The sequence below is a fragment of the Pholis gunnellus genome, assembly GCF_910591455.1.
Source record: "Pholis gunnellus genome assembly, chromosome: 20".
Lineage (NCBI taxonomy): Eukaryota > Metazoa > Chordata > Actinopteri > Perciformes > Pholidae > Pholis > Pholis gunnellus.
Genome location: NC_136547.1, coordinates 486,583 through 613,342, shown reverse-complemented (window position 1 = coordinate 613,342; position 126,760 = coordinate 486,583). Strand labels below are relative to the sequence as shown.

Sequence of the window (126,760 nt, the reverse complement as noted above, 5' to 3'; positions counted from 1 at the left end):
AAAGCAGTCGCCTAATCTCCCAGAAATTCAAATGTATTCTGCTTTAAAACGCAAATGTCATATTTTTCGGGATATGATGATGCACTGGCTGCAAATGAATCGGCTGCCAGATGGATTCAACGGCACGAGAGATATAGACGCTGGACATCTTTTCCATTCAAATTTGGCCTCACCACCCATGGTGTGGGAGGTTGAAAAAATTGACATTATCCTTGAGGAAATCAAGGATTTAATGATCAAGATCGTTGAGGAATTGACAGGCGTTGAGCGTGATCTGGCAAAAAAGGAAATCTCTGAGCTTTTGCAAAAATCTTTCTTTGGCTGATTCTTAAAGACCAGAAGAGATATAAGAAGATTTATCCAAGAGGAATGAAATTCGAAGATCGCGAATTTGTTGAAATGTTGTCATACATAGATCAAAACATAGGTGATTATTGCCCAAAGATTTTCCAATGTCTAATCACAGAGGAAGTTGAGGATTACCTCTCCAGTCAATTAACAAATGGGATGATGCCCGAGACATTGCCTCCCTTGTCGAATATCACCTGACACGACCCAAAAAGCGCAGCAACATCTGCAAGTTCTTCTCGTCTGTGGGCAAAGGCATCTCCAACATCTTCATATGTGGATCGGAGGTTCAAGAAACAATCTCCATGGATAGACCAGAAACATCACAGACAGAGGAGATGCTGATGGACAGATGTGCTGACAGCCCTCTCAGCGGAAGAAATGAGAACCAGGTGAAGTCCAGTCCGGACGACACACAGAGCTTTTCAGAGGTTCAGGAAGACTTGATCCATAAAGAGGTTACAGCCTCATGTGTCAACTCTGTCCTCTCCTTTATCGCTCCAAGTGAAGAGCCTGTAAATAATCCGAGCATCACTCCCCCTCACAGAAGTCCAACTCGGGAAACAATCTCCATGGATAGACCAGAAACATCGCGGACAGATGAGATGCTGATGAACAGATGTGCTGACAGCCCTCTCAGGGGAAGAAATGAGAACCAGGTGAAGTCCAGTCTGGACGACACACAGCTTTTCAGAGGTTGAGGAAGACTTGATCCATAAAGAGGTTTCAGCTGTCAACTCTGCCCTCTCCTTTATCGCTGTGATAGACAACATCTATAACTTCTACTGTGATAGTAGATGATATCTGATAACTTCTACTGTGATAGTAGATGATATCTGATAACTTCTACTGTGATAGTAGATGATATCTGATAACTTCTACTGTGATAGTAGATGATATCTGATAACTTCTACTGTGATAGTAGACAACATACATGATATAACTTCTACTGTGATAGTAGACAACATATATAACTTCTACTGTGTTGAAGAACTTTAAGAGGATTTGAAAATATTCTCCATAGAAACCTTTTAAAAAAGAAATGTGTAAAAAGCTTAATAATTCAAAAAGTTTAAATATTTGAAATATGAAAAGTCATAGCACCCCTCTGCTGAAAGAGCTGAACATTTTGATATTCGAAAAATGTGGAAGGAGAAGAGTTGCAAAAAACGTACAGAAGAAATAGTGGAATAAAGAAAACAGGATAACCATAGTTGGAATGCTTCAACAATAAAGAAAACAGGATACCAATAGCTGTCCTGTTGTAAGCAGTGCAGTTTCCACCCCACACAGTGATGCAGTTTGTCAGGATGTTCTCGATGGTGCCTCGGTAAAAAGTGCACATGATGGTTGGGGGGTTCTTGCTTTCTTCAGTTTGCGGAGGAAGTAGAGGCGCCTCTGGGCTTTCTTTGCCAGTGAAGTTGTGTTGGCTGTCCACGAGAGGTCCTCACTGATGTCCACCCCCAGGAATCTGGTGCTGCTACTGTGATAGTAGAAGTTATCAGATGTTGTAATAATCTAATAACTTCTACCGTGACGGTAGGCAACATCTAATAATTGATTCAATAATAAATAAATAAACACATAAATAAATAATAATTGTGCTTATTGTTGGAATGCTGTCAAGCATTCCAACAACATTCCACTTTTATGATTTTTTCAGTCCTTTTCTGCCTTTATAATGGGTGTCTATTGCGCAGCTTAGAGTGCGTGATGTCACCGCTAGAGTGAAGAGCAGCTTCAGATTCTTGTGAAAAAAATATTTGTCTTTTGCCTCTGCCTCCACAATTTTCACTCTTCATATATATTTTAATGATCTTGAAGTAGCTAATCGTGTCGTTGTCGTACACAAGTGACTGTGGAATCCCACAGATTTACACATTTGCAGAAAATCACTTAATTGAGAGGAAAAACCAACGTTCTGCTCCATAGAGCTCAATGTTAAATCTGACCACTCATTTCTCAAAGAAAGCAGACAGTACCAGTTTTGTATATTGCGCTGGAGCTCACATTTTTAATACCACCAACATAAAAAACACATCATCGTGTTCGGCAGAGTCTTATCTTTCTTACGGTATCCATATTTTATTGATTAGTCTCATGGTTTTGGTATAAAGGGCATATGTTCGACAGGTAGTTTTGTTGAAAATCGCTGTTCACTCTAATCTCTCACACAGGTGCTGCAATCACCAACCAGTGCACCCAAGCACACAGGTGTTTCTATGAGCTCGTTAGTGATGTTTATAAACATACAGAGGCACTGAGACACACACGCACACATGACTTGGAGATATGCGTGATGCTGCTCAGCCAATCAAATATGGGTATTCTGACAAGTTTCCTGATTCCAGTGAGATGTACACACACCATGACACAAGTGGGCGAGACGAGGAAGGACCTGGCAGAGCAGGACAATAGTTACTTTAGCTGTAAATGTTAAAACATAGGACAATCTCCAAATGAGAAAGATTGCCAGAGAGATCAGAGTGTCTGTCTGTCTCTCTCTGTCTGGTTATCTCTGTCTGTCACTCTCTCCCTCCGTCTGTCTGTGTCTCACTCTCTCTCTGTCTGTCTCTCTACGCACATGACATGGAGGGATTGTTAGACCTCCTGTCTGCCTGTCTGTCTCTCTCTCCCACTCACTCAGTCCATCTAACTGTCTGTCTGGCTGTCTGTCTCTCTCTCACACTCACTCAGTCATCTGTCTGTCTGCCTGTCTGTTTCTCTCTCACACTCACTCAGTCCATCTAACTGTCTGTCTGCCTGTCTGTTCTCCATGAACAGGCTGCTGGCACACAGGTGTTCGTGATTAAGGTAATCAGCAATGTTGATAAACACACAGACTCACATACACTTCTCTCTCTCTATCTCTCTCTGTCTCTCATTCAGTCATTCAGGTCTTGGATACTTTTAGAGGACCCCCCACACACACATTTATTCTAATGCTACTAATTCTTCTACGACTGATAATACTTCTACTACAACTACAACTTCTACTACTACTACAACAAATATCGCTACTGCTGACATTTTTTAAGCCACAGAAACCATTCAAATATTAAAATGTTCAGCTCTTTCAGGAGAGGAGTGATATGACTTTTCATATTTGTAAGCTTTAAACTTTGAATTATTCAGCTTTTTGCAATCTTTTTTTAATTGGATATCTGGAGAAAATCTTCAAATCCTCTTAAACGTCTTCAACTTTCAAAGCCTTCTTCTTTCTCATACTTTCAGCTACAGACACCATAGTTAAACATTTCAACTAGAAGGGTTTTCAGCAGTGCAGTTTAAATGCTTTCAGGCTACAACATTTTTCAGACAGGTAGTCTCCCATTTCTGTATTTTCAGCAATTTGTAATCTTTAAACTTTTTGAATTATTAAGATTTTTGCAATTTCTTTTTTGAATTGGATATCTATTTTCAGCAATGTTTTTGCAATTCATTTCAGCTTTCAGCATTCCAACGCATTTTCAGCAGGAAATGCATTTTCTAGTCTCACTTGTCATTTGCCATAAGAGCAGTAAATCCAAGGGCGTAGGTTTGGCCTCAGCATTGGTAGGGACACTGTCAGGCCCCCCCCCCCCCCCGGCCGTATAAAAAAAACTGAGTTGATATTATGTTGAACAGGCACACTTTATTAAAATATATTAACATTTGTGAAACTTGGAACTGATTTAAACATAATAACAGTAATAAAACCAGTATACAAAACAGTATTCTGCACCAAATAAATAATAATAATAATAATAAATAATTAAACAAATGAATAGAAAACGTTCTGCTAAAATGCCAATATTCAGTAACAGTATATTCTATATCCAAAATATATATAAAAAACTTTTCCCAGTTGTGCAGCCAAAAAAGACATATGCAAACCTACGCCCTTGACCGTTCTACACCTGCTCGGTTTATTGTAACTACTTCCCTACATGAAGTAAAAAGGGGGGGGGGGGCAGGATAAGTGTTATTTACCCTTCAATTTTGAACTGATACCAGTACCCAACGGTCCCTTTTCTATGTATTTTGCGAGTAAAATCTGAATCCACAATGTAACCTGTATACCTATACTAATAATTAACCATATAGGTTAATGTAGTACTACAATGGTTTCCTCGGAAGTAGAAGTACAAAGTAAGTAGTACAGACGAGTTGCATATTTTTAAGTGCTTTTGTGGCCTTTCGTATGTTACTTTGGGGACAATGATTTAGAATAGTAACATTATTCAATACGTTTCATATCTAAACATCATAATAACTCTGTAAAGCTGTTTGGGGACGTTTTATTTGGGGCCACAGGCCTTCTTGCCTAATTCCTGCCGTGTGTGTGTGTGTGTGTGTGTGTGTGTGTGTGTGTGTGTGTGTGTGTGTGTGTGTGTGTGTGTGTGTGTGTGTGTGAAGGGCCCCAGGCAAATGCTGTCTAACTATACTTTTCCCCCCTTCTGTAACTGAGAGTGTTTGTGTTGGCAGTGGTAGAAACTGTACTTAAAACTTTTTTTCCTGAATTTAAACTATTAACTATGCTATTAATAGTAAAACTATTTATACTGTACGGTAAAAGTCCAGCATTCAAATGTTTACTTCAAATGAAGAGTGAAAGAGAGGCATTATCAGGACAATGTATTTAAATGTACTTAGTCTGTTCAAGGTGGAGCTTTCAATTCAAATATGATGCTGTATAGTGTAATAAATAATAATGCATCATATTTTAAGATGATATGTGGCTCATATGGGATTCATCAATTAAAGTCTGGATCTGGAACTCGAGCTTATCACGTTTATTGTGTTGCAACTAAGTCTTGCATCAAAATGTGTAATAGTTATGTTGGTCCCCAGCGCAAAACCTATTTTCCCAATCATGCCTGTTAAACATGGATGTGGCTCTAAAATTATGAGATACCAGTTACTTGGCCTGTTCTTTTCTTTTGGCATGCGTCCACATCATGTGACTGCAAACAATTTTTTTGTGAAAACAAAACAGCAGACATTCATTAGTTAGGGCCCATGTATATTAAATTATATATTTTTACAGGGGCAAATCGGCTCAATAGCGCCCCCTACAAATTTTCGACGAAGCAGCCCTCGCAGTACGTTTCACATAGACTTACACAATTTGGTGGGCACATGTATCACATGTGGACTTAAAAGAAAGTCTCTTGGGGCCATGCTCTAAACCCAACCGGAAGTCAGACATTTTTAATTTCTTATGAATTTCTAGTGTCGTTTTTGTCATTTCCAGGAGCTGCACTTTAACGAACTCCTCCTAGGGAACTAATCGAATCAACTTCAAAATTGGTCAGTACAATCTAAAGACCTTTGTGATGAAAAGTTACGCAAAGCTTGTTGTTTCGTCAAAAGCTGTTGCCGTGGCGACGCATTCTTCGCCATGAAAAATGAAGGTGTTTTTGAGGGTCTAAAAATGATCAAAACATAACAAAACTTGTCAAACACATTTAAAATCCTGAATGTAGTTATCTGATGTGACTTTAATGTTTCAGAGTGGCAAGTTGCTGCTGGTCGACGCAGGAAATATCATCTAACTCGTGCACGCAGTGTTTGATGGTCACAGTAATGCACGGCCGCGTCAACCAGAGTCCTGCCGGTACCCTCGACGTGCGTGAACGTGCGAGGGCCCGACCAATGCTGCTCGCAGCTTTAATTCTTCTTCTTATTATTATTCTTGTCAGCATCATCTGTAGACAGAGCCAGTGTCTTAGAAGGGATGACTGGAAGCATTGGTGGAACATTGGTGGCTGTACCTGGAACTTTGACGCTGTCGATCTCAAGGGCATAGGTTTGCATATGGTCCATAGGGACTAGTCACGACCAAAGTTTGGGAAAGAATTGTCCCCACCAATATTTTGTTAATTTGAATTGCCTGTTAGAAAAAAATATTTTGCACAATATATTTGCAAACTCATTCGTATTATTATTAGTGCTGGGCATGTCAACGCGTTATTATCGCGTCAACGCATTAATTAATTAACACCGCCAATTATTTATAGCGCGTTTCTTTTTATTTTGAAAGTCTGTTGCTCGCTGGCAGCGGTGGAGGAATGGAGACTACTGGACATCGCTGCGGTAAAGTCAGCAGACACTCAGATCTCCGTGCTCAACTCAGCAGACACTTACATGTTAGTGACCTATATGCTGAAATTCACGGTAAACGCATTCAAACGGCACAGATCGGGAGCGAGCGAAGGACTTTGAAAGTTAGCGGAAAGATTAACGTGAGACAACATCCGGTTTCTTCAGACTAACATCCGGTTTTCAGAATAAGATGCCAACAAAGTATGAATTATATTCACATTAAGTATAAAACATGCTACCTGCATCTCGTGAGTTAAAGGGAAAATACACCTAAATTGTGCGTAAAGTGTCTTTATTCTTTGATCGCTGGGTAACCATCATCACCTCGGAGTTACAGAATTATATTGATCAACAGTAGAGCTGCATTCACATGCTCTGACATTGAAACATTTTATTCCTGTTGCACAGCAGTGGAACACGTTTCACATACAGTCAGCACACTGAGCACAGACAGTGCAAGAAATATAACTGCTAGTGTAAAGGGAATACTGCTGTTAAAAAGCACCTTATTTGTTTAAAGTGTGCAGAATACTGTTTTGAATACTGGTTTTATTACTGTTATTATGTTTAAATCAGTTCCAAGTTTCACAAATGTTAATATATTTTAATAAAGTGTGCCTGTTCAACATAATATCAACTCAGTTTTTTTTATACGGCCGGGGGGGGGGGGGGGCTGGCAGTGTCCCTACCAATGCTGAGGCCAAACCTACGCCCTTGAGAACGGTGTAACTGTGGTCTCCTCACATTACCCCCTCCCTTCCTCCTTTCCTCCCCTCAGACATTGTTTCCCACACAGACTCCACCCAATCTACTCAACTGAATAGCAGCATTATGTTACTCGTGGTCTCTGTTTTCACCAGCTGTATTCATGATCAGAGCGATAAGTGATCATTTCATTGCAATGGAACATGTAGTGCTGCTGCTGGTGTGTTTTACCCCTCTGGTTCAGGGCTACAGCTCCGGTATAGTTATGGACAGCTGTGAAGACATGCGACCCCACCACTCTGGGCTGAGCCCACAGACAGTATCAGTGCCCTTCACCGTCACAACAGACCACATCAGCTACAGACTTGGAGAGGAGGTGAAAGGTAAGCATCAAGCTTATCTAAACCCAGCCACCTAAGCTAGTTACAATGGGCCCAATTGCACACTATTATGACAGGTCATAAAGGATGCTAGGTATTAGTTTTGACACACACACACACACACACACACGCCATGGTATTGTCTTGTCACATGATCAAGTAGAGATATCAACATACTGTACATGTTACAGCAATTATCATTGCATTTATATATTTGACAAAAATACCAAAGAAAATAAGAAATTATTCATCTACTTGAATAGTTTGAATAGAATAATTATACAATTAACAAAATTTAAAAAATGTATTTCATTATGTGTAGATTATCATATAGAACTAGGAGTTTGAATATGTGTGTGCGAATCTGTGTATGGGTGAATCAGTGTGTATGTATTATTCATAATAAGCAGTGAAAATAAATTGTGTGTAATTCTCTCTATTCTTATCATGAGTCCACCTTAATCATGTTCTACAACAATGATATCTATGGTGTACTAATAATACTGTCATATCATTATGAGTGCTTTCAACCATCATGTAGTTCAACCAGCCATCAAGAGGACACGGGAGCAAGTAAACACTAAGCACACGAACATTATTCAGAATGGTGATCAATACAACATGTGCCATGGTGATGTAATGAACACATCCATCAGTTTCTTAATCGCCAAATAAACGTTATGAACAGCACGGCATGCAGCGGCTTTCCCGATGTTCTCCGCATCACCGACACTGTACAAACATGAACCATCGCAACACAGTGCGAGGCTGTGATACAGTCCGTGAGACAGTAGATGGCGTGTGGTGTTCAGTGTACGGCTCGAGAAAGTCTTTAAATAAATGATTCCTTGTCGGTAGAATCGATAGCGCTCGTACAGGAAGTCATCATGATGTGATAACGGATCTTGGCGATCTTGAAGAACTCTCTCCCTATAAAACGCTAATCTGACTAATATCGCTTCCTTATCGATGGATCTCTGAGGAAGGGAGCTGACACTTTTTTCTGGGGGAGTGGCAGCTTATCCAGCGGATCTAGCTCAAGCCTGTTCTGGAGCAGGTTCAAGTTTATGGATGTATTGCTATGGTGATTTTTCCAAATTTGCTTCGAGGAACCGAAAAGCCTCACTTAGCTCAGTTACCTCAGTTAGCCACGTACGAGGAATAGGGCCCAGGGCTCTGAGAACTTGTGATGGACATTTATACTGCATGTTTTCAGATGTAATGTATACATTAATTATATGACAGACAGTTAAAATATTGAGAAGCAGCCGTAATCTGAAAGGTGTCTAGTGTACTGAAAATAAATTAGCATGTGATTTGTTATATGTTATGCTCAGTGTGCAGTGTCCGTAATATCTGAATTCATTGTCAGTTGGGCTTTTCTGGCTTCAAACACTGAGCTGTTGTTTTTGTTTTGTTTTCGCAGTTCAGATCCAGGCTCCAGCCTCCACACCATTCATTGGTTTCCTGTTACAGGCTAGGGAGGTAGGAGGTCGGTCTCCTGTGGGCTCCTTCGCTCCGACAGCAGGGGCCACTCAGCTCCTCACCTGCAGCCAGAGACCTGTGAGTTCCCTCCCATTCAAGTTGTGCTTTTCTCTGGTGATCCAGGGAGTTATTTTGAGAAAACATTATACTATAACATATCATACTACACTTGTGCTATTCCACGTGAACTGAAATACTGAGATATTCCAATTGTCATTGTTTCTAAATCTTCCATTCACATGATATCAGTATGCACTTACAAAGCTAACGTAGCGAAAGCAGCACGTTAGTGGCAGCGTAGCAGAAGTGTCCCTCTGCCTGCACACAATGCTTTCAGTACAGAGTCATTTGGCTGTGTTAACAACTCAATACACAATAAATCTAGGTCTATGTTTAAAACAGAAGAAAATAGATACATCTGTAAAAATGTTAACAATAAAGTAATAAGCCTTCAGATAGCACATATGATGACCACCTTTTCTCTTGTTCTCTGTCTCCGTGTGTGTGTGTGTGTATGTGTGTGTGTGTGTGTGTGTGTGTGTGTGTGTGTGTGTGTGTGTGTGTGTGTGTGTGTGTGCACGCATGCATGCATCCAGAACTCCGCTGTGTCCCACAGATCAGATTCTGTTAAGACCTCCATTCAGGTGACATGGAGATCAGAAGCATCAGGAGACATTACATCTATTCAGTTCCAGTAGGAGTGAATTCAACTATTTTGTTCTATTCCATTCCTTTCTTTATTGATATTCTCAAGTGGGTCTCCAAACTTAGTTTTTACTTTGTGGAATCCCTAAATGTTTCAACCTTGATTCATTGGTGTCTCTGCAGTGCATCCTTGGTGCAGAATTACAGGACATTCTGGGTTGATGTTACAAGTCCTGCCATTAACTTCACTAATGACAATAGTGGTGGATCTACACGTCTCCCCACAACACCAACAACCACAATATATCAACCTGCACCACCTGCTGTAAGTAAATGATGATTAGGAACAAGGTGAAACTAGCCGTCGAACTACCAAACTAGAAACTAAGCTGATAGCCACACAGGCCCAATACGGTACCCATTACAATCTTCACAGGGCTGAAATCAATTCGATGAGCTATAGTTAAAGTTCAGAGGTTTAGATTGATTGACTTGCTCTAGAGATACATTTGGGTGCACTTTGGGTTTAGGCATAGGTGTCTTGGCTATCTATCAAACCCAGACCCTTCTGATGGGTCATATTCTGGGTTTGTAATGACTGTGTTACTTAATTATCCACCCCTTCACTCTGGGACCCTTCGTCCGACCCCCTAATCTCTCAGTGGCCTGACTGAAGGGTGCGGGACCACCCCTTCCCACAATAGCAGCCACGACGAGGAGTTGGAGGAACTTTGTGTTATTAAAAAAAAATGAAATAATGAACATTCAATTTAAATCCATCCTGCTGTACACCATTATCGGTATTAAAACATCTCCAAACATATGCTGAGCTTTTGCATATTTAGCAACTTTATTAGACCCTGGGGCTGATGAGGGTCTACTGTTCCCTGCAACATCCTGCAACTCATCCGGTGTTGCTGAACGCTGTGAGGACCTAATGCTATAATAGGGGGTATCTGGCATCTTTCCCAACTCTCACAATTTGTTCTTTTTATTTCAGATCTCTTAAGGTCTTTTAGCTATTCTGCATTCAACCTGAAAAAACAATGCATAGACAGCTATCCTTGATTGTTCAAAAATATGTTCTACTCTTTAGCAAAGGTATTCGTAATTCCCTAATGTCACTGACTCCTTTTCTCTTCCAGGGCTGGGTGTTACATTTTGATCCCTTTAGCATCTGTATGAGACGCATCATTTAATTCCAATGTACACATCTGTGTCGTTATTCAAAGCAACGCTCTTAGTATTAAGAGCAAGACGCTTTATAAGGGCGGGCGGGAGGAGTGATGGATGGGAAAAAACAAACACCGGATGTTTACTCAGCGGATAAGCATTCCTGTACCGTGTGAAACCAAAAGTTTAGTTATTTAGAAAATATTATGTTGATTGACGTTAGGTCACTTGACGTTTCGCCACTCAGTCACATGCAGTTACATTGGTAGCTCATGTTATGTTGCACGCACACTCATTTCAAGCCAAACCATGATGTTAACATTTCACGTTAACCTGTTACAACGTAAACCGCAACCATCCTTGAACCTTAAGCGTCAACATACTTCCTAAAAGCTTGCCCCCTGGTTATATGAGCATGTTTTTGTCTTTTTCCTGCAGGGAAGTATCACCAGTGCAGATTGCGGTGTCACCAAGCTGTGTTTCAGTCAGCCTTCAAACTGTAACCCTACAGCCAATGCTGAATGTTTCTTCATGTCAGCCATGATGTTGTCTCCAACTGCTGCAGCCATCCGCTATGAGATGACAGGTCCATCTGATGGATATGTCTCTTTTGGATTCTCAGATGATCAGATCATGGTAATGTGAAGACAAAATCCATTCAATGAAAGTTTCCTATTTTGTAACAATTCTAACAATAAGGCTTTTGAGGTGCATTGTTCACATACTTGCCTTCATACTTTCTATGTAATTGGAGGATTAAAACGTATATCAATCTTAGATCAGATCAGATCATCCCTTTATAATCTCAGACTGCACAATTGTACATTACAACTCTCAAGCAGATTACTTTAGAGTTATAAACACTCAGCAATGTTCATTCCTTACCACACATTCTGATATACAGCCCCCACAGTTCAGGTGCTTAATTCCATCTTGTGGATACGAAGTGCCACATTCTAAAGACACACACAAGCAACACTCTAAAGGAACGCATGATACATGGGGGCTAGACATCATGCATATGCAAATGCATTCAGACCAGAAAGCGGACAATACTTTAGAGTTAAAAAGCTGATTACTTTATAAATCTAAAGTAATCTGCTTGAGAGTTGTAATGTATAATTGTGCAGTCTGAGATCATAAAGGCAAATATGGTCTTTAGAGAATATCCAGCTGTATCGTTATCCCAACCAAACACTGCCGACACTGATTTTTTTCAGAACATCTCAACAGTTTTGCATTGATTGCTTGAAAGTTACTTGTGCCTGAAAAAAAATTCACTTCTGATGAAAGCCTTCGGTTTTATTCTTAACTCTGTGTTTCTGCAGGGAAACGATGACATTTATATTTGTGGCATAGGCAGTGACGGCATAGTGCGGTTACAGCATGCCTTTTCAACAGGACAAACGTCTCCACAAGCTATTCCTCTGGTAGTGAAGTTCATCTGACACCACTGATTTATATCTGAGCAAGGTGTAAAGCCAGAATTCTGCTTGTCACATTGTGAAACTGCATGTTAATGTGTGGATTCAACTTGATTTTAAAATGATATCTAACCACCAGGGTAACGTTTCTGATGTGAAAGCGTCAGCGCTTGATGGGGTTATCAGCTGTTCCTTCACCTCCATAAACATTGTTTCTACTCAGAGGACCACTGGCTTCAACAAAACCTACTATCTCCTGTTTGCCCATGGACCCAACAGCAAAGGTAATTTAGGCGTAATTACTTGAACGAGGGCCTCCAAACTGGTCATGCCACATGGAGAAAAAGATATATAATGAGTGAGTCCACGAGTCTTTTAATTTCAGAGATGTATTTTTATCTTAATGAGCATGTTTTACAGTTTGTGATGTACCAATAAATCGGTTGTGAGATGATTTTTCCACTATTAAAAGAACAGTTATTAACATTTAAGGAATTAATAGGCAGCAATGGAATATAATATACATAACTATGTTGTTATGCATATTATTCCAAAACCAATAATTTGTTAGTCCGTCTCTCAATACTTTCTGACTTCCACAGAATCTGTCTGTGAATCCCAGTCCCAAGCCCATTGGTTCCTACCGAAGATGTCAATCCTTAAAAACAGCTCACAAAAGCAGGAAGTTACTGGTAGTTTTAGTCCCAGGACTACTCTTCAAGGAACCAAAAGGTTCCTTCAGCCCGTTGTTGTCTGAGTTTCCACAGCAGTCTAAAGACTAGGAAACTGAGGGGGCTGCTGGCGGTCACAGAGATAAACACTCTCTGCAGGCTGCAATCCAGTGTGCTCACTTATTAAATCTAAAAAAAACATGTTTAAGTTTTGTTTTACTTTGTGATGACATTTACTGCTGATGGACGTTGGATGTAGTAAATGAAGTGAAGAGAATCTGTTGCATGTTTGGTTATTAATTTGTGCTTTAGAACGTTATCGTCCGACCAGGGAAGGTCAAATATTTTCGAAAAACTTAATTTGGACCCTGGCCAGTAGAAACGTAATGTGTTACTAAAATGGTGTCTTGTCAACTTTTACAGAGGAGCAATATAAAGCATGCTGACTGCAAACATTACAAACTGGCATAGGATGTGTACACAGGACAGGAGGGCTCTACAGCGGGTGATTAAAACCGCCCAGAACATCATTGGTACCATCAACTGAGTATCAGTGGTGTTGGTGAGAAGAGGAGCCTGAGAAGAGCTATAGGAATATTGAAAGACAAAACCGACCCATCCACAACCTGTTCATCCTGCTGCTGTCTTGAAAGAGATACAGACAGCACCAGATTTCAAAACAGCTTATTTCCGCTGGCTGTGAGACTCCTTAATTCATCCTCTAACCATCCATCCATCCATCCATTTTCCTCCGCTTATCCGGGGTCGGGTCGCGGTGGCAGCAGGCCAAGCAGGCTGACCCAGACTTCCCTCTCGCCTGCAACATTTTCCAGCTCATACCGGGGGATCCCGAGGCGTTCCCAGGCCAGCTGGGAGATATAATCCCTCCAGCGTGTTCTGGGTCTTCCCCGGGGTCTCCTCCCAGTTGGACGTGCCCGGAAAACCTCCAGTGGGAGGCGTCCAGGAGGCATCCTAATCAGATGCCCGAACCACCTCAGCTGACTCCTTTCGATGCGAAGGAGTAGCGGCTCGACTCCAAGTTCCCTTCTGATGTCCGAGCTCCTTACCCTATCTCTAAGGCTGAGCCCGGCCACCCTACGGAGGAAACTCATTTCGTCCGCTTGTACCCGCAACCTTGTCCTTTCGGTCACGACCCAGAGTTCGTGACCATAGGTGAGGGTAGGAACGTAGACCGACCAGTAAATTAAGAGCTTTGCCTTCCGGCTCAGCTCTCTCTTCACCAAGACGGTCCGGTGCAGCGCCTGCTTTACTGCTGCAGCCGCACCGATCCGCCTGTCGATCTCCCGCTCCATCTTACCCTCACTCGTGAACAAGACCCCGAGATACTTAAACTCCTTCACTTGAGGTAGGCACTCCGTCCCCACCTGGAGGGAGTAATCCACCGGTTTCCGGCAGAGCACCATGGCCTCGGATTTGGAGGTGCTAACTCTCATCCCCGCCGCTTCACACTCGGCTGCAAACCGCCCCAATGAATGCTGGAGGTCACGATCCGAGGAGGCCAACAGGACCACATCGTCTGCAAATAGCAGAGAGGTGATCCCGAGACCCCCGAACCTGACGTTCTCCACCCCCCGGCTGCGCCTAGAAATCCTGTCCATGAAAGTCACGAACAGGACCGGTGACAAAGGGCAGCCCTGGCGGAGGCCAACACCCACTGGGAACGTGTCTGACTTATTGCCGAGAATGCGGACACAGCTCCTACTGCAGTCGTACAGAGACCGGATCGCCCGTTGTAACGGGTCCGGCACCCCATACTCCCGCAGCACCCCCCACAAGAACCCCCGAGGGACCCGGTCGAAAGCCTTCTCCAAGTCCACAAAACACATGTAGACTGGTTGGGCAAACTCCCAGAATCCCTCCAGTAGTCTTGCGAGGGTGAAGAGCTGGTCCACTGTTCCACGGCCGGGACGGAATCCGCACTGCTCCTCTTGAATCCGAGGTTCGACAAACGGTCGGAGCCTCCTTTCCAGCACCCTGGCATAAGCTTTCCCCGGGAGGCTGAGTAGTGTGATACCCCGATAATTCGAGCACACTCTCCGGTCCCCCTTTTTGAAAATGGGAACCACCACCCCGGTCTGCCAGTCCATGGGCACTGATCCCGACCCCCATGCGACACTGAAGAGGCGTGTCAGCCAAGACAGCCCAACAGTGTCCAGCGCCTTCAGCATCTCAGGGCGGATCTCATCCACCCCCGGCGCCTTGCCACCAAGGAGCTTTTTGACTACCTTAGCGACCTCTGCCAGGGATATGGGTGAGCCCCCCAGGTCTTCAGGCGCTGCCTCCTCTGCAGAGGACATGTTGGTCGGGTTTAGGAGTTCCTCAAAGTGTTCTTTCCACCGCCCGACGATGTCCCCCGTCCGGGTCAACAGTTCCCCCCCCTGCTGAGAACAGCCTGGGGTAGGCCCTGCTTTCCCTTCCTGAGCCGTCGGATGGTTTGCCAGAACCTCCTTGAGGCCAACCGAAAGTCCTTCTCCATGGCCTCCCCGAACTCCTCCCATGCCCGAGTTTTAGCACCCGCGACCACCGCAGCTGCAGTCCTTCTGGCCTGCCGGTACCTCTCAGCTGCTTCAGGAGACCCCTGGGCCAAACAGGCCCTGAAGGCCTCCTTCTTCAGCTTGACGGCTTCCCTCACCTCCGGTGTCCACCACCAGGTTCTCGGGTTGCCGCCACGACAGGCACCGATGACCTTCTGGCCACAGCTCCTAGCGGCCGCGTCCACAATAGAGGCTTTGAACATGGTCCATTCGGATTCCATGTTCCCAACCTCCCTCGGGATGTGTGAGAAGTTCTTCCGGAGGTGGGAGTTAAAGACCTCCCGGACAGGGTCCTCCGCCAGACGTTCCCAGTTCACCCTCACTATACGTTTGGGCTTGCCGGGTCTTTCCAACCGATTCCCCTGCCATCTGATCCAACTCACCACCAGATGGTGATCAGTTGACAGCTCTGCTCCTCTCTTCACCCGAGTGTCCAAGACATACGGCCGCAGATCAGATGATACGATTACAAAGTCGATCATTGATCTCCGGCCTAAGGTGTTCTGGTACCAGGTACACTTATGAGCCACCTTATGTTCGAACATGGTGTTCGTTATGGCCAAACCGTGGCTAGCACAGAAGTCCAATAACGAGACACCACTCGGGTTCAGATCGGGCAAGCCGTTCCTCCCAATCACCCCCCGCCAGGTTTCTCCGTCATTGCCCACGTGAGCGTTGAAGTCCCCCAGGCGAACTATGGAGTCATCCTCTAACCTCCATATATAATTATATATAATTATAATATAATGATATATTATTTTTTTTGTATTTTTCCTATGTAGCAAAATGGGACTACAATCCGAATTGCATTGTGCAACCCTGTTGTACAATGACAAATATAAAAACCTTGTAACTGTGTAGGAACATTTCTTGCAGATGAAAAGGGGCTACATGTATAGTTTCATACAGTTTCAACAGGAAGAAATGCTGCATTTGATGGGGACTATTTTCTGCTGTATATTTAAACATATTTGGTGCTTTAGTGAGTATTTGTGGCAGCAGGACGGTGTATTGGGATTGAGTCAAAATAAACTACAGTGTCTGAGTTCATGGTTATGAAGGAACATGTCACCCAGTGTTCTTAAAAGTTTTGAACAACAATGGAGATCTATGGCATAAAGAAAAAAGCAGTGGCGGGCCGTCAGGGCCTGCATAGCCTTCTCTGCTGGCCTAAACAGAATCACAAAGTTATAGCTATTTTATAATTTAATAATTTTTCTTAAATACACTACATGTATCATAATTTATAAAAATATTTTTCCCATTATCTTATTTTCTCATTGCACAGCTACTGTGTTCCTCAGTTGCTCTGCTTCCAGTGTAGCTTGTTTTAAGTAGAGCTTTTATCCAATCAGATTTCACTTCTGTGTCTGTAGGTAGAAGAGAGGCCCCAGGCCTGCAGACTCACCAGTGCCTCCATGTGCAGGTTAAGTGAATGGCGACGATATTGTTGATTGGCATAGTGTTCAACCAATCAGATCTTTAGTTTGAGATTCTTAGACGCTCCAGAGCGGCCTGCAGGCCTACAACTACGTCAGCATTAGCAGCAGGCTGCAGTGAGATTCTGTGCTGTGATTGGTCAGTGGGCGAGCACGTGACTGTCGTGAAACAAAATTTACAGCAGAGGCTTAGTTGGAGTAGTAAGAGTTCATATTGAAAGATATGAATGAAATTATGATATTTTTTGAATTTTGCTTGGTGTAGATTTAAAAAAATTTTTTTACCTAGCTTTGTTTATTAACACTCAATGGCTGAAGGAGGAGAAACAGATTTGTGAGTTGGGATTTAACCGTTTAATCTTTGTCAACAAAGAAAAGCGGATGAGATCAGCATTTGGTAAGTCAACTGGTTCGTTTTTTTACATCTAATATCTGAATGGCCCTTGAGTGTGTAGCAGAATGCTGTTGCTGCTGTTGTTTTCCCGTTAAGCTAGTTAGCCTAGCCTCCCGGAACACTTGCGGAGTCCCATCTGTTTTTTGTTGTGGTTCTTTTTGTTCCGGTTCAGAGGTCACACAGACCGCTGTCTCCTAGTGAGCGCAGGAAACATATTTCCTACAATTTAAGCTTCTGTATTTTCCAAATGCATTAGTATTATTCAAACGTATTGTTTGGTTTGTAAGCCTCGTACCAAACGGTTTAATACAAATACGTAACGTTATATAGTTACAGCCCAAGAAACGAATAATAACCGGAGCTGTGGTGCCATCATGTGGTTATAAGGTGGTATTTCAGCAGTGAAGGCCCAGGTATAAAATGCACGGCCCGCCACTGGAAAAAAGATATATCAGGCTTCCTTAAAAAGATGAGCACTAGTAGTCTCGTATTTTAACTAAAGTTATATTGTTCAACAAATAACTGGAAGCAGAATATTCAGCTATGTCTGTTTCATGCATATCTCTTACAGGACAAATCCAGTTCCATACAGGTACCTTCATCAGCTCTGACGAAGTAGACATCTCCAGACCTCGGATTGTCAGAAAAGCAGGTTGGCCTCATATCATCAAAGCACATGGTGAGATTATCAGCCATATGTCAACAGTAGTACTAAGTACAACCATAAACTGCTGTTTTTTAATGGCAGCCAGATGATTTACAGATAATAATTACAAATACTTTCCCAGAAAAAAGGCATGAGGCCTGTTTTAACAAATATACATCACAGCAAATTGATATGCTTATAGGAAGGAAAAATACAAGCAAGCAAAGACAAATAAACTAAAAACATCCAGGTTCCATATCAATGTTCATTACAATAACCAGCAGGAGAGCCATCTCTTTTTTTACAAGAGGGGCTTTTTTTAACTCTCCTTCTCCTTTACACTGCATTGGATCACAAATGGAAATCAAATGCAAAATGTTATAATAAAGGTTTTTTTTAAATTACGCTATTACTTGTTATATGTTACTTGTTTTACCTGCCCTATTGTGTGCAAAGAAGATAAAAAAGACATAACAACACGGCTAACTCCTGGCTTAGGGCTAGGGTTTTTGTCGAATCAGTGATGATGGTCATTTTGACCCGGCTGAAGGCTGGGGGCCTGTTTTGGAATTGAAGCTTGTGCACCTGGGTTAGGCCGGGGGGCCAGGACATCAGCGCAAACGCCTGCAATTAAGCATTACTGAGGCTGGTGGAGAAGTCGTCAAAAGCAGCCTGCTGCAGAGTAGAGAGGGCAAGCATTTGGTGAGAGAGGGAGTTGCCGATACGGCCTGTGTGTGTCGCTGTATCATAAGTAGGGATGGGTATCGTTTGGGTTTTTTCCGATTTTTTATTGCCAAGTCAAATTTAACAATATATTTAACTGTTTAAAGTATACTATACATATTAGTGCTGGGCAACGATTACAATTTTTAATCGCATGGAATTTTTGCGATTAATCTCATTGTTATGGCAAAGTTCAATAATTAATTCAAAGGTAGTGTATTGTGCACTTTTATTTTAAAAGTACTGCTATATGAACAAAAGTGCAATAACATTTGGTTTGCAAACACTTTAAACAAATAAGGTTCTTTTTAACAGCAGTATTCCCTTTACACAGTAGCAGTTATATCTCTTCACTATCTGTGCTCAGTGTGTGACTTCATGTGAAACGTTCCACTGCTGTGCAACAGGAATACAATGTTTCAGCACGTTTCATCTAAATGTGTGTCGTCTTCATGACAGAGCATGTGAATGCAGCTCTACTGTTCATCAATATAATGCTGTAACTCAGAGGTGATGATGGTTACCCAGCGATCAAAGAATAAAGACACACTTACGCACAATGTAGGTGTATTTTCCCTTTAACTCACGAGATGCAGGTAGCATGTTTTATACTTAATGTGAATTTAATTCATACTTTGTTGGCATCTTATTCTGAAAATCGGATGTTCCTCTGAAGAAACCGGATGTTGTCTCACGTTAAATCTTTCCGCTAAGTTTCAAAGTCCTTCGCTCGCTCCCGATCTGTGCCGTTTGAATGCGTTTACCGTGAATTTCAGTGTATAGGTCACTAACATCTAAGTGTCTGCTGAGTTGACCACGGAGACCTGAGTGTCTGCTAACTTTACCACAGCGATGTCCAGTAGTCTCCATTCCTCCACCGCTGCCAGTGAGCAACGGACTTTCAAAATAAAAACAGCCACACTTTTGACCGTTTACCTTTCGGCATTTTCTCTGTTAAAAGGTTGATGGCTAGCTAGCTGCTGTAGCTATACAAACGGTAGCTATTGTTACCTGCTGCCAGGACGGAGTCATCAGAGTAGTGTTAAAAAAAAGTATTTCAATCGGCTCAGGCACCGAAAAGAAGCACCGAAATCTGCATTGCGTTTCGGTCCGGTAGGTATCGGTCGTATAGGTACCGGTTCCATACTGGCACCGGGTTTCGGTACCCAACCCTAATCATAAGCCCTGGAAAGCAGGTCATCTGTGGCCCAACATTGAGGGCACCTGGCATCCAGCCTCAGAGTCTCTTCAGAGGAAACTATGAGGGAAGGAATAGTGGGCTCAATGGCTGGCATACGGTCAAGGACAAATCATCCTGCATGGCCGCCAGGGTTTGGGAGAGACGGAAGAGAGCCATAGTGTCCCTCCAGCATGCATGAAATTCCCTCAGCTATTCATCAGGAGGAACAGTAAAGGTAGCAGGGGCTGAAACACGCCTGAAGAAGGCACTAGCATGCAAATGTTCTGCCAGTGCCTTACAAATGACAGACCCAATGTAGCTGAAGAACATGAGCCAGGCCCAGAAGCATGGGAGGACCCCTCTTCGCCATACTCAGTAAAGAGATTGGCTGAAGCTGCCACTGGGATAATGTTCTCCTCAGGAACCAGCCCTTCCATGGGTGGATATTATGCATCAGCCTTCCCCGTACCAGCACCGAGATGGAGGGTCAGGATAATCGACTTCATCTGGGCTAGTTCAGAGGTTAGCAGATCTCTAGACACTCTAGAAGACAGCTTGTCTGACTTAACCCGATGTTTGAAATGGGTAGGTTGGGCTGGATTCAATTGCTCTGACAATGGGAGGTTCCACCAGCCTAGCAGCCCATGCATGGGTCCTCCGATAGGCTCTCCCTAGATGCTCTAGGCCAGGGGTGTCAAACATCCGGCCCGCGGGCCGGATCCGGCCCGCCACATCATTTTATGTGGCCTGCGAATCCACCAGCAAAAAAAATTAAAATTAAAATCGCGCACGGCGGAGCTCCTCCCCGATCCACGCGCAAACACCTCGACCAGCGTATGTGGCAGCACCCATACACGACGAGGCGAAGGAGCAGCAGCATTTTTGGCTTAAATTGATAGTAAGATAGAGGGGGGCTATGGTTTGAATTATCAATGTATACAGCGTGTTGATTACAAAAATGGGCATAATCTTGGCCTGCCCGACAGAAGTCCCTCCCCTCCATATGTCAATAATTCCTGCCTAACAGTATATATTTTCTTATTTGTTGTCTTAATTTGTCTGGTAGTTGATCTTCATGAGTCTCGTTCATAATTTAGTTTCAAATCTAAATTGCCACTACATTCTAAAATTCCTTCAGCCTCCAAGGCCATAATGTTGAATATTTGCCTATGGAAGTCCCATTCACTAGTCGTGGTGCATATACATTTAACAACGTAATCAAAGTGCCTTCCAACTTTCCTTTAACCAGCATATACCTCCCTTCCGCCCTTTTTTCCAGTATATGCTCATAAGTGAGATCATTATTTATTAGGATTGCTACCCATCATTTATTGCCAGATTTATTTATATATATTTGAAGAGGCATGTCTTCCTAGTTTTGTGAGTTCCGTTTTGTTTAAATGGCTTTCCTGCAGGAAATCAATATCCATTTTTTTTTTATTATGTTAGTATCTTACCTCATTTTACTGAATTGTTCACCCCATTTACATGATAGGACGTCATTTGTATCACTGCATACTCTGCATGTATCCCCTTTCAGCCCTGCTTTCAGTTATATGCCTTGATACCTTTGACCATTCCTCCACTTTAACCAAAATAACTTTGATGAACAAAGAGAGGTTAAAAAACAAGGGATATTTCAATTTGAATTCTTAAAGCTGCCAAACACCAGGTCTCAACTATGGCCTATAACACTGTTGTGTTTGTGGTGTTAACTTTTATTAGATTCTTTTGTATAACTCCTCTTCAGTTTACTTTTGATTTAATGAATTTAAGATGCAGTGGGACAGACAGTCTCTAGAGGGTTTTGGGTAGGTAACTGCTCTAATGGAAGTGCAGAGAAGCGTGGAAGACTCCAACTTTGCTTCTTGGTCTCCACTCTGGGTTGTCATAGGTAAGATCCACTAATAAACTGGGTCAGATTTCGAGATATGAGATCTGCTATAACCAAAGTAGGATGAATGCCGTCACTCCTAATCAGACCAGGTCTTCCCCAGAAAGTCTGCCAATTATATACGAAGCCTACATTGTTAATATGTCCATGGGTAACACAACACTCTTTCTTGGTATTTATTTTTAAATACATATGCATTTTTGATTCCTGTCTCTGCTATAAACTTTTGTAGTCACCTCACAGAGAGAAGTTTTGTATTGGAACAAGTAACACAAATGGATGTTGAGTCATAAAACAGTTTGGTGTTTTGCAGCATTACAACTTGAAGTTGTGTTTCAGGGGCACTGGCGCTGATAGCCTGGATGACCTTCGGATCACTTGGAATGATGGTAGCCAGATATCTGAAAGGGGCGACCCAAAGACAGAAGCTGTGCGGCAAAGATGTCTGGTTTCTGGTGAGATTCAGATACAATGTCTATGTGCCATAAAATAACTTTGTCATGTATCCCACATTTCATCAAGTTGTTTTATTCATTCTCAGAGAGAGACAAGAACAAAACATTTGGAAAACCAGCTACAAAATTATATCAATTATAAAATTCAAGACAACATCATATGAAGATAGACGGCCCGACTATGTGAACAAAGCAAGAATAGGCTTGAATTAGACACACAGAGGGAAAGCAACATTCTCTGCTCAGGTAGACATTACTCCACTATATCTTTACACAGCAAATTGTTATTTGATGCTATATTAATGTTCAGAATGTTAAATACAGCTTCTTTAAAGGATAAATCTGGTCACACAATATTTTATTTACTATATAAAATCAAAACTTCCTGTGTAAAATGTCAAAAACAATGCCAAATGTCCTTCATAATTTAACAAAACTGAGATCTCTTCATATTGATTACTGGGGATATTAGTTAGATAACCTTTTTAGATGGATAATAGATGTCCAAATGATCTCAGCAGGAACACTCAGCATGGCTGCACGCTACCAAAAAAATGTCATTATTAACAAAAAATACGTCACTTTTAAAGGAAATACACTTACTTGCCATCAAAACCAGATTCTCATGAGAGAATATCAGAGTATGTGTGGGTGTGTTTTGTTAATGTTAAATTGGTTCCTGTAGTAACAAGCTCTCTGAAGGCAGAGAGCTTGTTACAAATATTCCCTCTCTTAGGTGTAGTTGATTTTGCACATCTTCGGAGATCTTTATCTGTTCAGCTTGTGCTGTATAATGTTGCAATGTTGTTGTTCCTCCAGGTCCACGTTACAGTGATGAGTGTGACAATAGCAGCCACAATCATCGCCTTCATCCTCTCCTTCTCATACGTCAAAGCCTGGTCTGGGGTCAGTGTAATGCAGCACTGCTGGGACTCAATCACTTTGCAGCCTCCTGATGTATTGTTCTTGCTGTATATATATACAAACATGGGAACCTGGGACATAAATAGTGTACATTTCTACCCAGATCTGTTCCTATTAACCCCGGATCTGGACTTATTTTACACGGATCTGATTTAATCCTACTGTGATCTGGTCTGATTGTACCCATTATCAGCTCCTTTGCTTTGCAGACATTTTGATGGAGGTTGTTGTCCTGGCACCGTGATGTTGATTACCAATGGCGTTGTCGCCATCGGTGTCTGTGGTGTATAACTGCACTACAGAAACATTACAACTATCACCTCTCAAAGATCAAGTGGTATTAAAAGATGGGCTGGGGCTAGTCAGTTAGCATGCTAATATCTGAAGATATCTCTGCAACACAATACATAGACATCTTTGACATAATGTGAACACTGTAACCACTTCACGTTCTGGTGATAATATGAGTTACATTTTGAACGCTTCAAGCTGCATTTCTGGCCATATTTTACACATTGCTCTTTGAAATGCATTCACTTGCTGGGATTGTTTGATTACATTATCAAAGTTACAATTTGGGGATTATTCGGTTTTTGCTGTGCATGATATCATCTTGATTGTATTTGAGATTTCCTTATGAGTTTGATGCAATACAGTGTTACGCTTATTTTGTCCAAATATTCCTCAAATACTGATCGTAGATTACTTCAAAAGGCTTTTAGCGATTTAAAGTAATCGTTAACAGTTTTTAGTGTCATCGGATTATGTCAGTGACTCCATGTTGCTGTTTTCAGGGAGGCCATCCTGTGTTAGGCTGCCTGGTTATGATCCTTTCCTTCCTCCAGCCCATACTGGCTCTGATGCGCTGTGGACCACAACATCCACGGTAGGTACCTTGCTGCGTGTGTGTGTGTTTGAATCAACAAATCCTCAAATCTATATGTATAACGAAATAGGCCAACAGTTATCGGTGCTCTGCTTACGTGGTGTCCCTATCAGTAGGATGAAGACACATCATTAATTCAGAAACACAGTTAACAGTTATAAAAATATACATTGCCTTCTTAAACATATATGAAACAAATTAAAACATAGCTAACATTTAAAACAATGTATAACAAACCATTCTAATTTATTTAATCAATTTAAGGTGAGGTACATAAAGAAACAATAAAGTCAATAATCAAAACCAACATCACTTTTACAAAACACCAATCAGCACATTAGAGTTTGTAAAATGAGCAACTGCAGAAGAAAAAGAAACATCAGGTGGTCTCTAGGATAATTGTGGCTGATTGCAACTTCAAAACTTCAGAATAATCATTATCATCATTATCAGGCACCGTCTGCTTTGCCATTTGGCAAGTTTTGAGTTGTAAATGTAGCTGTCCCATGTTGTTTACATCAGCGTTCTGACTTTTCTGGTTGACTGAAAATCTCTCTGCTGGTGCTCCCTCTCTCAGCATTCAGTTCAAAACACATAGTTTCCAATAAATCTATGATCTTGATTTTGTACAAAAATGTCCCGTGTGACACATGGTAAAGAATCAGGGCTTTGTTTGAAACATTTGATGATTAAGCCCCTTAAACCCACGCCTTGCCTCGTCTATGCCTCAGTCTAGTTTGTTAAGTCAAAGATGCTGGCCATGGTTGAACAAAGATAACTTTCAGAAGCCAAATTTAACTGTTGTTGGAGACGGGGCACAAACTCCTGGGAGAAAACAGTCACACAAGCACAAGACTTTGTCAGGAAACCTTAACATAGTTTGTAACTCCAACAAACAAACAAAATCTAAACTCAAGGTCCACCTACAAGCTTTTTCTGGAGTTATTCAATCACATTTCACGTTTTTCATGAGCAGTTGTCATGATATTGGTCAGACTATATCACTCTGAACCTGAACTAACACTTATAAGATAAAATATCAGTGTTGAAGAACCTGCTCACAGAGTACAACATCTCATCAGTCATGAGGAGGATAGAAAAGGGGAGGTGCAACAGGTCCTGGGCCAGTTCGGGCCAACAGGTACATGGAGTGGATGATGAGACAACTTAACTTAAAAGCAGGACACTGCTAGGTCCACAAACAGATAGAAGCATTCCAGTGGGACTCCTTTATGAGGCTGAATTACTAGTATCGTGCTAGCCTCTTGAAGTCACAGGGAGCCAGCATTTGCCACAAACCTTTCAAAACCTCTGCTTGTACACACAGTAGATATTAGGCGGGTCATCTTCCAATCAGAAGATTAGTGGTTCGGTCTGAGGCTCCTCCAGTTAATGTCGCTATGTCCTTGGTCAAGTAGGTTCCTGAAGTGGTGTACGTGTAGTGTAAATGGTCAGATAGTTCTGATGGGCAGGTGACACCTTTGGTCACCCCTGCCATCAGTGTGAATGCTGTGAATGGGTGAATGACATGTATTGTTAAAGCGCATTGAGTGGTTGGAAGACTAGAAGGCCATTAACCATTTCCAAGTATATTCCCCCTGAGAGGAAGACTGGGGTGGTTTATGACATTACTAGGGAACACTACATGTTCCCTAGTAATTGCCAGTGGATGGCCAGAGAAAGAACAAGGAGGATCACATCTGACAAGAGAGACCATCTTTGAACAGAAGAACCACCTTTTTACAACTACCTATTAACATGTGACCATAGTTCCATATTTCACATGATGACACCTGACATTAGCTGATCATCTTCAATAATCACACAGGCGGGAAACACACAAGGAAGTGAAGATTCTGAAACAAGAGACAACAGATAACTGCCAAAATAAAACAGGAAATGAGACAACAAGCGAAATAATAAAACATAACTTATAGAGGGGACCAGGATGTGACACCGACGACGATCATTAGATGTGATTGAAAGCTCCTAACAAGCTAGTAAATGGACCCTGAGTGTGAACTGTTTTGTCAAACTTCTGCCGCCAAGGTCAACAATGACGGACCGTTTCTTTTCAGCAGCTGACCATTTCATATTTTTCCTCTTTTCTTTTACAGACGATTTCTGTTTAACTGGTCCCATGCTTTAATTGGAGTGTCTATAAAAGCTTTGGCTGGTAAGATTTTGTCTTACATTATGAACTGATAAATACCCTAAAAGTTGCCTACTTTAGTACACTCTTTGATACAAATTTAAAAAAAGGATATTCCATATACTAATACTACTGTCAACCCTTCTACAAGTTTTTAAAATTCTGTTTTCTTGTGACATCACACAGTTGCAGCCATATTAACAGGCCTGAAGTTGATTGACAGCAGTCTGGACCAATGGCTGATGAAAGTGATGGGTGGTTTGGTTGGCTGGGAAGCTGTGTTCTACATTCTGTTGGAAGTCCATTTAAAATGGAAGGTTAACAGTGCGGGTAAATATATAAAACCTAAATATATATAAATATATGGTATCTATCTCCTAGTAATGTTATTATTGTATCGTGACTCATATTGGGCAATTGGCAGTAGAGATTGAAATTGAACTGGGACTCCACCTCAAAGGCTCCCTGAGAGATTTTGGTTTCTGTTATTATCATAGAGCAGGTGCTATATAAATACTGTGAAAGTATCAAAATGCTCAATCCATGGAAAATTCACACCGCTTATTCAGAAACTACCTTTAAACCAGCATTCAGCATTTTCATACTATTTCAGTGACACAACTGTATGATATATCGACAATTTCACAGTTTTAAAAGTAAACATTCTTATTGTGTCCCAGTTTATTTCCGGTTGCAGCATATGTGAATGACATCATCTGACAGAAGGTAAAAATGGACCGAAGCTGTTACCTAGCAACTAGGGATGGGGGGAAACAATTGACACACCATAGTATCGCGATATTTTGCGTGGCTACATTGTATCATACACGAACGCCAAGTATCCATCTTTTATTATATAAACTGTTAACATTGCAATTAGGGATGTCAGGTTTAACCAGACTTGGCCCATCCTGACTCAGTCTTTGAGAAATAATGCTTTAGAGTCATGTGGAACATTAACATCAACTGTAACGTGTGAACAAAGCTACTGTTCATGTTTTCTTTTGTCACCCAAATACTGTATACTGGCATTGTGCACAGATATTATGGTATTCGCTTACCTACAACAAACACAGTGGCTAGGGATGGGTATTGTTCGGGTTTTATCGATACTACAACTCTTATTGGTTCCTTTTTATTACTAAATAATTACTTGAAAAAAAAACCATTATTTTAAAAATGAATAAATATAGATCAGGATTTTAATTTATTTATATAAAGTCTTTATTTTCTCTCTGGAAACAAATGTAAAATCCTGAGTGAAGTTTCTAAAGAATAAAGAACACAAACATCAGTAAGTATCAGTCATTCCTCCTGTCCTCTGCTGGTAGAGGAAGGAGGGCTGCTTGGTCTCAGCAGCAGACAAGTTTACGAGAACAAACTGAGCTAAACAGTTGTTCTACAGACGGACAGCTTTCGCTTTAGCTTGTTTTCAACAATCTGCTATCAGCCGAGCTAGTGTGATGTGCTTGTATAAACAGCGGTGGTGGATAAGAGACTGCGAATAGAGCCGATTTCAATTACGTTTCGGATTTTTTTACATGTTGATGCTTGTTGAACAGATATATTGATGAAGTATTGACTTTTTACTTGCAAAAGTTGTATTGCACTTACAGTAAGAGCGTAGTTCGTAGTAATGAATCACTCTCCACCGCGGCGTCTATGCTCGCTGACTCTGTGTGTGTGTGTGCTTGTGTATTTGTGTTTGTGTAGTTGGAGGAGCTCAGCCCCAACAGAGAGCAGAGGAGATGGGCGCTTCAGTGTGATAATAAATCAGACTATACCAAAATATTTTTAAAAGAACTGATAACGTCAGAGCTTATCAATATTCCGGTCTTTAATAATTAAGCACTGGGGCCCTTTTAATACCGGGTTTTGGTACTCACCCCTAATAGTGACTTTTGCTAATAACACAGCTAATAACTCGCTCCTAGCAATCCGGCCGTGGGACCCCCTGAATGTCTTGGTGATGAGCTGAAAGTTGAATTTGTCTTTTTTTTTCAAATTCAGATCGATAGGTAGATGAGGTTATTCTACATTCTACATGTACAATATGTGTATCGTCAATGGTGATGAAATCAGCTTCATTCATTTATTGATATTGAGGTAACGAGTAGCTCACCAGCTACAGCAGCACATGCAGATTCATTTGTTGCTCCACTTTCTGGTGTAACCAAGTCTTTGTTATTTGGGTCCAGCTGATGTTGTACACCTTAATTGATGGGTCTGTCTCAAATTTGAGTAAGATATTTCAATCAGGAGAGACTTGTTTTATAGTTTAACAATGATTTATTACACATGCAAATATGAAAAGTACAAAGTCTTTGGCGGTTGGACTCCATCCTGAAGTCCATCCTGAAGTACTATCACCGAGGGTAGGGATACTGCGGTCCAATAGGCCTAATCCCCCCTGGAGTCCAGACACTGGTGGTGGTGGTGAAGGGAGTTGCTCCAATCTGATGATGAATCAGGAGCATGAATGTGATGCTGACTGGAGGTGACTGGGGTGGAGGAGGGTCGCGTCTGCTTAGCTGAAATGACAACTGACAGCAGCAGAGAGGACACTTTTAAAGTTGACCGCACACATATGATTGGCTTAAGGAAACTGTGCCGCATCTGGTTGGATAGTTAAAAGTGCACGCCCCCAATCAGCTGATAGAGTAATTACAAGGAGAGGAGAGACAGAGATTATGAGTGAGTGTCTTCCTGACTGAACTTGCGCTTGAGCTCCATTAGTCCTTTTTGGACTACACATACAAAAATATTTACTGTAGAAAAGTTGTATAAGTATCTTGCAGCAGCTTTAATTAATCTATTTTCTCTGGATTTCAGATATTTTGGAATCAAAAATGGTAAGACAAAAAAGGGAAAAAAAATAATAAAGTAACAATTACATGCTGCTGATTTCTAATGTAAATTGCATTGTATTTCAGATAACAGTTGATGTCCTGCTGATGGCTCTGTTCTTCCTGGGACATTTTGCCTTTTTGGTGACACTGTTGGTCGGAATCGGGAAGTCTTAAGAAGAGCAACAACAGAGCAAAAGCAACCTGCTTAAGCATGAGCATTTTATTTTATTAATTTAATCAAGTGCTTGAAAATGTTGTAGAAATATAATAATAATATAATAATAATACGATTTACAATGTTTTGTGTTGTAAAGCCAGATTTATTTTAAAATGTTGATATCAATTGTGAATTTATATCTCATATGCATGTTACTATGCATTTATGTTTGTAATTATCTAAGTAGACATTAAGTTGTGAACACCAGCTGAATATCTATTATCAGAATCATAACTGTATACTGTGTAAAGGTACTGCTGTTAAAAAGAACCTGATTTGTTTTAAGTGTTTGAAAACCAAATGTTATTGCACTTTTGTTCATATAGCAGTACTTTTAAAATAAAAGTGCACAATACACTACTTTTGAATTCATTATTGAACTTTGCATGAAAGTGAAAATATGCTGATCACAGGAAGTTTCAATTAAACTATATTTTTTGACATAATCCACTTTAAATCTTTTCTAGGACAGAAGCTTCTTTTGGGAGCTTAAAACAGTAAAAAAGCAGCTTTTGGCTGCGGGAAAGTGTGAAAGCATCAGGTTTTCAAGAAATCAACAACAAACATGCAAGTCTGCTGTTCTGAGACACCTTCTTGAAGAAAATCATGTAAACTATGTTTTCTTTCAGAAAATCCACTTTTGGGCTATTCTCAGCCTGAAACGTATTTTGGAAGCCTAAAAGTTGAAAGCGCGGCTATAAATATAACGATCGCCGTGGCGATTTAGCCCTGTTTCAATCAGTAGGGAACCGCTACCTAAACACTGCAGGGAAGTTTGTAGCGTGTGTGCTGCTGTTGGTTTTCCTGCTAAGCTAGCTTAGCGTAGCGCGGGTCTCCCAGAACAAACTTGGCTCACCAGAGTGCAATGTTCTTCTTCCGTGGTGGGCGTGTCAGACAGCACGTTGTCTGTTAAGTCGGGTGGTTTGCCTTGTTGAGCGCATTATATTTCCCATCAGTTTGTAATGCCTACCAAACCGTGAGCCACAATGTTCTGTGTAAAATAGTACTGATGGTTAGCCCGAGAAAGTTAATGTTAATGTTAATGTTATTAAAATGGGATTTTGGGGCTTTCATTTTACAATGTTCGGCTCTCATTCTTTTTGAGTGTTCACTTAGAATCTAAAGTACTTCAAATAGTAGTATGTTATTCTTTCTTCTTCAGAAGACAAGTTTAAGATGCTACTAAAACGTTAATAGAGTGTAAATTTGCATTAGTCAAGGATTTGGGCTTGTATCGTCTTAATACACTGTGAAAAGAGTTTGTCAATACAGTAGAGAAGTGTTTTTCAACCTTTTCTGAGCCGTGGTACATTTTATACATTGAAAAGATCCCACGGCACATCAAGAACTTACAAGAAATTATATAATTACACATTGTAGCACAATACAGCATATATGCTGACAATTTAAATACAAGTCTCTCAATGTGTTGATCCTTCCTCGGTGTGAAACCTGGACATGTTTAGATGAACACAAAGCTGATATCCTGGCAGAAACTGAAGAAAGACTCTCACCAAGCTCTTCCTGCATCTTTCCTTTTCAAATATTTCTCCATCGCTGTTCATCTCCAACACATCATTTAATTCTACTGTTTTAAATGAACACGGTCTTTATTGCGCTACCTACTGCCCCCCACTGGCATGGAAGAGTATTTATTACTTGGCCAGCCACTATGTTGCAGCTCAGAGGCTCAATAATGGCAAATTATTTGCAGCAACTAAATAATGTTTTTTTGGACCGATTAAGTGAAATTGGACAATTCCCCACGGCACACCCGACGATCTCTCACGGCACAGTGGTTGAAAATCACTGCAGTAGAGCCTAATACTGTATCATTCCGATGATCAAATAATGTATCTCTCTAATAGAATTTTGGGTTATAAAAATGCTTGGCTGTCCAAAAAGAGTTGGTTAAGTCTGGCACGCCAGCAGGTCAGTGGTTAAATGTAAAAAAACTAAACTGAACATCTGAAATGACAAATGACAAATCATGTAAGTGTTATATCAATATAAATTTATTATTATTATCATGACATTAGTTTGGTTAAAAAATAAATGCGAGGCAGATTTAAAACATGATTAGGAAATGAGTCAGCAACTGTCTGCATGTGTGTGAGTCTTGAAGGGCATTCTTTCAGCTGCTCCATGTGAGTCTGAAACCTGAAGGTAGGCTGGCATACTGGGCTTGGAAAACAATGTAGACTTGATGGGAAGAGGCTGTGAATGGAGCAATGTTGGTTTCCTGCACAAACACAGAGAGCAGAAACAAATAATGCTTGTATATTCAAACGCAGACATATAGTCCTTACTGACTGTTTTTCTAAAACTACTGCTAAATTCTAGGGATGCTGTCCACAGAAAGATGCTAGAGGGGCTTTTATTTTGAAACAGGAACAGTAAGTGTTGCTAAAAATGATTATGCACGTTTTCATGTCTTTGACATGTTATACAAATAAACTCATTGAAACTGTACTAATGCTGCTGGTATGAAGTCTCTAGAACAGATCTGACGGTGAGACCCGGTTGTAAGGCCTGGTGGGGATTCACATATAGTCTTCTTCATGTTGGATGAATACCAATATTCCATGTTGAGCAGCAGAAACACCTTTTTTTTTGCATTTCTCCCCACACACGTCAAATCAGCGCTGAATCAGACAAAAGAACAGATTTTTGTCTAATTTCATTCTCTTCATCAGGCTACACAAAGCAGGACTAGTTCAACCACACTGTTTGAACATATACGTTAGGACAGACAGCAGGAGTTGTAGTAGTTTCATCAGCATGGTTTTCTGATGTACTGACTCCAGACCAGCTTTCACAACAGCAGCCTGCTGCACTGTTGATGCGACTGTAAATATTAGCTGCTGCTAGCACTCTTTTAACGTTAGGGGCCGTTCACATGCTGTGTGTAAAAACACCAGCTCTGATAACAACACACACAGAGGGAGACAAGTAGACATTACTGCTCTATCTCTTCTTTACATACTGTAGATGATAGTTGTTTGATGAGATAATGTTTTAATGTTCTGAATGGCATAAATCTTCCACTAAAACGCTATTTGTGTGGGACCAGTATTACCAGGGGACCTCACAGAATTTACCAATCACCCCTCCACGTCTTTTTTCACACAGGATAAATAAAGTCTTCATATTCCTTTAGTTATTTTACGGACATTATCCTCCGGATATGATGTCAAGGCTCTGGGACACATCTGCTTCCATTAAACATATTATACTATATCATATATATATATATATATATTTGATAGTATAATATCACATCATAAAAGCTTATTTATATTTATATATCATTCATAAAGACCTCTATGCCATGTAGTGAGATGGTCCTGAATTTGCACACAAGATGCTGTCAAAACTTTCATTTATAATCGTTGTTAACCCAATCTCCAGAATCCTCGACGAGTAACAAGGCAGACAAAAAGGCACGGAGAAAATGAAAACCTTGCAGAAGATTAAATTACCATATGACATCTTTAAAATATGGCAAAATATGTGGCAGCATTATGGACGTGGCAGATTCGTGCAGGATTAAGATCACAGACGACCTCTGTAATTATTACAGATTACTAGAGGTCACCAGGTAATACTAGTCCTGTGCATATAGGGCTTAGGTTTGCATTACAGGGGAAGAAGGGACTGCTTTCTTGGGTTACATACCACTCCGCAGTAAGGTCCAGCAGGCAGTGAGGAGGTGTCTGGGCCATCATACAACTTCAAGAAGTTGTTCTGGCAATCTCCAGTGTCATCAATGCTGATCTGGGCAAAGGTGATGGTCACCACACGACCTCTGGGTGCCATGATGCCCCATTCACAGTGGGTACTGTTCGGATAGGTGCCTGGGTAGTTGGGGCTTGAGAATGAGCCATGGTCTCCATACAGAGTACCACCGCAACCTAGTACACAATTATGTAAAACAAAAGATGCTTCAGCTTAAAGACAAACGGGATAAGCAAACAGAAAGTCAGGAACCATTTCTACTGATCCCAGGCCGCATCGTTACAAGCAATAATAACCATGAAAAACATGACAGTGACAGTGAAGTGAGATTGATCAATCAGCAGTCTAACTGATGAGACAATGCTGATGTTACCAAGGTGTTCTCATCTTGGACTTTAAGACTGCAGATTGTGCCGAGTAAAGAGAAAGCTTGTGTTTGTGTATCTAACGAAAAAGACACTATGGTATTGCACAATAAGAAATGTGGGATCCAGTATGTTTGGAGCGAGGCTCATACTAGGGACAGAAAGTCTGGACATTTTGGTTTTGGCTGCCTCAAATTTGACCATTCATAGAAAAGAAGAAAGAATATTGTTTTTGAAAGGTGCTATTCAATAAAGTTATTTGTATTATTATTATAGAGGTAAGTTATGAAGGGAGTTCCACAGAGGAGAAGTTCAACAGTTCTAACAAACATGGGATTTCTGTATTATTTCAATGTATGATAACGATGAAATCCTCATGTTTTGTGGTTTTGTAACACACCATGGTGAGACCTGACCCATCCACACAATTGATTTCACTCACCATCTAGAGTTTAAGATGTATCATTTCGTCTTGGTATTTATGGAGCAAGCAGCATTGGTTCTTCAAGTTCTGGGCAGAGGCCACTCGGGCTCTTTGAGTCTAATTGTGTGAGCTTTGAATAAAGTGCCATGGTGGCAATTCTATGGGCCTATGCTGCTGACTCCTGTAGCACCCTAAATACATTTGTTTTTTTCAGAGGGGGGAGAGGGTATCATCAGGATCTTGATGGTTCCTTCCCCCCCAGGAAGTGAACTGTTTGGTTTGTTTTTGTAAACATGCTTTCAATTGGTCTTTAAAGGGGGATCGTGCACTCTCTACCCTGATCCTGGTCCTGATGAAGTGAAGCTGGTTGTTACTGAGCCGGTCGGGTGCGTGTGCCTGAACCAGGCCGTCACCATTGTCTTTTTGTTGTATATCTCTGGTGAGTGTGTGTGCAGGTGGGTGGGAGGGCTTTAGAGTGTTGTATTCTGCCCTGTTGGTGTTTCTGTGGGTGTTTTTTGTATGTATTATAAATGCATGAATTAGTGACAGCAACTGTTTTAGTCTTTGGTTGGAATGGAAACCTTTAAGCTCTTGATGTTTCATGGTTTGACATGATTTAAAACAATTTCGCTCTGACCGTGAGGGGAAGATGTCCATGTGGCCTCAAAGCCATCACGGGCCATGGAGAAGTCACTCTTGAAGCGCAAGTAGAGCAGGTTGGATTGTGGGAAGACGGGGCTGGGCAATGTGTTGCCGCAGAACCGACCAATCAGTGGTGAGTCCGCTGTACTGCCATTACGGATCTGAGAGACAACAGAGTGCTGGGATTTACTGACATCCCCCAGACAGAAGGGTCAGACAGACTACTGCCAGCTCACATTTCATGTACATGGACATCCCTGTCCACGTATATTTGGCCTTGTGCTGGAGATAGAAACAGCTCATTTATAGACATTTTACTAATTCGATTTTTCAACACCCGTAAGTGACTCTCGTGACTTTCATACTTTGTTTTTGCACCATCAAAGCTCTCAAGTCTGCCGGTGTTCCTGTGGCTGCTGTGACCCTCCAACCACAGAAGAAGAAGGCTGGAAAGAGTAGGACCTGTTGCTGCCCCATATTCACATTTCACAACCAAAGGTGGACGTATAAACTAACTCTGAAGGATCCTCTCCATTATTCTGACATGCCAGATGGATTTGCTACACATAGCTATCTGAGAGCTGATTGGTCCGTGCTCTGGTTTACCGGTCACAAACACAATACTTGCCTGACAAGATAGATTTTTGTATCCAGATATTTTTATGCAGCCAAGGCAACCCTTCAATAATGTTGTCAAACAACTATTTCAAAAATTGTTGTCCCCATTAGTCACTAATTATGAGTCAAAAACATGGGAAAATGGGGTCCAGGTTGAGAACCACCAAAGTTACACTTAAAACAAGTTGATTATTGTATATGTGATTGTTCATACATCTGCCATAATGTAAGTTGATATGGCAAACATACTTATTTGATCTAAATATGTCTCCGTATGTTTGTAGTTGTTTTACCTCCAGGTAGTCAAATTCACACTGGCTGTGGGTCTCCACATCAAAATTGTTAAAGAAGAAGGAGATGTAGCTGTTCTGCGGGGCCCTTAGGATGACGGTGCAGTCCATGTTGTGGGGGTAGATGTCAGGCCAGCCTGGACTCTTCAGGTAGCCATATTCCTGTTCATAGGTTCGGCTACAGCCTGGGAATCACCACCAGCACATTTAGAGCAAGTTCCCTCAGTACCCATCATGCGCATCATCTCAAAACCTGTTGTGCACTTTTCATTAGGACTTTTTTTCGGATCTATTTAATATACATCCTCTTTTTTTAAACCAAACTTGCACATGTAAGTGAAATACACACATTTGAAGCCCTAAGTTCTTAAGTAACGAAGTAGAACTGCTTCTACTTGTTTACAACAGGTACGTACTGGCGATCTGATAGGTGAAACTCAGGCCATTTCCTGTCATGAAGGTGTCAGATTTGAAGTGCACAAGGATTGTTCTGCTGTAGCTGTAGAAGTCTGGTGGATGGCCATCTGATGCACAGAACTTATGTGACTGCCCATAGTCTCCCTGGAAACACAAGAGTCACCTCATTACAATATCATAACTGTGCAGGAGTTTTATTTTGATACATTTGATAATTCTCATCTCTCTACAGTGATTACAAGTAGTTTCAAACCTGTTCAAAGGAACTCTGGTCAGTTTAGTTTGGTTAGTTTGGTATAAAAGCTGTCAATCAGACTAAACAACTAAACTAGTCTCACCTGTATGGTTGTCTGAGTCTCACTTCCAAGCAGACTCGTATGGTACTATTTGTTGTAGTGTGAAATCTAAGCACCCACTTTTTAAGACACATACAAACATAACACTCACTATAGGCCAGTCTTTCATCTCCAGGTAGTTTGTGGAGCAGCTCTGGCTAGGCTGAAGGACGAAGGTCTGGACTGAAATCTGGATGGATTCCTGGGCTGGAGCATCCAGCACCCAGCGGCAGGAGGTGTAAGGAGGATAGGCATTGGGGAAGGAAGGCGAAACCAGGGTCTGTATGGTGGTGGTGGCATTTAGATTTCCGCCGCAGACCACTGAGGGAAGGCAGACACATCGAGAGGTTTGAAAAATGTGCTAAATTAAAAGTATAGCAGCAACATGTATGTTAAAAAACATCAGACATACTTACTGTGGGATTGTGTCTGAGCTGATATGTTGATAGGAAACGTTTAACAGTTATTAAATGTTCAAGTATAAAACTAAATGAAATGAGAGCGATGACACAAGGCAGCAGATGAAGGATCCTCTCACTCAGCTCTACAACAAACAGCATCACAGCAGCACAGAGGTCTGCTCACTGGCACAACAATCCACATTCACATGTTCAAAAGGGCCCTACATTAAGTTGCACCTGTGTAGAGGTTTAATTATTGAAGACAAATGGAATGATGCTGAACAGAGCAAACAGAACTTTCAAAGTAATGACCAGGCTGTTTCCCTCTCGGAGAAAACAGCGACGCAGGCCACCACGTTCACAACTTGTATTTCCAGCTATTCATTGCCATTCAGAGAGCTATGACCTGTTATTTCACTACCTCACAAAATGAATCTTTCAGCAGTTCAAGCAGGAAGACATTTTCAGCCTGATACTTACACTGAGGCTCCACTTTTCAATCTCATCCACTTATTTTACTGGGCTCTGTTCACAGGCTTTCACAGAGGAATATCTAAACCACCTTAATTCAATTTCAATTCAATTCATTTTGTATAGTCCAAAATCACAATTTACAAATTTGCCTGAGAGGGATTTACAATCTGTTCAACATATGACATCCTCTGTCCCAGGACCCTCACATCAGAACAGGAACAACTCCCCCAAAATAAGATCATTCTAATTCAACTGATCAGGTTTTATTCATTGATTCATATCAAACTCTTTAATGCTGTTCTGCAGCTGAGTAGCGCATATAATTCTTCAAATATGGAAGAATTAAACAGACTATATTAATTTGTGTTGAGTTGATAACCTTTGGCCCTGGTTATCAGCGACACCCCAGGATACTTAAACAAAATGCAAATTGGTTTAAAGGAGGAGAAAGCAAGAGCAAAGAGAGTAAAACTACCAATAACACCATGAAACTATCAACTTTTATGTAATGATGTATTACTAATAATTGAATCACTTTTAGCATTTTTATTGTAAGAGTAACCAACATGTAAACTAAGACTGGACTTTGAGGCAGCTGCAGATGGGTATTTGAACACAGTCATTTGGTTTTAAGTTTTTAACAGTTTATATAATATACATATTATATTTTCAGAAAAGAATAAGCCTTATTTCTGTAGCAAGTAGAATGCAGAGTAGCAAAGAGAGATTAGAAAGTATCTTACTTGGCACAGCACTGTAGGTAGCATTGAAGCCTCGTCTCTGTACTGAGCTATCAGTGACTAAGTGAATAGTCAGGAAGTTTCCACTCGATACAAAATAAGCAGGGAGGAAGTTTCCACAAAATGTCCCAACCAGAGGGAAGTTCACGTTGTCACCATCATACACCTGATAGAAATACACATAACGTTAAAAAAGAAAATAACATTTTGTCATCCTATTACGGACAGTTATTACAAGTAGGACAAAAAAGACTCTTTGATTATTACACGTATTAATGCAGATTTGCATCAATACGGAAGCAAATCCACAACTGCAGTTGATATCAAATGATCTTTAGTTATTTATCGTTAGGTCACACTAGCAACACAAAAACGACAGCATTATGCAGTATCTTCAGAAATGATGTTTTGATGAAAGAAAATCTATATCTGCATTCATATTTCAATGGCTGGGGTTCTTTACTTTGACGTAGTCGTAGCGACAAGTAGAGGAGCTCTCAAGGTCAAAGGAGTTGAAGGTCAGGTTGATAGCCCTGTTGACTGGCATCTCAATGGTCCACAGGCAGTCCATCCTGGGCTCATAGCGCCCATCCAGGTTTGGGTCTGGAGAACCAAACATGCCCATGGGCATGGACAGGTAGCCACCACATCCCTGTGCAGGACCTGCAGGCATGTCAGAAACAAACACTGAGCCCGTCCTTCAAACCAATAATGTGTTACACGATAGGCAACTGCAGACCAGCATCTTCAAGTAGAAAAAACATAATGTCTGGGAGGTTCAAAGAATTACTGTGCAAATCTACAATACAACAAATATGCAGACAGGGGCAGATGGTGAGCCCTTGGTCATTGAATATATGTATATATAACACACACAGGTCAGTGCTCTCTGACACACACAGGTCAGTGCTCTCTGACACACACAGGTCAGCGCTCTCTGACACACACAGGTCAGCGCTCTCTGACACACACAGGTCAGCGCTCTCTAACACACACAGGTCAGCGCTCTCTGACACACACAGGTCAGCGCTCTCTGACACACACAGGTCAGCGCTCTCTGACACACACAGGTCAGCGCTCTCTAACACACACAGGTCAGCGCTCTCTGACACACACAGGTCAGCGCTCTCTAACACACACAGGTCAGCGCTCTCTGACACACACAGGTCAGTGCTCTCTGACACACACAGGTCAGTGCTCTCTGACACACACAGGTCAGCGCTCTCTGACACACACAGGTCAGTGCTCTCTAACACACACAGGTCAGTGCTCTCTGACACACACAGGTCAGCGCTCTCTGACACACACAGGTCAGCGCTCTCTAACACACACAGGTCAGCGCTCTCTAACACACACAGGTCAGCGCTCTCTAACACACACAGGTCAGCGCTCTCTAACACACACAGGTCAGCGCTCTCTAACACACACAGGTCAGCGCTCTCTAACACACACAGGTCAGTGCTCTCTAACACACACAGGTCAGTGCTCTCTGACACACACAGGTCAGCGCTCTCTGACACACACAGGTCAGTGCTCTCTAACACACACAGGTCAGCGCTCTCTGACACACACAGGTCAGTGCTCTCTAACACACACAGGTCAGCGCTCTCTGACACACACAGGTCAGTGCTCTCTAACCCACACAGGTGAGTGGTTCCCCACCCATACAGGCCATACAGGGCTTGAACTGATCAGAGATCAGATGAATGTTACAGCAGCTTGGTGCACCTTCTGCATGAGTTGAAATAGCTGGAGTCATTCTTACCTGATGCTGTAATGAGTCAGGGAGAATCGGAAATGAAACTTTAGAGTCTCTTCAGCTACATTTACTAAACGGTACAGACCCTTTGAGTGGAAATTTCCACAGCCCCCTTATTGCAATCCATTTGCAATAACGTTAGGTTAGGGTTAGGCAACAAAGCTGCCATAAATAAATAACAACTGCTTTAGTGGACTTTCATATGTTATGTAAAAAGTGTAACAATGTTATGTAACAGGTATAAACTCAAAGTATAGAAACAGGTCCACATAAAAAAAAACAACTCAACATGCAACGCAGCTTAAAGAAACGTACAACATATATCAACGTTTTCTTCCTCGGGATGGGACTGCTTATTGACATAGTTACAGTTGGGCAGAGTAAACATTGTGAACATCTTGCAAGAATGCCTCCGAAGTTGGTTTGATTTCAATTAATCTTGAATGCTTTTTGGATGCTTTTACGCTTAACTTTTTTCAGATCACAAATTCAGTAACATTGACTCACCGAGTGTCTCACTGTAAACAGCCCTCCAGCCAATCCCATTCACTGAGGCATCTGTCCGAAATACCATGAACAGCTGGTTGGTGGAGGAGAGCAGATTAGGTGGGAGCACTGACCCACAGAATTTCCCCAATAAGGGTGCCAAGGTGTCCTGTCCATCATACACTGCCACAGAGTCATAGCGGCAGGAAGAAGATGCCTCCAGGTGGAACGTGTTAAACCTTTGGCGAGAGAAAGGGAGAGCATTAAGGGCTGAAATTACTTCAGAGCTTGTTGTCTAGAGTTTGTAAAGCTATTTTGCACTAACATCCTGATTCACAGTCACACAGCTACAGATTACTAGAAGGACCCAAGTACAGTCACCAGTTTGTACTGTGGCCACATGAACCTTGATACAGCCTCAGTCCACCGGGCTCCAACACTAAGGCTTTGGTTTTGTCAGAAAGGTTCCATTAAAACATGGAAACTTAAACAAAAAAAAATGTACATGATTTTCCTAGTTGCCTCAGCTATGTTTTCCTCAAGTGATAATAAGGTTGCATTCAATTAGATGTAGTAATGTTTTCATGACAAGGACTAATCCTAGAATATTATTATAATCTGTTAAATATAAGAGTAATCATTTCATACAGTGTTCCTTTAGTCCTCTCTCTTCCTTAATTTACAATGCTCATGGATTTATTAGTGCTAATATAGTATTTAATTTATGTATACTAGAGTGAAATGACCTGCCAATCATGTCTTTCAATTTTAGAAAAAAAGTCGGTAAGCATTTTTTTAAATATTACTTGAAAAACTTGAATCATGGCCTGTAAAATAAACATTTCATCACACTGAAAGGAATTACTGTGTGACAAAAATGTAGAAATCCCCCTTTCTCCCTAATTGACTTCAAATACATATTAATTTTCCCTCTTTAGTGTTGTCTTACTTGAGATCCACCACTCTGTCAGCTTGGACCACGATGTGGTAGGTACAGTTGATGTTGTGGTGGTAGTTGGTCATGGAGAGTGCTGGACTGCTCACTGTACCCATTGAGCTGTTGAAGAAACCACCACATGCTGTAGACACACACACACACACACACACACACACACACACACACACACACACCTAAATTGTGACTTGTGTTGGACATGGTTTTCCCCTGACCTTGACCTCACTATATGGCATGGCAGTGACCCTCCTGCGTGATGTACTGTAGTGGGATCAGACTTGGGGCAAGCTGCAGTGGTGACATTCCATGAATCAGTCCTTCAACTTGAACAATATACTTTTGAAAGATTCCTTTGTCCGTAGTCCTTACATTCTCACCTTGATTTTGTCAGATGGAGCAATCTGCTCATTACAGTGAAGCAATTATTTCTCCTCTTCATTACTTACGGATGGCTCTGTATTCTGCCATGAAGCCACTGTCAGTGATCACAGAGTCAGAGTAGAAGTGGAGTAACATGGGGCCAAAGCTGAAGAACGGCCCCAGGATGCTGCTACCACACAGAGTGGCAATAGCAGGGCTACTAGTAGCCAGGCTGTAGATCTTCAGCCCATCATACAGACAAGTGGAGTGTGCTGGATAACAGACATGACAGGCCACATAATCATACAATAGCTGGTTGGTTATCAAACATCACAGAGAACAAAATATTCATTTTCAAAGACATCTGCAGGGGATTCCTGTCTGCATGTTGCTAATGCTACACTTGCCTTCTACTTGGAAGACCTGGAAAGTGAGGACGACCACAGTCTGTTCTCCAGCGTCTATGTTGTAGGTGCAGTTGGAGTGGTTAGGGTAGTCGGCTGGATAATTCGGAGAAACCACACGACCACTGAGAGCTGTGAAGTTTGCTCCGCACCCTAATAAACAGAAGACATCAGACCTCATACCTCACTCTAACACTAAAGTTCACGACATCTAAGTTAAAACTTGTGTTTTATGAGAGCTGGGATTGAAAACTCTATTACTGTTCCGAAAATGCAAATAAATCACCCATGGAAAATCCAGATTTTACGAGTGAAACTGGATTTTCTAGACAAAAGGATTTTACTAGGTAACATGTCTTCTGCTCTCTCATGTGACAGAAACATAATTCACATTAAACACAGGTATTTAACATTCAAGGCTGCTGTGTTTTAGATTCAAACACTGTCACAATTAGTCAGTCAGTCAGTCAGTATGGCGTTATTAACACAGTGAAGCTGTCTTGGCTGCTTGGTTCTTACTGGTGCTGAAGGAGGCTGAGAAACCTCTGCCAGGGGCTTCAGTGCTCTGAAATCTGCTTGTGATGATGTTATATGGAGCAATGATGGGGCCCGGGGCCACCGAGCCACAGCCTGTTGACAGCAGAGCCTGAGTATTTTGGGTCTGACCTGACCACACCTGCAGGGAAATGCATTCTGATTCAGAAAGTGTTGTCAAATGGAACATTGTTTTAAATATACATACTGAACACATCTGAAAGATTTATTAAGTAACTTTGCACACTTTTGTAGGAATCTATATAGGTTTGGCAGAATGTCAACAAGGCGGGTCTTATCTAATATCAGCTTGTCAGAGGCAGATCATAGATTGTAAATAAGAAGTGAACGTAGTTGCAATGACGTCAACCATTGGTTTATGGACTACTGTTTTGAAACCTTAAGTTTGGCATTTTGGTGTTTGTCTTCTTGGTTTTTGGGCGTCACCATCTGTTTTTTGCAACAAGACGTGACAGCGGCTGGAGCTAAGTACAACTAAACGCTGAATAAGACTTTTTCAGAAGACCAAAATGTTACAATTATCTTTCATGGGAAATCACATGGAAAACTCCCTGATCAGACAATGTTGTGTTAGCGACCATTCAATCACAGTAAGCTCCGCCCTAAAGCATACCCTGCTTTATGGTCTGTTTGACTCTAAATGGACCATGATTTACTAAATGGACACCATACTGTATTGAAGAAGACTTGAAACTAGAGATTCATACCATAAAGTCATGTTTACAATGTTTTCTCAAAGACTTCTATACAATCAGACTCTTTTTTGTAACAAGAAGGGTCGCCGCCTGATGTCCATTAAAGAGAATGCAAGTTTAAGGCACTTCTGCATTTGCTTCACTTTTCAAATGCAGAAGTTGCTGCCTTGGGCAGATGCCAGAGGAGATGGGACGAGAGATCAAAAGAGGAAGAAAACAGAAAGTATTTGAGTTCAAGTAGTGGGAAAGGTGTAGTGGAAAACGTGTATCGAAATAAGTAATACAAATAAGTGCATGTTTAAAATAGTAATCTCTTTGAACTTTTTCAGTCTGCTTTCAGGGCCTCCCACTCAACTGAAACTGTGCCTTAACTAAAGTCGTAAATGAAGTTCTTCTTAATATGGATTCAGAATCAACCTTGAATAAGTGCGTACAAATATCAACCTGACCCAGACAAGAGGAAGAGGGCATGACATAATGAGAAGACCAGATGTGTTTTGTTTTTGGTTCAATCGACGGGATTTGATTGGTGGAATGTGACGTAAGGTGCTGGAACTAAAACTTAACTTAAAAGTCAAACGTAAGAACTCTGACATTTTGGATCCATTGTGAACTTAGAATATTCGACAACCTGTCAGAAACACTCTGCTGGATCCTGTCCAATAACTACAAAATCCCATTCCTCGTCCATCTCTTAGATGACTTCCTAATCATCTCCCCCCCTTCATCGCCACCCGCATCTGGTCTGGTTACCCTGGCATCAGTGTTTTCTGAACTCGGAGTCCCTCTTGCCGCCGAAAAAACAATGGGGTCATCCACATCCATTGAATTTCTCGGAATCACTCTCAACACCAAGTCGTTCGAGGCTTCACTACCAACCGAAAAACTCAACCGCATTAGCCTTCTAATCTCAAACTTCCTCCTTACCACACGCTCCAAACGCCAGCTTCTTTCCCTCTTGGGTCACCTTAACTTCGCCTTACGCATCGTCCCCCAAGGGAGATCATTCATTTTCCACCTCCTAGCAATGGCCGCATCCATCCCATCTCTCTTGGACTCCATCTCACTGAACCGTTCAAGCCGTTCCGAACTCCGTCTCTGGCTAAACCTTCTCTCCAATTGGAACAGAATTACTTTTTTCTACGACGACAAAGTAACACACGCACACGAATTACATTTGTACACGGACGCCGCTCCTTCTGTTTTTTTGGGGGTTTCTACAACGGAAGGTGGCTCGCAGCAAAATGGCCCCCCGAGCTCGTGAGAGATTGCCTAGCAACTTCCTCCGCACTCATTGAGATCTACCCCATCATAGCCATAGCCATTCTGTGGGGGCCACGAGTGGTCTCGCAAGTTCATCCTCATTCACTCCGACAACCTCCCAGTAGTTGACATAATCAACAAAGGACGCTCCAACGCGCCTTCCATAATGCCATTCATTCGGCGTCTAACCTGGCATTCATTCACGCACAATTACCTTCTCCGTGCCGCTCATATTCCCGGGCATTCTAACACTATCGCTGACTTCCTTTCTCATTTTTCATTTCAGAGGTTCAAAAGCTTGGCCCCTCATGCAGACACCCATCCGACACCTGTTCCTCCATATTCGGCTCTGACGTTCAACTTGTAAACCTCACCCTTCTACCGCTGATCACCAGCTCACGAAACTCCATACTCGATAGCCTATCAGCATCCACCCTATCGTCTTACTGGACAGCTTGGAAGAGCTTCCACAACTTCCGCAACCAATACAACGTAACCTTCCCGTCGTTCGATCTGGTCTCCTTGACATATTACGTCACCTTCGCGCATGCCATGATGGCTATCAAAACTCCTACTATCAAAGTTTACCTTAGTGGCATAAACTTCTTCTGCAAACTCTTAACTGGAAACCCATGCTCGACCTCAAATCATTCTCAATTAGCCTCGCTCCTCAAAGGTCTATCAAAGAAAGAGCCCACACAAAGTCCTCGTCGCCTCCCCCTCACCTTTGACCTACTGTCCGCGTGCATCATCACCATCCGTTCCAGATACAGCAATCCGCACATTGCCTTAACCTTGGAAGCCATGTTCTCCCTGGCCTTCTTTGGTTTCCTCAGATGCTCAGAGTTTACTGCTTCAAACCTCACTTTCGATCCACGCCGCCATGCTTGCATATCTGACTTATCCTATCTTTCGGAAGACACCATGACATTCTACTTAAAGCAAACGAAAACCAACCGATCAGGCTGACCTACGCCCGTCTTTTATTTCAAGATACAGTCACCGCTGAGTCCATTCGAGACCCTTTCCACATACCTGCAGTTTCGAAAATGCCAGAGCCTATCACCAACGGATCCACTCTTCATCTCAGAATCCGGCGAAGTAGCTACCAGATTCTGGTTCCACCAGCACTTCCGCCACATTCTCTCCTTGTCCGGCATTTCTCCCACCTTGTACTCCGGACACTCCTTTAGAATCGGAGCCGCTACCTCAGCCTCCCGTAATGGCATCCCCGAACCCTTCATCCAAATCATGGGCTGCGGTCCTCGCAAGCATACCACCGCTACATCCGATCAGATCTCAAAGATCTTCAAGCTGCTCAATCACATCTCAAATAATCGGGGTTTTTGGGGGTTCGTCGTGCCTGGGCGCCACGGCGGATCCTCCGACGTAGCTCCCCACAACCCATCCGACCGACGGAATCAACGAAAATTCCTCTTTCATTCACATCTCGCAAATAAAATCGTTAAACGCATTCAGTTGATGGTGTGGTCCTTGCTAGTGAAATGTTTGCTTAAGTGCAGCCTGAGTAACAGCAATGTTATTTTCTCTACTGAGCAGATGATGTGCCCATTGCTAGGAAACTGCAGTCTGTAATTCTTCTCTCTCGTAGCCCTTGAACTAACCCATCCTGTATACACGTTTCTGTTGTAGTTCAGTGCTGGTACCTTGATGTAGCTGCTCTGGCAGGTCCCAGTGCTGTCTGGAATCTGGAAATCAGTGTTGAATCTCATCTCCAGGTGGTTCCCCTCATGAGCAATGATCCGCCAGGAACACTCCACATTGGCTGGGAAATTCTGGGGATAGTTTGGAGACCTGATTGTTCCCATCTCAGCATGAATCACCCCTCCACAGCCTGGTCAAAAAATGTGTGTACAGTTATTATACACATCATTATGAACAAAATATTGAGAACCATCAGTTTGTTTTTGATTAGCATCAGGAGCAATGTAAACAGCAGCAAAACAACTGAATTCTCTGGGCAGATAAAATGGCCGACATCTTAGCATAAAAAAAATTCAACATCAGGGAAACATTGTCCATCAACATTGACTAACATTGAAGCATCATTGCTGGGAATTGTTCCCCTCTTCTTACTGGAGTCTTGTGTTCTGTCAGTGTGGTATACAGCCAGCCCATCAAGTGCAATAGCTTGATCCAGAATGTTATGATAAAGCCAGGTTTCTGTAAAGTTGTGGGCACAAGTCTGCTTCCGACTGTGTTTGGTTCAACCGGTCTGGTTGCAAGATTTTGTGTGTGGTGATTATGGATCCGCTGCACTTAATCCAATCTTCATTAATCCTTTGTTGATGTTGATGAGTGTATTTTTGTCATAAATAATGTCTATGGGAGGGCTACCGGCCACCACATCTGCATGCACCACTGTATGTGATTGTAATGTCGCTTGAGGAGTACTAGGTGCAGTTTAACATGTACACACAAACACAAGCACTTAACACATTTTTGGTCGCAAGTGGACTGAGAGAATCGTGACAATCTCCCAAGCTAGCACCTGCCACAATGAAGATGAGAAAGTACTTTATTCTCTTGGGAAATTTATTTTATTACACCCACATATGGGAAATAGACACACATGCATCACACATGCATATGCATTAGTTGTTGAGAGATGCCAGAGTAACGGAGCTGCCACACAGTTAGCACTCCAAGCAGTTAGGGGTTCAATGCCTTGTTCAAACACCTCGGCAGCAGAGCGCAGAAGGTGAACTGACACCACTCTCTAATACATAAAGGTGAGCTGCCCCTTTATGTTCAGTCTTTGGCCTCATCACAGGAGACAGTCTCACAAAGTGTTCTGTTTTATTCAGTAACAAAGTCCCCAACATGATGCAATTCCTACAATTTGATGAAATACGGTATGATTACATTGTCCCTGAGATGAGAAAAGCATTAGACAGCAATGTTTTGATGCAAAGGTGAACTCCTCATTGTATGTATTTCTATCACAGCTAATCCGTTCAGTATGTTCATTTAGTGAGTGTAACCCACCTGAGGAATCAGCAGACCAGGAGGCCACAAAGCCCCCTCTGGATACACTATGGTCAGCCAGGAAGACTACAGCAAGCTTGTTTGATCCTGACTGTATGGTTCCTGGGGAGGTGGTACCACAGTACTGGCCAATAAGAGGGGATCCAGGGGATCCTCCATTGAAGATGGTGACAGAGTCCCAGCCACATTGAGAGTGGGGCTCCAGGTTGAAATAGCTGAAGGTTAGCTGGGGTAAGACAGTGGAGTGGAAACAAAATATAGGTGGCTACTTATCAACAGGTTTAACAACTTCAGCCATATCTGAACATGCAAACAGTGATCTCAACCTCACCAACTACAAAATACAGCAACACACCGATCCTTTCGAATTTCACTGGAGTTAATTAATGTCGACTAGCTAAAGGTACTACTGGGAAGTCGAAAGTGGCAGGAAGCACAGTGGAAGCTTCCATCAACCAAAATTAGACTCACATTGGGAATCTACCTTTGCAGTGTAAACCTCCAACATGCAAAATAGCCTCCTCAATTAGACATGGTCCATGTGTGCTACCTATCTTAATTGTGCCTTAGTTTTTTTCGTTCCATCACCGTCATATTTAATTTAATATTTTTGAGCTCTTCTGTTGTTGCGTGCTGGTGGTTGGTCCCTCAGCTTAAGAGCATTTAAATAAGACTCTATGAATGCAGAGGTAACAGCATCATGATGAAAGCAAACACAGACTCACTGCTAATCCATTCCATTTTTGGAGTTCAGTCAATGCACCAGGTCATGGTGCAGACTTACCGTAATAGTGTGGCCCATTGGCGCCTCTAGCAGCCAAGCACAGCGACTGGGGCTGGGGTATATGTTGGGGTAGTTAGGACTAGATATCAGCCCTCCTTCACCTGTCTGCAAGCCTCCACACTCTGCAAAGAGAGAATGATCCGTATAAGGACTTTCATGGTACATTAAGACTGCTCGATTAGACAAATACTATATGCCATAACTAAGTATACCCTATGTCTGTCTTACCAGAGAACAAGTACTTGGCCTTGAAGCCCAGGTCTCCCTGGAAGGCGTCAGACTTGAAATGGACCCAGAGCTCAGGGGTAAAGACCACAATGGGAATGTTAGGGGTGGTCTGCCCACAAAACTTGGCCAGCAGCTCCCCATCGGAGTCACCTGAGGGAGGGTGTAGAAAGTTTAATGGAAGAGAATCCATCCATTTTCTTCCTTGACCAGCTTTCTTGTGCATACTTGTGATGGCAGCCCCCCAACAGTAATATGTGCAGAGCTAATCATAATCATAATATTTCTAATCAACCTGATGGACAATTTAGACAGACATTGGTGATTCTAGAGTGTACCCACACAGACACAAGGAGAGCATAATGGCCACAGCGGATTCAAAGCCAGCCCCTTTGTGCTGTGAGGAGACTGAGCTATCCAGTGAGCCACTGTGCTGCCCACAATACAGGGACGTTGTTATTATTCAGATGTACTAAGGGACTTATGCGGGTGACATAGTCTGCACTCACTGAGAACCCTCGTCATACCGAATTTTTGTACATCAAAACATTTCAAATTTTACAAAATTGTCAGTTTGGACAGAATCATTAATGCAATTTCCTTGTTCCAAAAAAGTGTAACATGGTAAGAATATTGGTTTGTGAAGAGAAATCATGTGCTCTGCACTGCATCCCACACAAGGACTCAAAACCACCATATTCTGTTTTTGTCTAAACTGTTGATGAGCTTATGTCATTAATCATTAACAAAACGTAGGTTAAGGATTGTAATAATAAAGGATAGCTATACGTTGGGCCTTCTCTGGAGCAGCAAAAATGTTTTTGTTTAACAGTTGAGCAAGAATTGAGAGTCACCAATTATTTGTCCTTTGGTTTTATAAATATCCACATCAATTTAAATGAAAATTATTACAGTAATCTCAATTATCGTTTGTATTAGACAATAGGGTATGCACTTACATCATATATATATGTGATGACACCAAACCCCACTACTATGTGCAAACAAAAAACAACATGTGGCTGCTTTTGAAGGGAGACTTGAGGGGGAAAAAAACCTGAAGATATTCAAGCTTAAAAATAAGTCAATGTCTCTCAGCCTGTCACTTATATCCCAAGCTTAGGTGTTCAGACTTTAGTGATCCAAGAGAGTGGAGAGTGATGAGCTCAACTGTTAAATACCTTATCTGAAAACTATGGCTAACATTGCAGACACTACAGTATAAATATTGCTTTTTCTAGTCGATGATTCTGAAACCCCAGATCTGAAATGTATGCGTAGTAACTAACGCTCTCAGTGTGGCACTCACCTAAGCGGAGCTGGAGGTAGTCTGAATCACAGGTCTGGCGGTTCTCCAAGTGCAGGTCTTCTATCAGCACCACAATGGAGGAGTTTATGTGCTGTGGGTTCCGGATAAGCCACTCACAGTTGAGGTTGTTGCTGTAGTTGGACAGTAGGTATCCAGGGGAAGTGAAGTTCCCGCCCGCTGGGTTGTTCAGGATTCCACCACACTCTAACAAAACCGCAGATGCATATTGAGAAGCATAGACACACTCACAAGATATTAACACAAACACCACAAAATAAACCTGTTTATGACAATGAGAGTAGTGTAAATATTAGAAACACCTCTCTGTATTACACAATACAATTCAACAGCAGCACAAACAACATCCTCCATAATGACCTTAAAGTTGAACCAACACCTCTCTAGTGAAGTTTCAACTAAACATTAGAATATTTATGAAGGATCTATTGTAGGGCTGTTGTATAAGACTGCATTATATACTCCTTATAATTTGGCCACTGACTAACAACTATTTGGGAGGTCTAAAAACTAATAAACTCAGATACTGATTTTAATTTAATTTGGGGGCGAAGGGCATCATGTGTGTTGAACAGACCAAAATCAAGAAAAAGGTTTTTACTTTCAAAGACTAAAGCAGAGGCACCAGCCCTTCCAGTTACACTGTGTTGCTTTAACATATAGTGAATGACAGACAGTGAAGAGGCTTTAATAAAGTAAACATTAACCCTACATCCTGAATACTTAGGTAGGAATTTCATTTAGGTGATGGATTAGTGAAAGTTCCCATCATAATGTGGATCTTGATTGCATACCAACTAGACTGTATACAGTATTTGCTGTATATTAGAAAAAAAATGTAAGTTTACTTTACTAAGTGCAATAGTAAGTGTGTTTATTGGTGGCAGTAATGTCACGTAAATAAACTCTAGTGATTGAAAAAGGACTTTCACCCAGCCTCGGTTCAGTAAGAAATTAAAGTTATGATTAGACCAAAATTAATTGAAGTTAAGGAATTTATATGAGCTGTTGCTTTACCCCTGCTAATTATTCTGCAATACATATCTAAAATGCATTTAAAGCAAGTAGTCCTGATTAATAAAGTAATAAAAAGTACTCAAGGCTGTAAAAAGTTATTGTATAAAGTATTACAGCGTGCTTAACAACAATAGAGTTCTGAATATTTATTCTAGTTCTTAGTCCACTAAACAGACCCTCATAGCTTAATTCTAGCTATCAAAACCTATCCTGGCACATTACCAAGAGCCTAGATCCATTAGTCTCACTGACGTCAGAAGGGACGTCAGTGAGAAAGCCAGGCAAAATTCCTCGACCACCAGCTTAAACAGATCACCGGGTATCTTGTCAGGTGGGTAAAAACCCAACGGGCTTGGTGATCCGGACCCTTTAAACATAGTGACGGGCCATGTATTTTATACCTGGGCCTACAGTGCTGTCCTACTACAGTTGAACCACCTCCTAATAACCTCATTCTGAGGCGAGCATGACAGGATGCTTCGTCATTAACGGACAACGCATATAGTCAAAATCAATGTAATTAACACAATGACAAGAACCAGTCACATATATTTATATGACAACAAAGCAGGTAGAATAACATAAAACCCAAATAACACGATTCAACAGGCCTCTGCACATTCCAGCAAAACTACAGCGCTAAAACACGGATTCCACCACACACTCAAAGGCACCATTCAAATATTATTCACATCAGAGGGAACAATATCAACCATATAAAAACGACACCATAGAAAAATGAACACAGTAGTAACGCTACTGTGGATGTAAAACAACAAAAGCACTTCACTTACCAAAGCTGCTGTTCACTATTTAAAGACAAAGTCCATCCTCCTTTCTTTGATTACAAAGAGTTCAATGACACGGTTTTACATTACATCAGTGTGGTTCAGTTCCAGCAAGAGGTCCTTCTCAATTCATGGACGCCAGTGAAGACAGTCCAGCCTCCTCAGTTGTATTTCCTGAATATAATGCGTTTGAGGGCTGAAAATCTCCGCTCGACAGAAGCAGTAGATATTGGGATTGTCACCGCCAAACAGGCCAACACATGTAATGTAACGTAAAAACTTCTTACATATCTTTAAACTTTAACTCTTACTACTACAAACTTCTGCCAGCTAGTTTCACAACAGTCACGCTAGCCCACTGACCAATCAAGCCGAACGTTAATGCTGACGTACTTGTAGGCCAGCTAGAAGGATCTGACATGTCAAAGAATACGCTCAACATGTCAAACTAAAGATCTGATTGGTTGAAGACTATGACAATCAACAACATCGCCCTCATTTACTGCAAACTGCAACGGGATTCACTTGTAATTCTGAAGGCCTCCAGGCAGATTCTTTTTACTTAGAGACAGCATAGAGGCGAAATCTGATTGGATAAATGCTCTTCTTAAAACAAGCTTCGCTGGAAGCAGAGCAACTGAGGAAGACAGTAGCTGTGCAATAAGATAATAAGCTAATGGGAAAAAATATTTACAATACATGTGTATTTATGAAAAATAATTAAATTATAAAATAGCTATAACTTTGTGATTCTGTCTAGGCCAGCAGAGAAGGCCTTGCTGGCCCTGACGGCCCACCACTGTTTAAACGGAGAGCTTGTCTAGTTTATTGTCCTGTATTGGGTCTTAACTCACGGATCTATGCTGTCTATGCTGTGCAGAGCACCACTTCTTATGGAAACTGAAAACTGCTAAATTCCCACAATACAACATGAAAACTTCTTTATATATTATATACAATCTTAGGAGGATAAAATAGGAGTATCTAACCTGCAGGCTCATCAGAGGAGTAAGAAGCCATGAAGCCCCCATTGGACACAGAAGCATCAGTGTGGAACACAATGGCCATGGTGTTGCCGGAGGAGAGCACCTGTGTGCCGGCTGGTACTGTACCACAGTATCTCTGCAGGCGAGGGGCATCGACCACCAACCCGTTCAGTATCTAGAAAACATAGAAGTTATCAAGTAACCATGGGAGTTTTGGGTCTGTAGCAAGGCCGCAACATTCCTTTGGAGTAATGCTGTAAATGAAGGTATATTTGTCTTGAGTGTGGGCAGAGATGGGCAGTATTTCTATTACTTGTATTTGAAATACGTATTTCAATTTCTTTTGAGTATTTTGTAATTTGTATTTGATAGGGCCGATTAAAAATCTAATGTAATTTGTAACAAAATACTTTAGAGTGGAGTAATTTTGTATTTAAAATACTCAAAATACTTTCTCCACGAAACAGTTCACGAGTTCAGTCTTCAGATCTTCAAGTTCAACGGATTGTCTGTCAAGTTAAATATTTTATCTGAGTGTGACAGATGTCAACTAGCTTGATGTATAATTCATGTCTGGGTCTGGCTACAGTCTATTGTATATACATGGTGATGGTTATAATATCAAGCTAGCGATCGATGCTAACATGCTAATGACGCTAGCATGCTGTCTAGGCTAGTGCATAGCCAGTGTTTAGCAAGTTAACTTATCAGTCGAGTAGCTAGCTATAGGAAGAGGGAGATTGGGAGCTTGTATGTCATATGTGATGAATATTTTCTTGTTGATACAAAGCCAAAGTTTATGGGCTGTTAAGTCCCATTAATAAAAATATATATATATATATATATATATATACATAATCAATCAAGTTGTTGTCTTTTAATAGCTTTGCTTAGTTACACTAACATTCTGTGACTGTTCTTCCTTGTTGTGGGGTTCACCAGAGCTTTGTGTACATTATATAAACCTGAATGCTCTGCTATACCAAATTGTGAGAAAACAGAAAATCCAGAAAAAGTATTTCCTATATTTTAAATACAAAATACATGTATTTTGTTACATTTTCTGGCACCAGTATTTTGTATTTTGTATTGTGTTGTAATACATTTATTTGGGGGTATTTTGTATTTTGTATCAAAATACATTTTGATGTATCTTTGCCCATCTCTGAGTGTGGGCTTATAGCAGGAGGGTTGTACAGAACCTTAAAACTTGGTCGGTGACATTGTAGAAACCTGCAGAGATTTTTCAAGTGATCCAACATATAAACCAAGCCCAGTCTTGGAATCAGGTAGGTAGGTAGACAGGTAGATAGACAGGTAGGAAGGTAGACAGACAGACAGGTAGGTAGACAGGTAGGTAGGTAGACAGGTAAGTAGGCAGACAGGTAGGTCAGTAGATAGGTAGATAGATAGGTAGAAAAGTAGACAGGTAGGTAGGCAGGAAAAAAGGCAGGTTGGTAGACAGGTAGGTAGGTTGACAGGTAGGAAGACCGTCCGCTCACTTTATTTGGGCTAAATTAAATGCAACAAATATATTTCTGAAATACATTACCTAGCCTAGCTTTAGGATGCAGTTTTGAGTGTAAACAGTCAAAATAAAGTAAGACACTAATAAGTATCCAATGAAGGTAATCTGGTTTACATTTACCATTCCATCACCAGCAGTTCATCAGATCAGTGATAATGGAAAGTAGGCCTTGTATTTTTCAGTTATTTCAAACTATGGCTAGAAATATTAACACTAATCTGACCACTATAAAACAGCCATATCACTTCTGTTTGTTATGTATTATCAGGTAATTCATTCATTCTTAGTTATGCCTTAATATTTCATTAGACCTATTCACCTTAATGACAAAAACATTTTCCCACGCACACTGATTTGTATCTGACCATTTTCATAATTTGGGTTTTGAAATAATTTGTCCATTTCGTTGTGCTGCTGATTCCTCTGCCAGCACAAAAAAAACACATTTGAGGTAAATTAAGTTAATTTGTGGTGCAACAAGCATGAAAACATTTAAAAAATGACTCATACCTAGTGACCAACTACATTGTGGTTAAATATGGAAATGGAAATGAGGAGCTGTTGTAATGGTAAAAAATATATATCAGTATCATGAAATGGTTTAGAAACATTTTGCGGCTTAGAAGAACAGAGGTAGAGACATTTAGGCTTGTCCAAACATGGGTTTACGACCAGACCACATACTGAGTGTTACTGTTTTACTTTCGAGTGTCGTAAAGAGAGACACAGGAAGGTTAGCAAGGGGTCACGTGAATGTATCTGACAATGAGATCAAAGGGAAAATGGAAGATCAGATACACCAGCGTGAGACATCCTTGACTGATCTAAAGGAGGAGACTGTTTCTGCTGTAGTATATAGTATGTGAAGGTTTGAACTGATGTTGAAGAATGCTTCCAGCAGACTCTGTGTGAAGAGCTGTGTTGGGGATTGTCCCTCTTGCAAGAGAATAAATGGAACAGGACAACTTTGAATGATTTGGAGACTTGGATTATTTTGATTTGCGAATAACACTCTCTTCTCCCGATTAACATAGAAATATTCTACGACACTGTCATGGTCTTGGGATTCGTTTAGTTTATTTCTTGTTTTATTTTGAGGTTCTCTGCCTGTGTTTGGTTGAACTTCCTGTCCTTGTCTTTTTCCTGCCTCTTTTACACCACATCTGTGTCATGAGTTGATTATCCTTGTGTGTATGTAGATCAGTGTATTTTCCTGTCTCACTGTCAGGTCGTCTGCTTTTGTTTGCCGATGTCTACGTTCCTGCATTTGTCCCTCATGTTCCTTTTTGGATGTCCTGTCCCTGGATTGTCCTCAGTTTGGTTCTTTTTCTCGTGTTCTATTATTTGCCGCTGTCTGCTTCCTTCCTTTGTTTCTTGTCCGTTTTCCCTTTTGTACCAGCTTTTGTTATTAAAGCTGGCTTTCTGTTCAATTCGACCAAAGGACTTACATCAACGTAGTCAAATGCACAGGAAGTACCAGAATCTTCCAGCCGCAGGTCATTGATGGTGAGTGTGACCCGGCGGCCTGGTGACAACACCAGCTCCCAGCGACACACCCGACTGTGTGGGTACAAGTTGGGGTAATTGGGGGAGGAGATAGTCCCTGAGGGGGCATTCAGCTCTCCTCCACAGACTGCCATTGGAGAGGAAAAGTTAAACAAAGAGAGACTTTCAACACGACAAATAACATTTCATGAACAAATAAATACATGTATTTATCTCCTTGAGCAAATATGGGGCCATTTAATGTAACATACTGAAGAAAAGTACATGTTGATAAAATGTCCAAAACATTTAAAAAAAGAATGACAGTGAATGCTCTAACTCAGGGGTGTCAAACTCATCTTCACTCTGGGCCACATCAGCATCACGGTTGCCCTCAAAGGGCCGGTTGTAAATGTCAGACTGTGTAAATGTAACTCACTAACATATTGGTAAATAACTGTCTCTGCATTTGATTATTGATTATTCAAGTGTTAAAATATTGTACATGCAGTTATATAAATGTAAAAATATATTTAAGCACATTTCTGTTATTATAACTTAAATCCTTTTAATTTAGGGTTAAGAAACCCACATTACTCTATCAAAGATCAAACTTTTAAAGAAAATAGCAAAGACAAATATCAAACACAAGTTATTACAATAACTTTGTTCAATGCTTAAAATCCTTTCAAGGGTGCTTTGCACAATCCCACGTGAAGTATTTCATGGGTTGTAAAGCCACGTTTAAAGTCGTCTTCAATGCACTCACAATACATTTCCATTTCAAATGTAGAGTAACCTGCCAAAGAGCTGCTTCTATGACTGTGTGTTTAAGTATCTCATAATTATGACTTTCTATCTCATAACTTCGACTTTCTATCTCATAATAATGACTTTCTATCTCTCATAATTTCGACTATCCAGGTGTAAATGTTTCATGTTGCATGTTCATACTAGGTTAAATGGTTTCTTTGCTTGTGCAAGTGGTAACTGTGAGAGAAAAACTTCAGTAACCCCTGGAAAATTGTTCCACAGTATATTGTGCAATTCACTCTATTTGTCTAGAGAGTGATACATTTTGAGTGTTTCTCAAAGTCAACAATCCTTCCTTGGGAGTACGGCTCCTTCCAAGTTGAGTTATACAGTGGCAAGGCATGAGTCCTTCCTAGCATTCAGAGTGAACAAATTGGGAGCTATAAAGCCTTAATTCATGGAGCTAGATGTGAAAATATTCTGGCTCTATACGTTGCTTTCCCCGCTGTGTCTCTCTGCCGTTGCTGGCATCTTTGCTGGGTTGTCTTACTTAACTAGTCAGTCACTCAGTAAAGACAGAAACTTTAAAATCAGATCTTGTAGTTCGAATATGAGTGAAGATTTAGCAACTGGAATGGCAATTTATCACCTCAAATTTGTTCAGAAACAGATGGCAAACTGCTGAGGTGAAACTACTGAAAGTGAACTGGCAAACTTCCCGTTTCAAAATTGGGGGAATGTGTCACTCTTTATTTGTATAGTTCTTTTCACGTCTCTTCCTCATCTCCTCCGCTCGTATCTCTCATGAGCGGTACTTCGACTCGAGGAGAGGAGGTAAGGAAAGGAATCAAGGAGAAACATTAGCATATTGAAAAGCAACCTCAGTCCTTGGAACAACACAAAAGTTCCTAGAAATTGGAACAGTCCTAAGGCAGGATTCGATGACGTAGAATCCTTGAAATTCAGCCGTTAAAGGATCCTAACTTGACTTTGAGAAACACTTAAAGACTTTGGTCAGCCGCTTGACAGACTGAGGCCAGTCACGTTCATGGAGAACTTAGTACACCCAACACATTTCATTATTAACAAATACGGCTGGAACAAACCTTCAGTGAGAGATTGAAATGAGTTTCAGAAGCAGCTGGACGTGGGCGGCATGTGTAAATATCATTTAGTTTGTGACAGATAGTGACAAATAGTATTTTTCTAATAATCTTTTGAAAATGATCATACCTTCAATGCTGGCTTCAAACGTCAGACTGAAGCCAGCTGCATTTCCACTGGTGTCACTAACAAACCTGACATAGGCAAAACTGTCAGATGTGTCCATGGAAGCCGGAGGGTCAGTGCCGCAGTGTCGGCCCAATAGGCGCCCTATCACAGTACAACACGGGATGTAAATGATAGCGGGTGAATAACTATGACTTCTTGTTATGTCAGTGTCAAAGTAATATGACTTTTACCTCTGTAGTCCTTTCTTCCCTCCATTTACGTCTTTTTCATGTCATTCTCATGAATAAATTAAAACTGGGAACTGAAAACTGGGAAAATAAATGCACACCATGATTGGTGCTACTGGCTGAATGGGAAGTTAACTTCAATGACTCACTTCATTTGGAGTTTTTAAGATAATACATATTTGCCACAAACAGCCAATTACCATGCAGATGGTATGTGAGTGAAACATTTCCAACTTTTACAGCTGCGTCTTTGTGAAGCAACAGACAATCATGTTATTATAGTTTTTTTGAATAGATGACTCTGATGGTGGCACTGACAACATAAAAGAGGATCTAACCGATCCACGCATTTTCTCACCTGAGGCATTGTACTCTCTGATCTCCACATAGTCAGCAGAGCATCCTGTTGTGGTCCACAGGCTGAAGTTCCCATAGCTAAGGGTGAGGTAGTGCCCTGTGGGCCCCTCCAGGTACCACTCACAACTGGAGCTGTCAGGATAGTTGGATTCCGGGAAGCCAGGGCTGTGGATCGTACCCCTCTGACCTATGTAGGTACCTCCACATGTTGCTGTGAGGGATTGGAGATATACAATTTGTTAGGCACATTTTTCTTTTAAAATTCTGTAATGACTACGTCATTTTCACTGCATCTCAATGTTTCCCATGTTTTAAAAAGAGGAAAATTAGTACAACTTAAAATCTGTTAAACCTTGCATGTAGGATTTGAAAAGTTTCCTCTCTCTTTGACACCACAGTATCACAAACACTTGTGCTGCGATGATAATTGAAGTGATGTATTTTCAAACACATCAAAGTCTGAAATTAACATTGAGTGTATGTGTTTTTGTACTTATATAGGATACAGTATGATTTGAGCTTGTTAGATCTGTGTCAACTTCTACATAATTAGAACTAGAACAATATCAGAAAACCAAGGGCTCTATTTGCCTACCTATGGAGTACTTTGCCTTGAAGCCTTTGTGCGTGACGCTGGTGTCAGTGCGAAACCTGAGCAGCATGGAGGAACCTGTTGAATGTTGGGTAGATGGTCGGGTGTTTCCACAGAGGCGGGAAATTAAGCCGGTGTTGGTAGTTGAGCCATCACGCAGCTCCAAGTAGTCATACAGACATCTGGGGAAAACATGAATGGAAGGCCATGATCCCCCATTGTCAGAAAATGATGGAATAAGAAACAAAAATAGTATAATAATGATCATTGTTTTTAAATTTCTCAGTAAAATATTCCCCTATTGAAAGTTCAGGTTCAAGGATAGCCTTTCTCGAACAATATCTGACTTATTTTAGGTCTGCAAACCGTCAAGACCCCACCAGCCAGAGTTGTCAAGTTGTCACATGTATTTAAGTATATTTTATTTAAGGGTTTGAACTCATATCAAAATGATGCTAATTTTATGAAAGGGGTTGAGGAGAACAACTTAATTTCATTGCATCTATTAATAAATTAATATTAATAAATGAATGAATAATTTCATGAGACTTGAGAAAAGCACATAGAAAAGGTAGTTGAGTCTCCAGATACAGTACACTAATACACACTGCATTAAACACAAATAAATGTAAAGATAACCAAAAAACAGCCTGAAGAGAAAGTAGCAGCTCTACCTGTCTGTGGTCTCAATGTAGAATTCTTCCTCAAAGTCAATTTGGACAGCTTCTCCATTTGGCACAGTTATGACCCAGATACAGTCAATGTTCTGGGGGTAGTTCTGAGGATAGTTAGGCGAAGTGATGTACCCTGGAGTATCATTATCATTCAGCTCAATGAAGCCTCCACATGCTGCAGAAAGAGAGAAAGAATATCAATATGCAATTGACCAGCATTAATACAGGCATGTCCATATCCTCCGATCCTTGATAGCAAATATAATAATTAAAGCAATTATCTTTACATCCCAACAGCAATAAATAAATAAAATGCTCTGATAAAAAAAAGAAAATCTGTGTCTGTCGCAGGTAGTAGTAGTAAAGTAAGCCCTTCCAATTATTAGATTTGGCCTGAATTAAGTGATTAGACGGCCGACCTACCTGTCTACCTTTTTACGTACCTACCTCTCTACCTACCTGTCTCCCTACGTACCTGCCTGTCTACCCGCCTGTCTACCTGGGTGCACTTTGTTTGGGCACTCATTGCGTGTCACCTAAGTCCTTCACAAGCCTCTATCTTCTGGCTGTGAGTACCAACAATAGCTATGTTGGTTGTTGGTCGTTCACAATGATTATTTGGGGGAGTGGTGTTACCTACTTGGAGAGTTTCTCACTACATTTAGAGACTTTTGGAGCTAGTGCTGCTAGCTACTTTAATTGGAAAAGAGTTCAAACACAGGCCTGTGATTTTAGGTTGGATCATTTATAAAATCTAGCTTGCACAACCCTATCATTTTGTGATACTGGCCCAATTTATGTAGAGGCCCACCAGGAAACCTCCTGGGATCCTGATGGCCACTCCACCCTTGTCTATCAACCAATCTATACTTGCACTTTTCAATTCAACCCCCTGAACTGTAACTATCAACTATCAAACAATTACAATAATAACACTGTTGTAATTCCTTGGTCACTGATAAAGTCATCGATTACTTGTTGGCATTATTTGACACTGCTGTACAAACACCAACCATGTTGATGTTGTAATGAATTCTATTGAGACAGAGACAATAGAAAAAAGAGTGGTAGTTATACCCTGACTGTGGGCTTCAAAGGTCAGCTTAAAGCCACTGGCCTCATTGGTGGCATCAGATGCAAAGTGAATAAAGAGGTGGTTGTCAGTAGTCTGGAAGAGAGATGGCGGACTTGAACCACAGAGACGTCCCCCCAGTAGTGGAGCTGAACCATCTGGACCATTCCTGAGCTGTGGAGACAGCAGCGAGTGAGTGATAACAAACAATAAACCAACTGTTGGTTATCAGCAAATATGAAAACTAAATTATTGACATCAATAGAATTAAATAATAATTATTAATAATAACGGGGCACTACCCTGAGAACAGTGAAGGTTTGAATTTGAGCACAAGCCACAATATCCAGTTATTATCAAAATACCATGCACAAAGTAATCACAGAAAGCTGCACTTTAACATAAAACAGAGTTTATCAAATTCCAATAATAAATGATCAGATCAAATAATATCCAAAGCTAACAAAAACTATTATCCAATTATAAGCCTACTATCTAACATCAACAAACAAATCTGTGGTGTGTGTGTGTGTGTGCATGTATGTGGTTGTGTGTCGGGGGGGGGGGGGAGCGAGAAACTGCTTAGACAATGGTGGAGGCGGATGTAATCTAAAACATGGCCATGCCACATGGAACTACACGTGGAAGCTAGGACTATCAAAATGGAGGGGATAGTCTTGCACGTGGCCAGGCAAGACTAAAAAATGGCGCGAGACTCCAAATGGCAAGAGACAATAGAGACCGTGTTTATATACACGTGTCTGAGACAGTTAGCTAAACCAGGATATCAGTGGTGGGCCGTGTGTTTTATACCTGGGCCTTCAATGCTTTCCTACTACAGTTGAGCCACCTCCGAATAACCTCATTATGACGCTACAGCTACAGGTTATTAGGGGTGTAACAATACACGTATTCGTATCGAACCGTTCGATACGAGGCTCACGGTTCGGTACGCATTATGAATCAAACAATACGTTTGAATAATACTGGTGCATTTGGAAAATGCAGAAGCTTAAATTGTGGGAAATATAATGTTCTCTCGGTGGAGCCACTGCGCTCAACCTGGCAGCCCACACAACGAAACAGACAATGTGCTGTCTGACACGCCGACCACGGATGAACAACATTGTACTCTGGTTAGGCACGTGTGCTCTGGGAGGCGCACTATGCTAAACTAGCTTAGCAGGAAAACCAACAGCAGCACACATGTTGAAAACTCTCCCCGCAGTGGAGAAACAGGGCTAAAGCAACCGCCACACAATCCGCATTTCTCCAGACCATAATTCCTGCTTTGTAAAAGAAGACAAAAGCCCAAACAGAGAACCAAATATCCGACCCTAACCCTGCAGGCTATTATTTGTTTTGTGTATAAATGAGGCTCAACACTGTTGAGGCTGAAGCTAGTGGAGGAATCGCAAGGCTGCTGCTGTGTTTACTTCTTTCTGCGCAGGCGCATCATAAAGTAACTCGTTCCGGTCCAAATTCAAAACAGTATTTAATTAAACAATGACGACTGTAAACTGATGATGACAATTACAATATATAATACACTATCGATAGTATGCATCTCGAGAGCAGAGACCACGTGCAACTCCACTCACAGGCCCGACCAAGTCGGATCCTGCAAAGCGAACTACCATGGCCTGGCGCACGTCCTCGCAAACAGTCCTTTTATGTCCTTTGATGGTCGGAAAGTGTCCGAAATCTGTCGTAAAACACAAAGGCCGTCTTCTGGGGTCAGTGATTGGCTTCCAATCGCTCTGACGCCTCCTTCATCGATCCACTGCTCATCTCAATGGCTGGACCCCTTGTGACATCACCTCTGACATCACCTCTGACCTGCCCTCTGTCCTGCGGCCGCATGGTGTTACCCAGGAGTCCTCTCTGTTGTTTTATGACCGTCTGCTCCTCATCAGTTGTCTCCGGTTCTCCTCCTCCTTCCTTGGCCATTTGTCCAGCACCTCTGTGTCCCCTTTGATGTCTCTGCCTCATGGCTCAGAACCCCCCAACCTATGTGACTGTACTTTGGTTCAACACTTCCAATGATTATGTTAAAAGACTCCTACAAGTAAACTTATTGCAAACATATAATATCTTCTATAAGTAAACATCCTGTAAACCTATATTACATTCCATAAGTAAATATATTGTGACTCTTAACATAATTTACATTCTCATCATTGTGACAATTTCATTCACCACTAGGGGTGCTATAAATTCTACTAAATAATGCTTCTAATTCTTAAATTCTCCACAACACCTACAGATACACCAACTGCAGAGTGCAGATACATGAATACGCACATGACGGGATGCTTAGTCATTAACGGACAATGCATATAGTCAAAATCAACGTAGTTAACACAATGACAAGAACAAACTCACAAGAACCAGTCACATATATTTATATGACAACAAAGCATGACAAATCAATCCAGCAACACTGCGGTGCTAAAAGCCATTCAAATATTATTCACATCAGTGGGAACAATATTAACCATATCATAAAAATGACACCATAGACAAATTAACACAGTAGTAATGCTACTGCAGATGTAAAACAAAAGCAGTTCACTTACCAAAGCTGCTGTTCACTATTTAAAGACAAAGTCCATCCTCCTTTCTTTGATTACAAAGAGTTTAATACCGCGGTTGTCCAGTACCTCGGTACAGTTCAGTTCCAGTAAGAGGTCCTCCTGTGAACGTGTTCATTGAGTAGATCCACTCGGGTTGAAAATGTTTTCAAAAGCACCGTAGCTTGTAAGTGTCCTTTCGTGCTATGGTGTCGTGTTGCTGCCTTGGTTAGCAAATCCAGCGTAGCTCCAAACACCAAGATGCTCAGTCGCAAATAAAACGTATTCCCAGTCATAAAATGTGCAACACTTCTCCGACGCTGTCAGCCAGGAATACCGTTCGTAGTTGCTGGAGTGAAAGTGGCGCACAAATCCTTTTCCTGGCTGGGTCAGGGCTGATGTCCAGCTTTTTTTTAAATGTCTATCTCGAGAAATCCGTTTCTCCTCCTTCAGCCATTGAGTGTTAAAAAAAAAAAGCTTGGTAAAAAAAAAAGAATCTACACCAAGCAAAATGCTAAAAATGTCATGTCAATGTCATAACTTCTTAAATATCTTTCAACTTGAACTGTTGAAAGATATACCCAAACCGACTACTACGTTCTGCTAGTTAGCTTCAGCTTCACAACAGTCACGCTAGCCCACTGACCAATCACGCCGCACGTTAATGCTGAGCTGCACGTTAATGTAGGCCATCTAGACAGCTCTGACATGTCAAAGAATACGCCCAACACGTCAAACTAAAAATCTGATTGGTTGAACACTATGACAATCAACAATATCGTCCCCATTTACTTAAACTGCAAAGTCTACCTAGCGGGCCTTGGGCCTCTCTTCTTACCTAGAGACATAGAGGCGAAATCTGATTGGATAAAAGCTCTACTTAAAACAAGCTGCACTGGAAGCAACGCTGCAGGCTGGAAGCAGAGCAACAGAGGAAGACAGTAGCTGTGCAATGATATAATAAGCTAATGGGAAAAATATTTAGAATACAGGTAGTGTATTTATGAAAAATTATTACATTTTAAAATAGCTATAACTTTGTGATTCTGTTTAGGCCAGCAGAGAAGGCACCACTGCTCCATGCACAGAAGGCAAGCTATTATTGGAGTGATTTGAGAGTGGCATATCCAGCAGAGTAATCAGCCCTACAGAGCAGATGTTTCAAGTCACGCTTTGTGGCTTTGAGCAGGGAGATGGACATAAAACAGAGGACTTTCCTTATGTTGTAATGGTAAACTTCTACTTAGTATATATTTCTACTTAAGTATAGTATGCAAATGCGTAAGTGTTTGTACTTTTGCTCTGAACTCAGTAGACCTTCACCCTTTGTGTTAGCGTACATGCTTGCTGTTGGGTAATGTCAATATTATATTTTTATGAGTATTTTATATTCTTATAAGTAAACTGTTTTATAACTTGTTATTGTGCAAACAATAACACAATCTGTGTGTCTGTTGTTACACAGATAAAGCACTTATTTTACTGCCATGGCCTTCACAGCCTGAAACAGGATGTTCAAGTAGGCCCCCACCCTTGATCACTCTCTATATAACTGTAGACAATAGAGACCGTGTTTATATACACGTGTCTGAGACAGTTAGCTAAACCAGGATATCAGTGGTGGGCCGTGTGTTTTATACCTGGGCCTTCAATGCTTTCCTACTACAGTTGAGCCACCTCCGAATAACCTCATTATGACGCTACAGCTACAGGTTATTAGGGGTGTAACAATACACGTATTCGTATTGAACCGTTCGATACGAGGCTCACTTTATCGCTGGAGACAGACTAATTGTGACTCTGCATGTGCTTCTTCTTGCAAGAATAAATAATTTAAAAGACAAGTTCTGTTTCACGATATTCTTCATTTCAGCTTAAAAAGACTCAACAGCGGGTAAAATAATTTTCCACCACAATGTTTTCGAGGATTATTTTGTGAAGAAACAAAAGCATAAAGGCCGATCTCTAGTACGACAGGGTCTTCCAGCCACCCGGGAGAGCTACGAGTGTGAGAACAGACGTCAACGAAACCGAAGAAACAAGTGAGAAACGTGCATTGACCAAATTTATTGACCCATAATCTGTAGTTAATTTGATGTGTGATGTGTTTAAGTGTTTGTGGGAACGATAGAGGAATATCTCAAGTACCATACAAAACTTTAAAGGAAGTTTTGTTGAACTAAGCAACCAACAATAGTAGACAATCTGCTTTTCTTTGTTCACATAACCAGTGCACTTGAATGATCATGTGACATGCGTTTTCAGGATTGTATGAAGGGACCAGGCGGTATCCTCCAGATCTGAAAAGTGAAGCCAATGCGGAAGTGCCTTAAACCTGCATTCGTTCCACTGGCCATCAGGGGGCGACTCCTCTGGTTGAAAAAGAAGTCTGATGATATAGAGTTCCACTTTAACACATGATAATGTACTTCAATGACCCTCATGTGACGTCAACATGTGACCCAATGAGTTGGAAAAACCTGGCACACCAACCAATCTGGAATTATGCTTCTTCGAGATACACATATTTTGACGCACTTTTACAGAGAAGGGTGTTATGGGCAACCATAAATCCACCTCCCAACTCCTGTTGGCAAGTGGATTCTGAATGCACACCAAAACACACAAGTATAACAGAATTTCTATCTGAGCGCCTTTATATAGCCTAGATAAGTATAGCTCTTGCTTGGAATTCCGCACAGACATCTGACACAAGGTTAATGTCTTTGTTAAGGAACATAGGAAAAGTCTGATTGTGTGGGGAATTATGTGTTCATAGTCCCAGTAACTGGACTTGTAACCAACTGAAAATCTTAAATTGATGCTAAATTCCCAAACTAAAGTGACACTTATAGTAGTATGAATCTGGTTTTGCACTTTTATATATTGCTATCTTTATGTTGTTTACCTCAAGGTAGTCTCCTGAGCTGCATCCAGTTCCATAGCCTTGAATCTGGAAGGGACTTTGGAAGGTGACAGAAACCCTGAAGCCAGGCGTCACCATTACATGCCAGCTACAGTCCAGACCAGGCAGGTAGTTCTGGGGGTAGCGGGGACTACTCAGCACGCCCCTGTCTACATGCAAGAGGCCCCCACAACCTAAAAAAACAGGACATTATGATTAGTATTACAAAAGAGTAACTAAACCCCAGTTTTGGCCGAAGTGCCTCTAGCATCGAAATTGAAAAAATGCCTCTATACGTGAAAAAAATTATAATTACGGTCAAAACTGTGAGGGGGGGCTAAGACACACCCAGTCACGTCTATCGTCGGATGATTTTCTGTTCATTTTTCTTAAAGTTAAGTCATTGCAACATCACAACATCTGGTTAATCACTGTTGTAGACTGATTATCTTTGACAAGAGTGTGTAGATGAAGCATTTAGTTGTTAAATTTTACTCATTTAGGGGTTGGCTAGTTAGCTAGTTAACGTTAGCTTGCTAATCCACCATGTTTTTAATGCAGAGGTGACAATGGTTACAGAAAATAAGCAGAACAGTGAGTTAGGTCTCTGCTCACCACTGCTTGGAGAATACAGTCAGGTAGAGAGCCGACAGACACTCCTGAGACAGAGGTGCATAGAATGGCACTGGCTGGGAGATTCCAGGTGCTACACACAATGGTCTGTCTCCAAAGCTGGTGCCCACTCTCCTCCCAGCGGTGGGGAGTGAGGCAGAGGGATCACGGAGTATAATTCTTGTTTGATAAATTTATCAAATTGAGCGCTCCACATCACTATTTTCCTCGCTGGAGATACAGTACATCTCTTCATCATCTATAGCACCTCATTGACTGTGAAAATTAGAGACTTATGGTGCACTGTGTACTTATATACAGCGTCTATTGTTTGCTAAATGTTAAGCGTGATTTGTTCAGCTATGTATTTATTTAATGCTAAATTAATTGATTGGTTATCATGCCTGCTGGGTAAATACTGAATGTCTGGGGATTTACAAATATTTATACGTTTTTACAAGAACGGCCGCAACCAGACTGTCGTCCCTTACATATACTTGATTCGAACAGGCCAATCACAACCTTGTATCTACAAGCAATGGGGACGCACCGGGGTTATTGGTCAAAGTCTCGTCGGACTCTCTATGGCGAAGACAATGGAGGGAGCTGGAGATTCTGGAGGAATATAATCTGCGACCCCGAGTCACATTCTGGAGCCATTTACTGGCAGGAGGAGAGCTCCTTTGAACGGCGGCAACAGTGAGTGGACCGTCTGTGTCTGCTAGCACGTTAGGAGAGCATCTACAGCAACAACAGTTTTGTGCAGGTGTTTCTGCTACGAGGGCTGCCGTAAATACTTCGGTTTCCACCAGTTTTAGCAACGAAACCTTGGAGATTGTCTGAGACTAATTTATAAGACTAACCGTCATGAGGCAGGTAGCTTAAACCTTTAAAGCTCACTAATAAAAATATGTTGTATTCAAATGAGGTGTAAAAATACAATTTGAATAGATGGTTATGTGCTAATCTATTGCTATGGCAGGACCTGGAGTCTCTCCTAGTGTCCAGGCAACAAGGGCAAAATAGCTAAGCTGGCTCCGTCCAATCATATCTTTGTTTAATCCATGAAAAGTTGTATTCTTATTAGTAGATGAGGGAGCTGGAACTAATTCTTAAGTGCCAGTGACTTCCTGCAGTCCCAGCTGGTTGCCTGGCAACCCCAAAATCATGACAAGAGAATGGCACTGCACTGAAAGGCATATTTGTTTTCTCTATGAATCCATCTCTTCTGACTGTGTGTCAAAATGCTTGAACCAAAACAATAGCATGGACTGCATATGTGTCACAAATATATATAGTTCATTCATTTGCTTCTGGTATAGCCTATGACCTCTAGAGTAGGAGGCATTAAAGCCTCGGCCACTGACACTGCCGTCTGAGGAGAAGTGGATGAACATGGAGTCTCCTGTTGAGTGGAGAGAAGCTGGAAGATCCCGACCACACACAGTGGCCAGCACGGGGGATAGACTACTCCCACCTGAGAACACACATACAAAAGGGAATCAATCATAAGATGTCCAGAGGAGCAAACAGACCTAACTCAACAGTGTGTGCTGTCACAAAAAAAAAGAGCGACCCCTTCAAGTGTGGTTCATGGTCTTTTATGGAAATGGTTTTATCATCAAAGGCTGAAGGATTTGAGATTTTGCTACCTACAGTGCAAAAGGCTTAGTTATTTTTTCATCACCGTCTTATCCTGTGGGGTGTCACTAATGGTTTACCGTCTCTGATGACAAGGCTGTCAAAATAGCAGGAGGGGTAGTCCTCTATCTCCAAAGACAAGAGGTTAAACTCTACAGTTGAGTCTGGTGAACGTATCAACCAGGTACACTCCTGGTAAGGAGCGTAGCTTTCCGGCCAGCCAGGAGAAAAGAGGAAGCCAGGAGTCTCTCCCGTCATTAGCACTCCACCACAAGCACCTGACATACACACACACACACAGAGAAAGAAATACACAGGTTCATTCAGTTGGTTCACATGCTATACTGTTAAAGTATGAACATACAATCATAGTTATAGAAACATCCTTTGGTTCACCGTGAATTGGTTATGATATCATTATTTTCAGTTCATGAATTATTTTATTCAGTCCAAAAAAACAATGCATACACATCATCAAATTATGTCTACAAATTCCTTAGCATATATTGCAGTCCCACTATAACCAAAACAAGAAAAAGAAACAAAGGGGGAAAATTACATTAACGTAAACAGCTAAGTATGCTGTTTAAGATTAAAATTAGCGGGAGGCCAAGGTGTCCAACCTTTTGAATTATTGGTCTGTCATTCTCTATGCCCTTGGTACTTGGCTTAACCCATCATTAGGCCCCATGTGAGAAGCTCTGATAACAGCACACACAGAGGGAGAGAGACTTCACTCTCTCCTGTCTATCTATCTTTGCATAGACAATAGTTGTCTGATGCTACATTAATGATGTGGTGCAAAGCATATATGTCATTGCTGCAGTCTATCCACACAGATGTATACATTCAGTAAAATTAGCATGAATTCTCTAGGGCACAACATCAGGCTAAAAACAACAAATGTAACATGGATAGTGTGTACACATGCTAAGTAGCACTGAGTACTAGGTCTACATTGCTAATGCAGAAGTTAAGTCTGCGCTAACCTTAATTCCTTCTAATTTTCCTCTACTTTGTTTTGAATGTGCAGTTGCATATAGTATGTGTGTATTATATGTTGTGTGTTTTTTGTAAAAGGGCTCAAAGGGCTCAAACTGCCTGACCTGGTGTGATAGTGGGTGGTGGTCCAGAGTCCTGGACAGACGTCCATTCTGCGAGGAAACCTCGTCCTCCCACCACTGAATCCGTTGTGAACTGCAGGGTGATAGTGCTTGCGGAACTTCTTAGGGGAGGGGGCAGCGCCAAACCACAGAATGTTCCAATGGAGTAATAATGAATGCTGGGGCCATCAAATATCTGGAGAGAAAAACAGGATTGAGGACAGAATAGATGATTTTGTGTCATCTCAATTTACATCTGCCTGGGCTGTCATCACCACCTGGCTCTCACCAGAGCTATGTTCTCTCTCCTGTCCTATACACCCTGTATACTGCTCAAACTGTATGCTTGCTCTAAAATATTTAGTTATTAGCTTTTTTCCTCACACCCCTCACAGGCTGCTTCTGTGTGCTCTACTCAGATTGTTTCTGCATTAACCCTGTCAAAATTCCCCCACATTCCCTGCCTCGATGTGGATGAGTTTGCTTTACTAGAGTGTCTCTGACAGGCAGTTACTCTTTAACCGGGCTCATCCACTTCCGCTCGTGCTTACTTTACTTTACTTTTGGAATGGAAGGACAATAAATATACCAGCAGACTGCCACAACATAGGTAGGTCAATTAAGATGTTGTGAATTAGTGAAAAATATAAACTGCTACGTTTAAATGGTTGGAGTTGACGCTAGACTGATGTGTCATTATTTTTTATGTTATGTATCTCATCATCTGAAAAACCTTTGATTTGCACCTTGACGTTCAGTCTGTTGTAATAGGTTGACTCTTGGATATAAATATGATCTCACAGCACACTCAATCTTACTTTGAGATGGTCGTAGTTGCAGTCATACAGGTCCTCTATGTCCATGTCCAAAAAGCGGATCTGGATGTAGCTGTCTCCCTCCACAGTTACGGTCCAGCGGTAGTGGGCATTATTGGGGTAGGTTCTGGGATATAGCGGGGATGCTATCTGACCGAACTCCCCCACCAGATCATTACCATACACTAACAAAGAGCGAGGAAGTCAAAGTTAGATTTCTCATTTCCTCCCTCAGTTTTCTTCTTTTCTTAATCTGTCAGACCTCACATAACTCAACTGATGAATAAGCAGAGGTGTACACAACACAACTTACATGCATTGAGACAATTACATCAGTATGGTATTTCTAGCATCCATTCACTACTCTAAAACCGCAGTGGTAATCTCAAAGCAAGCGACTTATATTTCTATTTGAAAATAAACAGTATATTTCACCTGTGTTCATAACCGTGAGTAGCCAGACCTAGGTGGGGTTTCCCGTGAACCAGAGTGCATTCCACCAGTGTTTCTGAGTTGCCGTGACTTGGGTGTGTGACGTAACACCTAATTATTAAATAGTTTTTGGATGGGTACAGTGGTTAGGGTCTTTTATCTAGTCGCTTGTGTCAACCAGGTCTAATGTGAGACTTTGTTAGAAAAAGGTCTCTGTTGCGCAGACAGGTGATTGATATCCAGGTATTAGACACCATCTGTGGTGGTCATCCATAATTCATAGAAACAGTAGTTGGATTTATAACTCTCACTTTGCGGCCCTGAGGAGTCAACAGGCAATAACGATATAGAACAGTCAATAAAATATTTTTTTCTAAATCACAGCAATTATGACCTCAAGCATACAGTCATAACTGTGCACAAACAATATTAGGTTGGTGGGTCCAGTAGTATGCGAGATTAGCCATGGATAGACAGACAGACAGTCAGACAGGCAGATACACTCACAGTGTGAGAAGGTGGCTCTGAATCCTGCTCCACTTATCGATGCATCTGAGACAAACTTAACCCACAAGATGTGACCAATCACAGATGTGTAGTTAGAGGGCAGCGAATTTCCACAGAAGCGATCAACCAGAGGCCCTGTGGAGGTGCCCTCTCTGATTTCCAAGTAGTCATTTTGACATTCAGAGTCTCCCTGCAGGTGAAAGATACTAAACAAAACACAAGAAGATTGTTATTGCTATTGAATAATGAAGTATTCTCTAAATGCCAAACATAGCCATAGATTAATTATAGGTGCAAAAAACTAAAAGGTTTGAAACATGGGAATGTGCACCAGTTATCTTCACTATCCGGGTTAGTTAGTTTATACTATGTTCGGGTTTATAAATTCATATTACCCAATAAAATGTCCAAATATTCTTAAGGTCAATGTAAAATAAGATGTTGGCTCTGTTGGCTCTTTTAAGCAATAGCAGCCAGTATTAATATGTCAAGTCCGGAGAAATTAAGGAAACACTATGATGTTGAATGTTGGCCAACACATATCACTCCAACCCATTCTTACTCCCAACTCATCAAATGCAGATGCTTTGGTCAGTGCCCCTGAGCGCCAAATTGACCTTTAGAGGTTTTCAGGGCACATCCAGCTGGTAAGAAGGGTAGACCTAGAACACGCTGGAATGATTGTATATCTGGTCTGGGAACAGCTCGGGGTTCTGCAGGAAGAGCTGGAAAGTGTTGCTGGGGAGAGGGACATCTGGAATACCCTCCTAAGCCTGCTGCTCATATGACCCGCCCCCAGAAAAGCGGAGAGTAAATGGATGGAAGGACTCTGCATGTTACAGGTGGAAACTGACACGCAGTCCCTGACACGTCCAAAACTGATGCTAGAGGGGGACCTAGAGTGTCACAGTTCGAATCTTAGGAGGACTGACAAAACGGTATTTGACGAGTTAGGACTGAGAAAGTGTTGATCACTTGAGCTCTACACTGAACACACACACATACTCTCTTATGGCTATCAGTGTAGGTACCCTAACCTTAACGACACACTACTTTTATTTAACCTTCAACAAACATGTAGGCTAAACAAAACCATTTTCAGCATTATATCTGAACTTAACCATCTAGTAGTTCTGCTTTTACTCGGTTCAGCAATAACACTGTACAATAACAACTTCTGAAATGGCGGTTTTTCACTGTTATGTAGCTGATGAAAACAGTAAAACTGTTTTTGTTTTGTTTTACTAACTTTTCAAATTATTATTCTTAATGTACTCAAGCCTTTAAGAACAACCATAAGAGTATGTCACCCTACATCTCACTGCAAGAATAAGGGGTCTGATCAACAATATGACAACAACAAAATCAACGGACAACCAGCAAAAGATCAATGACATCTTTCACAGAGCAGAGTCAGGGGTACAGGATCACTTGTTATGACCGGGACTTCAGTCATTTCAAAGCAGAAGATTAGATCAGAGATGCTCAAATTGACTAACATGAATGATAGCTGGAGGCGGTTCCCTGGGGAGCTCCTGATGGTCCACACACACTCCACATTAGGCGGATAAGCATCTGGATAGTTTGGACTGTTAAACGCACCACTCTCCATCACCAGATCTCCTCCACAACCTGAGCGGAAGAGGTGACAATAATTACTTTTCCTGGACGTTCTGTCAGTATCAATGAGTGTGCATGAGAACAGAATCATCACAGAATGATTTTGGATTTGCATTACATTACATTAAGCTTTTATCCAAACCGACTTACAGTCAGATTATATCACATTTCTATACCGTAGGCACAGCTACGGGAGCAATTTAAGTGTATTTTTATTTAGTTAAGTGTCTTGCTCAAGGACACTTTGACTAGTGGAGCCGGAACATGGAACAGAACCCCAGATCCTCTGATCGAAGGTCGGCCCTGCTATCCACTTAACCACAGTCGCCCACATTTGCAGTGATCAGTTCTACTGTACGTGTATCTAGCTGGACCTTTGAGCAGTACTGGTTTGTCTTACTGGAGGTGGATGCTGAGTAGGTGGCTCTGAACCCTTTACTGGAGACGGAGTTGTCGGAGATGAAGTTGACCACCATGGAGTTACTGAAGGATGTCACTGGGTGAGGTACATCAAAGCCACAGTAGCGCCCTGATAAAATTTGACATTACATTTGAATTTGAATGTAAGGACACGTTTCTCTAATTGAAGAAGCAGTCCACTTGTTACATTCAACCAAATTCATTTCAGTATTCAGCTCAATAATGTTATCACATTGTTAGCTTATAGCTTATCTGACTATTGTTAACATAATATGCCCTGGTAAAAATAATCTAACACAGCTCACAGCAGGCATACAAACCCAGTCTGTTATGTCTCTCTCTTTCTCTCACACAAACACACACACACACACACACACACAGTATAATTACCTATAGAAGGCGCCTGGTAGTTGTCTCCATCCAGGATCTCCACAGCATCATGGGCGCAGTTGGAGTTAATCTCTAACTCAAAGTCAGTGAATGACAGAGTCACATGGTTAACTGGCCACAGAAAGACAAGTTAAAGGGAAAAATATCAAAACCTTTTGTACCACTATTTTGTACACCCCATGTATACAACAATACAGGTTTCTAGTCTGAGGGCTTGACTAAAGCAACTCACATGGTTCTTGTGCTCTGATGATCCAACTACAGTTCTGATTGGGAGGGTATGATGCTGGGTACCGTGGCGACGCAATGGCCCCACCATCATCATTGGTTATGATGGTTGCACCACAGGCTGTTGAAAAGAGATGGAATTACATGGTCAGTGTCTTCTACCCCTCTGCCACCAGAATATGCAGGTTGAGCTGGTTGAACTTGGATGACTTGGGTAGTGCATCTGACTTTCAGACATGGTTGTATACAGAGGTCCAAAAACTGAGCTAATTAGGGGGGTTCTGGGCATATCTTCTGAAACACTTTTTCTTGATCTAAATATGTGCACTTTGGGATGTTTGAAGAGCAATAGCAATAGTATTAAAACCATAAATGATATATCAGTGGTAAGACATCATGTTAAACATTGCAATGAATGATCCTCACTACAATCTGAAAATACAGAAGAGGCTGAAATGATCACAAAACAAATGAGAGTTAAAGTCTACAGTGTTGAGTTAAAGTGTTGTTCTCTCTCCACCTCTGTATTCACTGCCTGTCCCTTTCTCAGGGACTCCTCACTTCTCTCCTGCCAAGCTTTTTAAATTCATCTTTGTGTTTGAGTTTCTATCATTTAGGATTTAAATAGAAATGTCTCTCCAACAGCACATTCTTATAGATAAAAAGTATGTTTTACAATCATATATTTATACAAAACTATATTATTACGCTATAATTATGTTGAGTTAAATGAGATCGTCTGAGATTTTGAAAGTCTTGCAGTCTGAATTTTGCATAGCATAAGTGAGTAGTGAAATGGGATGGATTTGATATCAGTCATGTTCTAGAGCTAGAAACAGAGGTCATAAATGAGGCCCACCCTGGGAGAAGCGAGCACTGAAGCCACGGTGGTTGCGACTTAAGTCGGACCTAAAGCGAACATAGATGGTGTTCTGTGTGGAGGTGATGGAGGGAGGAAGAATGGTGCCGCACACTCGGGCAAGCAAAGCAGAAGATATGGTTGGACCATCGTAGATCTACAGAGGGGGAAGACACATGGTTTCATTAAAGCTATGCGGGACGGGATCTATAAAGCACATTTCTACCTTCACAAACAAATCATTTGACACTTTGCCTCTCATTCACCTATTCACACTCACAATCTGAACTATGTACTTTCCTGTAACTATTCATGCAGGAACTGTCAAAACTGCTTCTTCTGCTAATTTATCTTCACAGATTATACTATATGGCTTTTCCATCTTTCATAGGAATCGTGGAGCCTCATGATATCCAGGTTATGCAAGTAATAGTAGTAATAATAATAATAATACATTCAATTCATATAGCTAAGATACTCAAAGGCATTTTTCATGGTAAAAACAGAAACAATAAAAGCAATTACAACATAAAGAAAAGAGTAAACATAACAGTAAGAAACAAAACAACAACAAACATAATAGCAACACAGGTAAAAAGCAGATTTAAATAGATGAGTTTTAAGTGGAGGAGGATAGTGTGTTATTGTCGAGGTTGACCGGGTCTGAGGGGGAGGGACTAAAGGAGGGGGAGAGGGTGGATCATTTGTCAGTGAGACAGGCTGACAGAGATGAGGGGCAGACAGACTTGATACTATGGAGAGTGATGGTGTGTGTGTGTTTGGGTTCTAGGATGGGGATGTCGATCTCCATGATGATGGCTAGGTGGTCAGAGACGGTGAGGTCAGAGCTGGAGAGGCGGTGGATGGTGAGTCCAGTGAAACAGACTAGGTCCATGATGTGACCACAGTTGTGGGTGGGGAAATTGATGTGTTGAGTGAAGTTGAAGCATCGAAGCATGTCCAGAAATTCTGTGGCTGTTTTACAGTCTGAGGAGTCGATGTGGATGATGAAATCACAGAGCAGCAGGATGGAAGGTGAGATGGAGCAGAGCTGTATAAGGAATTCAGATAGGTCGGAGAGGAAGGCAGGGTTGGGTTTGGGGGGGCGGTAGATAATTGAAATGACCAGTTTGAATGTCAGCTGATCAAATGAGGATGTAGTTTGGATGGTAGTCAGACTGGTTTTTATGTGTTGCCGGTGAAGAGCGGCAATTTCACCACCACAGCCATCAGGGCATGGTTTGTCCAGGTAAAGATGTCCAGTAGGTGGTTTGGTTGTGTGCATAGTAGTCCAGGGGTCTCATTTATAAAACAGTTGTAGGATCAATACTAAAAGTGCACGTGCACACAATAGCCAAAAATGGCGTGAGCCAACAAAAAATCAGACTTATAAAACCACGGGTACACCTGCCTCTGCCTCGTATAAATCCCAAATCAAAATCAAATGTGAGAAGTATCATTACTGTAATGTCATGATGCCTCACACATTTCATTTCTACAGTCTGGCTTCAATTCACCACCTCACATTCTGCATTTCCAAAATGTTCGTACACATGGGTCAGAGTTTCCATACAGGTGCGCACATTCTCCCGTGTTTTTATAGATCACAACGTTTGCGTGGGAAGTGGCGCACACCTCTTTCAGGCCCCGTTTTTGGGCATGCCAAGTTTCAGTGAGACAGATCATATCAAGGTTGTTGTCAGTGGTGGCGGAGTGTACGGGGAAGGACTGAGTGAAAAGGGACAGGAGCTTGCCGCAGTGCTGGTGTAAAGAGCGGTATGGAGCGAGCCCTGGTACGAGAGGAAGGATGCCTCCCTCTCCAGCTGCTGCGAGCACGGACCAGGGACTAGGACTCGTGTTGGATGTAGTGGAGCTGACCAGGGCTTTAGGCTTAGCCCCGAACTGTAGCCAGGAATCTTCAGGGACGTGGCATCATGCACACGGTCGCTGGTTGTGTCGGTTTGTGCTGGACCGAAGATGATGGTGTCCATGAGCTTCTCGGCATCCTGGATCTAGAGAGTGAATATTCTTCTTTCAGCTCTGTGATTTTATCAGTCAGGCGGGCGCAGCTGACACAGTCGGATGGGGAGGTGGGTAAAGCAATTGTAATGTGGTGGACGCAGGGGCTCCAACCCGGAGCCCACAGTGATTGACAAAGGGTCTCGTTTTTCGTTTACCGATTGTAGACAACCGGGTATCTGTGGTCCCCATGGTATTTGGTCTGGGGAACGTTAAACTTAAGGGGTCTAGTGCGTGTTGGCTGACATCGTACTCCTAGTTTAAAACATGGATTAAAACAGCCAGGATCTTAGAAGTGTATCGTAAAATTTAGCTAAAACTGGATAAAAGTGTAAATTTCTGAAAAAGGGCAGCGGAGAAGCAGACACGACGCTGCACAATGCTAACGCATGTGCATAACCTCTATAATTGGAGGGAAAGAAGTACAGTCATTTTACACTTGCCCTGATCACTGGAGAGGCTGCATCAATTCTACTGAATGTTGATGAATTATACACATTATTAAATTACCAGTGATTCAAGCTGTAACTCTCCCATACACAATCACTTGAATTTATTAACCACTGAAAAAACTAATGAAATAGGGTCTGGGAGCTCTAATAGGTCAGCAAGAAAACAAAAATAACCACAAATAAACTAGTCCAAAATCCGTCACTCACAGCCACATAGTCCCAGGAGCAGTTGCTTTGATGTTCAATGTCCAGGTCAGAGAAGTTGAAGACGACACGATGGTTGGGATCCACACTGATGACCCAGGAACAGTCCACATTGTTGGGATAGCTGCTGGGATACAAAGGAGAATGGATCTCCCCTGCTGGAGCAGTGACTGGGCCTCCACAGCCTGCAGGAAAAAGGTCAGTCGATAAAAGCTTACTAAGAGTGCTGGTGCTGGAGGACAACTGCACTTTGTCTCTGATGTACCATGTTTTCTCAATTAAAGGTTGGGCCCAAATATAGACCGGCTTCCACAACACGTTCAAGCAAATGTTTCACAATAAAAGGTAATGAAGGGATTCTGTACACTGAAATGCTTCAGCGCTTATACAGGAAGTATTGAGTTTGCATTGATAGCATAATGTCATTACAAATTTAACAGGACAAACACAAGCAGATTAGAGAAGAAGGCTTCATACTAAAGTATGAACATAAATATATTTGTCAGAATGTATCAGAGTTAATTAGAAATAAAGGCCTGTCTCTAATATAAGCCTGCTTCAAATAAAGGCATAGTACCCTCTGCAGACCTAAAGGTCCAGGCCACAGCAGTATCCTATACGTTTGGTCCATACCCCCAAGAGTACAATCGGACACCCCTAAGTGTGGAAAGTTTAGTAGATGATGAAAATAATCACTTATGGCAATGCTGCAATATCAGCTGACTCCTTCCAAACCTTGTTCTCCCTCTTTGGAAGGGCATTCCATGTCACTGCTGCTCTCTCTCTCTCTCTCTCTCTCTCTCTCTCTCTCTCTCTTGGTTTGTGGATGTTGCAGACAGCCAGGTGTCAGCTCTCAGTGATAGTACATACTATTTCTTTTTATTCTAAGCTTACTAAAATTGTTGAGAAAACAATGAGTCATGTAATGTAACAAGTAATTCACATTGCCATGGAACCACCCCTGTGCAAAAGATAAGCCAAGTGATGCTAGCTGATAACAGAGTGGTTAGGGACTATAAACAGTCCAGGGGTTGTATTCATAAAACATTTTAAAAGTAGCTCTAACTGACTGATTTAGGATAAACTCCTAAATATAAGGGGTGTGTCAGTCCTAACTTAAGGAGATATATGTTTTTTTGGTCTAAATATTTCACAAAGTATTTTAGCATGTACAGTAGCTCCTAAGTCAGCCTTGGAGGCAGTCCAGAGGACATGATCATAGTCAGTAAAGTGACTCATCGTGTCATTGTTTTGTAAAAATAGAAATGATTATGAATTTGAAACCCTAAGTTGATGGTTGCCATTTAATAAGGATTCAAAGCTAAAGTGTAAAATTCAGTTTGCAACACTTGATCTCCAACAAAATAATTCATCAAACAAAAAAACGTGCTCTTCAGATCCCAATTTGTTTAACAATTCATTAATTGCACGTTAAATAATCGCTGGAGTGAATAAATATTCCGTATATCTGTGAACCAATCAGAGTTTAGAAACATTTGACTTAAAATATGTTGACAGTAGTTGGTTTGGTTTATGTTACCAGCAGAGCCAGCCCTGTGTACCTGCGTAAAGAATTACGTTTCGAGGGAAACATATTTTGTTGCGGATTACATTACATTTGTTTGTGACGTATTACAAATACGAGTCTGACCCAGGAGACCGCTCTCATGTTCCTTGTGAAACCAAAAGTCAATCTTCACTCATTTGAATTTACATCCGTAGCTTAAATATAACAAACATAGTCATTTTAAGTCAAAATATAATGTTTTACTAGACCAAGCCAAGTAGTTCTATGCCTTCATGGCCCATGACATGGACTGGAGGAGCCGGGGGTTGAACCGCCGATCTTTCGATTGGATGACGACCTGCTCTGACTGTGAGCCCGTAAAGAGATCTCTTTTTAACATAATACAGCAGTAAGTGATGGGGAAAATACCCATTCTTAGCTGGTTATAGAATAAGTTAATATAAGGATTCAGCCCTGAACAACTCATTTGAATCGATCAAAGTTACCACATTCATTATGTTTCTAGTTACTTGGTACTAGTAAAAAAGACTAACTTTGGAGGATACCCACTTTACTTATCTAACTAAGCATTTAAGCACAGAACAAGGACTGCCATTTTGTTGTCATCAGGAAGGTATCGATAGCTGGCCAGAATGGAAAGGAGAACCAAAAAAACTCAATCTACACATAGGAATGTGAGTATTGTATTAAGACTGAACCTATTCCTTCAACGTTATGTGAAACTAACGGATCTGTTTGATCTGTATGTTTTGGATCTGCATTCCAAAACATGTTTGCCAGTTTTTCTGTTACTTCTCCCTCCCCAAGAACACCTCATTTCACTTAGGAACTTGTTCCTTACCTAACCTCATGTATGTAAGTATGTTCACCACTCCTTCCCCCCGATGATACCCATACCCTGTCTCCTAAGATTGTGAGGCATAGTGGCACAGAGGTATGGCATGTGGCATGCACTCATAATGTCCACCCACCTCCCTGAACTTCAGCCCAGCTTGCATTGAAACCTCGACCGCTGACGTAGGCATCAGACTTGAAGCGCACTGTCAGCAGGTTGCCAGTGCTGGAGACACGCATTGGACTGGATGTGGTGCTGCAAAGCTTGGCCAGCTGAGGGGCCAACAGGTCTGGGCCTCCATACACCTGAGGAGGGGTCAAAAGTAATTAAGTAAATTAAGAAGACGTGTCTACTTTATATCTTCACATAACACATGGGTGTTGTGGTTATTAGTTTTGGTTATAGATAACCCCTGTCAAGACTTCAAGGATGAACCCTAACCCTGCAAATGTATGTCTGGATAATCGCCCACTTCTGTTAAAGAGCACAGCTGCTTTCCTGAGCTTTGTACGTGAACTTATGGGACTGTCTCTCATGCAGCAGTCCTGAACATGCCTGGGTTATGGATAAACAGTACACTGTAACAAATTGCTGTAAAAATACAAGAAATTCTCAACAGCAAGGTACTGTTCTTCGTAAATACAGTTGAATACAGTTAAATCCAGCAAAAGTTGAGGCCTTGGAAGAAAAAAAAAATTAACAGCAGCTACTGTCCAATCTTGCAGTATACTACAGTATTTTTTCCTTTTTCAGTTGACTAAGCCCGCCCCTTACTCTTCAACAGCACACGGCATCAAGTATCTACTGCTTAGTTAGCACATAGTCAACCTAAAGAAAATGAACAGAAAGCTTTAGATATCATAGACCGGTGATTTTATTCAGGATGGAAGAATAATAATAAGAGGGAATTTGAGAAGACGATTTTCAACGGACTCTGACCGAAGCACCGAAGCAGACCGAGCACCACCTGCTGCTTCAGCTCGCCTACAAACACGCAGCGGACACCGTCCATCCTGCCCCTGTGGCTCACTGAACAAGGTAATTTAGATGTTATCAAAGTTAGCATGACCGTGTTCAGTCATTTTGTGTTGAATCTACATTGTATTGTACTGATTTTTTGCCGATAACGTGACTTGTTGCATGCTAACATGCTAACGAGCGGTGCTTGCAGGACAGCGACTGCTGCAGTAGCTCACGCGGTTCACTGTGCATACGTGGTGACCCGTGTGTTAGAAAAGAATGGCATGCGATCTACCGGCGTTACCAGCGAGAGTTATTTCATTTTCATAGATACCTGATTGAATTTCTCAGCAATTGAATCAACAAGCTGAGTTAATATATATATATTTGATATGGTTTCAGAACATTAACTATAATTGTTGTCTGCATTAGTTGCTGGTGACGCTGCTTGATAAGCATTGAAGCCACGTCGTCTGTGAAGGCATCCAGCCAAGCTTCATCACGTTGCTGCTGCGGTTTTCTCGAGCTACGATGTGTTCAACTTGCAATACCAAGAGGAAGCTGCAAGGACACTGGAGTTTGTTCAAAGGTAAATCTTCTGCAGTCTTAAATATTATTTGGATATTTTTCTGAAGGTTAATATGTTGCAACATGATTGAGCTTGTAGCCTTGATGTGAGAACGTGTAGAACAAAAATCAGACCTTGTATGTTCACATTTTTTGCTTATATGAAATATTCACACATATGTTAGATGAAAATAAGATTATTCTCTCATTGTTAGTAGACACAGAGGTCAGAATACTTGTAATTTGTATTTGTTTATTCCAATGGGGTTTAGTATTAAGTGTGAATATTCTTTACATACCACACCTAATATATATATGCTTTCTCTGTTATTTAGGCGCTTCATTGGTCTCAACCTGGAAAGGGGGACAAAGGCCAACCAGGGGAAGGTGGTGTCCAGAAAGACAGGGAAGCTGGTCCAGAAGAAGGCAGGAGCTGTCAATCCCCATGTGGCCACCCTCATAAAAAACCTCCTGGACTTTGAGTGTGGCTTTATGTAGTCCACAGCACATCTCCACATAGGAGGAAGGAGAGATCGCCCACACTGCTGGTGTTCTTTTTTCCTTTTAAGGTAACAAGTTTCAAAATTGTGTTCTGTTCAGTTCTATCGAGTTGTCTCAAATGTGCAGTTCCAGATTTGTTCTTTTACTTGCTTTCTATTACACTAATGACCATAACTAAATAAAAAAGTGATACTGAAGGCGGGGTACATTTAGTAAACTATAAGAGTTGTATATAGATTGTTGCGAATCTGTTTAACATGATGCAGTGTTCTGGTCTGATTGTATTGTACAATAACGTAATTACTGACAATGTTTTTTGTTCTAATTTACTTTAATGAATACAATTTTATATGGTGCTTTTAATATTTGTATTTTGCAAAAATGTGATCACTGTAAAATTGTCAGTTATTGAATGTGTTTGACACTGCATTGGCTTTAATAAAAGCTTTTTAATGTAAGGCCATCTCTTGTTTGAGTCGTTTCTATGCTCGCAATTTTCAGGGGTTTTATTTTGAAATGTAACATTTTAAATCATTAGCTTCTAGCAGTGTCATACTGTAAATACATTCTACGGTAATGAACTGTTCATGCATTTTCTATACAGCACTGTACTGTCATACTTTTTTACAGTATGAAACCGTTGTTGTACATTACAGTAGGTATGCTGTAGAATTACAGTTAGAAGCTGGAGCCTGTAGCTGCCAGCTCTTTACTGTAATTTAACGGGGAAATTTGTTACAGTGTACCAATGCAATTCTAATGCATTCTAATTAATTCAATTCAAGTTTGAGGTACTTACTTATTCAATCCTCTTCGTCCCCTGTGGTACATAAGGCCAACAGTTTTAAATTGCTTGTACTTTACTGTAATGTTTCCATTTGATGCTACTTTATTCATCTACTCCAACACATTTCAGAGGGAAACGCTGGATCTTTTCTTGTATCCAGTTCTGCTTGAGGAACGCTTTCACTGGACTGCATGGGAATTTCAGACATCCCTTGATCAGTTTATAGCATCTAGAGCAATGTTGCAATAAGCAGATCACTTTTTCTTTTCTCAACTATGCACTGTACAGTAACAGACAGATTCATATCTTACTTCCAGAACATCATAGTTGCAGTCTTGGTGGAACTCCACATCAAACTCATGGATAGTGAGGGTGATGCTGCTGCCAGCTGATGTGGTGATATACCAGATACACTCCCTATTTTCTGGATACCGGTTAGGGTAGTCTGGGCTGTTGAAGGAGCCAGTGGAACCAGAGAGTTCCCCACCACAGCCTGCAGGGACACACACCTGACACTGTAATATGTTTTATGTAGTGATGATCCAGACTCAAGAATCACTGCTGTTCATTTCAAAGCATCAAAGGGTTCAAACAACTGCATTGAGAGTCCCAAGCAGAGAGTTGAACCTGAATTGACATCTCAGTTCACTCCATGTTTGAACAAGGGCATGGGTGAACTTAAGAGTATATACAACTATTGGACAATTAATTCGCTCTCTAAGGAATCTGCTTTAGTGCAAGCACATGGCATGATCAAGCAGAAAAAAGACATACAATACATTTGTGTTGCATTAGTGCCAGTGTGAAAGAATAAACATGAATGAGACAATCAAAGACAGCTAACAACAGCCTATACAGCCGGCATTTCGTCTGGTGACTCTTGTCAACACACCCATCTGTAATGTACCATATGTATGCTACCTGGTCTCACCTCGGATCCAAGCATGCCACGCAAACTGACCAACAGTCAGCTGGCACACTAAATACGCTGGACTGTGATTAGTGCTGCCATGCGTGCCTGGTTATGGTTTAAATTGGGGAGAAAATTTGAAAGATAAGACATAATTGGCAGGGGGGTCTGGGGTTCCTCCTCAAGGGAAAATTTTTTTATTTAAACACATTTCCAGCATTTCTACACCACCTAACCTCAGGATTAAGTCCAGCAACATCTACCTGCACTAATCAAGAATAGTTGAATATTAATAGCCACGTTGCACTTAATAGAGTGACTCTTAGATTTGGTTCCTTCATAAATGTCCCACCTCTACTACCAGATCCTGTTCCATCAGTAAGGCGGTCTGGCCAAGCCCCCAGCAGGTTCGTCTAAACCAACTCAGAGGGTGGTCAAAAAATGTGTGATTTAAAAAAATATATAATCACCTGATTATGGGGACTGTATGATAATACGTTTATTTAAGACAAAAGTGGGGTAGCCAAACTATAATTTGCTCCCCCTATTTGAATAATGGAGATCAATTTGCTCCACTCTCTCCATTGCCCAGCTGCCTTCATCACAATCGAGCATTTATTTTTGAAACTTATAATTGGAGTATCACAATCTTACTGATTTTATTTTATGGGCTCATAGTATATTTTTACTTGAAAAATATTAGCGAGTACAGAATTCTGTACGTTGTCTTGGCCACACCAACACAAGACATTTCTCTCTTACCACTCTGGTACCACATCATCTGGAAGCCAGACAAGGACACAGAGGAGTCGCTTCTGAACACCACGGTGAGAGCTGAGCTCGTGGTGCCGTTGGCTGGGGGGGGCGTGTATCCACAGAAGGTACCAATCAGAGGAGCTTGCTTGTTGGGCCCATCAAAGAGCTAGGACAGTGATATTTGGAGAAAGTGGAGGGTATAACACATTGTACATTACAGTTTGAAAACAATAACAGGAACACTGCAGTAGAATACAACACAAAGATCTTGGGATATTTAAACTTGAGATTCAAAAATTGTGTTTCATCTCATTTAAGTTGAAAGAACTGTCACAGAAAGTTCTGATACATTAAAACCCAAACCTATAAACCCTTAGAGACCCACATAGACCCGTTTTTGTCTTTTTTAGGGGGGGCAGAGAATCTTTAGGGGGACAAAGTAGGTCAACAGTCGATGCCACATAGAAGTGATGTGCAACATCTGAAAGCGAACTTGAAGATTCATTTGAGATGTAGTTCAGCAGTGTGCGTCAAGTTGTCTATCCATCCATCCGTTATCTGTAACCGCTCATTCTATTTAGGGGGCTGGAGCCCATTCCAGCTGACATTGGGCAAAGGTAGAGTTCACCCTGGACAGGTCGCCAGGCTGTCACAGAGACAGACAACCACTGACTCTCACATTCACACCCACGGACAATTTAGAGTCATCCTCACCTAAGCTGTATGTCTCTGGACTGAGGGAGGAAGCATGAGAACCCGGAGAACAGTGTGCAACTGTGTACCTTGATGTAGTCATAGGAACAACTGCTGGAGGTGGCCTCCAGCTCGAAGGCAGTGAAGGTGTAGTTGATAGTGTTTCCACTGCTGGCCTGGATGGTCCAGCTGCACTCAGAGTTGTGTGGGTAGTTGTTGGGAAAGTTCAGTGACTCCACCAATCCTTTGTGTTGGCTTGAGATGAGCACGCTGCATTCTGAAAACAAACATAACCAAACATTAATACACAATAATACACAATGAAACAATACAAAACATAAAAAAATTTATTTGAATTGCTCACTTGGATTCTTAGGAGTTCAGTCAATATGTGCTTCAGTCATATATTATCAACATAAGAAAAAGTGCACCATGGCTTGATACTTGAATTTGTATTGACTAGATTATAATATCCTAAATGTATTAAATACGAGAACCCTTTGTCAGAGAGAGAACGTTAGGGTCCTGGATTAATTACAGTGCTGTCCCTGGTGTTTCTACAGTCCACCAACCTTAACCTGGGGTTAGGGTCACAGGACACATTCCATTTTTGACATAAGAATTGAAAAATAAGTCTTATTTGTTCACTTTTTTCTCTCTTTCAACTTGAATTGATCCACAACCATTACTTTAGTTGTTATGTTCTTTATTATTCTGTAATAAGCCATCTGTTGCTATTATCATTATGAAAATGGTTATTGTGTCAATTACTTTTCTACAGTATTTGTTTCACTACAACCATTGTTTTCCCCATTATACAGCAGATAGAGTATCACACATCAATTAGGATTTATGTTTCAAATAAATTGTTTGAGATGCAGCATCATTTTTCACCGTGCATTAGGAATAGGCTGCATTTTTATTCCAGCACATCTGCAGAAATAAATATTAAAGAGTTACATTTACTCCTTTTCAAAATGTTAAGTAAGATTGTAGTTACCAGTCGCGACAGTGTGTGAGCCACCATGGCCAAATGTGGAGACACCTACTGTAGCAGGAACTACGTCTGTCTGTCTGTCTGTCTGTCTGTCTGTCTGTCTGTCTGTCTGTCTGTCTGTCTGCCTGCCTGTCTGTCTGTCTGTCTGTCTGTCTGTCTGTCTGTCTGTCTGCCTGCCTGCCTGCCTGTCTGCCTGCCTGCCTGCCTGCCTGTCTGTCTGTCTGTCTGTCTGTCTGCCTGCCTGCCTGTCTGCCTGCCTGCCTGCCTGCCTGCCTGTCTGTCTGTCTGTCTGTCTGTCTGTCTGTCTGTCTGCCTGCCTGCCTGCCTGTCTGTCTGTCTGTCTGTCTGTCTGTCTGTCTGTCTGTCTGTCTGTCTGCCTGTCTGTCTGTCTGTCTGTCTGTCTGCCTGCCTGCCTGCCTGCCTGCCTGTCTGTCTGTCTGTCTGTCTGTCTGTCTGTCTGTCTGCCTGCCTGCCTGCCTGTCTGTCTGTCTGTCTGTCTGTCTGTCTGTCTGTCTGTCTGTCTGTCTGTCTGCCTGCCTGTCTGTCTGCCTGCCTGTCTGTCTGTCTGTCTGTCTGTCTGTCTGTCTGGGGATAGATTCTGTCACTGAATTAGCGTCACGACCTTGCAAGATGCAGTCCTCAAACAAGTGTGTAGTTGAGATCAAAATTAGGGCCCGATTCGGCATGGCAGCCGCTGTGATCCCATCGCAAGATGGTCTCTCCGCTAAAGGCTACTTTTAATGCTGCAAAATGTTCACCTTACTTAAGAATATATTGGGTTAAAAATCTGTGTTTTGTCAACAGTTTTATTTACTTTTTATTCATTTTGTAATCCTGCTGTAATCTCTCATTATGTAAAAAAACAAGTGAGTGCCAATAAGATGGTCCCAGATGAACTTCCTCAAATAAAGGGAAAATGAACATAAATGATGAATTGTCATCATTATTATCATCTGTGGTCAAAAGATGTCAGTCAGGTTTAAATGAAATAGAAGAAGAAAGAACCAGAAAGTTCAAGTAATCAACTCAAGACGTTTTTTCATGAGAGACTTTTGTACTCAAGTAGAAGTAATAGTAGAAGTACTAGAAGTAATAGTAGTCATCAAAAAGCTGCTGAGTGCATTGCAGTAACAGTCCTTTTACTTGAGTACAGTTTTGGCTACTCTGCACATCTTCTAAAATATGATGAAAACATCCTGAATTTACTTCAGCAACACAGAATTTTATGTTCCAAAGCTACAAAAAAGAACAAAATATTGCGTGTGTTTTCATACTGGAGGTATATGATGCGAGGAAGCCTCCTGTGCCGACGCTGCTGTCAGTGCGTAGCTTGATGTAGAGCTGATTGCTGGAAGAGCTGATGCTGCTGGGTGACTGACTGCCACACAACTTGGCCAGCTCTGGAGCATTGCTGCTGTTACCATCATATACCTGAACACACACACACACACACACACACACACACACAGTCATTAAGTGGTGAAACAAGGGGAGCAAGATAAATGAATAACACCATTGGTGACATTAGCAAATATATGTGAAGGAGAACTAAACTCTTGTTTGTTCGGATTTCATAAATTATTAAACACATTAAAAACACACGTCAAAGCATTTAAAATTGACTTTCATCTCCCAAAAGAAACAAAAAATGCAAAAAATGATTGACTCAGTTAATATATACAGTAATATCTAAAACATAGTTGACAGGACAATCAATCTATATGCCTCGGTACGTTACCGTCATCCACTGTTTCACAAAAGGACTTTTTAGTGCATCACACATATAGATGCGTGCACATTCACTGTGCACATGCATAGTCGGAACATTCTGTAAATTGCTTTGTCCCTTCACTTTTCCTGTACTGACAGCTACTCTGCTCTGCAGATGGCACTTTTACAGATCCTAGATCTGATACAACTGCAGCAGCAGCATGTGCTGATCGCGTCAGGGTGAGATCACCTGTCATCCAATCACAGGGCCCCTAATGGGCATTAGTTATGTATAACATAAATGTGCCAAATCCCGCCAAAAAAAGTTTTGGTAATGTCTGGTCATGTTCGGTTGGTTATATGCGCAATTATTAATTTACCTGCAAAAGAAAAAAAGCTGTGGATCTACAACAAACAATGGGAAGCAAATCAGAGTCAAGCCCGTCAGCAGTGACTCTGTAAATGATGCCATCAGGAATTCTCAATTGGTCACAGAGGTGAGAAAGTCCTTACTCTGCATACTTCCACAGAAATGCACAATAAGGCCATGCAAGCTAAAGGTTTAAAACAATCAGTGAATTCTTTCTATCTACTGCCGGAATGTGAACCAGACATTGAAATGTTAAGCTCAACGGTGCTTTGTTTCATGACTCAAATGTTGGGAATAAGATGCAGATGTGAAGAACGATAGCTGAGATGATTGCTATGAATGTTCTCGGAGACTGTGAGGGATATTTTGGATGATCTGTCCCTGACCGAGAATGAGTCTGCTTACTTCTGTTAGCACCGATGCCTCAAACAGGGGGAATAGAAAGACATGTCCAGTATGTGTGAGATTTCTCTCTGTGTCCAAAGGAGTTCAGTGCAAGTTAAATGAAATTATGATGACAGCCGTGAAACTGCAAATGGCATACATCAAGCTCTGATGGACTGTCTGGAAAAGTATGAACTGGATATTAGACACATCCCAGCATATGTCAACTTTGAAAAACACCGCTGTGTTAACCAGTTATTGAGCAGTGTCAACAGTCACATCCGTGTACTGTGACTTGCCTTGTCAGGACTTCTCTCTGGCTGTGCACAAGGACAAAGAACTACTTGGATCGGGATGCGGTGACTCACACTTTATCAGAAAACCCTTATTTAACTGCACAGAATCCCTTTAATTAAGTACAGTCTACACTGGTGTTTTCTTCATTACAGTGCTGTTTTTCAATTAGGGTTAGAGGAACATTAACAAGCCTTCAGCTGAAACATATCGAAGTGTTTGACTGAATCAATTGTTTAGGAACTTACATATGTGTTAGGAATTGTTTATACATCTTCAACTCTCCAGCAATGTGTTTCCACCATATTCCCATCAGTCCCTGCAGTGTTCAAACAGGTATCACACTCTCGATACCAATGTTTTTTTAACCTCTATATTGAATTTCATAAAGTCAATTGTTCAGCCTGTAAACTAATCATCCTAAAACAACTGCATACTGTGAGGTACAGTACTCACAGCCAGGTAATCAAAAGAGCAGGCGGTGCTGGACTCCAGGTGGAAATCAGAGAAAGAGAGGAGGAGCTGGCTGCCCTGGCTAGTCCTGATGTTCCAGTAGCACTCAGCATTAGTGTGGTAGGGCAACGGGTAGTTAGGGGAGGAAAATGCTCCAGAGACCGTTGTCAGCATCCCTCCACAGCCTTGGAAATAGGAATGAAATCAAAGGGGCAAGTACAATGTGCAAAACGTAATCCAAAGAACCAAAGTGACAAAGCTGAAAAGTGAAAACCCATATGCATTGGAAACACATTTTTGTAAGCAGTGCTGCTGAAAACTAAGAACTCTGCCATAAAGCATGAACTGCCAGATGCAGACATGTTTTAAAGCTGTACAGTTTATACAGCTGACCTGCTGATAACTGACACCGTTCTTTTCCCTGCTCAATGTTTGTTCCCCTCGCTTGTTCAGCAAAGTGTAACATAATACTTATATATTAAAAAGAATCTTGTATTACTTTTATATTCGTTAGCATTCATTTATATTTTGACGCTTGTATTGAATCTTTTTGTTGCAATTTAACTTATCTTCATTTACATTAGCCTGAATGCTGAGGTGTGATGTGTTCTAAAGTATGATGCTAATCTTGTGAACAGATACAAGTACAGTATAAACATGTGTCATTTAAGTTCAGTTGGAATAATATAACACGAATGGTAAGAATGATTAATTTCCACAAACATTGAGAGTATACTTGATGAAGTACACATGAATATGGTCTAAACTGTCTCACATTCCAGGTGGTTGTGGTCATGACTTACTGTCTCTGCTTAATGTGGCTACAGGAAGATAAGCTAACATTAAAAAAGATGAACCACTCACCAGTCTGTGTGCCATCCCAGTGGGCAGTGAATCCACCATGCGTGACGATGCTGTCTGAGTGGAATCGAACCCAAAGACGGTTGCTATGGGATACCAGGACTGGAGGCCCCTGAGAGGCACAGAACTTACCAATCAAGGGAGACGTCTCATAGCCACCGTCCCTACGAAAGATGGGGGAAGTTTAAAATGTGAGATGTCATATTGGACAAACAAAGACAGATGTGTCTCCTGTGTACACGCACAATGTGGAGTGTCTGGTAGATGAGTGTTTAAGACACATGCCCGTCAAAACAGCTGCTTGATTTATGGTCGTTTCACTGCCCCCTGTCCCTGACCGCCCTACCCGCTAGCTCTCCTGTTCACACTTCCGCCGTCGGCCCGGCAGTTTATCTACATACTCTAATGGCAGTTCTTGAAATAGTCACAAAATGCAATCCATAGTTTTGTGTAGAAATTGCAACAAACCAAACCACAACACTTTGATAAACACTGGTCTCTTAGTGGAAAGTCTTGGGTGTCACCTCCCTCTTTAGGTGGTCTTTTTGATATTTAATACCACGTCACTTGCTCTGACCGTTGCTTAATCACGTGGATGCTTTTAATTCATGTGTCCACCACAAATAAGGATCATAATTGACTTTCCATTGGCATTGTTTTCGTCCTGAGCGAAACAAAAATGGACATTTTGTGTCCATGTAGAAAAAACACAACATTGCACTTCGTGACTATTTCATGACGTGCCATGATACTGGGCAGAGTATTTGTCTCGGCCCATTACCATCTGCTCCCTGTCTTAAGTGTCTCATTAAGCCTTCCAGATATTTGGCCTGTATTTCTCTCTGCCTGTACCTTGGAATCTAATCCCTGCTTGGTTAACTCTGCCTGGTTTGGTTTCTGATTTTCTCCTGTCTTTTGACGGTGAGTAAAGACAGTAAAAAGAGTAAAAACGTTTAACTTTATCTGCTCAGTCTCTGAACATGACAACTTAATTGATTCTGTAGCGTTACCAAAGTCAACCAACCAAAATCAGTGAGCCTTCCTTATACATCAGTATATAATTAAAATGGCTGTGGAGGAACTGTAGTCACATGCAAATGTAAAGTTATGCTCTGATGTGTCTATGACGCTGACAAAAGGTCTTCTTCTCCAAAGACAGACAGATTCTACAACCTTAATGTATCCATACCTGATCTCAACAAAGTCAAAGTTGCAAGAAGGAGGGGAGCCCTCCAGCTCAAAGTTGCTGAAGTTCAGCATAATCTGCATGTTGACTTGCACGATAATCTTGAAGATGCAGTCTCTATTGTTGGGGTAGTAGTCAGGGTAGTTGGGTGAACTAAAGGAGCCTGTAGAGGAGGTGAAGGTCTCACCACAGTCTGATGAGAGAAAAACGTTTAAGCACATTCATGTAATATGTAGTTCCTAGTTTTCAAATAAAAGTACACTGTACAAAGTGAAATGGGTGTTGGTTCTCTAAAATGTGGGTTTTTGGATTGAAAACATTTTCCATTCATTTGAAGGAGCAGGGTGTAGGATTTAGAGGAATTAATTGGCAGAAATGGAATATAATATACATAACTCTGTTTTTACAAGTGTATAATCACTTGAAACTAGGACTCGAAAGCTTAGAATGGGCTGTTTATATTTACATACAGAGCGGGTCCTCTTCACGCCACGTTTCTACAGCAGCCCAGAACGGACAAACCAAACACTTCTCTAGAGAGAACGTTACCTACAGGCCGCAGTAGTTTTCCAACTCACTTGGAGAGGGAGAGGAGGGATATTCAGTTGGATGCAATCTGAAACTTTACCTCAAGACACCACTAAATCCTTCACTGAAAAACTCTTTTACGTAATTCACCCAAAAACAGACTGGATTACATGTAGCACATTGTCAAATAATGCCAATGCCTACTTTTCTGTGGCTTAATGAGATGTTTATATTAATACAGTTGTTATTGTTAATAATACAAAAAAAAAAGTTAAAAACATTTTTTTTTCCAAATGGCTCATCTCTTGAAGGTGGCAACGTTAAATATGACAGAGCTGATCTTATATTCATCATGGCATTCGACTCTGAGGTCTCGTAACTCTTATTTTATTGGCATATTTCGGCACAGTACTGTCATGTTCTTTTGATTCTATGGTGACATGTTTGTGAAGTTGCTTACAAACAGGCATCCGAGGTGACATTCATTAGGTTGGAAGGTTGGCACCCCTGACTCATTTTTCAGTGTCGTTTGAATAATAGCCTGATTGATTAGCGATCTGTCAGTCAGATGATCGGATGGATTTCTGTCAGGTGTCTTGTAGTTGCTCTTCCACATTTCCGTCACGGCTGCTATCAAAAGATTTGTTCTACACTCTAACAGTTCTGTACATGTTGTGGCTGTGATGTGATAGAAAACTGAACTTGACATTGTGGCCCATCAATTGATCGATACAGTGTGAGGATAAAAGCTGCAGATTGCAGCGAAAAGGACGATTAAAATGTGTAGTGAGTGTTAACACGACATACAAGATGAAAAAGAATGCAGTGTCGGCCCAGCTTAAGTATATTTGGTGAATAGAACAAATAAATCGTCACAATATATGAAAATATAAATTAATATGGATAAAGATGTGAAAAGGTTCTTGCATGAGGCCGACTGTGTATGCCCGGTCAACCCTATCCAACACAATTCATGTCAACTGACTGCTTATTGCAAGCTATTACAAACTTATACATACTCATGTATAACATTGCTCTGTACCACAATGTTGCTCTGTATCACGATATTGGCCAATCCCATGAGTTGTAAGTAATTTATCAGACATGAATAAATGATTCCTATTAAAAAGTAATCTTTCAGGAATGTTTATCATAAGGCGGTAAAATGCAAGATGACGTTGAATTTCCGTTCCTGGTGAGGAGGTTGCATTATTTTTTGCTGTAGTGCTAGTTTCAGTCCGAACACAACCTTATTGACAAAAAGGGACAGACGTAAATATCCTAATACCCACTTCACACAAACAAGGTGTATGAGTTTTATGAGCCGCAGGTCACAGCATTATCTTAACGCTGGTGTGGCATGCAAATGAGCAAGTCAAATCTTGTAGTGGAACGTGGGCTTGTGAGTATTTCTGCTGTTATTTTGCTGAACGATATTCACTAAAAACTGAAAAAAGACAATGGTGTACCTGTGGTGGCATTGATTGAGACATAGCTGGCAGAGAATCCCTCGGTGCCTAAACTTGAGTCCGACACAAACAGCAGGGTCAGCAGGCTGTCAGTACTGGTGATGGAAGGAGGCACTGAACGTCCACAGTACCTGCACATACAAAGCACCCAAATCTCTTAAGTACAAATATTTGACACTTCGCAAAATTCCATAATATTATTGTCTTCTGTCTCGATCATCAGGTGATGTGTTGGTTCACTTTTAAACTGTGATCTGTAGCTTTAGCTTCTGTCTGTTGGGACTTCACCATGTGGTTGGAACAAAGAGAGTTGAGAGTTGGGCCTACACGGGCCTACAGGGTAGTCAACAGCCTGATTTGAGTTAAGATCACACCAAGCCCTGTGAGACGTTAAGTCTCACCTACGTGTGATTCTTGGTCCAAACGCAATACTCGGGTCTCATTATACGAGGGCCACAGGCACCACAGGGGGCTTCCTGTGCTTAAGCACTGTTGTCACTGAGACTATAAAACTCTGCGTCACCTCCAGTTCTGTGCCATCCCACGCGATTTGATTCGCATGAAAGGAGGTCCGCACAACGTTGTTGCTGTTAAGAGAACCTAAGAATAGTCTTAACTTCAAAGTCATCTCTGAGTAATCTGAGGATCTGCCTTGTTTTGAGTGTCCCTTTTTTCTCTTCTTTTCTTTGCCTTTTTGTTTGACTAAGGGCTTAGCAAAGTGTTAAGTATGTATTTTTTTTAAAATATATATATATCTTATGTATCTCATAAATATATCATGTACCTGCCAATCTTGGTTCCGGTCTGTACAGTGCCATTGTCGTACACCTCCAGGTAATCATAGTTACAGTTCATGTGGTACTCCAGGTTGAAGGAGTCGAACGACAGCCGAATCAGGTTGCCTGGGGTAACACTGATGTACCAGGTACAGTTGGCACCATGGGGGTAGTTGTTGGGGTGGCCAGGGCTTGTGATGGTGCCTGAAGGGCTGGTCAGGGTATCACCACAGCCTGGTACAAAAATACCAAAATTCTATTATTCATCATTTTTGCATTCATCTGCTTAGAAGTCTGCAGTACTGTGTCCAAGACTTGAGTTATACGATTCACCTAGCTATATTTAAAGCAAAGTGTTTATTCAACTCTATGCTATACATAACAAAATATGCCCACCCACTGGCTTTGGAAGCTTTAATAAAGTACATTTTACAGGGAATGGAGCTGGCTACAGGGATTCCCACCAGACTTCTTTCAGTGTTTTATTTCTGTCAGACTCATAGAGGACTGTTTGAGATCATCCCTGTTCTTTTTTTTGGAACACTGTAGGAAGCTTTTGCTTCTTGCTGATTTGTTCTTGCCACAGTAAGATCGAAAATACTCAAACAAAATCAAACCACAAAAGTAAAAGGATAAAAGGTGTGCGCTGCAACAGTTTGTTAACATTTTTGCTACTACTACTCCTACTACTACTAATAATAATCATTGGTGACGTACAAGAAATGAGTTCTTAACATAGGAGGCCAGTCAGAGTAGATATTTATCTCACCCTCCAAGGCAGAGGCATAGGCTGCATCAAATCCATGGTTGCTGACAGAGGAGTCTGTCTTAAAGCGGATGTACATAGATCTCTGCGTGGTCTGGAGCCTGGAGGGAATCTCAGCTCCACAAAATGTCCCCAGAAGAGGAGAGCTGGACGTGGAGCCATCCCTCACCTGGAAGAAGACACATGCATCATTATACCTGACCCACTATGCTCAATCTATCCACCTATAATGTATGTGTTGAAAAAAGGGAAAAATTAGATTTTACGTTTTAGTGGAATAACACAAAAGCCCCTATGGCAACACAAATTGTGACATCAAAGAAAACCTTTCTGATATGCCTTGTGCCACTGTGTAACCTGGTATTCTTTCAGCTCCTGGAGAGCTGCTACTACATTATTCTTGCTTGAATTGTGCATTACATTAATGTTATATGGCCTGTTTCACAGCCAATACCAAAGCTAAAGCCTCTTTCTCAATAGTTGTATATACTTGTTGACATTTGTGTAACTTTGTTGAAGACTATGTCACTGGCTTTTCATCACCACCCTAACCAGAACGGCAGAAGACAGCTCAGCCCCCTGTATCACATCACAGCAAAAACATATGGCCAGCTGTCTGTCCCTCTGTCCGTCTGTCTGTTCCTCTGTCCGTCTGTCTGTCTGTCTGTTCCTCTGTTAGTCCGTCTGTTAGTCTGTCTGTCCGTCTGTCTGTTCCTCTGTCCGTCTGTCTGTCTGTCTGTCCCTCTGTTAGTCTCTGTCTGTCTGTCTGTTCCTCTGTTAGTCCGTCTGTTAGTCTGTCTGTCCCTCTGTTAGTCTGTCTGTCTGTCTGTCTGTTCCTCTGTTAGTCCGTCTGTCTCTCTGTCTGTCTGTCTGTTCCTCTGTTAGTCCGTCTGTCTCTCTGTCTGTCTCTCTGTCCGTCTGTTAGTCTGTCTGTCTGTCTCTCTGTCCGTCTGTTAGTCTGTCTGTCTGTCTGTCTGTTCCTCTGTTAGTCCGTCTGTCTGTTAGTCTGTCTGTCTGTTCCTCTGTTAGTCTGTCTGTCTGTCCGTCCGTCCATCCACCATTTTCATGCTTCACTGCGTTTCATAGTAGCAATAAGAGTACCATAATTGCATGTTTTATTGATCACAATTTCTTTACTAGTGTTATCATCATAACCATTACTAACAATTAAAATAACAATAGAAAATGTAATAATAATACTAATATGAAGACGAAGTGATGAAGAATGTTGTGGCTGTTATACTGTATTCAGTTGGAAAGTAAAACATTTGCGCAAAAGAATGTTTTGTAGAAGTCAGTTTTATATTTTGGTCCAAGAGCTTGATTTACATGAACATTTTAACATTTGTTTACCTCAACAGAGTCAAAACCGCAGGAGCCTCCCTCAATGTCAAATGACAGGAAGTTGAGTGTGACCACATAGCCCTCTGGCTGGTTGATAACCCACTCACAGACCTTATTGTGGGGATAGGCATTGGGGTGGTAGGGAGAGCGTAGCTGCCCAGTCCCAGAGAAAATACCTCCACAACCTGGGTAGAGAAAGGGTTAATGGCGGGTCAGTTGCTCATGCTTTGACTTCTGTATGGATATGAGATAATTCCTTCATCATGATTTACTGGTGTTCCTCCTTTTTCCTGTCAAACATTACTTGTCTGAAACAAATATTAAAGACTGAATATTTCGATGACTGAATATATCCTGAACACACTAGTATGTAGTATGAATACCTGCAGTAGTTGCTTCAAGAATTTGTCAATTGACTTAAATTTGAAATCCTTCTTAAAAAAATAGTATACGAGCTATAACCTAATGCTACCAATATCAAGGAATTATACAAGCACATTTAGAACACGTGAACATGAAAACACAGCTAATCTGGTCTGTCTGGACACCGGTCAGCCAGGACTCTACAGCTGTGTGGCAATACGTCGCTGACCTAATCCCCCACCAAGATGAGGTTTATTTCTTCCACCTGGACTCTCTATAGATATCAGTGCAGGAGGGTGAAGGGAGGCTAGGCCTCTGACATTTTCTCATTAATACCCAGTCTCATTGGGCAGCTGCAGCAGGCTGAGCTGCTATGGGTAGTGGTTAGGAATCCTTTCCTACCCTGGGTGTGGCTGTCAGGAAATGGTTTGCAATGGCCTTCCGTGGGGCTAGGAACAGCCTCATCCACTACCCAGGACCCACTTCTGCCCTATTAGGGGTGGAGGTGCTGGTTCTGGTAGGCCCCATGTCGGATTTGTCTGATTTTGAGGAGATTGATGTGTTCTGACTCAGAGGATGAAGACTGCTCCCTAGGTCAGGTTTGTGTGGTTGCAAAGCTGGTAGGGGAAGAGAAGGAGCAACCACCTCCACTCTATCACCGGCTTATTACTCTATTACTATTACATTTAAATGCCAGCTGAGCGGGGCAATGGGACCTTCCATTTTGATAATGGGGAGGCTGGCCAGTTTGGCAAACAATGCCTTTCAAATGGTGCAGAAAGTTTCGATCATCTAAAATCATCTGTTAAGGTGCAGCAGGTATCCTTGCCCCTAGCTAAGCTGGAGAAAGGAGCAGGATGTTGAGGTGCCACCTCTGGCTGTCTCAGTCACGGCTGAAAAGGGAAGACAAGACCTGTCTGCTTATGCTGCCTGTTGTGGCATCTGCCTTCTCTGGGCCATATGCAAATGAGATGCTCCAGCAGGCCCATCATACTGTTGGTGTGCATAAGAGATGTTGGGAAGGCTCTGGCAAGGCTGTGAACAGTTTGTATCGACAGCTTCACAGACTGGCCACACCGGCTGGCTTCAGTGGCTTCAGGTGAGAGCTAAACGTGGTTGGAAGAAAGAACGTAGCCCCCCCACTTCCACAGCGTCTTTCCCAAGAAACCCTTGGGCGGGTCCCCTGGGTTGTTTTCACCATGACTCGGTTGTTTGTCGTATCTGTGCTAACTCCCACTGACAAAGTCAGCCACTTTTTGATTGGTAGCAGACCTTCAATACAGGGTGGATCTGGCTGCGGAGATCTACGTTCTCCTGGCAAAAGGCCATCAGGGTGGTGAAGCAGAAGATTAGTGGGCTGGGTTCACGTTACTTCTTCATTCCCAAAAAGCATGGGAGAGTAAGACCATGTGGGAGTGGGTAAAGGATCAGCGGATCAGTCCTTCAGGGAGGGATTATTACCTGGTGAATGGAAGGAGGTAGGGGACTGATAGTGTTTTGGCATTAGCTGTGCCAAACCGGTACCAATCTCTAGTTGCCCCCAAGGAAACAGCTCACTGTTACTGAAAAAGAGATATTCTCCCCATTGGGCAAGGATGCAGTGGCACACTAGAGGCCACAGGATCTCCTGTATGCCTTCAATCCCTCAACCTAGTTTATGGGTCTTGACTGGCCATGTGTGCATGGCCAAGACCTATGCAATGCACACAGTGATCATGACTATCATCCATTGGCATCCTTATCCCACAGCCCAAACACGTATGGCTCACTGGGCGTGCCATTTTCTCAAAACATATATATCAGAACAAACAACACATAAACATGACATCATATCACGTAAAATAAATGTGTGGCATCTCACCAACAGTATAGACTGCTCTGAAACCAGCCCGGCTGACTGAGCTGTCGGACCTGAAACGGATCCACAGGAAGTTGGTGGACGAGTGAACGGGCGCTGGCAGGGAGCTCCCACAGTACTTCCCTATCAGAGCATCAGTCTCCATTCTGCCATCACGAACCTGGAATGAAAGGGGATAGAAGCAGAGGTAGGAGAAGTGGGTTAAAGGCAGTGTACATTTTGTCAACTAAAACTATGCCAAACAATATTTGTTGACAACCTATTTTTGACGATGAAAACAATACTGAACCTAAATGAAAAGTAACCTTTGAAAATTAGAATTATGACAACATCTAATGTAACAAAACATGTAAGAATAATGGTAAAGATTGACACATGCATCTGCAAAATCACACACTGTAGCTCTTGATTAGTAAAACTATTTCCTCCACTGCACAAAACTTTCTCTTGGTCCGAAGTTGACTTGTCTGCTTGATGTATTGCACATTCAAGACATCTCGCATTCAGTAACATTATATCTCTATCTGGCGTTTCTGGTTCTTGGAAGAAAAAGATTCATGGACTTGCTATTGTAAGAAATGAATGAATTCCAGGATGGCTGTCAACCATTTCAATCTGACAGTCTTCCTTTTGCAGTACTGGTTCTGGTTCTCCTATGCCTCTCTTCCCTCCCCATTATACAGCCTGGGTCTCCAGCAGAGTGATAGGTGTTGGCTTTCAGAGGAGACCGGTGGAGCAGCGAGGCAAAGCTCTGCTCCTGCCAGAGGAGGAAATGCTGCAGCCAGGCGCAGAGCGCTTCATCTCCCACTCAAGCTCTGACTGCAGGTTCAGATCTGGGTCTGTCCTCAGGAGTGAAGCCAGATCACGGTCTGTCCTCTGCAGTAAGGCGGGTCTGTTTTTGTTTGGCTGGACTCTGCTGGAGGCCCCACTAGAGTCCGAGCTGAGGGAGTTTCTATTGAACCTGCATGATTTAGTCTAATATCATCGGAATCCAACCTCTTGGCACCAATGACTAGTATTAAGAATAACTAATAGAAAAGACAATCTTCTCTCTTAGGGTCTTATTTACTGACATATAGAGGCATCAGGATTAAACTAAGACTGTTTCAGAACCAGTTAAAAAATCCTCACAGACTGCAATGCTGACAGGCCAAGTTTATACACAACTTATTGGATACAGCTTATATACTTAATATAGTGCCAGCCAAGCCATCATAACGAGTAAACTTTAACTTTAGTGGATCACTGTCAAAATATTTCAACTGTTTTCCTCCAACATCTGCATGATTTATGTTCTCTCTTCTATTGGTTAAAGTTAGGGAAAGAATGTGGTCTTGATGGACTATTGCAAAGTCATTGCTGACTTGAAGCGTGAGCTGGTATATGTTGCACATCATGTGTAGACTTTTTCAATTTTAAACCAAAGTCAAAATCTTCCAAAAACCTTAACCATTGCTTTCAGTGGCATGAATCTGACAACAGGTGGGACACAGGAAAAGAACCCAAGTTAGACTGGAAAAAGCATTGTTAGTGAAGAAAATCACAGAAACAGTTATGTTTTAAAAACGTAATTTATAAAGCAGATTGTGTCTTCATGTATTTAGCAAGATATGGGGTATATTTATTAGTTATTCAAGAACATTTTGAGAAATGAACAAGGATGTCATTAATTCATAAACAAGTCCTACCTCCACATAGTCAAAAGTGCAGCTGCTGTGACTCTCCAGGTTCATGTGAGTGAAGTTGAGGGCCACCTTTTCACCCACTGGCAACCTGATCAAATATACACACTGGCGATTGTGGGCATAGTCGTTGGGCCAGTTGGGTGATATGATGATGCCCTCACTGTCAGTGAAGGTACCACCACAGCCAGGGTCACCTAAGATACAACACATCCCAGGGTAAGGAGCTCCGTAACCAGCACAGCGCATCATATAAAGCAAGATATTGATGCTGCTCTGGATAGGAGGGCCAGGTGCTGAAACTATAATTTAAGTATTTATGGGTACAGTGAAATTAATATTGAATTGTGGGCCTCCAACATCGACACCATCAGGAATAAGGCACAGCAGAGGTTGAACTTCCTGAGCTGGTGCAGGAAGTTCAACCTGCCTCAAGAGCTGATGATTCTGTTTTACTCCTCTATCATCCAGTCTGTTCTCTGCTCCTCCATCACTGTGTGGTTTGGATCGGCCACCAAACAGGACAGGAACAGACTACAATGGACTGTCAGATCTGCAGAGAGAATCATTGGTGCCAGCCTGCCATCCATCTTGGACTTGTTCACCTCCAGACTCAGGAAACGGGCAGGAAAGATCACTGCAGACCCTTCACACCCTGGACACAAGCTGTTCCAACTCCTCCCCTCTGGTAGGCGCTACAGAGCTCTGTACGCCAAAACCACCAGACACAGGAACAGCTTCTTTCCACTGGCTGTCATACTGCACTATTACCTCCATTTGCACTAATACCTCAAATCCATTGTCATTGCTCTGTATGTTCATATATATATATATACTTTTGGATATATATTTATATTGTACATAGTCCTTAAATGTTTATGCTTACATCTGTTCTACTTTGTTGTCCTTATTTTTTTGTTGTTTATTTACAATGTCTGTGTATATACGTTGAGAGCAACGTAAAAAATGGAGTCATATTCCTTGTAAGCTTACTCATACATGGCCAATAAAGCTGATTCTGATTCTGATTAAAATGTTTCGCGGCTCGTTTCAGCTTTCCAGCAGAGGACAGGACTGTGTTTTTTCCCTGGGCCTTGAACTTAGTGCTCCCTGTGCCCTCCCTTACTGACTGTCCTCAGTGCACAGTCTGCAGTGATGACTGCAGTCCACCACCACATAGTGATAGATCTTATATTTCTTCATACTTATATACAAGAGCAACTGTAACGTAATAGTTTTTAAGTGTTTCTGATTCTGAAGACTGCTGACACATAGAACTTGGTCCTGTCTTGTTATACTCCTCCCAAGGTAAAGAATGACCATAATCTTCCAATAAATGTCATGTGAGACAGTTATGTAATGTGTTAAATGATGACATGGTGTACACACTGTCTTACTTGGTATGCACAGTTTCTTACTTGGTGATGTTGTGTATGTAATGTGGAAGCCTCGGTCAGAGACACTAAAGTCGGAGTGGAAGTGGATCCATGCAGCTGGACCAGTGGTCTGCAGAGGGGCGGGTGATGCAGTACTACAGTACTTCCCCAGAACTGGGTCTTCAGGTAGAAGACCATCCCGGATCTACAATATTTGGCCGCAAAAGACAATAAATGGAGAAATAATTGCATTAGGCTCGTTGCATGAAGTGGAATCATCAGTGGCATATAGTGTACACACCTGAGAAAACAAAAACTGTGCCTGTGTTACAGCTTCTCTGTATAGGCAACCAGGTAAGCAGTTGTTGGATTTGAGTGATGGAATATGCTTTAAAGAGTGTCGTTGACATAAAAACACAACTTTCAATCAAAATGGGTTCCTTGGGTAGCTTTGCTTTAAAAATACTGTTTTCCTTAGACTGGACAGTTGAAGTAAGTTTAAACGTGATTGTTTTGTTCATTGTTTTTACCCAATCCAGCATTTCTCACCTCCAGGAAGTCATAGTTGCAATCAGGGTGCTGCTCCAGACTGAGAGTCCCGAATGCAAAGGTAATGAGCAGACTGGGCTCCACTGTCACCGCCCAATAGCAGTCTCGGCTAGGAGGGTAGTTTCCAGGGTAACCAGGTGAGTTAATGTTGCCGTAGTGGGCAGTTAGTTCGCCTCCACACACTAAGATGACAACAGATTGACTTTGAACTTCAAAACTCTTTGTGAGCTGCAACACTAAAACCTTTGAGCAGCTTGCTGACATTTGCAGCCCTGCAGTTCTAGATGTACAAATATTTCAATTTCATTGTTGACATTATAATGTTTTTTGGGGCTCAGTGGTTAAAGCCAAAGCCACATTATTATAGTTACTATCATTGCTATTATTGTAGGTTTAGGTTGTACAGTATGCAGTGTAGTTGATATGTTGCTTTTCTTCTTTGAATTGTCTTGTGTTAGTCACAGTTTTTTGTTTGTCTCATGGTGGTTGTGGTAACCAACCCCCCGTGCCATTATTTGCATGAAACCGGACACCTGGGTCCTGTTTCAGAAAGCAGGTTTAATAAACTCTGAGCCTAAGCCTGGACTCTGAGGTGACTAACCCTGAGATGGGAAACTCGTTTTTCGGTGATCAGAGTTTGTTCACTCTGAGTTTAGGCCCGGAGTGCAAAAGAAAAAAGCCCTTGTCAATAGAGCACCAACTCCACAATCCACCGTGCAAACATATAAATAAAAAGGCAGAGTGTTAAAAAGTTAACTTAGTATTGTCCATTAATTCATCATTTACCAGACTATGAAGTGGTCAAATCTGCTGCGTATTAAACTGTGGCCTACATTACATTTTAAATATATACAGTATGTTCAGCTTTAATATGATGGGGACAAAACACAGAAGCCAACTGAAGAAGAAAAATATAATTAAAGATTTGAAAAATATATAGACCAATAGACATAAGAGACATGATTGTAAACCCACAATCTGAATCATTAATAATGTGTTTGGTCATTTATTCATTCATTCATCAGTGACAGCTGACATCAACTGTGTGCATGGAGTCACAGTGTTTCATATTTATATAAAAAAAGAAGGCAGAGGTTTCATTCTGAGCAGAGGGTGACTTGACTCTTTGACATATTTAAACGTGAGGGCAAGAAAAAAGCCATTCAACTCATGAAAGCAGTAACTTTAGATTTTCCCTGAGTAACAGAATATAATATCCAACCAGGATTTACATTCCGACAGACAGAAAACCTTTAACACCTGTTTTGATACGGACTGAATGAATGAAGAAATGAAACAGTGTGTCTGTCTCTGTAAGAGGGAGGAGAAAGAGAGAACATCAGGGTGTGTTTAAGGAAACCTACTAGTGAGCAGGTCAGATTCACAGAGTCGGTTTCCATTGTAACAGACCCAGATTTACCATGGTAAGAGGAAAAATAGGTGAAGTTTCCCTCATCTCAAGGTTAACTTGCTCAGAGGGTTTCAGGCTTTCTGGAACAGGGCCCTGGTGACCTCTCAACAAGGCATTATATGTCACGTGTGTGAGTTCAGTAAGCTTTGAAGGATTACTCATTAACCAAACCAGAGCAGATGAAACACCCCTACCTGGGTCCTGAGACTGCCAAGCAACTGTGAAGCCACCCGCACTGACAGACTGGTCCGAGCGAAACCAGAAATATAGGGAATTGTGGGAGCTGTAGAGCTCCTGTGGGTTATTTTGGCCGCAGTATTTTCCAATCATGTAAGCAGAGGCACTGTCTCCATCATGAATCTGAAGGAAGTCGTAGTTGCAGTTGGAGCTGCTCTCCAGATCAAAGAAAGGAAAGGTAATATGCAGAATCTAAAGGAGAGAGAATACAAAAGTCAATCTGCCACATTTCAATATAGTCACATCCACTAATGACGATCTCTTTCTTTTTAAGCTCGTTGTTTTGGTATCAGAGCACAGAAGCTGCTCTGCTCTGATCACATGGCTGTACACTGCCGGCCCAGCACGTAAGGTTTAGTGAACATCCAGCAGCTACACCACAGTCAGCAGTTGGGGAAGACTAAACCAGAACTGCAAGACCCCAATCAGTTATTGATGTAGCTCCCTGATTGTTAGACAGGTAAGCATTCACTTTAACAATAAGCCACCAAATGTATTGTTCACACAAGACAATGTAGTGCTTCCAGGGCTGTTACTCTGAAAAGGAAAGTGATCTCAGCCGAGCTTACAACACCGTGATCCATGCAGAGGACTACCTGTCCAGAATGACATGACAAAAAGAAAGTCAAGTGAGAGCAAATGAGAGTAACAGGACTGCAGCTGACCTTGTTAGGGTCAATGCGAATCACCCAGGCACAGCTGACCTGGTGATCATATTCATCATGACCTGGAGTGTTGGGATGACTGAAGGAACCAGCGGGGCCAGTCAGGTAACCTCCACACACTGTCAACACACACATACATAGATTTATGCAAACAGATTACAGTTTAGTGAAAATATAACAATAAGGTCTATTAGAACGGTGCCCAATGTTTGTATCCAGTCCCTTAACTCCTTCCTGTGTCTCTGCACATCCATTCTACTCTCTTCTTCTTTTCCTTGCCTTTCTCCACCTCCTTATGGCCCATCCCTCCTTAGTGCTTCCCTTCACCTCCCGTCCTTTATCTTTCCAGCCCCTCCACATCTTACCTTGCTGTGGGCTCTGGCAGAGTGGGCCAGTCCACTGGGCAGTGCAAGTACATGTGATTCCATTAATGCCGTCGGTGCAGGTTCCTCCATTCTGACATGGGTTGCTTAAGCATTCATTGATATTCTGGTCACAATTTGTTCCTTCCCAGCCAGAGTTGCAATTGCAGATGTATCCAGGAGCCGAGGTGGTGGCCTGTTACAGCAGTAGTGCACTAGTCAGACATCTTGAAGAGGCTTCACATCATTCAGTCCTCTTTTCTAGTTAAAGGCCCGCGGGTTTGAAATACCCTGTTGGAGCCATTTTTGTATTGTATTCATTATAAAGTAATATGTGTTCAAGTGTGTCTAATTCCCCTTTTTGTACAGTAGGTTGTATATGCAATACGGGGAAAATACAAATAGGTGAATCAGTAATCACAGTGCAGGTGTGTTGTTTACTGGTTTTATCAGGTACAGGCGTACCTGTATCCGTCAGGTGTATCGTAAGCTAATTGTTTGGTTATTCATTGATATAAGGATCACCGTCAACACTGTGGTTGGACTTGACGGTCTCCAAATAAATACATTGAGTAACGTTATTGCTATACGGACGTTTGGAAACGGTATAGCAGCCCCTCAGTGGCTCTACAACTCTGACATCAAAATAAAGAGAAATTAACTGATTTGAAAGCTTTTAATACCAAGGCAAAACTATGGCTCACACTGAGATGCATCGGGTTGTATTCTTAATTGTTATCATTCATTGTTGTTTTAATTACTGTTTGTCTATGTTTGTGTTACGCCTGTTTGTCTCTATGCTTATATAGTTGTCTAGCTTAAAAACCTAACCAGGGACAAGGACTGCATATTAGCTTATCACATGACAGCTTGCACAAACATGTCTGCGTGTTTTCAGGTCCACTCTTTCAGCCGACAAACTACTAGTTGGCATGTGATATCAACTCTCATTCAGTCAGGACGGGGATAGACAGCACAGGTTCTCCACTTGGTCTGCGCAGGTTAAGCTCAGTTCTGTCGACGCCTGCTCTCTCTAATCATTTACATTGTGCTTCTAAACAATAAGCTCATCTGACAGCTTACAGTCAGAATAATTACAGCCAGGCAAAATGTGATTTGCTATATTGACATTTTGTATATTTTATTAAAAGATGAATCCACTCTTGGTGGTGTGGTGAGTTTTTCTGGCAGTAAGAGACTGTATGCAACAGTGTGGCTGATTTTATAGATATTAACAATGAAGCCTTAGGAAGAAGAGGAAGAGGAAGAAGATATATCTGGCTTTGGATATACACACACACACACGCGACCTGTAAGTGGGATACATTCATTTTTGGATTTGGGCATTTCATGGAATTTGTTGACTATAATAAAATATAGAATATTACCAGCCATATCTTTTAAAATGAGTGATTGCAGATGAAGTTAGAGAAATCTTTCTCATAACAGCCACACATCATCCGGTCATATCTGAGCAGCTGAACACACTCACCACACACTGTCCGTTGACGCAGGGGCTGTTGGTCTGACAGATGTTGCTCGTCTGGGTGCAACCAGTCGGCCCATAACCACTGCCTATGTAGCCTGCAGGGCAGGTACATACAGGGAGGCTGGTGCCTGGTGGATGTGGGAGGGCGGAGTAAGGAGAAGAAAGGTGCATGGTCATGTCCCACATTAACTGAACACAGAAGAGTTTGTTACTTTGTCTAATCCCGTTTTGAACACTATTCACATTTCTTTGAATCAAGTGGAGTTAAACGTTTACCAGTCCTTTTATTGAGAAGTATTTGGCCTGGCAAAATATTTCATATTCCATTTTGTTGTGTTAATAATATTCTACTATAGTTATATATATAGATATATATATAGATATGTATATCTATATATATATATATTAGGACCATAATAGACTCATTACTCAGAGTTATCGCTATTAATATAAGATCCGACCTGATTGATAATCAAATGGCTGCTCAAGGGTAAAGTATCTTCAATGCTTTGCGGCACCAAGGTACTGTAGCTGGCACAGCTTGGCCTTTAGATGCTAAAGACTGGACATTGTTGGGCTGCACACTGGGGTGGTAGTTCCCATTTTAAAAAAATGGGAACCGAATGTGCTCCCATGATCGGAGTGTCAGCCTGCTCAGCCTTCCTTAGAAAGCTTATAGTCCTGAACCAGAGGCTCAGATCCAGAAGGAGCAATGTGGATTTCGTCCAAGTCATAGAACAGTGGATCAGCTCTTTACTCTTGTTAGGCTACTGGAGGGGTCATGGGAGTTTGCACATCCAGTCTACATGTGTACTGTATGTGTGGACTTGGAGAAGGAGTATAGGGTACGAGCCTCATACTATAAAGTGTTGAATGTTGCATTCAGCAACATAGCATATCAATATTCTAAACTCTAAAAAGCCAAATATGAATAGAATAACTTGGCAACATGTGGTGCTTTTTTTCTGCTGAATTCACAAAATCACTTTACTTTACTTCCTCAAAAGTGACATATTGACATTTGACTTAATTTCATAACCTTTTTTTTTTTACCTGTGCACACACAAAAGCCATCTTTTTGATGTAGTTGTTTTGTTCTTATACAAGGAAAGAATTAAATTAACATTGGGAAAATAATTATAGTTTTCAGTCTTCTCAATCTTCAGCCAATCTAGAAAACACATGACTTACCTTTTCTGATTCCTGGCTCCCCTCCCTTGAATCCTTGACTGATTCTCTTACATCAGTTCTACCACAAATAATAGTCCCTAGATGATGAAGACGAAATCATGTATGTTTGTTGTTACCTGGGCTGGAGGAGCAAGTGGCTAATGGGTAACAGCCTCCATTGTTGTTAGCGCAGAGATCGCTCTGGGTACATATTCTCCCATCCCCCTCGTAGCCTGCACAGATACAAGATAGATTGTGGCACATGTGTGGTGGTTGTTTGATTCCTGAGTGATTCTGAGATTGTAAAAGACACCGTCATTAAAAAGTCTGACGATAGTACACTCGTCTTGACTCAGTGAATTCAGTTCATCAAACACATTACTTTACCACTGCACAGACAGAGCAGTCACCAGCAGGGGAGTGACCTCTGGGTTATTGTAGTGGAGGGACAGACTTTTTTCTCTGTGAACAACAACGTCACACCCAGGGCTTGGTGATATGCTTGAAATTAATATGTTGTTTTCTATATTTTTCCATCAATACTTAATGGAAATTCTTCAATAAGATGCAGTATGGTTGTGTCTTAAATCCTCGCCCCATAATCAAATAAGGGTCAAAATGATCCTATGGCTCCTTATTCAGAAAGGGTTAGGGAAGGAGATGGAAACTTGTGAGCATGTAGCTTAAGGAAGGGATGTCTTTGATAGATGGTGGCAGTAAGTAATGGTTGCATTAGTCGGGGATCACTTCATCATGTAATGTATAATAAACATAGAACAACATGTCATTCTTCTTGACCACCATATGTAAAACTTACAAATCCAGCACATGCATGTTGCCCATAGACCGACAAAGTTATACTTATGACCAGGGAGACACAGGCGACTTGATAAAGGTTTCTGTGCAAGCTATGTACACTGTTCACATTTACTAGCATTAGCTCTTTATCGGCTACGCCAGAATCCTCATAGCTCATCACTTGGCGTTATTATCCATCCTCACTAAAAAAAAGATGAGAAGATACTGTAGGAGACGACTGCTGGGTGTCAGCCTCTCTATCAAGATGCTTGCGTCAATGAGGTCACATGGGACTTCGTCGGTATAAGGTCTCGACCTCATAGCACGGTAGTTACACTGGTAACTCCCCTCATACCTGGGGGGCAGGGACCACAGTGGAAGGAGCCCATGGTGTTCAGGCATTGCACCACAGGAGTGGAGGAGCAGCCTCCATTATTCATCAAACATTCGTCCACATCCTGACAGCTGTAGCCGTTGCCTTGCCAACCTGAGACATATTAGAGGGCATTAAAGCGAAACAAAATGTATTCAGATTATAAGCCACATTCACATGCACAGCTATAAACACACAGTGGCAATTCACAAATTCAAGTACAAGTACCAATGTAATGTGGCAAGTCCAATGCATGTATGTAGTTAGTTTTTTTTTCAATTTGTTGTCAAGTTGTAGAGTAGCAACCATCATCAGAAAAAGGGCTGGAGCAGGATCAACAGAGTACTAATAGGATGAAACAAGAGTCTGCGTGGTGTTGTTGTATCTAGTCAGTTCATCTTCCTGAGAGGCTGTGGCTCAGAGGGGAGTAGTGCTCTAGACGAGCAGTGGGATGCTTCCCAGCAGCCCACTGCTCCCAATGCTTAGGATGGGTTAAATGCAGAGGTCTGTATATGCCGATTGTAATAAAGTTATTCTCTGATGCCTCATTATCTGCTCAGTGTTTTTGCTGTTTACATTCCTCCCGATGCAAATAAAAAAATCCAATTCGTTCCTACTCCAACCCTATTCACTAGATTTCACTATGCTTTGCTAAGAATCTGTGTGTGCTTCTGGTTTCAAAGTCACAAAAATCAGATATTGAATTGCAGCACTTTATCCTGTTTCATGTAAAATAGAGCCCAGTATGAGTTGTTACCTGCAGGACAGGCTCCGCAGTAGAAGGATCCCTGAGTGTTGTAGCAGGGAACAGCGGGGTTGCTGGAGCAGGGTTTGTTGGGTAGGTTACACTCATTAACATCAGACACACAGGATGGGTTCCCAGCTGGAGCGTCCCAGCCACTCTCACAAATGCACTGATACTTAGGCTGTTTGTTGTAGAAAAAAGTCACAGTGTGAAAACTGTCATTTAAAATCATATCTACAGCAAAACACAACAAGATGAAAGAATACTTAATTATCATATAAGGGCAGTGGTTCACAACTATGGTGGAATTACACAGATGCTGTGTTTTTATACCTTGAAATAATTATGGCCACTTTTTGTATACATTATTATCAAATTATGCTGTGGATTGAAAACCTTTAAACTATTGGCATTGTTGGGCAGGCAACTTGGGAAGTGTAGTGAGCTAAGCTACTGGCTATTCTATATTCAATGAAGCTTCGCTACAGTGTAACTACCCCCTGGAGGTATATATACTGTATATATATATATATATATATACTGTATGTATCTCGACCCTCTTGATGCCACCGTCACAGGAAGTGCTTCTGTCGGCTGCACATACACGTCTGTGCATGGCTGTGGCATCACTTACTGATCCTGAGCAGTTTACTTTCAGACTGTGCAATTTGTACACATGACACGTGAAATATGAATAAACTTTAAATCAACAAGTGTTGTCTGCAGAGTTCAGACAGCTGCTCATTGACTGTGGTTTACTGTGGCTGCTGGAAGTGAATGTAGCCATGTAGCCTAATGGGTGTGACACGCTGCTGCCTGTAAAATAACTCAGCTAAGCCGAGCCGGCTGCCTGTGCCTGTAGGCTCCTCTGCTGTGTTGGAGACCGCTTACTAACCGTTCACACTAGGGGTGCAACAGATCACAAAACTCAAGGTTCGTTTTTTCTTGGGGGGGGGGGGGGGGGGGTGTCAGCAAAGAGAAGGGGGGGTGTACAAATGCTTTCCATTTAATAATTAAAGAACTTCATGAATTTTGGGCTATAGTCTTGCATGAAAACCACTTTTATTTTTTTTCAAAAAGATGAGAATATCTCCATTGTCTGGGGAACGGGTAGCGCCAGATTTGTGTCTGTGTGACTCTGTAGCACTGGACTCTGAATCTCCACTCCGCCGTGATGAGTGAGCAATCACAGTCTTTTCCTTTTCATAGAGGCCTGGAACGATCTTCACACTGAAGCGGGTGCCTGAGGGGATTTCGTAGCGCGGCTCAAGCACTTTAACCAGATTTTGAAATCCTTTGTTTTCCATCACGGAGTATGGCCTCATGTCTGCAGCAATAAAGGCCCCAATAGATGTTGTAATAGCTTTAGCCGGTCTTATTCTGCCACAAACGTGCCCCATCACTGACAGACCGGCATGGTGGCTCTTCATATGTGTGGACATGCCCCATGTATTGGCGTTGTCGTGTGTCTTTCTTGTTGAACAACACCTACATACCGTAACGGTTTTGTCCACCACCCTCATCCCGTCATCATTAGTAACAGGGAAGCCAAACATGTGACTTAAATGATGCCGGGGGCTTCTCAAGTTCCTCCGCTCACCGTGACTTTCACCATTAAATGCTTTTAACACGCTCCATTCACATGAACACACTACTGCTTTATATCTTTTCACTGACACTCTGCATAGATATTTAGAGATGTATTACCTGAAAACGTATGAGTGGCAGTACAACTTTATTTCACACTATGAAGATTAAACTGTAAAAAATGAATAAAAAATGCAATAAACACACATAGGTTCACATAGGCTTACTGACTGCAAAGCAACGTTTTAAGGCACCACATAGTGGCTCTCACATCTTCCAAAACAGGGCCTTTTGGTTATTTTTGGGGCACAATGAGTTAGAATGGTAAATGAATTCATATTGAAACATAATACTAATCTATAGCTTAGTTTGGACCCCAAGGTCCAGGTCGTCTACCTTTCCTTCCTAAAGTCTGCTACCAGTGCTTCTTCCTGAGTGTGTCTCTCTGGTGTTTGTGACCGTGAGGAGCTGTGACTTGGGTGTGACTCAACATGTCAGCGAAGTTGCTAAGGAGCAGAGGAAGAGCAGTGTTGAGTGTGAATCTGTTTTTGCTCTAGACTTGTTAAGTGACTTGTTACCTGTCCAGCTATAACCCGGTCTGCATCAATACATGTGCCATGTACACACAGGTCCTGTCCCATATTCCTGCAGTCATCATAACGCACTGTACAGAGAGACCCCGACCATTCTGGAGAACAGGTACAACTGCACACAAACAGAAATAATATTAAAATACCATAAAGGTACCTGTTTAGCAGTACATTGCTCTAAAAAACAACATAACGCATTTGGAATAAAGGACATTTTTGAGGCTAGAAAATACAGTGTATGATACAATACATACTATGTTATACATGTTGTGACAAAGTGTGTGGCAACTTTTGACAAAATGTATGATAAAGTTAAAAATGTGTATTTCATCTACAATATGAGCTCAATATTGAGGCCAAACTAGTGGTGGACCCAGGCCTAATATCCGCTCCCCCAACCAGAGTTCTGCCCCAGGCCGCACACACACACACACACACACACACACACACACACACACCTACACACACACACACACACACACACACACACACACACACACAAACAGAACTGCTCTCCAGACAGAAATGTGCCATCTAGCACGTGACCATGCTCAGCATGTGACTGATCAGGGGACATAAAACTCTCTACTGCCCTCTGGTTGGCTGATCTGGTGGAACAAAACTCTGTAACTGTTGATGTGCATCATTTGCAACAACTCTTGCGGTACCACACTATCAAACAGTTTCTCTAGGAAAGGCCAGTTGGCTAATGGAAATGTGCTAGACACCGTTTCAGCTGTTCAGGGCTGCTTTGTTTGGAGGTGAAGCACTGCTTCATCCTTCCTTTGTTTAGGAGTGTCTGGGTGTTATGCATGCTAGTGTGCTACATTTGGATTACATTACAAAAGCCCATCAGGAGAGTATTATGGGAAGCTTAAGACATACCTGAATGACCCAGGGCTGTTGACACAGGTTGCTCCATTCTGGCAACTCTGTAATGTTCCAGAATACACCTGACATTCATTCACATCTGTTGCACAGTTAAGACCCTGACACACACACACACACACACACACACACACACACACACACACACACACACACACACACACAGACAGCAAGAGAGGAAGAAATAGGAGAAACACCTGGTTCAGAATCAGCCAAAAATATCAGCTATAGATGAGACCAAACTGTAATGATCCCTGATCGTGTCATCATTGAACGGGAATAGAACCAACCAAAGTGAAAAAATGTTCTACAGGTATACACAAACTACCATTTTAACACAATTGTAGGAATATGCATGCTGCAGGGATAGATATTTGTTATCTTCAGTACTGGATTTCAACTTAGCAAAGCAGGTAACCTGTACCAAGTCCTGACAGCCTCAGACTCCCTTCATCTTGTTTATATGATTAAATGCTAAGCTATTCGGAAATGTGCTACTAAAGTTTAATACCAACTGAAATAGACGTGAGTCCCACTCATTGCCTGATGTTAAGGTGCTTTCTCACAGAATTCTGAGTGATATTCATAATTCTTTTGTATTGTGCTTTATCTATTGATTTAGATTTTGTGTTTTTGTATTTTTTGTGTATGTATTTTGACTGACTGTAAGAATATATGATTTTCTAGAAATACAGTATTGATCATCTGGGTACAACTGACCATGGGGATTATCTGGAAGTCAAGGAAACCAAGTTGGCCTTTGCTAATGTGAGGATTTGGGATTTCAAGCAGAACTAGTTTCACTAATACCAATAGTAATAACCAATCCCATAATGTAACAGACAGTATATAACTCACGGCCCAGTTGCTGGGACACAGACAGTAGTACGAGTTGAGTAAGTTCAGACATGTTCCTGCATTCTGACAGGGATTGCTGGTGCAAGACAACTTTTGGACTGTCTGGAGGAGAAAAGAGCAGAAGAAAGGCAACGTGACATGTATGGTACAGTCTTGAGTTTGAGCCTTTACAACAAACAGTTTGACTTAAATATCTTACCGATTCAAGCGTATTCAATTCATTCTGAAGTGTTGACACCTGGAAAACAAGGAAAGCACCATAGGAAATATGTTGTATGGCATATTTACAAGTGCATTCAGGACAAGAAAAAGATATTATATCTGTACAGATACATTCTAAAGCATTTTTATTATAAACCCACAACAGTGACGAACCCTCCCTTCCACTCCCTTCTGTCTTTCAGGTTGTTGCGCGTCAGCTGATGAGCCACACCTGAGCCTGGTGGGAGTTCAGCTATAAAGACTCAGCACCTGAACAGGGATCTCGGCTCTTCCTTGGCTGACACGGCTGCTGTTTAGTTGTTTGTTTCAGTAATTTTCACACATCCACACATGCTGACATTACTGATTACTGACTCTCCATGTTTGTTTAGTTTAGCTTATGTAGTCTTTAAATAAATGTGCTTATTTGTTACTTGTATCTCGTCTGGTCTCCCATCCATGTTTCAGCCTTTGAGCCAGGTTGTAAAAGGCAACTGGTATTATTAAATGTGATTTTCATCTGCATGTCATTGATTTCATGAAAAAACAATAGCTCATTGCATGAGAACAAGCTTTAATGTCCTACCTTGGTATCAAGCTGGTTTAGTTTGTTGGTAATTTCAGGGGAAACTCCACCTCCGTTTGCCTTAATGTCATTAATATCTTCTTTGTTGGTTTTGATCTGAAATCAGACAGTTACAGACATTTCAGTTACGAAAGCTGAAGACAAAATAGTTCCTGAAAAAATCCTCCATGTAAATGAATGAAATTGGTATAGTGTGGACTGGTTGACCGTTTTAAAAGAAACTGAATTAATCTGTAGACAATAATTCCCATGAATGCAAAATTTATATTATTTCAGCAAGTCTGGATTTGTATCCGTCCTCAGCAGTGAAGCCAGATTTGGGTCTGTTCGTGATAGGCGTTTCTGATGAACCTGCATGATGTCATCTGATTTTGCACAAAATCCAACCCGATGGTACCGATGACAAGATTCACCTTCTCTGTCAAGGACTGACTGAGTGCAGTTCACTTTTGCTGCTGGATGCTGGATATACTCTAGAGCTGCAACTAACGATTATTTTAATAATCGATTTAATAATCTGTCGATTATTTGTTCGATTAATCGATGAATCGGATCAAAAAACAAAAAAGGATTCATTTCTAACCCTTTATTCAAAAACAGAACTGACAGTGCAAATTCACAGTGCAAAAGAGCTTCAGAAAGTGCACAAACAGGTTGCTTAAACATCCCTGAGCTGTTAAAGTAATAATTTAAAAAAAAAATGGACTAATATCACGAGTGGGGTTCAGTGGGTTACCCACGCCTCTCGGCGAAGGGTAGACACACGCTGATCCACTCAGTGTGGTGCACATGCAGCCCCGGACATCTAAGGGCATCACAGACCTGTTGTTGCTTAATCTCGTGCGGCTGAACGCCACTTGTCCCTCTGAGAAGCTGGACGCCGGCCGCACGGGGCCGCGTAACTAGTTAGCATGCCGGAGTCTCGTTCGTTATCGGAATTAACCAGAAAAATCGCTCCACCAACTAAGAACGGCCATGCACCACCACCCACAGAATCCAGAAAGAGCATCAACCTGTCAATCCTTTCCGTGTCCGGGTCGGGTGAGGTTTCCCCCGGCCGTCCCTCTTAATCATGGACCCAGTTCAGAGAAAACCCACAAAATAGAACCGGAGTCCTGTTCCATTATTCCTAGCTGTGGTATTCAGGCGACTGGGCCTGCTTTGAACACTCAAACATCTCCGCGACTTATTGAGTGGCGTAATAATCGCGCGACACAACGAATCGATAATGAAATTCTTTGCCAACTCTTTTAATAATCGATTTTTATTGATTTTATCGATTCGTTGTTGCAGCCCTAATATACTCAAGTCACATTCAAACTCTTTTTCACTCCCCTGGAGTCAACCAGCAATGAATGGTTCTCAACAACGTTGCAAGCAACATCTTCATAGGGCCAATAAATCGGCCTGCTCTGAACAGGCACATCCAAATTACATGTTACATTTTTTTTAAATGCTTTGTGAAGAGGCTGGAACAAAAGCTTCGGTTGTTAGAAGAAAGCTGCCTGCGACTGTTTATTGACTAGCGCCGCCTGAATTATGAGACTGTTCCTGATCCTTCGTGGTCATGCCTGTGTCCTGGGCCTAGGACATGGCTTACATTAAGGCTTTGTCACTGAAGGTTCTCACCACGTTTGTTTTGTTGTATCACAAGTACATTTCCATTGGAATTCCAAGTAAGTACACAAAGGGAGGAGGAGGATGGGGAGGATAGATGATCAAGCACAGGACTTTCTCCCAGGAAACTGCAGTCTGTGTCCCATGTAAAACCAAAAGTAATGTACTTATTTTAACCCAAAACTTTTACTAAATCTAGCCAAGTTGTTTTGTTGCCGAATCCTAAAAGTAATTTAGAATGCAGTTTCAAAATGCCATGAAACCTATTTTTATTTCTGAAGCGATGTATCCGTGATTTGCAGAAACATACAATGCCAAAGTGTTATTCTGGCGACTGAGCTGCCTCATTGGAATTGACCATACTATGCATTTCAGCATAGAACCTGTTCATCATACTGACTCATTAGACCAGGGCAAAGCATGTGCCAATGTTATTTTTCCCTCCATCTCCATCAAGAGGAAGACCTTTCAAGCTAAACCCAGACGACAAACAGAATTGTTTAGAACAGATGAGGACATGATCATTTGCTCTGTAGTGGACAGCGCAGGTATCGGCCAGTACTAATGTCAAGTGAGCAAGAACTACAGTGGGACAGCAGAGTTTGAGAATGACACCTGGATTTACTGTGTGTGAACTATTATTGTATTACTGTCCTCTATAAACATCTGCCCGTTTTATGCTAACCTTGTGATAACACTTGGTAACTGTACACATCAATGATGGCCACAGTTTTAGCCTTGACATCATTAAAAACAACAAAATCAAACAGATACACACAACAACAATATATATATATATATATATATATGATATTTTTATAATAATAATCAAATGACAATGTGAAAGGGGTCGCTGATCGTAATGAACCTTTATGCAGCTTTGCAGAGAAACAAACACTGGACTTTCGTCCAGGAGACTAATGTTTGTGTCCCAACATTTCCTCCTCACATGAGTCATTAGTGTCGTTAGTCACATGACTCGTTTGTCACACGCTAGTCACGTGAAAGGTTAGTCAGTCACGTTAACATCAACCACACTTTTGTCCTAAACCTACAAAATGCTTTGTTGCTTCAATGAAGTTCTTGTGACGGAAGTTTATTTTGAAAAGACACTATGCATGTAAGGTGTAGAAAGTAACGTCTGTGACATGTCCAGAACGGACACTAGCGAGGGCAGAGAGAGCGTCATAGTTTGAAGCTTAGGAGCACTGACCAAGCATCGGTATTTGATGATTTGGGAGTGACAATGTGTTAGTGTAGTCACCTATCCATCAAATGTCCTTACAGTGCCTTCCAATAGAAAGGCAACTTATACCCAGACGAAAATATGCCGCCGGACTGATATAGCTGATTTGTTTTTAAACCGTGACGTTTCAAACATTTCAACAGTGAATACCAACTGCTTCAAATGTGCTTCATTCATCTCTTGCCCATCAAACCCACATCTTTGAACATAGTTCATTTAGTCAGATACAATGGATGCATAAACATGGCTTAATACATTTGATTAAAACATTGAGTTTGTACGTGACTGTCTGCTTTAATGCTGTAAAGTTCTAATGATGTCTCCACCAACTCTAACGCACCTGGCCCCTGATCTTTGGTCTCGTCCAAACTGCTGAGTCTGCTTCCTAAATTGATAATCATTCATAGCGTCATGTGTCATTACAACTAAGAAGTTGTAATGACACATTATGATGGTTGCCCCGTCGCTCAAAGGTCTCTGTGGCCGATCGACCCGGTCACAGCTTTTTTCTGTCCTGGCCCCCACCTCTTTAAGAAGTACTACCCTGAGCCTTCCACTCAGCACTTATTGTATTCGTATTAGTTTGTTGCACTTATTGTATTCGTATTAGTTTGTTGCACTTATTGTATTCGTATTTCTGCACTGTACGTTTGCTCTGGTTTATGCTCTTAGATGCTTGTTTTAAAAAGGAGATGCACTTATGACTTCTGGTGACTAGTAGTTCTCTTGAATACCTATGTTGAATACACTTATTGTAAGTCGCTTTGGATAAAAGCGTCTGCTAAATGACTGTAATTTAATGTAATATATTTCATCTAATAAATATTACGACATAGCACCCCCCCCACACACACGCACACGCACACGCACACGCACAAATGAACACTGTTGCTAACGTACACACATTACGTTTTGTCGATCTTCACAGCATTTAAAAAGATATTCAGGGCTACACCCACAGCAAGCAGACATGAAAGAGGCTGAGTCACAGACAGACCCGACAATTTAAAACACCCAGACGGGGCATCAAAAACGAATTAAAGCTTAGATGATATGGTCATTTAATTTGATGTGACGTGTGCGTGTTTTTTAGTAAAGGAAAAAGTGTAAACTTACCTGACTCAGAAGCTGGGTGAGGTCCTCATTATCCACTTTAACCCGGCCTGATGCTGACGTCTGGAAGCGGATGTCTTTACTGTCCCCGGTTGTGAAGACAAGGTGACCATCATCTGACAGCATACGAGGTCTACGGGCTCAAAGCACCAGTTCCGTCAACAGACTGTGTGCTGATAGATTTAGTACACAGCAGTTGTATTTAGGTCAACCACATACGACCATAGAATAGGTTTAAGGTACAAAAATACAATTCCATCAGGAGTCCCACTTTGAACCTCATAGTATTCAGAGAATGTTTCATTGTTCCTGAAGGTGTGGTGTAAGGGCAGCAGGATCATGTCTTGCCGTGGTACCTGCTTTTACTAATCACCAGGAAATATCAGATCATGAAAAAACAAATCTTTCTAAAAATTGAAGAAAATTGTTTGTTGTCCTTTTGTTGGTCAGACCTACATTTATATATTTGTATATACTATTTGATATATTTTAACCAGATGGTGAAACAGAAAACAAATCAACTACAAAACTTGTGAGTGATAGAGTTTAGTATTAGTAAAGTTGAATCTGTGATCTGGCTTCACTTCAATGATTTTGAGATGCATCAAATCAGTCCAATCAGATAACTGATAAACAATGAGGGGGCGTGATGGCCGTTAAATCACTTCCGTGAAGGATGCTCTTGAGTATCTTTACTCTTGGCTCCTCAGAAATCTCTCCTCGCTCCTCCATCCTCTCGCCTCAGCGCGGAAGTAAAAGCGAGAACATTCTGATCAGAGACTTGGCCTCGTCTTGCTCCAGTGTTCTATTGTAACCCGGGGAAATATTCTGATTGATAGTGGGACTGTCATGCTCGTGACTGTGTCAGTTGGAAGACACTGAGTTGCTGCTGTGTTGGCCGCTAGCCACTCTGGACGCCTTCCCTTTTCAATTGCATGCACACGTTTGAATGATTGTTCTTTTTTGATTAAGCCTATAGTGGTAAATAGAAATCTAATTTCTATGCTGCTGTTTTGTGTGTGTCTGAACACTAAGGTGTTTTTAAGACTGAGTTAAGTTAGTGAGTTTTATTGCATGTTTTCCGTTTTTTTGTGTGTGTGTTATAGCAGTTTTGGTTTAATTATGGTTCCTTGTTAAAATAATAATTCTGGATATAACTTGTTTGAAAAATTGGCTTGCTTGCTAGCTGCTCTACCCAAAGTACAAGTTAAATATCCATTAGTATGTCAATGTTATGCTGTACATGGTCCCTACAGAGCTGATTTCATTTAAGATCAAAATCTCACTCACTCCCAAACTTTAGGTTGGAAGTGTGGTCCCACTTTTTGCAGGTCTCCCATTGATCATAGTAGAACTGGAACGTAGCCCTATTAAGAATATACTTTAAGACTGCTTCTTTCAAAAAACCTTATTCTCTGCATAATTTGAAAACCCTAAAATAAAAAAAGATATATATTGAAAAGTAAGTCATTTTCTATATCAACCAGCTGTTTGTCTATGACAGAACAATATGTCTGCTGAGTAATGCTGGTGGAGGCCATCATTTGTAATTCATCAATATAAGACATTCCTGTTTGATACAAAGCCCAACTCACTGGTCATTGCCAACGCTCCTCTTGTTTGGTCTCGGTGCTGTGTCCCTCAGCTCTCCCTGTAGTCCCACCAGGAGGAAAATGAGCATGAAGAACAGCCATGAGAGTCGCAATGTCCAAGCCATTGAGAGGAGATGTGTCGCCTGAACACTCCAAACTACTTTACTGGGGTTTGATGTGCTGCCACACTCTAATGCTCATGCAAAGACTTTGACCTGACAGTACAACCATAAAGAACGTCTCAATTGACCAAAGCTTGTTAACTTTGTTATTGAGTGAGAATATCCCTCACATGATTGTAGGTGATGAGTAACCTGCTGCGTGTGACTCTGTGTGACAATGTCAAAACGGGAGTGTCAATGTACAGATGAATATAATCCCAAATTAGCCTCATAAAATGTGTTTACCATATTTATGACAGACGCAAGTTGTAATCGGACAATTTTCAACATCAAAATTGGTTGTCATCAGTATTGATTTGGAAATGTATCTTTTTTTTGTCAACTGCAAAATGTTCCATAATACTATTGTTAGTGTTTAGTTGTGCTTATTTAGGCTTCACCGCTCGTAGTCCAACATAATAATCCTGAACAGTTTTCTACAACGTAAAAAGTGCTTTTTATGCACTTACATGTTTTATTATTCTTATAAACCTCACTCAAAAAAAAATCTTTCAACATTCTCAGTCTTTTATGATGTCCTATCATCCGCTTATTTCCTTACATGATTTCTTCTAACATAGTCACACACACACACACACACACACACACACAGACACACACTGGATGTTCTCTGTAATCTCCTGAAATCATGTGAGACAGTCAATAAAGATAACAACTTCTTATGGTGGACACAAGGCCCGGCAGTAAAGGAGTCCTCACACTGGAGAGGTGAGGACCAGCCTGCCTGTGATTCTGGTCAGGGTTGGAGCTGAAGACATGGGTGCTGCGGCTAACCGTCATTTTCCTAAAGCCTCTACCACCTCCATCTTACCGGCATCCTCAAAGGTCCGATGTAAAGATACAATATATGATCAGTACATGACACCAATAGACACAAAAACCATCGAGAAGCCTGTCCCAGGCGGGGAATGAGAACAGACAATGTCTCCACCAACTGATCGACAAAAGTCACTGAGACACATTTAAAGAAAGGTGATACTGTCAAAATGTAATTTTTTTCAAAGGCATAATCAACTACGCACAGATATAAACATAGCTAAAATAAATCTGTGGTATTCACAATTAAAAATTTGTTTTCCATGAAAAGTATCTAGTTAAATCTGCAATTGTTCAAAAACAAGAAATTGTGCATTTTTTCCTTAACAAGATGTGTTTACTTAACCCCAGCCCATCTTCTCAACTACACCCACACAACAAACAGTGACCTTGTTTTATTTACTCTGTCACAATGTAATGTGGGAGGATGACACCACCCTCACTCATCTCTGGTGGAGAAGAGTCCGCCTACAGGTGGAGGATTGACCATCTGGTGAACTGGTGCGGATTTAACAACTTAGAGCTCAACGCTCTAAAGACAGTGGAGATGGTTGTGGATTTCCATAAGAATGCAGCCCCACCTGCCATTATCACTAGGGATGGGTATCGTTTAGTTTTTTTCGATACCGGTGCTAAAACGATACTTTTAAAACGATACCGGTGCCTAAACGGTGCCTGAATCGATACTTAAAAAAAAAAAAAGCACAAAACGATGATTGACGACATTAAAGAAAGGCTTTTTTTATTGCCAAGGCACATTTTTTTCTTCAAATTGAACAATATGTTAACTGTTTAAAGTATACTATAAATATAAATAAATACAAAACACTTGGCTTCAAACTACAGCTTCAAACTTTTTAACTTCAAACTATGAACAATATATTAACTGTTAACAACAGTTTACAGTATACTTAAATAAATATAAATAAATACAAAACACACACACACACTCTGTACACACACTACAGCTTCATTGGCACCGGTTTTCGGTACCCAACCCTAATTATCACCCATCGACGCTGTGGAGTCCTTCTGCTTCCTGGGTTCCACCATAACCCAGGACCTCAAGTGGGAGCTCAACACCAGCTCCATCACCAAGAAGGCTCAGCAGAGGATATACTTCCTGAGGCAGCTGAAGAAATTCAACCTGCCAAAGACAACCATGGTGCACTTCTACACAGCCATCATTGAGTCCATCCTCTGCTCCTCCATCACCAATCACCGAGCCATGTGTAACTTACTGAGCAAAAAAACGTTTCTGAGGTCCTTCCTTCTACTGCTGTCACACTTCACAATCAACACTGCTCCCAGTAAACCGAGCATCCCAACACTGATAATACATTCAATATTAATATCTGCAATAATGTGAATTTAACCAGTTAATGAAATAAAATGCTTGGGTTGTGCTACCACCCTGGTTTTACAAATAAGAACAAGAGTTGGTACGATCAGGCCTCACTGACTGTCACGTTATTCAGTGAATGCTGCAGGAGACCTAACATAAGACATTAGTACCGAGTCTCGTTCTCACGTTGTAGCACAACCCAGACATTATAATCATTGTCAGAGCAGTGGTTTTAACAATGAACAGCATCCTGTATTAATACTGTGGACTGTGGCGGTTGCTACTGCAGAATGTGTTTGTATTAGTTCATTATCTTAGTATATTTGATATTTGTGGATATTCTGATTGTGAGTTTCAATATTTAATAACCAAGAAAAGGATTTTAGTGTCTTTTGAATACTGGAAATAATGTATTAGGCTAAATGTTTAGGGAAAAATGTAAATGATGTAACTCATATCAAACCCAACCTTCAGGAATTGTCAGCCTCATGTGACTGAATGAAATTATGATAAATTATGTAAAAAGTGTTTCTTGTTGACAGACAAACTCTACTGCGCTCTCTGACTTAAATTGTATCCATGATAAAAGTTCAATCAGGGAGGGACTTCATTAGAATGAACTATAATGTATTACAATAATAATGCACGGAGAGACGCAAGGAGAGGAAACAAGGAAATAAATCTACATCTAATTGGTTACATGCTCGTCTTTGGATAGACCGGATATCACTCTGACGCAGACGCCAGGTCTGATAGAGGTGGTTATCAATCCGCCACTAAACACGACTCCACTACATCTCAGGATGTTCTACATTTGTCTGACAGCTGTAAACCTTTCAGACTGTTAAGGCTGATGAAATACAAATTATGTTAATAGTGTTGTTAAATACAAAAATACAAAATGTGTTGAAGTCAAGTTGCTCAGATTGGTTTAAATTCACTCCATCATTCTATTACAGACGATGTGTGTTTGATAGTCAAACTGTGACAAACAGCTCAAAGACATTCTTTGATCTTAATTGATTAAAACATGATGTGATCATATTTAATCATACTGTTGTGTTTACAGAAGAGATATAATGTAGTTGTATATAATATGAGCAACAATTTGGACCTGCTCAAAGATCTGGAGTCAAGATTAGGGACCACTGTTTGTATATTAACTGTTAAATCACTGACAAGTAGTTAGTGGATGAAAAAGTATTCCGATCTTCACTGCAGTAAACGTACTAATACCATACTGATGAAACAATAATCCACTACGAGTAAAATACCTGCATTCAAAACCTTAGTCAAGTATGTTATTATCAACAGAAAGTAAAAGTACCCGTGCAGTAAAATGTACATTATTTGCCCCTGACCTGTAGCGCAATCTGAAAAGTCAGAGTGATATCCGGTTTATCCAAAGACGAGGATCGGGGCCTCAGTTCTGGAGCTGCTTGAAGATCTGAGGTTTGCTGAGTATTTTAAATCACTCCTCAAAACCACTTAAATATACCTTTTATTTACATTAACACCATGTTTTATTGGTTTCCTGCTCGATAGTGTCTTATCCATTTTGTTTGTTGAGTTCTCATTTTTTATTTAGTTTTTTTCTAGTTCTTTTAATTCCCTGAACTTATTTTAAAATATAATCATGTTTTAGTCATGATTATTGTGTAAAGCTCCTTGTACCTTTGCTTTGAAAGATCTTTTTTTGGCTTTTTTGCCTTTATTTGACCGTACAGCTGAAACACTTTTAATCAGGCCTAAAATGTTCAATGAAAAGTAAACAACACTCTATGTGTCCTTTATCTACAAATCCTGATTCACTTATAATTTATTTTTTCAAGATCATTGCTGTCAATATTATTTATTCGTATACCATATGTCTTTCACTATAATGGAGGAAAGAGCTTGAAAGTTCATTTAATTTATTTTCAGTGTTCAGTGTTAAATATCACATTATATACTGAATAATTTGGCCCAGCCCAAGCTCTCTAAGAAAACAAGGAAAAACTCCCCAAAATCCTGATGGCAGGAAAATGAGAAGAAACCTCGGACCCTCTCCTCGGACGGCTGGGTGTGCTACAAGATCTGCAGAAGCAGGAGTTCCTCATGTTCTCCTTCCTGTCAAATAGGGAGCAGCATTAGTATTTGAATGACACTTATGCATGACATTAGATAATATTAATATAATAATTCCAATTACTAACAGGCTGTTTTTGTGTAGCATAACTTTGTCCTACAGAATGATGATGAAGGAGTTCCTCACGTTCTCCTTCCTGTCAAAGAGGCAGAGCAGCGTTAGAATTTGGAGGACAAGTTTGGTTTGGTGTTCGTGCGTGTGTGTCTGTGTGTAGTGTTCGTTTTCGTTGAGCCATGGGTGAATGCTGAGCTGCTCCAGGGTAGGACGCTGCATGGGGTCTGTGGTAAAACATCTTCGCAAGAAATCCTGGCAATCTGGAGAGAAAGAAGGAGAAGAAAGGTGAGGGCGACGGCTACAGTGATCCATCAGAATGTTAATTGAAATCATGTTCGTGACTATGTTTTTCTTACTTTTGGACAGCATCTCGCTGATTCTCACACGGTTTCTCAAGAACTTGTTGGTCTCAAAAGCTGCATCACTGTGGAGTGTTTCAAAGAGGACCACTCCCATCTGCTACACTGTGGTGGGTCCGGCTCTGTACCAACTATGACAAAACCACTCTGGGGGGATGAAAGCAGAGGTACCTAGAATATACAGACATAATAGGACGATGAGGATGAGGAGCTGTGTCTAATTGTAAAAGTCACAGATGGGTAAGTTAGTGAAGAGCAGGAGTAAAGCCAGACATCTTACCGCAGAAGATGCGATAACGGGCTCCTCTCTTGACGAAGCAGCTCAGACCAAAGTCAATGAGGCGAACTCGCGGGACGTCCGAGCTGGTCTCAATCAAGATGTTTTCCCTCTCCCAGTGGAAAATGTTTTTCTTCTCAAGGTCAATTGCTGCATCTACCAGCTGTTTCAGTATGATCTGACAGACAAAAAGAGAGAGAGAGGATGGTTTGACATGTTTTCATGGCTGTGACTCTGAGCTGACTACAACTACAAAACACAACGTTTCTAAAACCTTCTTTAAGCCATAGAAACTGAAATGCACAAGAGATTTTCAGTAGATTGCGTAAAAACCACATCTGTTTATTTTTCTCCTCCAAATAAGTTTAGTTGACCTGGAGCTTTGTCTACCATCTGTTTGACTGCCTCCACTACTGTTTCTTAATCCATCAGAACAATTACTTTGGTGAATACAATACAAATTCAGCTGAACAGAACAATACATATTATGTCTTAATACAGTTGTGAGTAACACCAATTATATGCTACCTAAGCTCTAATATGAATTCCTCCTATATCATACTTAATATAGATCCTAATTTTACACTAAGATGAGGTCAAACCTTACATTTAATAAAAATAATAATGTTATTTATATAGCACCTTTAAAAACAGAGTTTACAAAGTGCTTTGACAGACAAAGCAGCAAAAGCAAGACAATAGTAACAACACTATACTGACCTCTTAAGGCAGGGGTCGGCAACCTTTACTATCCAAAGAGCCATTTTGCCCTATTTTCCACCAAATAAAATTTGTCTGGAGCCGCAAAAGCTATTTGATGTCAAATTTCTCGCCACATATCAAGCATTCAGGAAGCCAGCATCGTTGGCAGTGAAAGCAAATTAATATGTCCATGCAGAATTAAACTCTATTTTCCTTCGTGACTTTTCTTCTTTTGGATTGATCCATCGATAGTTTACCGAGGGTGGAGGTCTGCAAATCATGATCAGGCACTTACAAGAAAAGGCGCATTACGATTAAAGATGACAGTGGCGGATCATGCAGCGCGGCCGTTTTTGAATATATTACTATTTTGCTCGACAGAGTTCGAATCCAGGTTGATGCGATCTTTCCATAAATATATTTTCTTCAATGTATTTCTTCATACGTAGCTGTGATGTAGTGCTCACTTATACAATCGTAAACCCCGCAATATATATGAGATGTGGCTTTTAGATCTCCAGCAATATATTTGTGAATGTTTGACGAATCTGGCAACAGAGACAACAGCTGCTGCTGTTACGCGAACACAACACACGCACAGAAGAGAAACCAGTAGGTTTAAAAACCAGTAAGACGTAACAATGGCACCCACTGCATGCCCAGTGTACGTGAATAGTCACGTGATATTCGTTTTCAGGCGTTTAATTAAGTCTGGACGGAGATCATCTCGAAAACAATGCTTAAACGCCGTGTGGACGGAGGACTCAGGGAGCCGCAACAGAGGGGCCAAAGAGCCGCAGGTTGCCGGCCCCTGGACTAGAACATGTAGATGTGATGTCTAACACACACACACACACACACAGCGAGCAGAGAGACTGAGGTGAAGTGACGATTACTCCAGTTGATGGCAACTGCGATCGTTACTGTTACTGCAGTAAAACATTAGCTAGTATAAAGTCAACACTGTATCAATACATCTGTTCAACAAGCATGACCTGTAAACACAAGTGAAACCTAGTTTAATCGGCGGCTCTCATCCTCCGACGCTACGTTTACACAAACACAGCAAGCTCTCTTTTTACAAACGGGCTGAAACAGAAGCTGTCTGTCTGTCTCCAACTGTTTATCAGTTAGTTCCTGTTAATGTCTCAAAGTGGACAGGAGGACAGAGGACAGTATGAGGACAGAGGACAGGCAACAGTATGTGGACAGAGGACAGTAGGATAGTATGTGGACAGAAAACAGGGGACAGGAGGATAGTATGTGGACAGAAGACAGGGGACAGTATGTGGACAGAGGACAGGGGACAGGAGGATAGTATGTGGACAGAAGACACGGGACAATATGTGGACAGAGGACAGAGGACAGTAGGATAGTATGTGGACAGAAGACACGGGACAGTATGTGGACAGAGGACAGAGGACAGTAGGATAGTATGTGGACAGAAAACAGGGGACAGGAGGATAGTATGTGGACAGAAAGCAGGGGACAGTATGTGGACAGAGGACAGGGGACAGGAGGACAGTATGTGGACAGAGGACAGTAGGATAGTATGTGGACAGAGGACAGTATGTGGACAGTGGACAGAGGACAGGGGACAATATGTGGACAGAGGACAGTAGGATAGTATGTGGACAGAGGACAGTATGTGGACAGTGGACAGAGGACAGGGGACAATATGTGGACAGAGGACAGCAGGACAGTATGAGAACAAGAGAGGGGACAGAATGTGGACAGGACAGGAGGACAGTATGAGGACAGACGACAGTAGGACAGGAGGACAGTATGTGGACAGAGGACAGGGGACAGCAGGACAGTATGAGGACAGGACAGGAGGACAGTATGAGGACAGAGGACAGGAGGACAGTATGAGGAC

At 41.5% G+C, this 126,760-nt stretch overlaps 2 protein-coding genes across 2 annotated transcripts; one reads left to right on the top strand and one right to left on the bottom strand.

The window, feature by feature from the left end:
* Positions 1 to 7,405: 7,405 nt before the first annotated feature.
* On the top strand, positions 7,406 to 29,189 carry LOC306712015 (putative ferric-chelate reductase 1; the record flags this gene model as incomplete). The annotated part of the gene is made up of 14 exons (XM_079181109.1): positions 7,406 to 7,523; positions 8,947 to 9,083; positions 9,602 to 9,699; positions 9,834 to 9,975; positions 11,262 to 11,459; positions 12,152 to 12,253; positions 12,387 to 12,531; positions 17,878 to 17,985; positions 22,089 to 22,204; positions 23,024 to 23,110; positions 23,923 to 24,014; positions 26,132 to 26,190; positions 26,353 to 26,483; positions 29,100 to 29,189. The coding sequence occupies 14 exons, from the start codon at positions 7,406 to 7,408 to the stop codon at positions 29,187 to 29,189; spliced, it is 1,623 nt and encodes a 540-aa protein (XP_079037235.1).
* Positions 29,190 to 31,334: 2,145 nt separating this feature from the next.
* On the bottom strand, positions 31,335 to 119,146 carry cubn (cubilin (intrinsic factor-cobalamin receptor); the record flags this gene model as incomplete). Its single annotated transcript, XM_079181240.1, has 67 exons — positions 31,335 to 31,474; positions 32,911 to 33,146; positions 34,397 to 34,562; positions 35,313 to 35,494; positions 35,726 to 35,870; positions 36,174 to 36,382; positions 37,680 to 37,842; positions 38,140 to 38,339; positions 39,943 to 40,160; positions 40,871 to 41,000; positions 41,323 to 41,508; positions 41,638 to 41,793; positions 42,160 to 42,316; positions 45,821 to 46,008; positions 47,163 to 47,388; positions 47,947 to 48,068; positions 48,175 to 48,324; positions 49,481 to 49,684; positions 52,293 to 52,464; positions 55,266 to 55,450; positions 57,289 to 57,429; positions 57,874 to 58,083; positions 58,468 to 58,646; positions 59,139 to 59,313; positions 60,216 to 60,384; positions 65,692 to 65,882; positions 67,631 to 67,777; positions 68,022 to 68,219; positions 69,048 to 69,240; positions 69,863 to 70,044; positions 70,799 to 71,004; positions 72,298 to 72,430; positions 72,819 to 72,947; positions 73,229 to 73,339; positions 73,461 to 73,577; positions 74,316 to 74,472; positions 76,994 to 77,175; positions 79,490 to 79,658; positions 82,480 to 82,661; positions 83,841 to 84,000; positions 84,617 to 84,804; positions 86,799 to 86,955; positions 88,739 to 88,920; positions 89,600 to 89,760; positions 90,786 to 90,975; positions 92,780 to 92,910; positions 93,564 to 93,789; positions 94,325 to 94,490; positions 95,675 to 95,850; positions 97,890 to 98,046; positions 99,575 to 99,765; positions 100,987 to 101,149; positions 101,494 to 101,675; positions 103,099 to 103,333; positions 103,807 to 103,925; positions 104,172 to 104,364; positions 105,661 to 105,785; positions 106,965 to 107,060; positions 107,981 to 108,112; positions 108,756 to 108,924; positions 110,909 to 111,035; positions 111,806 to 111,909; positions 112,667 to 112,768; positions 112,866 to 112,904; positions 113,454 to 113,549; positions 117,433 to 117,562; positions 119,025 to 119,146. 67 exons carry the CDS (start codon positions 119,144 to 119,146, stop codon positions 31,367 to 31,369), a joined length of 10,893 nt encoding a protein of 3,630 aa, XP_079037366.1. The 3' UTR covers positions 31,335 to 31,366.
* Between the last annotated feature and the right edge of the window lie 7,614 nt (positions 119,147 to 126,760).